The following is a 144179-nucleotide window of genomic DNA, read 5'->3' on the forward strand; positions in this document are numbered from 1 at the left end:
CAGGACCATAAAAAAAATTCCAGCCCTATATCTTCATCCTTTAGATTAAGGTTTCCTTAGCCAACGCTTTTTTCCCCCTAACATAAGTGCAGGCACAGCAGTTGGTGGATTCCTCTTCCAAGTGTAGAAGTTTCTAAACGTTTTAGTGCGCGGGAATGGATAGTTACCTGACTAATCAGGTCCACTCGTCCATGGTTGACAACCTTAGTCAATCCCCACTTACCACCCGGAACTCACACATGATTTTTGTGTTGTTTAATTACTACCACATTCTTTTCACAATTAAAACAATGATTCCTTTTAAATTTCATAACTGCATTTCATTAAGACAACCTTTGAAAACAGTATTGAAGACATTCTTTCTGAAAACAAACATCTTTAGACTTAAGATAAGGTACTGTCATTCTGAAGTATCTCTGACCAGTACTAACTTGTCTCAAGACCACCTATTGAGGGGTGAACAATGGCACCCATTCCTTATTTATAAAAACCGGGGTGGAAAACGTCATCACCCAAAGTCCGGGTGTCCATACGCCAAAACCAGTTGCCCATACAACAGGACGGTTCCTCTAGAATATACTTGAAAGTACTATCCATAAACATAAACAAGCACGAGGTAAAGACTCCACACGTGCCAAGGTAACCGACTCTTCCATGATGGTATCTCCATCATTACTCATTACCTGGAGTAAAATATTTTCAAGGAATCAGAGGTGTCTTGAGACAAGCTATCTTAAGGATGGTCAAACATTTCTTTCCTAGGTCAATCAATCATAACCCAATCATTTCTTTCCTAGTTACAATCATTGCTCGTTGATTTCGTGGAAGTTACCTTCCATTTACATCCAATTTATCCTTCCTAACCTTACGTATGCAATGCTTAACTTAAAATGAACTTTAAAATCTATTAGTGAACATAATAGAAATCTTCCTAACCCGTAGACTCTCCTCTGTTAGCCTATGGCTAGGCCCTGCTTCATGGTCATTAGTTGCTTTGTTCCGCTTGTTACTAACATCCTCTTCTTTAGTTAGAGGATTTTCCCAGGTTCTCTTGGGAGCCATGTCGGCAGCCTTATAAAAATACTTAATCCATTAGAAGCTTAATTGAATAGTCTTCGTTTTCCTTGTTTATCCAAAAATAAGGATTTTTGGATTAAATAGGGATCTTTAATAGTCGATTTGAAAAGATATTCCTTCTATAAGTAATTTATGCTATAAGTAATTTTTTTCCCACTCTTCAATAAGGATTTTGGACCTCGGTTATTTATTTGGAAATTAGATAAATTCATTTCCTATTTTTCCTTGTCCATTTTATACAAAAATTGTTTATTTTTATTTCAGATACATATCTAAACTATTTATCTAAGGTTGGGATATTTACTATGGATTCCTCAAGGTGTATTATTCCTTTGATATTGATATGAAAGGTTTTCGGTTTACTTTACTATATTTCCCTTTTTATTTCCCCTAAAAATAATATAATTTTACTGGAATATTTAGTTAAACTAATTTTCTAATGGTAACATAATTATCATGGGTTCCCTAAGGTCTAATTAATCTCTGATAAATAGCTCAATTCAATTTAATCTATTTGCTAATTTCCCCTATTTAATTTGTCTTAAAAACAGGGTAATTCAACTAAAGTAACTAGATAGATTACTCCTTTGAGCTTGTAATAATTATCATAGGTTTCCTAACATCTAATTAACTTCTGATAAATAACTCAATTCAATTTGAATCTATTTGCTAGTTTCTCCTATTTAAATTGTCCAAAAAAAGAGTATTTGTGGTAAAGTAATTATCTAAATTATTTATCTCAGCTTCTTCTAATTATCATGGGCTTCTTAACACCTAATTAACCACTGATAAATAATTTAATTCAATTTTAATCTATTTGTTAATTTCCCCTATTTAAATTGTCCAAAAAATAGAGTATTTTTGCTAAAGTAATTAGCTAGATTAATTATCTGAGCTTCTCCTAATTATCATGGGTTGCTTAACACCTAATTAACCATTGATGAATATCTCACAACATTTGAAATCATTTTACTAATTTTCCCTTTTTAATTTGCTCTAAAAAAGAGTATTTATGCTAAACTAACTAGCTAGATTAATTATCTAATCTTATCATAATTATTACAAATTTTTTAACACCTAATTAACCACTGATAAATATCTCACAGCATTAAAAATCAGTTTACTAGTTTCCCTTAGTTAACTTGTTGTAAAAAGAGAGTATTTCTGATAAAATTATTAGCTGGATTAATTATTTGAGGTTCTTTGAATTATCACAGGTTCCTAAACACTTAATTTATCATTGATAAATATCCCACAACATTTGAAATCAGTTTACTAATTTTCCCTATTTAATTTGCTCAAAAAATAGAGTATTTCTGCTAAAGTAATTAGCTAAATTAAATATCTGAGCTTATCCTAATTATGACGGGTTCCTTAACACCTAATTAACCACTGATAAATATCTCACAACACTTGGGATTAATTTGATTATTTTCCCCTTTAACTTTTTCTAAAAAACAATGAAATTCGGCCTAATTAATTAGGAAAATTACATCAAAAAATTATAGGATAATTTTCCTAGCTTAATGACTGTCTGATGCAGCTCTTATAATTACCTCAACTTAATCTAATCTTAATTAATATATTTACCATTAATTCATGGTTAATTTGGCTAATTTCAACCCTAATATGATAGGATAATTAATTAGCTTAACATTACTAAGCCTAATTACAATAATCAGCAGGAAATAATTAATTAAGAGAGGGTTTATGAGTATACATAGGCCTAATCTTTGATTTATTAACAAAATAGCTTAATCTAACCTTGCTAATTAAGAAGGATTAGACTAATTACCGTTTAGGTTAATCAACTAGAGATTAATCTCTAATGATTTCTGCGTAGTGTTCTCTCTAGATGAGAGAGAGAGTATCAAGGCTCAGAGTCTGAAAAATTATGAAGAGAAGGGGGTCCTTGTGCGCGTATGTTGCACGTGTCAATGCAAGGAACTTGCCAATACACCGTGTGCGAGCCACAAATGGCTCCAAGCACACAACAAGCCTAAACTAGTAACCTCAACGAAGGCGATGGTGTGTCACTCACCGCTCTACGCTTGCTTCCTGGAGGATTCCTCGTCGCGAAGAAGAAGGAGACGCCGCTACGCCGCGCTCAACAGCTTCACCGCCGTCGTGCCTTCGTAATGCTCGATCGCCCACACACTCCCTCTCTCTCTCTCTCTCTCTCTCTCTCACACACACACACACACACACACACACACACACACACACACACACAAAGAGATGAAGAAGAAGAAGAAAGAGATGGAGCAAGAGCACTCTTCAATTGCACAAATGAGAGAATAAGTAAATTTTAGGTTTAGTTGACTTTTATATGAGCTCGCCCCATTCACACTTGGGCGCCCATGCTTAGCCAACTAATCCCTTGAATGTTCGAGTTAGAGTGCGCCTCTCATCGGCGATCACTCTTACCCTTTTCCTATTGGACCGACAAGCCCGGTACCTGACTCTACCAAATAAATAATACAATGACCACTGTAGGTTACAACGTCCGTCGTAGGTGATAGGGTGTCCGTGAGCCGTGAGGGTTAACATGCCCCCCTTCCTGATGTAGATTCCGTCCTCGGAAGCTATTGAGTTGAAGCTCGTTCGTCGAGGTGGAAGAGCATTTGAGATGAATGTCCTTAGACTTCTTCTGTCACTCCCAAATCAAACAACATTGGCACAGTAATTGCATTCTCATAAGCGATTAAAAATCATATGCAATTTTAAGCAGACAAATTGATTGGTAACAAAATTTTAAACAATTTGTTAGCAATAAACATGAAATTGCAATATAATCAGATGTAAAGGTAAAAAATTAAACAAGTCTTGGTCGCTAATTTAACGATTGAAAGGCACTAGAGATCGACTATTAATACCATGGGTAAGCTTCTTTATTTTCTCTGGTCAATTAAGTTGTTTAATTGTGAGACCCAAGTATTTCATGTTCGAGGGCTGACTAAAGGCTATACCTAGAAGACCTTGTAGTTAAGCTACGATAAAAGGAATTTCTCATGAAATCATCGCCTGACTGATTACCTTTTCTTTGACCCCCCAAAGTCTTTTCACAGTGATTCAATTTTGATGTGTATGCCTTGGGTTTTTTGCTTTTCAAGGAAAAGCGCCTACACTGGGAACCTCTAGGGCTCTAGTACCATAGGCGATACATGTGAGTGAAGTACCCAATCAAGCTTAGATTTCTCTTCCAGCTTAAGATTTTACATTGTGGCACCTGGATTTTTTGTTTGTTTGTTTTCAACATTTGAATTTTGTAACTTTGGGGGGTCATATAACACTGTTACACCTCCCTAGGCTCATCACACTAGTAAACTCCCTTTATAATACTTAAGCTAAAGGTTAATAGGGTCAAGCCCACTAGAAAGACCTAGTACATTTCACACAATGCTGCCTAAATCAGATTAAGAACCTAAGTAACCATTGATTATTAGGAAGACATTCCCCATGGTATTAAGAGAAGATCTCTAACACCTAACTTGGTCAAACTAGCTTAGTCAAACTTGCTTAATTTTTAAACCTAGACAAGTGATTATGACAAAAAATTACATTGAATTAAATGTTTGTTACCAAGCAAATGGGCTGGATATTATGCTACCAATCACAATCAAAGCAGACAATCATAGATGCAAAAAAGATAAGGAACAATGATAATGGACAAGAAACACCTGTTTGTGTCGATGGTCGCGCTTGATTTGAAGAGTGAGTCAAGATAAAGATTCCATGAAGGTCCAAATCCTAACAACAGCAACACGCTCCTGTACACACTAGGAAACACAAGGAATACCTCTAGGAGGCACATCAGTGGGAAAAAAGAACTTTGCTAATCACTCAACTCTAAAACAGAAACACTCCTATCGTACTAATTCTACCTACCCTCCATCACTCGAGTGATGAGGATCAAAGGTGTTTTATGGCATAGGTTTCTGTTTCAGTGTACCGGATGTGAATGTGTAAGTCTAGGTCAATGTTTTGACTTTTATTGTGCACTCGTTTGCTAATTGCTCTTGCTCTTTATTTTTTTTTGTTTTTTGTGAGTATAAGGCTTTATGTATATATTCCCTAAGATTCGGATATTGAGAGGTCAGGGAAACAACGTTGAGAGAGGAGCAAGTGAATGATGACTGTCAGCAAACACTCCCCCCTTCCTTGGGGTAGATCATATCGTTTGAAATGTGCTCGTCACCCTTTGAAACTAATTGTTCCAATTGGTAATAAGTGAGGATTTTTGCCAGTAGTTTTCTATTACCTTAGGTGCCTCATCGAGTTGCAAGGGTGGTAAGGTACTCTCCCAGGATCGAGAACTTGAAGTGGTTCATTAGGTGATTCTTGAACACTGGGAGGTGTGGATTCCTTTGTAGCTTTATGAAGGTTCACTATTGTAGGTTGAGGCTATGGAGAAGCTTTTACCTCTATGGATGCATTACATGAGGAGATAGAAGCTTCATGGGACTCCCCCCTTCCTGAGCTAGGTGGAACAAATCGTTCTTTCTTTGGTACCCAAACTAGCTCTGGAGCGGGTGTGTAGCATTCTATGATTTTTTTCTTTCCACGATCTTTGATTCGTTTAGGAGCTACGGGATTGGGCTCACATGGGTCAAGTGATAGGTAAGAACACAATCTACGTTTTGGCACCCAGATTTGATCATTTCTTTGATAGTAGCCTTGGGCTTCCAATAATCGTTTAGGAATGCAACGCAATGTTTTATTACTTTTTTTGGAGCGAGTGGTACATTTCTTATAAGGATTTTGTTTTTTAGCACTAGCTATGGTCACTAAAGAAGCTTTAGGGACCCACTTGTATGTTTTCTTTGTTATATGAGGATGAGTCTTGTCAGAAGCTATATGCATTTCTTGTAGCATATTTAAGGGTACGGCAATTTCATCCCCCTCCGGTGTTACCCTAGTCGTCCCCCTATTTCCCCAAGTGTCTATCGTTGCTTCTAGGTGGACCCAATCCACATTGTCCGACTCAGTCATCCCAGGTAGTACATCCATATAAGGAGAATCTTCCCCAACATCAGTGTCCGCTTTATACGTGTAACAATACTGCAATGGGGCCGAGTGAACTGTGGTGTCAGATCTATGATCAATTATAAACTTGTTTCCTAGAGGATGTGATCGAGCCATCACAAGATCCACTCGAATGACAGAATCTTGGAACTGAAGGTAGACATGGTTTTTGGACCAGTCATGCACCATTTTTGCTTCCCTCATGAAAGGATGTCGTAAGATCATCTCCGATGCTATAGTGTGTTTGGAGAAATCCATAACAATAAAGGTAATCCTTATTTTATGTCCAAAGACCTTGATCTTGAGATCTTCTAGCATCCCAAATGGTTTAACAATAGACCCATTGGCCATCTTCACTACTATGGTTGTGGTCATAAGGTGAGGTCTTCCCATAGTTTCCCAGCAATTTTTAGTCACAATGCTAACCCCAGCGCCACCATCAAGGATTCCCTTCACAGTTAATCCCTTAGTAGTGATTGGTATGGTCGCATTGGATTCATCACCCTCAAAGTATTGTCCCAACTTGTTAACAGGTATTTCTATAACAAGGTTCTCATCTAGGTTGGGTTGTGGATCTATGTATTCCTCCTCTATTGGAATCTCCTCAGCTCCATCCATCTGTGCGAATTGTGGTAGCCCAAACTTCAGTTCTCCATTGAGGAAGGCTCGAAGAGCTGAGACTAGCTCAGAGTCTTTATATAGTTTGGACATGATGGTGGTTCTAACTTCTGAAGACATGAAATCCATCAATTTGGCAATGTTTAATTGCACCTTTTGGTCTTGAGTCCCTTGACGTGGGGAAGATGGGATCTCCATTTCTTCGATAGGATCAGATAGTCCCTCTGTAAACATTGTTTCCATCAAGAAGTGAGTACGCCCACTTTCCCATGACTTTAAGTCACTTTCTTCTTGGATGACACTAGGTATGTCCAAGGGTCTATGGACTTGGTGAGGTTGTTGTTGCGTAGGGAACACGGTGTCTGTAATCTGGATCTTCCTAGGTGCTGGTTCTAGATCCCTTTGGGTATCTTCTACCAAACTCCTTAATTGCTTGACTCGCTCAATCTCCTCTGTAGGGTTTGGATAAGTTACTATCTTCTTTTTGGATCCTGGCCATTGTGGCTCATGAAGATCTTCCTTGTTGGTTTCTATGTTAGTGGTCGTTTTGGTCTCCATGGTTTCACCTGAATCAGAATCTTCTTCAGCATCGTTCATATATACGGGGTCGTCACCAGTCCCTATGTTGGTCTTTGAACTGGGGTCTGACTTCGCTGCTTTTTGCGATCTCTTTCTTCGTGTTTTCTTATTTTTCTGAGATTGCGCAATTGATGCCGTGTCTCTTTCCTCAAGAATATAATTTTGTTTTTGGAGCATCGATCGTGTGAGTACGTTTACTGGTACCACGGGTGTACTTTGTGATGGATCCTCGGTAACTTCAATCAAGTTTAATGGCGTGATCTTCGGTGCATTTGGATTATTTGGACATTGGGCAATCAAATGATCTATGCCACATCGATTACACATGAGTATCGGCATTGTAGACGTGCTCGCTTCATTGGTTTTCATTAGTGTGGCGTTCTTTTGTAGCCTAATAGGACACTCGGCTACACGATGTGGACCTCCACACTCATAGCATTGAAGAGGTGGTCTCTTAGCGGTGTAATTGATATTTTGGCCTCTTTCTGCAAGAGCAGCTACTTGATATACAAGTTTTACTTGTCCCCAATAGTCCTCTATGTAGTATTGTGAACTTTCTTCAAGCACATCCATCCCATAGGCGATATTAGGAGCTATATCTTCCTCATAGCCTTCCAAACAATAAATAGATGAATCACAACCCACTTGATCATAGGAATGATTCTCGGATGTGGTGGTTGCGGTCCTAGCATTGGACGTGGTAAGGGTGTTGTTTGAACAACATTTTGGTCCCTAGGTGGTGATAGCCGTTTTTTGGCTCTTTGTAATTGCCACAGTGAGTTACCTCACCCTACCAAAATCACCCAAACACTGTGGCTATCCCTACCATTTCACTGTACATAGGCGTGCGTGTGTCACGGGACTTTTCCCATATCTCCTTATTGAAATAAAAAACCCTCAATTAGCTAGCCATTGGGCTAGTTGAGCCAAAAAAATAAAAAATATAAGTATATTATGGCCCATGCGTATGTAAATATTTCTTTGTATATAGGGCCTAAATAAAAGATTTTTTCATAATTATTTTGGTATTTATTTAAATATTTCTACCTAGGTGTGTGTTATTTATGCTCTGTACATTGCCTCACCATTACCACAATTTTTCTTACCATTTTTCATACTCTTTATTCCATATAGAAATATTTTCATGTAAGCTTCTCTTATATTTGGTGTAACTCCACCCCAACAAAAATCCAAAAAAACTACTTTTATTTATGTGTATATTTTTTCACTATTGTGATTTTTCCCTTCCTACATCTATTTTGTTTTTTTTCCTAAAAAATTAGAACACCAAAAATATTTATCTTTTTATGGTAGCCTCATAATGAGAGAGATTTCTTTTGACCCCTTTATATTTTTTCCACTTATATTATTTATATTTGACATGTACATATTTTTTAGACCCCTCAATATTTGATTTTCTTAGTTGTACTATTCATCTATATCATAATGTCAACAATATCTTCAATTATAGACCTACCAAATAAGGTCAAGGGTATCGAGGTGGCATGCATACATGCACTATGGAGGGCTCACTCTTGGAGGTATTCAAAAGAATCATCCAAAGAAGGACCCCACAAGGACCTTGTGCAGTGGAAAACAACGGTCGGTTTTGCTGAATTTTTAAAGTTCACTTGCTCTCTGAATTTGAAAAGGTGATACAAACAAAAGTTGTAGCTCGTGAGCTGAACTTTTGCCTCAAATGTTTTCATATTTTTTTGAGCTACGAGCTGTGAGCTATGATTTTATTAGTGGACCCCAATTTTCCCATGCTATGCAGCCACACTCTCTCTTCCACTTTATCATTTTCCTCTTTCACACACACTTCTCCACTCATCATCCCCACCTCTCTCACCACTCCTCTCTGCACCCTACTCACCTTCTCCTCAACCTTGAAGAATAAGAGAATTCATGGTGAACTCATACCTCCCACACACAATTCCATTCCAAAATTGACCACCTAGTCTCATTTTTCCTCCTCCAATTTATCCATATCTGTCAAAACAACCACAAAATTCAGCCTCTTCTCTTAAAAGACAGCATCATGGTGGTTGATTACTCAGCTTCAATTACCTTGTCTCTCAAGGAAGGTCAAGAGTGGAGAAAAAATGTACCGTCAAAGCTAGTGGACCGTCAACAAGCGTCAAAAATTGGCCCTACTCAAGACACTTGGAGCATCAACCTTGTAAGAAATCCACCTTTTCTTACCTCTTAAGAGTTTTTCTTCCTTATTTGTATCCTACATGGATACTCCCATTGTAAATATCCAATTCCATTTGTAAATTAATACTAACTCTACTAACACTAACCCACTATGAAAAGTCCTATCACCTCCATTTCTCTCCTCTCTCTTTCCCCACCAACTTCTTGATAATTCCAAGCAAAAGAAATTAGATAAATTGCTGAAAATCTAACCCAACCATGGTTAGAGGAGTAGCCCTAGCCTTCAAAATTGCTATAAAAGGAGGGTGTAGCTAGCACAAAAGGGGGAGCCATAAGCAAGAGCACTATGCTATAGCTTGAGAAGCCAAGCTCAACCTCTCTAGAAGGAGATCTTGAGTGGAAGCTCATTGTCTTATGCATGTGCATGTGTTGTAATAGGCGATTACCAAGGGAACTCTATGCCATTGTAAGAGAGAGAGTGATCATTCAATTGAGAGTAGGAAATCTATCATTTCTCCTACTAGTGTAAGCCCAACATTTGCTGAATCAAGGAGGGTGGATTTGGACTAAGCTTGGATACTTTGTCTCCCTTCCAACATGAAGTAATGGACAACAATGATGCGTAAGTGTCTTGGTGTTTTTTGTTAAGTTCTTGATAGCTTGTCTCTGGTGTTGTCATCAATCTAGCCATAAATCCCACATACTGTAAGAGGGCGACAGGGTGGAGAGGACTCCCCTAGCTTTAAGACAGTGATTGGGGTGGCTTTTCTTGTGATGTGTTATGGTGAAATTTACGCAAGCTATGTTGAACAAATACTAATCTCACTTTGATTCGTCATGACAGATTTGTAAGAAGGTATTAATGCAACAAGCACCCCCTCCCTCTTTCTCTCTCTTTCTTAAATATATAGTTGTGTTTGATTGATCATTGCCGATACGTTTCAAAGCAGCCCGAGCACTATCTCTCTCCCTCTCTCTCTCTCTCTCTCTCTCTCTCTCTCTCTCGTGTTTTAGTGCGTGAGAGTGTTCCATTGGTGTTAGGGTTAGTGTAAATTCCTTGCTTGTTTGTGGGTTGCTCTAACGATTCTCCTCTTTTGCGTCCTAGTTCGCTCTTAAACTAGGTGGTGCCCCTTGTGTAGTTGGGATCTGGCTGTGGGTTTGTTGTTTTGGTTTGTGTTGTGTTGTGCCCCAGCCCCATTGAGCAGCACGGGAGCCTTGAAGGGTGTCTAGAGGTTGCTCCTCTTGTTGCCCGCCCCGGACCGCCTCAAATTGGTGCCCCCACGGAGGACGGCTTGTGTATTTTTGTGTAGAATCAACCTTTAGCATAGTCAAGTAGTTTGCATGAATCACGAAAATTTGTATGATCCCTTCATTCCCATTGCAAGGCAAAAGGTACACATAATTGTTAGTACTAAGTTGCAATTTCAACGTGTCATTCGTAGAATTTTAGGTCCTCTTAGGTTGCCCGAGATAAACGCTTCAGTAAATCCTTTTATTTTGCCTCTCATTAGGTACGACCTTAGTTTGGATGTCTATATTTTTGTTTTGTTTTAAGCATTAGGTCATGCATAGACCATGGATAATGGCCCAGGAATAGAGGTTTTCCCCTTCCATTTCACTCCACACATTAGAATAAACATTGCAATTAGTAGGAAAATCCATTTTCAACAACATATGGTGTTCATGTTTGGTGCCCAAAGAGTAGGAGAAATTCTCGCATCACCAAACCCTGTCATCCTACCTCTTATTGATTATCATAGGTCGTTTGATGTGAATATATTTATTTTGTTGTAGAATAGATTGCAAGCTAGAAAACATTATTGTGTAAATCTTTTTAAGAAAGAAAAACAAAAACGGGTGTCACTTTGAAATCAATTCAATGGAAAGCCAACGCCAAATGTCTGGGTATCCTCTTTTCTTTGGAGAGCCTGGAGAGGATGCAGAATTATTTTTAGCGAATTTCAAGATGTCTTGCCGTATCAAGAGGATAATAACTGATCAAGAACGTGTAGAAATGTTTGAGGTGGTCCTTAGGAAAGATTCTAGCACTTGGTTTGACTCTTTGCCTGAGGAAGTTAAGGGGAATTACACAGAAGTTTTGAATCGTTTCAAGAAATACTTCTTTGATCCCCAAAACACTCAAAAATTATGGCAAGACATTGTTTCTCATAAGCAAAAAGACTTAGATGACTACTACTTGTACAAGCAAGAGTTTCTACGTCTTTGGGCTCTATGGATACGAAATGTTGCTAACCCTGGTGATGGTGCAGAATTTCTAAAGAAGGAGAGGTTCATAGCCGGACTCTTTCCTGACCTTAAGGTAAAAGTTGAGGCGGGTGCACCTGCTACCTTTGATGCAGCTGAAACTAGGGCTGCTGAGAAATATAGGAAACTCAAGTGCTTAAGGGGGGAGGTTCCGATAGAAGGTCTTAGACCCAAAGGTAAGTCACAAGCATCAACATCGAGGGAGCTTCCTGAGGTAACGGCGGAAGTAATTGAGAAGTTAAACGAATCTTTAAGCAGCCTGTCAATTCACCTTGCACAAGCTGTAGGTACAAAGGGACAAGCAAAGAAGTCTGAAGAGCGAGATCCACGACCTAGGAGAGTCTTGCAATGTTGGAATTGCGGAGAGTCTGGACATGGGATGTATAATTGTCCTTGGCCCCGTGGGGAGCCAGGGAGACCTAACTTGAATTACCCAGTGATGAATGCAGGTGAAGGAACTGGTCAACAACCAAGGCTTCTACAAAGACCAAATGGACCAAGACCACCTCCACAAGTGGTAGAAGGAGTTCCACCTTTGCCAGATCCAAATGTGCATGTGGTAGAGGTGACAAACTCAAATGAGGTTGACATGGAAGCAAATGGCATTAAGCGTGGCCGAGGAAAAGGTAAAGAGAAAGAGGGTGTCCCATCATAGAGTGACCATGGACAAGGCAAGAAGGCAAAGGAGACCAAGGAAGCTAAGAGGACTCGACGTCGTATCAATCTCCAAGACTTTCCTCTTGGACATGGTATGGCTCCATACAACCTGTTGGAAGACATGCGAGGTAAGGGTCCTGATATCTCATGGCCTCAGTTTCTTGCATTATGCCCACAAGTTAGGAGGGATTTAACAAAGGCAGTTAGCACTAGGAGAAAGGTAAAAGAGAGTTTTCCTGTTGTAAAAATTGCACATGCTGAAAGGAACGAGGATATTACACCTGTGCTAGATTGTTACATAAAAGAAAGATTGGTTAGGAAAGGTCTAGTGGATGCGGGTGCACAAATTTGCGTCATGACAGAAGGGCTCATGCAAAGACTAGGCATGCACATCCATGAGACACCTGAAATCAAAGTGAAAATGGCAAACAATAGCAAGGCTAGGTGCGTAGGCATTTGTAAAAATGTTTTTGTGGAGGCCTTTGGCATTAAGAAGGCAGTGGATTTCTATGTCATGTCTACCAAGGGAAATGGTTACCCATTTATCCTAGGAAGACCATGGCTAATGAAAATGCGAGCTTTGCAGGATTGGGAGAGTGGAAAGCTAATTTGCAGGAATGACAATCACAAGAAGGTTTTCTTTGACATGAAGGAGCAACACCAAGAGGAGATCCATGAAGAATCATCTCAAAGTGAGACGGAAGAAGGTTGGACCGATAGCACTTCAGAAGAAGAAAGTAGCGGCAGCACTACTGAAGAGGAGTCTTCCATCGAAGTCATGGGGGTAAGGTTTAAGCCAAGAAACCAAGAGACCTCTTGTCAAGGTTTGGAAGAGGTAGGTTCCCAAGAGAACCAAAAGGTGGAAGATGAAGGAATGTTAGAAGGTATGTTGTCTACAACACTTACAAAGGATGAAAGAGAGGAGTTCAAATGTGTGCTAAGGAAGTTTCCTAGGCTTTTTGCTAAAGACTACACCGACGTGCGTGGGGTAGATGTTGTTCAACACAAGATTGAGTTAAAGCCTGAGGCCACACCTAAAGCTCAGAAGCTACGAAGGCTAGGAGTTATAAAGGAACAGGCTCTACTCAAGGAGGTAAGAAAGATTCTAGCAGCAGGTTTCATTTACCCAGTGGAGAATTCAGAGTGGGTCTCTCCTGTTGTTGTCACTCCTAAGAAAAATGGCAAGTGGAGGGTGTGTGTAGATTACCGTCCCCTCAATGAGGCAACAAAAAGAGATCACTTTCCCCTCCCATTCCAGGATGAGATACTAAATGAGGTAGCTGGTCATGAGAAGTACACCGTGTGCGATGGCTACTCGGGTTACTTTCAAATAGGTATCGCATTAGAGGATCAATTGAAAACAGCCTTTATCACTCCTTGGGGTTGTTATGCTTTTAGAGTCATGCCATTTGGCCTGACAAATGCTCCTGCAACTTTCCAACGCTTCATGAACATGGTGTTTCAAGCATTCTTTGGAAAGTCCATTAGGGTTTTTATTGATGATTTTTGCATTTATAGCTCAAAATCATTGCATCTACAAAGGGTAGAAGAAGGTTTAAAGAAGCTCTATGACATGGGAGGTCAACTCAACCCCGACAAGTGTCACATAGCTGAGGATGAAGTGATCTTGCTTGGTCACAAGGTTTCCTATCAAGGCATTGAGGTGGATCCTTCAAAGGCAAAGGCTCTTATTGAGCTCCCCTCACCGAAGAATCTCAAAGAGGTCATATCATTCATTCAAAAAGTGAAGTATATGTCACGCTTTATTCACTTAGCTTCAGAGTTGCTTCATCCTTTGCAAAAGTTGACACAACAAGTAGAATTTGCATGGTCTGATGAGCTTGAAGAGTATTTTTGTAACATTAAAGTCATTTTGTCAGAGCTACCAACACTCATGCCTCCTTGTTGGGAGTACACGTTCTTTGTTAGCTCTAGTGTTGGAAGGGAAACAATTCGTGCTGTGTTGCTACAACAAGATCCCCACAGTACAAGGATGCGACCCATCTACTTTGCTAGTAGGGTCATGAATGCTTTGGAGAGAGACTACACAGAAGCAGAACTCATGATGCTTTCTCTCATGTTTGCGGTGAGAAAGTTTAGATCCTACCTGCTACCAAAACCTTTTCTAATTCTCACTGCAGAGAATTTGTTCCCTTGGGTGTCATCTCAAATGAATCTTAGTACTAGGATCTCAAAGTGGATTATGGAGTTGCAAGAGTTTCAATACTCCTTCAAGGTAGAAGATAGTGTGCGTGCACAATCGGCAGGGATTCTCACTTATAGGGTGCATGAAAAGGAGATTAAGGTGCCTGAAGTAAAGACCCTACCATTACCACCACCAAAAAGTATTCCTAATGCTTTTACCTTGTTCTTTGATGGAGCTTTTCGTCGAGCCACAGGAAAAGCAGGGGGAGGGCTAGTGTTGCTCAACCCAAGTGGAGAGGTGGTCATGAAAGAGAAGTTCAATCTACCAAGTTCAACTAGCAACAATGAAGCAGAATACGACACAATAATTCATGGTTTGAAGATGTGCATTGGCCAAGGGATACAACGCCTCATGGTAAAGGGAGATGCACTTCTCATTGTTAAACAGATTTTAGGTATTTGGGCATGCAAGAATGAAAGCTTACGGACAAAAGTTCACGCCATTCGTAGATTGTTTAATCAATTTGAAGAAGTGCAACTATATCATATTCCTAGGAAACAGAATGAAGATGCCGATTTACTTGCACAGCAAGTAGTTACATGTGTTGAGAAAGAAGTGCAGGTCATCATGGTGGCAGCAACTATCAAGCAACCGAGATACCAGGGATTGGAGTCATTGACTCCCATTATTAGCTACATTTTGGAGGGCGAGTTTCCACAAGACTTCACGAAGGCTCAGAAGAGGAGACTCATGAAGAAGGCAAGCGCATATCTCTTCCTAGAAGGCTCCCTCTATCAAAGAGGGAGGGATCAAGTATGCAGAAGAGTACCAACTATTGAAGAAATTCCAGCCATTCTAAAAGGTTTTCATGAAGAAGCATGTGGTGGTCATTTTGCCCAAGAATTAACTGTGAAGAAGATTTTGCTTGCGGGGTATGTTTGGCCAAGTCTGCATGTGGATGTCCAACATTGGTGTAAAATTTTTAACAATTGTCAGGTAAATGGGAATAGAAGATTGATTTATGGTCCAAGGCAAATCGTGCTTGCAAATGGACCCTTTGAAAAGTGGGGCATTGATGCTATGGGTCCTCTGCCTAGGACAAAAAATGGTAAACTCTACATTCTAGTGGCTGTAGACTATATGACTAGGTGGGTGGAAGCACAAAGTGTGGCAAAGGTAAATGAGAAGACAGTGAGAAAATTCGTCTACACTCACATTTGTTGTAGATTTGGCACACCTTTGGAGATTGTTTCTGTTAATGGTCCAGGGTTTAGAAAGGGATTGCTCACAGAAGTCTGTGAAGAACTTCACATTCTACATCGTCACAGTACACCCTACTATCCCCAATCAAATGGTTTGGTAGAAAAAGCTAATGGTGTCATTGCAGGCATCATTAGAAAGATGGTGAAAAACAAGACAAAGTTGTGGGATGACTTCTTGGATGGTGCCTTGTGGGCGTATCGAACCACATATAGGGAAACCACGGAGTTTACACCATTTCACTTGGTCTATGGTCAAGAGGCTTTACAGCCAATTGAGCTAAACATTCCAACAATGCGACTTCATGGCAAATCAGCACAAGATGATCAAGAAGCATGGATGGATCGACTTCTTACCTTAGCTGATCTTGAGTGGAAAAGAGAAGCAACATACGAGTGCTATAAGAGGAAAGCCACACAGACAAAGGAGAAGCTTGACAAGAGACTGAAGGACAAAGGCATCAATGAAGGAGATCTTGTGCTAAGGTATGACAATCGACTCGATAATCTTTTTGATGCCAAATTTGAAAAAAGATGGCAAGGGCCATACATAGTCAAGAAGGCTTTCAATTCAAGTTACTATCAGCTTATGGACTTGAATGGTAAAGAGCACTCCAGGAAAGTAAACGGGTATCGCTTGAAGCCCTATTTGAGTCGCCTTCTACCAAAGAATCTACCAAAGATCTGTCAAAAGGCCACTGTCTCATGTAGGTATTGTTACATGAAGCATGAGTGTAACTCTAGCCAAAATTCCGAGAGGCCAAACAATGAAGATCTTGTCAAGGACTCTAAAGCACTCTCTTTGGAAAAGATGCTCTATGATGGTACATGAATATACCATCATCCAGGGGGAGGGTTAATGATAGCTGTTTTTTGGCTCTTTGTAATTGCCACAGTGAGTTACCTCACCCTACCAAAATCACCCAAACACTATGGCTATCCCTACCATTTCACTGTACATAGGCGTGCGTGAGTCACGGGACTTTTCCCATATCTCCTTACTGAAATAAAAAACCCTCAATTAGCTAGCCATTGGGCTAGTTGAGCCAAAAAAATAAAAAATATAAGTATATTATGGCCCATGCGTATGTAAATATTTCTTTTTATATAGGGCCTAAATAAAAGATTTTTTCATAATTATTTTGGTATTTATTTAAATATTTCTACCTAGGTGTGTGTTATTTATGCTCTGTACATTGCCTCACCATTACCACAATTTTTCTTACCATTTTTCATACTCTTTATTCCATATAGAAATATTTTCATGTAAGCTTCTCTTATATTTGGTGTAACTCCACCCCAACAAAAATCCAAAAAAACTACTTTTATTTATGTGTATATTTTTTCACTATTGTGATTTTTCCCTTCCTACATCTATTTTGTTTTTTTTCCTAAAAAATTAGAACACCAAAAATATTTATCTTTTTATGGTAGCCTCATAATGAGAGAGATTTCTTTTGACCCCTTTATATTTTTTCCACTTATATTATTTATATTTGACATGTACATATTTTTTAGACCCCTCAATATTTGATTTTCTTAGTTGTACTATTCATCTATATCATAATCTCAACAATATCTTCAATTATAGACCTACCAAATAAGGTCAAGGGTATCGAGGTGGCATGCATACATGCACTATGGAGGGCTCACTCTTGGAGGTATTCAAAAGAATCATCCAAAGAAGGACCCCACAAGGACCTTGTGCAGTGGAAAACAACGGTCGGTTTTGCTGAATTTTTAAAGTTCACTTGCTCTCTGAATTTGAAAAGGTGATACAAACAAAAGTTGTAGCTCGTGAGCTGAACTTTTGCCTCAAATGTTTTCATATTTTTTTGAGCTACGAGCTGTGAGCTATGATTTTATTAGTGGACCCCAGTTTTCCCATGCTATGCAGCCACACTCTCTCTTCCACTTTATCATTTTCCTCTTTCACACACACTTCTCCACTCATCATCCCCACCTCTCTCACCACTCCTCTCTGCACCCTACTCACCTTCTCCTCAACCTTGAAGAATAAGAGAATTCATGGTGAACTCATACCTCCCACACACAATTCCATTCCAAAATTGACCACCTAGTCTCATTTTTCCTCCTCCAATTTATCCATATCTGTCAAAAAAACCACAAAATTCAGCCTCTTCTCTTAAAAGACAGCATCATGGTGGTTGATTACTCAGCTTCAATTACCTTGTCTCTCAAGGAAGGTCAAGAGTGGAGAAAAAATGTACCGTCAAAGCTAGTGGACCGTCAACAAGCGTCAAAAATTGGCCCTACTCAAGACACTTGGAGCATCAACCTTGTAAGAAATCCACCTTTTCTTACCTCTTAAGAGTTTTTCTTCCTTATTTGTATCCTACATGGATACTCCCATTGTAAATATCCAATTCCATTTGTAAATTAATACTAACTCTACTAACACTAACCCACTATGAAAAGTCCTATCACCTCCATTTCTCTCCTCTCTCTTTCCCCACCAACTTCTTGATAATTCCAAGCAAAAGAAATTCGATAAATTGCTGAAAATCTAACCCAACCATGGTTAGAGGAGTAACCCTAGCCTTCAAAATTGCTGTAAAAGGAGGGTGTAGCTAGCACAAAAGGGGGAGCCATAAGCAAGAGCACTATGCTATAGCTTGAGAAGCCAAGCTCAACCTCTCTAGAAGGAGCTCTTGAGTGGAAGCTCATTGTCTTATGCATGTGCATGTGTTGTAATAGGGGATTAGCAAGGGAACTCTATGCCATTGTAAGAGAGAGAGTGATCATTCAATTGAGAGTAGGAAATCTATCATTTCTCCTACTAGTGTAAGCCCAACATTTGCTGAATCATGGATGGTGGATTTGGACTAAGCTTGGATACTTTGTCTCCCTTCCAACATGAAGTAATGGACAACAATGATGCGTAAGTGTCTTGGTGTTTTTTGTTAAGTTCTTGATAACTTGTCTCTGGTGTTGTCATCAATCTAGCCATAAATCCCACATACTGTAAGAGGGCGACAGGGTGGAGAGGACTCCCCTGGCTTTAAGACAGTGATTGGGGTGGCTTTTCTTGTGATGTGTTATGGTGAAATTTACGCAAGCTATGTTGAACAAATACTAATCTCACTTTGATTTGTCATGACAGATTTGTAAGAAGGTATTAATGCAACAAGCACCCCCTCCCCCTTTCTCTCTCTTTCTTAAATATATAGTTGTGTTTGCTTGATCATTGCCGATACGTTTCAAAGCAGCCCGAGCACTATCTCTCTCCCTCTCTCTCTCTCTCTCTCTCTCTCTCACTCTCTCTCTCTCTCTCGTGTTTTAGTGCGTGAGAGTATTCCATTGGTGTTAGGGTTAGTGTAAATTCCTCGCTTGTTTGTGGGTTGCTCTAACGATTCTCCTCTTTTGCGTCCTAGTTCGCTCTTAAACTAGGTGGTGCCCCTTGTGTAGTTGGGATCTGGCTGTGGGTTTGTTGTTTTGGTTTGTGTTGTGTTGTGCCCCAGCCCCATTGAGCAGCACGGGAGCCTTGAAGGGTGTCTAGAGGTTGCTCTTCTTGTTGCCCGCCCCGGACCGCCTCAGTGGTAAGTTGTGCTATTTGTTCAAGAGGTGGGGCCGGCATCAAGGCAAGCACTCGAGGTGTGTCTGTCCATGCTAAGGTTGGTCTATTGGCTATCATACGCTTAAATACTATGCAATCCTCAGCTTGATGACCATACCTCCCACATGCATTGCAGTTCCAATTGAATTTTACTCTAAATGTAGTGCATTCACTGGTACTATGTGGTCCATAGCATACTGAGCACCATTGTTGATCCCTTCTTGGATACATATGATTGTTTTGCGGAACACGATTGTCTCTAAGACTCTCTTGAATAGCCCTGGTGAGATCTGCTAAAGTCCTCTCAGATATCTTTGGCTCCTTAGCAATAGGCTTTAGGGTCGTTGGCTGATGCCTTGATGCTTGTGAGCTAATAGATTTAGGCTCAACAGACACTCTTTCTCCTTGAATCATTAAATTATCCTCCAATTGGATCGCATTGGTGGTGACAGCTTCCCAAGTGGTGATACCTCTAATGACTAGGCCATTGTAGATATCCTCATGTTGTAATCCCCTGTTGAAGCGCTCATTTGGATTACAACGAGAATTCAAATGCTTCAAGAGACTTAAAAAGTCTCTCACCGACTCTCCTTCCTCTCATTGGGCTTTCTGGAGCTGAGAGGCTACACCCCAAAGCACTCCCTCGCGTATGTATTCCTTTAAGAACAGTCTCTTAAGAGTAGGGTAAATCGTTTTTTCTTCCACCCTTAAGGTTGTATACCAATCCCCAGCCTTTCCACTTAAGGTTAGGCTTAAAGCATTGCTCTTATGTAGGTCATTGTGTTCTCCTAGAGAATCACATATTTGTTCAAACACTTCGATATGCTTTCTCACATCCCCGTCTCCACTAAATTTTTGTGTGAGCTTGGCTATTTGTACTGCCTTACTTCTCTATCAGGCGTGTTATGCATATTCTCAGCAATAGATCGAGCAAATGTTTCCAAGTCACCTAAGTGAGCAGGTACCGTGGGTGAAGGTGCTCCAGAGACTACATGTGGAGTAGGTCTTGGCATTGGGCTTGGCGCATAGGAAGCCCTTGAGTTCCACGTTGGGTACGATGTTGTGCCATGTGGTGGTCCATAGTTCATATGGGTGGCCCTAGGCATAGCAGACGTCGGATGTGACATGCTAATGCTAGCCGGTATAGTCCCATGGAAATAAGAACATGTGTATTGTGGTTGTGGAGCATAGGTAGTTGAAAAAATGGGCGGGGTAGGGACTACATGAGTACGTGGACCCATAGGTGCATACGATTGGTTCGCACTTGTAGGTACTATTGCAGGCATTGAGCTACCATGTAGCGGTGCTTTACTAACAAACGAGGTCCATGGCGTGTTTCTTGGCATGCCCATCATCAGGGTAGGCATGGTAGTCGTGGTGTCATCAAGGGAAAGATGAGCTATACTTAGAAAAGTAAATCTATCACTTGTGGGCTCAAATTGCATTGAGACCCCTAGCGAAACAACATATGGGGGATTGATGGGACTCACTAAGGGAGTCTCCATTTGTGATAGAGTGGGTTGTTTCCCTTTGCCTATGTCTAAAAATCGCATAGGACCCGTCGAAGGTATGTTTATTCCTCGATTTTGCCTCTCAGATTGGATAATCCTATGGATAACATTGCAGATCATGTGTTGTTGTTCCTCCAGACTAGTGGCACTAGATGTGGATTGTACAACTTCTAACCAACCCACATGGTATGTGTAGCCCATGTATAGGTTGGTCAAAGTCTCCGTGTGTAGTTCATATTCCCAATTTTCATTGAGAAATACCCCGTCCAAACTTGGTGTACTAGAGGGTTTCCGTGAGGTGGATGCAATGTTGCTTCCCGTGTTTTGACTTTTAGTCATCGCTACCTTAGAGGCGACTTTGGAAGGTGGTAGCTCGGTAGGGCCCTCATTAAATGAGGTAGGTAGAATGTCCACATGGACACTCTGAGGGACTGTGGGGTCTATAGGAGATGTGAATGGTGATTCTACTTCCCCACCCCCTTCATTTACTTCACTAGCCGTAGGTTCAGAGCGCGTAGCTCTACTAAAAGTTTCCATCAAACGGCTAAAAATACTAGTTCCAGGTTGTTGGGCCCAGCTAGGCACGGTTTCATTTGTTCCCCTGGGGCTTTGTGTAAGATGCTCTTCCATAATATCGTAGTCAGAGAAAGAGTCGCTAGCCGCTATATTTGGGTCTTGGGTTGCACTACCTTGGGTCCCCGCCGAGGGCGTAGACCCTAGCATGGAAGGACAATGAGTACTCGCGTAAATCGAAGCACTTGCTAGTTGTTCGGACTCTAGCACATGACCAGAGCGTAGATACATGTGCTTTGGGTGCCCTACAAGTGTCGGCAAGTACCCTCAAAGGTTACTTGCTTTGTTTTGTGGTTGTTTTGCACCCCGTTTTCTACTTGATTTTTTCTTGTTTTTGATTTTTTTTTAATGTTTGATTTTTTTGAATGAAGTGTGTGATAGCTCGAAACGAGCGTATCACTTAAAGGGTCGCTGTGTGCTTTACAACACAATTTTCGGGCATCTGACGTTCCGTTGGTCCTCAAAAATCAATTTTTAGCTACGTGTGAAGCTAAAATTCATTTTTTTAAAAAGCGACTGAGGCCTAGGCCTGAGCGTGAGCTTGGGCTTGGGTCTGGGAGATATTCCCGATCCCAATCCTACCTTTAAATTTTTTATTTTTTATTATTTATTATTTATTTATTTTTTTAATAAGGATAAGGTCGCCACGCCCTGCGCGAAAGCACACACACACACACTCTATCTACCTACTTCTAACTCATACACCTACTCTTACACACTAACACACTCTATTAACTCTCACTAATCTACTTCCAACTTACTGTACACAGAAAACTAACTACCTTAATACACAAAGAACCTTTGAAATCTCTATTAACAAAGAAAACTAACTACCTTAATACACAGAGAATAAACACAGAACCTTTGAAAACTCCATTAAAAAAAAAAACACACAGTATAACACCAAATTCCTCTTCTCAACACACACACACTCCTTCCTTACCTTTCCTACAATAGAAATTGCACGACGGAGAAGCACAAAGTGCTACTCGAGCTTCATGTATGGCATTCCCCGGCGACGGCGCCAAAAATGTGTGCGTATGTCGCACGTGTCTATGCAAGGAACTTGCCGATACACCGTGTGCGAGCCACAAATGGCTCCAAGCACACAACAAGCCTAAACTAGTAAGCTCAAAGAAGGCGATGGTGTGTCACTCACCGCTCTACGCTTGCGTCGTGGAGGATTCCTCGCCATGAAGAAGAAGGAGACGCCACCACGCCATTCTCAACCGCTTCACTGCCCTCATGCCTTCGTAATGCTCAATCGCCCACACACTCCCTCTCTCTCCCTCTCTCTCTCTCTCTCACACACACACACACACACAAAGAGATGATGAAGAAGAAGAAGGAGATGGAGCAAGAGCACTCTTCAATTGCACAAATGAGAGAATAAGTGAATTTTAGGTTTAGTTGACTTTTATATGAGCTCGCCCCATTCACACTTGGGTGCCCATGCTTAGCCAACTAATCCCTTGAATGTTTCAGTTAGAGTGCGCCTCTCATCGGCGATCACTCTTACCCTTTTCCTATTGGACCGACAAGCCCGGTACCTGACTCTACCAAATAAATAATACAATGTTCACCGTAGGTTACAACGTCCGTCGTAGATGATAGGGTGTCCGTGAGCCGTGAGGGTTAACAGTCCTTTTATAGCTTTTTTGGGCACTAGGCAGCTTCTGGCAGGTTTCTACACTCCAAGCAGCTCCCCTTGCTGCTATCTCTGTCCTTTGCAGGTTCTCCTAGCTTCCACACAGCCCCCATAACTTCCAGAATTCACTTTGGTTGATTTTTCCTTGATTCTAATGATGAAAATTGAAATTATCAGTTAATTTTAGAACCTTAGTGTAAAAAGTCCTTGTTAATGAAACCATCCAATTTTCATTACTAATTGAACTCCTATTGTAATCTTCAGGGTTTGTAAATTTTCCAGTTTTTATCGGATTCAGATTCTGAAAATTACTAAACATAGTAAAGTTCTACTTATGATTTCAAAAATACCAAGACTAGCTGTGTTTGAATCCTTCAACAATGGTTTTCCATTTAGTTTTACAAGCTTTTTATAATTTTTAAGGTTTCGAAAACTGGAAACCTTACAATCACCCCAACTTAAGGAATTGAGATGTCCTCATCTCAACCGAAATTGAGAAAATCTTTGCGAAATGATATTTCATCTTCCTAGGTGGCGTCTTCGGTGGGGTAGTCCTTCCATTTGACCAAATATTCTCTGATAACCCTGTTTCTCAGACTCCTTTCCCTAGTGTCGAGCATACAATCTGGTTGGAGTTCAAGAATTCCTTGCTTCCGCATCACAATCTGTTCGTCATCTAGAGTGTGATTTGGCTTTGGAATGTAGGGTTTTAGAAGACTGATATGGAATACATTATGGACCTTGAGGTGCTCAGGCAATTTTAGTTTATAAGCTTGATCACTGATTACTTTAATCGCTTCATAAGGTCCACAATATCTGGGGCTTAGTTTTTTGTATTTTCCCAAGGATAGAGTGCTTCTTTTTGGCCGAACCCTTAGGAATACTTTATCTACTTGTTTGAAAACCCGATCAGACCGTTTTTTATCAGCATACTGTTTCTTGTGGTCCTTGGCTGCTTGAATGTCTTGTCTTATGGATTTGGTTTGGGCATCCATCGCCTCCAACATTTGTTTTGAAGCTTCTACTCTTGTAGTAGGGTCAGAAAAGTTTACGGGTGATATACATTCATGCCCATAAAGAGCATTAAATGGTGACATCCCAATGCTTTGATGAAAGGAAGAGTTATAGGCGGATTCCACCAGAGGAAGAAATTGGATCCATTTCCGGGGTTCTCTACCACAATAGGCTCTAAGGATGTCTTCAATAACTTGATTCACTCTTTCTGTCTGGCCGTCTGTCTGAGGAGCCGTCTGTTTGAGGATGATAGGATGTACTGAAACATAGCTGAGTTTCTAAGGATTCAAATAAAGCTTTCCAAAATTTTGAAGTGAATTTTGCATCTCTGTCACTGACTATTCTCTTAGGAAGCCCGTTGTCGTATTGTGACACGTACATAGTGGGAACGCATGCTACAAGATCTATCTTGTATTTTTTTGGATACATAATTATATTTCTTATAGTGTACATATTCATATTTAAGTATAATAATAAGCCTTCTATCTCATCCTATTATTTTTCTCAAGGGTAACATATCCTTACTTTACCATCAGAAAATACTATGGGAAAAGCATCAATAGCTCCGCCTCTTTAACTTGGGGCAAAAAGCATTGATTCTTTATTTCTACTATTTCACTATCATCTCACACTCTAGCTAGATCCTATATCTAGGGTAAACTCTAATATATATATATTCTATGCATTTTTAATACTTTTCTTATATTTCTTTTTAAATAACTACAAGGAGAGAATCAAATCCTAGTGGGACACTAGGTGGCATGATTTCAAAGATACACTTATTTTAATGCATTATTGCAAGCATGATTACAAAAATTTGTCAAGGAGCAATGTCATGCTTTTGTATGGCATGAGGTGTCCTTTGGAATTAAATGAAAGTCTAGGCTAAGGACACCACATGAAGACTTTTGCTGCCATAAATGGACCCTATTTTGGTGAATTTTTTACACAAGGTTCCAATCCGAATTGAAAAACGATTTTAAAATGAAAATCGTAGCTAATGAGCTGAAGTTTTTGCCCAATTTTTTTTTTTTTTAATTTGGAGCCACGGTTGAGGAGATATGATCAAAATACTGGACCCCAGTCTGCCCACATCATGCGGGGACAGCTCATTTCCAACTTTTCCAATTCTTGGTCACACTGGCTCCTCTCTTCTTGTGTAAACCCTTGGGGGTTCCCTTCACCTATAAAAGGGGACCTCTTCTTCCTTGGAAGGAACTCAAGCATTCAAGCCATTGATGAGAGGAATTCTTGAGGGAGTGAGTAGTAATGCCTAATTGTACTTAGCCATTAACATAAGCCCAAGCCTACACTTTTTCCTAGAAGAAGACTAGCCATTCTTGCAACAAGCTACCCCTGGAAGATCAACTCTAATCAAAGAAGGTCTTAAACTTGGTGTATCAATCAAAGTGGAATTCTCCACTCTTCTTCTCTCTCCATCAATAATGGTGTCGAAGGGTTTGTCAAGTAAGATGTGTTCTACATTGATGTTTTCTTGATTTCTTGTTGTTTTCTTTTTCATCTCTAATCCAAAATATATATATATATATCTAATCTCATCTCTTTAACCAAATCTATCTCTTTCACTCTTAGTAATTCATCCTCTCTACAAATTTTAGGTTCTCCTTGCTACAGGTACATCTCTCCCCGCAGTATCCTTATTGCCTACGGGCAAGAATAGAGCTTGGGAGGGAAACTTCTCATCTCTTCTCTTCTCTTCTCTCATATCTACATTTCTCACATACTATCCTAGATGAATAACCCACATGATGATAATTTCTATCGCTTTCACTCTGTACGATCTATTAAAATTAACGTATGGATTAGCCGTAAAATACACTTTCAACAAGGTATAGTGTTTCTCTTTGGCCCAGAAAGGCTCAATGAAATACTTCTATCACCGGATCCCATCATACTACCTCTCATAGACTATAACTTTTCTTTTGACGTAAGCGTAGTTATCTTGCTATGAACCAAGAGGATTTGTACACACAATCAATCCCAATCACTAGACAAAATATATATATTATGGTAAGCACAAAACTACAATTCCAAAGAACAATTCGTAGCCTATTTGGTCAGCCAAGATTGAATGCCATCAACTCATCCATTAACCCTTTCATATTACCCATGATACGATATGACCATAGCCTTGATGTTTTCATCTTTGTGTTATTTTGACATTTTCTTTTGTGTTCTTTCTTTGTGCGTGTGAGTGCAAGAGAGAATCGGTGGGCTTCTTTGATTGTACTTCTTTCCAAACCCTAGTCTTCATGGCATCTATGGTTTAACTCCTTCATATAGTTTTTGTCGAGTTCTCTCACAAAATCTCACAGCCATAATCCAGGTGCTTTCCTGGCAAGACCGCAAATTTCTCGACATAGTTTTGGTGAACCCGATGCGAAACTGCCAGGGTGAGAGTTTGTGGGTAACCATGGGTGATCATGTTGAGCAACAGGGTATGCATTTTGACCCAGCAACAATGCAAATGTTTCATGCATTTGCAATGTTCATGCAACAACAACATGGTACTGAAAGAAGGAAGATTTCAGCAACGAAGGCCATACAAGGGGTCGTCAACAGAATGGATCAGTTCAATGGCAAAGATGTAACCAAGTACTTACGCGAGTATGTGAAGGAGATGGAGCTGCATCCCGTGTCAGAAGGTGAGATGATTCAAAACTTTGAGCTAGTTGTTGCTCCAGAAATTAGGGAGCATGTTAGGGCAATTAAAGATGGGCATGGGAGAAATTGGGAAGAACTCAAAGTAGCTTAGAAGGAGGAATATTTCATGGAGTACTCTGAGAGAGTGACCAAAAGGACATTCTTAGAATGGGTAGTCAAGCAGGGCAAGGAATATCAATAACACAACTACTTAGGGAATTTGAGCGACGCTATGCACAACTCACAAGGACAGAAAAGGCCACACTAGATGCAGAGAAGACAAATCTTTTCTTACAAGCTGCAGGTAAAGAGTTTCAAGAAAATTTGGAGCTTCTTCTTGAAGATAAAGATGCTCAGTAAGGACTAAAGACCGACTGGAATGAGGTTGAAGGTGCTGTCTCACTGCTTGCCAAACGACAAAGAAGAAGGGACAAGATGGTAGTACACACTACAAGTCCTTCCACCTCAACTTCTGACAAAATGGTAAAGCCTACTTTTATCGCTCCTAAGTTTGATGAGTCCATGCTAGATGAGCTTGTGAAGGGAATGCGTGACTTGAAGGTGAAGTTTGCAAAGCTTGAAGAAAAAGGCCAACCATCAGGGCCACTTCCTAGGCAAAGACAACAGCTCAAAGAAGGGTTTGTTAATAGATGTATTTGGTGTGATAGTACAGACCATGTAAGAAGGGATTGTGATGATTTTAGTGATGCTTTGTCAAAAGATGTTGTCGTTTTTAAGGATGGTAAAATCCACTTAAGATAGACAGGTCTACCCTGAAGAACTAACTTTGGGAAGGGGGCAATGCAAACCTTAGTTGAAGATATGGCAATCAAGCATGCCACCTCTTCAGTTGAGGCAGCTACTTATGGAGTGAAAATTGAACATTTTTGTGATGAAGAGGTGAGTGACCATCATGGTCAAATTTGGCCAAATGTCATGCAATTAGCTAAAAAGGGAAAGCTTACAAAAGAGATTCTACATGAAGCAGGTGATTGCATACGTCTAGAAACAGGATGGAATGATCCAGTGGACTCATTGTCAGTGCATGCATACATTACAAAATGCCAACAAAATGAGGCAATTGTAGAAGAGAAGCGCAGATGTGAGAATGCTGATGAAGGACCATCAAAAAGAGCTTCTAGAACTGGGGGAAGAAGCGACTCAATGCCTTCTCAAACACCCTCAACACAAGGAGCATCACCACCTGAAGTACTCATGGAGGAGTCTACAATAGGAAAGAAGAAAGAGCCAACGAAAGGTAAGACAAAAGGCCCAACTTATAAACTACAATCTGATATTGAGGTTGCTACAGATTTAAAGAAAGTCTTGGAGGAAAGGATCTTGAATAGCAAGATTGAGTTTACTCTAGGAGAAGTTCTTGGCATTGCAAAGCGTGAATTCCATGAGGATATCATTGACATCATCAAGAGAAAGAGGCAAACCCTTGCTGAAGTTTCTCGTCCACAGGTTGAAGGGGAAACCTCAAAGACACAAGGGATGCAACTGCAAAATAAGGAGAATGATGGAGTTGTGGTAGGATGCTACCAATCTAATGGGAGAGTGAAGAAAGTGTATTTCTTAAATGATGCTGAAGAAGTTGAAGATATTCCTAGGAGTTACTATTCACGAAGTCATTGGGCAAGGGCTACTACAGAAACTTTGGTCAAGGTAGGTGATCTTGAAGAGCCATTTGTTGCCTTGATTGACCATGGTTCAGAAATAAACATAATGTCAAAGAGTCTCTACAACAAGTGCAAATGGCCAATGGACACAGATCATGGCTGGATGGTAAAAGTGGCAAACAATTCATCCGGTGAATTGTATGCAGCATGGCCAGTTGTGAAGGTAACAATAGGTGATGTAAAGATTGACCAAAACTTCTTTGTACAGGATACATCTTTATATCATCTCATCCTTGGACAACCCTTCATTGTGGGAGTTCGAATGGAAACAAAGGTAATGGACGATGGTTCAGCATATCCTAGAATACGTAGCAAAGATGGTAAACGAGCTGTCCAATTTCTCACAGTCTGTGTAAACCATGAAAGAAATCGTGACGACCTCAGAGAACATCCTCTACCAAAGGTAAGCAAAGAGTTTCATGATCATAGAGAAATGATGGGTTTTGGCCAAGTACCATTGTAAAGCGGGATTACAGTGGTACATAAAGAAAAAGGGTCTCGCTTGATCCAAAAATAGCTGAAACTTTCTCGATGAGCTCCTTGGTAACAAGGAATGGATCAGTATGTTTTACAAAACTTGAAGATTTGAAGAGATATGAGAGGCAACATGTGCATAATGTACAAATAGGCATGAAAAAGAGTGGGTTGCTAAAGCCTACTGAAAATGTTTTGGGTTTGTGTGAACAAGTTTCTTTTGTAGATACTAGGGGTGAGCTTGATGCTATAATGAGGTCTAGTTTGCATGTTGAAAATGAAGTTGTGGAAGTTTGCTCTATGGAAATGTATCAAGTAATAGAAGCCTTTAAAGAAAGCCAAACAGTTGGCCCAAAAGTCCATGTTGAAACTAAATACAAGAGTGTAGCAAAGAAGGTGAAACTAGTAGCTTCACCCTTACCACCCAACAACAGGGAAAAGATTGAATAGGCTTCTTTACAACCAAGTTTGTGGAATCCTAAAAAGATCGGGCATACCTTCACAAAGGAGTCCTTTCAAGAGTTGCAGATTGGTTGCGAGGAGTTTCTAACACAAGAGGAGACAAAGTGCTTCAAAGAAATGCTTTCAAAGCATGGTAAGGCTTTTGCATTTGAGCCACATGAGATAGGATGTGTTGATCCTTATATTTTAGCTCCTATGGTAATATTCACAATACCTCATGTGCCTTGGAATCTGCGGCCTATTCCGGTTCCAAAGGCTCATTTGCCAAAGTTAGTAGAGCTATTGAATGAAAATCAAAATGGGAATCTTGGAGCCTTCTTGTGCTCCATACTCAAACAGGTGGTTCACAGTTCCAAATAAGAATGGTTCTCTACGCTTCATCCAAGATATGCAACCAGTGAACAAGGTGAAAATTAGAAATGTAGGTATAGGTCCAATTGTGGATGAATTTGCAGAGGCATTTGCAGGGAGGGCAATCTACTCAATGGGGGATCTCTACTCAGGGTATGATCAATTTCATCTTGCAATCAAAAGCAGAGACTTGACAACCATGAGGACACCTTTGGGTTTGGTAAGGATGTGTACCTTGCCATAGGGAGCAACCAAATCGGTTGCACATATGATGAATGGGATGAATAAGGTCTTACGTGACTTTATTCCTCAAATCACAATGCCTTTTATTGATGATTTGCCTATCAAAGGATGTGAAAAAAGTGACAAAGATGAAGCTTTGGATTTCAAGGGATGTCGCAGGTTTGTGGTAAATCACATAAATGATTGTGATAAAATTTTGTCTAGGTTGGAAGAAGTGAATCTTACATTGTCAGGGAAAAAGTCTATGTTTGGTGTCAAAGAAGTGCTCATTGTGGGGCACATGTGCGGGCCATATGGTAGGAAACCTTATCCATCAAAGGTAGATGCCATCCAAAGAATGAAAGAAACATGCACTAGCATCACTGAGGCTAGAAGGTTTCTGGGAGCATGTGTCTTCTATGTTATTTGGATTCCACATTATGCACATGTAGCTGATCCTCTTTATCAGCTGCTTAGAAAGAATCAAAAGTTTAAATGGACAGAAGCACATGTAAAATCCATGAAAAAGCTAAAGGAGTTACTCTAGTCAGCAACGACTTTGAGAAAGGTAGACTATGAGTGTCAAAGGCCAGTGATTGTGACAGTAGATACCAGTCCTACAGGGATTGGATGGGCAATAGGGCAAGATGACAAAGAAGGACACAGATATGTGGTAAGATTTGGAGCAAAGGTACTAAGTGCTCGCCAAAGAAACTATCCACAGATAAAGAGAGAGTTATGGGGTATGGTTACAACCTTGAAAAGTGGGAAAGAGTACCTAATTGGTGCATGTGTGGTTGTAGAAACAGATTGTCTACCACTTCTTGGGATGATTACAAGCTTCTCAACACCAGACATTGCTATGTTGCGGTGGATTGCCTACATTAAGTCCTTAAATCCCGAGTTTAAGCACATTGCAGGTAAAGAAAATACAGTGGCAGATATGCTATCAAGGGCAAGGTATGAAGATGAGTCACAAATGATTGATGAGGGAGATGATGTAGGCACAAAATTCTATTCTATCTCTCATGTGAAAGGTAACAATGTCTGCATGACTAATTCACTTGAATTGTTCTTGAAAGATCTTTATGAAGGTGATTGGCTTTCTATTGGAAGGTACCTGAGTACTCTAACAAAACAAGATGATTGGTCTGAACAACAATTCAAGAGGATACGCAGGAAAGCATATGGACACTTTTTAAGGGATGGTTACTTGTGGAAGCATCCTAAGCAAAGGGATGCTACACCACAATGGGTTATATGTAAAAAAGAGACTCAAGTAAAGCATATGCAAGAGTTTCATGAGAGTCTATGGGCTGGACACAGGGGTGTGTGGGCAACCTTCTCCAAGTTGAAAGAAAATTACTGGTGGAAGGGTATGTATAAAGATGTATCTCAGTTTGTAGAGTCATGTGTAACTTGTCAAATGTATTCAAATGTTTGACATCGTGATGGATTGCACCCTACATATCCACTAGCCATGCACTATAAATGGGTTGTGGATCTTGTGATTTATGGGCTGATCGTACAACACATACATCAGTAACTGGCTACATGCCTGCGGAGCTAATGCATGGTCAAAAGCCAGTGATGCCGATTGAGGATACAATTCCCACATGGAATGTACTACCTTGGCAAGAGGGGCTTAGTAGGGAAGATCTCCTTGCACTGTGTATAAGCCAGCTAGAGAGAAGACCTGGAGACATTGAAGCTGCAAAAGAACGACTCAAAAATGCAAGGTTGAAAAACAAGGACTATTTTGATAAGAGACATCGACTCAGGAGCAAAGCAATTGACAAAGGTGACTGGGTTTTAGTGTATGATAGTAGCCTTGATAACCAGCACACAGTCATGCGTAAGTTCTCAAAAAGATGGTTTGGACCGTATGTTGTAAAGCATGTGCATGAAAATGCTACTTACAGCTTGTTTGAACTAGATGGTACAGAAGTAAAGATTCCCATTGCAGGAAAAAGTATTAAAATGTTTAAGAGAAGAGGAGACAATGATCTAGAAGATATTGATGAGGAAGAAGAGAAAAACACAGGTGAAGATCAAAGTGAACATGAAGCTCTGGAATCATCCAGTGAAGAAGAAGACAAGGAAGATGTACAAGAGGTCTAATCTTACAACGAGACAATGTGGCACATACCGGAGGATGTGCAGTTTTAGAGGGGGTGGATGTCGTGCTGTGACACGTACATAGTGGGAACGCATGCTACAAGATCTATCTTGTATTTTTTTTAGATACATAATTATATTTCTTATAGTGTACATATGCATATTTAAGTATAATAATAAGCCTTCTATCTCATCCTATTATTTTTCTCAAGGGTAACATATCCTTCCTTTACCATCAGAAAATACTATGGGAAAAGTGTCAATAGCTCCGCCTCTTTAACTTGGGGCCAAAAGCATTGATTCTTTATTTCTACTATTTCATTATCATCTCACACCCTAGCTAGATCCTATATCTAAGGTAAACTCCAATATATATATATTCTATGTATTTTTTATACTTTTCTTATATTTCTCTTTAAATAGCTACAAGGAGAGAACCTTTGCAAGCATGATTACAAAACTTTTTCAAGGAGCAATGTCATGCTTTCATATGGCATGAGGTGTCCTTTGGAATTAAATGAAAGTCTAGGCTAAGGAGACCACATGAAGACTTTTGCTGCCATAAATGGACCCTATTTTGGTGAATTTTTTATACAAGGTTCCAATCCGAATTGGAAAAGGATTTTAAAATAAAAATCGTAGCTAATGAGCTGAAGTTTTTGCCCAAATTTGTACTTTTGTATTTGGAGCCACGGTTGAGGAGATATGATCAAAATACTGAACCCCAGTCTGCCCACATCATGCAGGGACAGCTCATTTCCAACTTTTCCAATTCTTGGTCACACTGGCTCCTCTCTTCTTGTGTAAACCCTTGGGGGTTCCCTTCACCTATAAAAGGGAACCTCTTCTTCCTTGGAAGGAACTCAAGAATTCAAGCCATTGATGAGAGGAATTCTTGAGGGAGCGAGTAGTAATGCCTAATTGTACTTAGTCATTAACATAAGCCCAAACCTACACTTTTTCCTAGAAGAAGACTAGCCATTCTTGCAACAAGCTACCCCCGTAAGATCAACTCCAATCAAAGAAGGTCTTACACTTGGTGTATCAATCAAAGTGGAATTCTCCACTCTTCTTCTCTCTCCATCAATAATGGTGTCGAAGGGTTTGTCAAGTAAGATGTGTTCTACATTGATGTTTTCTAGATTTCTTGTTGTTTTCTTTTTCATCTCTAATCCAAAAAATATATATATATATATCTAATCTCATCTCTTTAACCAAATCTATCTCTTTCACTCTTAGTAATTCATCCTCTCTACAAATTTTAGGTTCTCCTTGCTACAGGTACATTTCTTCCCGTAGTATCCTTATTGCCTACGGGCAAGAATAGAGCTTGGGAGGGAAACTTCTCATCTCTTCTCGTCTCTTCTCCATATCTACATTTCTCACATACTATCCTAGATGAATAACCCACATGATGATAATTTCTATCGCTTTCACTCTGTACGATCTATTAGAATTAACATATGGATTAGCCGTAAAATACACTTTCAACAACGTATATTGTTTCTCTTTGGCCCAAAAAGGCTCAATGAAATACTTCTATCACCGGATCCCATCATACTACCTCTCATAGACTATAACTTTTCTTTTGACGTAAGCGTAGTTATCTTGATATGAACCAAGAGGATTTGTACACACAATTAATCCCAATCACTAGACAAAATATATATATTATGGTAAGCACAAAACTACAATTCCAAAGAACAATTCGTAGCCGATTTGGTCAGTCAAGATTGAATGCCATTAACTCATCCATTAACCCTTTCATATTACCCATGATACGATATGACCATAGCCTTGATGTTTTCATCTTTGTGTTATTTTGACATTTTCTTTTGTGTTCTTTCTTTGTGCGTGTGAGTGCAAGAGAGAATGGGTGGGCTTCTTTGATTGTACTTCTTTCCAAACCCTAGTCTTCATGGCATCTATGGTTTAACTCCTTCATATAGTTTTTGTCGAGTTCTCTCACAAACTCTCACAGCCATAAGCCCGGTGCTTTCCTGGCAAGACCGCAAATTTCTCGACACCGTGTAATCTGAAGATCTCTTTGATAAAGAGATGGCTTATGTCTGATGCAGTGTAAGTTGTTTTTACAGGCATCAAGTGGGAGACTTTAGTCAACATATCCACTACCACCATAATGGAGTCGTAACCCCCTTGAAGAGTGGGAAGGCCTGTTACAAAGTCCATGCTAATGAGTTCCCACTTCATTTGAGGAATGTCCAAAGGTTGAAGTTTTCCTGGCATCATTACTCATTCAGCCTTAATCCTTTGACAGGATAGGCATTGTCTGATGTAGCGAAGTATATCTCCTTTCATTCTTGGCGAGAAATAACTTTTCCCTATGGCATTAAGGGTCTTTGCATAACCAGGATGGACGGCAACTGGAGCGTTGTGTCCTTCATAAAGGATTAACTTCTTTAATGCTGGGTTTTTAGGAATTTAAAGCCGATACTTATAATAGAGAAGCCCGTCCTCAAGTGAATAATCTTTGATTATGTCTTTCTCTTTCTCTTTTAGGTCCCGTTGATTGATAACCTTTAGAAGTTCTTGATAATCCTTGTCTTCCAGGGAAGCTTCCTTAACCTTGTTGAGTATTGGATTGTCAACTATGGAAATAGTCCCAAGAAAAACCTTACGGATAAGAGCATCATCAACCACATTCTCTTTCCCTGTTTTGTATTTTATTTCAAAGTCATATTCTTGTAGGAGTTCTATCCATCGTCTCTGCCTCATGTTGAGTGTTGCTTGTGAGAAAATCCATTTTAAACTCTTATGATCAGTGATTAACTGAAACTTTCCTCCTAGAAGATAGTGCCTCCAGAGCTTTAGAGCGTGGATGACAGCTAGGAGTTCCAGATCATGAGTTGGATAATTGAGCTCGTGGATTCTAAATTTTTGCGAAGTAAAGGCGACTGGTCTGCCATACCACGACTGTATTTCTACTTAGACAAAAATCTGAAGCCTTATCTATTTTCAAAAAATTCCACAAGGCTGTGGAACTTCAAACTGGTCGTCGCCTTAAGAAGCTTCGTAGTGACAATGGAGGCAAATATGTTTCTCGAGAGTTTGTGAGTTACTGTGCTGACAGTGGAATTCATCATGAACACACTATTCCATATTCGCCTCAACAGAACGGTGTTGCTGAATGAAAGAATCGCACTATTCTCAATGCTGTAAGATGTATGCTGATTCATTCTGGCTTATCTCGTGTTTTCTGGGCTGAAGCTACTTTGACAGCAGTATTTGTTCAGAATCATCTTCCTACTACTGCACCCTCTAGTAAGATACCCATCACAGCATAGACAGGTGACATTCCTTCTGTATCTTATTTTCGAACCTTTGGATATATTGCTTATATTCATGTTCCCAAAGAAACACGAACAAAGCTTGATGTTCCTGGTCTTAAAGCTATTTTTTTTGGATATTCTGACACTTCCAAAGGCTACAAATTCTATGAACCTTCCTCTAAGAAATTAATTGAATCGCGATGCTACTTTTAACGAACAGCTTATGGGAGGCTCATGGTCCATGGATGATTCTGATGATACTAAATCATTGCTTCAAAGTTTTCCATTTCTTTCAGAAGATGAAACTCTTCCTATAGAGCAACTTTCCTCTTCAAAACCATCCATTCCGAATGTTGCCAATGATGATATTGATATTTTTGTTGATCTGTCTATTGATTTTGAACATGGCTCATGTCATGTTTATGATGACGATATTGCTGATAATGTTTTTTCTACTTCTGAAGATCTCGTTACTTATGATGAAGATATCTCTTCACCACAAAAGGATCAATGGCAAGAGGCTATGGAAGCAGAGTACGATTCTCTTATCTCTAAAGGTACATGGATACTAACTGAATTACCTCATGGTCGTACAACTATTAAATGTAAGTGGGTGTATAAGACAAAAGTAAAAGCAGATGGATCTTTTGACAAGTTCAAGGCGTGTTTAGTTGCAAAAGGTTACTCCCAAGTAGCTGGTGTTGATTATCAAGAGACTTTTTCACCACTTGTTTGCATTACAAGTGTTCGAGTTTTATTGGCATTTGCTATTCAATTTGATTTAAAAGCTCATCAAATGGATGTGCGAACTGCTTTTCTTAATGGTGACTTGGAAGAGGAAATTTATATGGAACAACCAGAAGGGTTTGTTACTCCAGGTAAATAAGACCTTGTTGCTCAACTCCATAAGGCACTATATGGTCTCAAACAAGCTTCGCGAGCTTGGTATACAAAATTTGATCTTTTTCTCACCTCTAAAGGATTCATCTCTTGCTCGCAGACCCCAACTTATACATAAAATGCCAAGGTAGCTGTTTTTTGATTCTTGATCTTTATGTGGATGATACCATCCTTGTTTCCAATGATTTGGGATTTCTTCAACAAGTGAAAAATTTATTGTCTTCTGCATTTGATATGGTGGATCTTGGAGAGATTCACTCGTGTCTTAGCATTCAAATCCAACGGAACTATATAAAAGGTATTTTATTCCTTCGATAATCAAAGTTTATTGAAGATACTATTCAAAAATTTGGTATGGAATCTGCACATTCAGCCAACACACCTTGTCTTGCGAGCTCTACGAAGAACACTTCTGACAATGGCGGTCAACTTGTCACAAATCAACCTTATGCTAACTTGATTGGATGTCTTCAGTTTGTTGGCATGAACACTCGTCCTGATATTCTGTTTGCTGCTAATTATCTTGGACAACATCTTGCATGTCCTTCTCTTAAGCATTGGTCTGCTACAAAGAGTGTATTGAAATACTTGAAAGGCACTACAGATTTTGCTTTAGTCTATTGACGACAACTCACATCAGATTCTATGCAATCTCTTTCTCTTTTGGGTTACACAGATGCAGATTTGGCAAGCTCACATTTATCTATGCGATCTACTAGTGGAAATTGCTTCTTTATAAATGGTTGTCTTGTTTCTTGGACTAGCAAGAAACAACGTTGTGTTGCAGTTTCTACGACTGAGTCAGAATATGTTGCGGCATCACTTGCAGCTCGTGAGTTGATTTGGCTTCGACAAATGCTGGTTGATATTGGTCACTCTCCTCTTTCTAGGACACCCTTGCGGTGTGACAACCAAAGTGCTATTAGTCTCGCAAAAGACTATGTTCAACATAATAAGTCAAAGCATATTGCTGTCCATTATCATTATGTTAGGTATGAAGTACGCAAAGGAACCATTATGGTTGAACACTGTCCAAGTGACCAGATGGTTGCAGACATTTTGACCAAAGGCCTCAACGAGTCACGTTTCATCCTCTTGCGCTCAGAGCTTGGAGTTACTTCGGCCTCACTCTTTTTAGATTAGCTTATTTTCTATTTTAATAGCTTTGTACATATGACATTGTAATCTTTTAGGTACCATGCACTATGCACACTCCACATTTGCACATTGTGATCTCTAAGTCACTTGAACATTTGTACATAGATGCACAATTCACTTTCACATCATCATCGCTGGTTCATATTTTCACATTGTATAGGGGCTTGGGTTTTTCCCTTGAACTCCCCAAGGGTTTTTTTCATCCAAAGCTAGAGAAATTTGTTTGACTGGGGGTGTTGGAGCTATATATGGCTCACTCTACTCAACTTGGTCTCACCTATATATTTGTATCTTGTCCTCAATATGAATCAGTCTTTGGGAGCGTATATGGTGTGTCTCTTGTCTCGTCTATCTCTCTTTCTCTCTACATCTCAACAACACGGACCTCATCAAGGGAGGGCAAAAAAAGCTTTGGGACACCACCTAGCTAAAAGTGTGTCTAGGATGCAAATTGTGAATCAGCACATAGTACAAATGCACAAAGGCATTAGGATACACACTTATGTTGCAGCTTCATTAGCTTACCCAAGTGAGCATGTGCATGCGAAAGAAATCCAAATGGAAGGATAATGGTATGAGGAAACCACTCTTGTGTTGTGAGAGGCTTGAAGGGGTGTGTATTCAAGACCTCTCTTTACCAACTCCGTCAAATGGCTGAAATGCCAAGGGCAATTGTGTGAGTATGTGATTGAGGAAGAGAGAGAGAGAGAGAGAGAGAGAGAGAGAGAGAGAGAGAGAGAGAGAGAGAGAGGATGAGAAAGAGAGGAGAACAAGAAGATAAGGTAATAGAAATGTGTTGGAGAGTGGGGAGAATGAAGGGAATAAGGATCAATGACAATACAATTCAATGCTTCACTAAAGCTTCAAGCCTCCACAATCTGTGACATACTCACCCATACTCTACACACATACTCACAAGCAAAGAGACTAAACATTATGAAAACTTCAATGTGGAGTGGAGTAAGGGTAAGCATCACAACTCCATTAAAGGTAAGGTTGCAAGTAGCAAATCTCACACACCAATGTAACTTGCTAATGGCAAGATATACATAAAACCCCGCCTCCCCATACACCACTAATGTCCTAGTGTTGCACTCAACTGCTTGTGAAGGAAATAAACAATGTGTAGAGACCCCTTTGGTTGAGATTGGGGTTCTTTATATAGATTTTTTGGCATGATTATATTAAGGGATAATTACAATTTACAAGGTTAAACCGGGGGGACAAATTGAGATGCCCTAGGAGCCACCACCTTGTCCTTCTAGATGCTCCTCTTAGAAGCTTCACCTTGCCACTTGTAATGATGCTTCTTCATCACCCACTTGCAAAAAAATTATTTACCCTGGAGCCTTTGAATATATTGAGTTCTCATCTCACCATTGTTGGTAGAGGGAAGTGATCAATGAAGCATAGAAAAGAGGTAGATGTATATATATGAGGATGTGCGAGAGTGGGAGGTGAAGTGATGGAGTTTTCTGAGTTTTATGGTTGATTTGAGTGAGGTGAAGTGGGGTTTGTGATGAAAGATAGGAATTCATAATAAATCCACACTTGTGTGATTGTGTGTAGAGTTAACTAGTGTGTGTGTGTGTGTATGTGTGTGTAGTTGATCAATGAGGCATAGTAAAGAGCTAGATGTATATATATGAGGATGTGTGAGAGTGGGAGGTGAAGTGATGGAGTTTTCTGAGTTTTATGGTTGATTTGAGTGAGGTGAAGTGGGGTTTGTGATGAAAGATAGGAATTCATAATGAATCCACACTTGTGTGATTGTGTGTAGAGTTAACTAGTGTGTGTGTGTGTGTGTGTGTGTGTGTGTGTAGTTAACTAGTGCACATCCTTACAAGGAAAGGGAAGGTGATGAATTGCAGCCATGGAAGCTTGGGAGGGCTGATTAGGAATGAAGAGTGAAGTTAGTTTTGTGGAAAACTAAGTGCGTGTGAGAAAGAACCTGAATAGGGCAAGATAAAAAAAGACTAGGTGATAGGAAAAAGGGCCCAAAATAGGTGTTTTTCCACCAAAATGGCTCCAATATGGGTCCCAAAGGGTTCCATCCAAATTTTGAGGATAGGTGGCAAGGGGAGGGCATGGAGGGGGACCTAGGGGGGTCTATTTATGATATGGTATCCATAATTTTAGAAAAGTATTGGAAAAAATTATAAAAAAGGCTTGTTTTTCTTGTTTTCCTTATGAGCCAAAGGGGAAGGTGGCCCGCATCACATGCACCTTGCTTTGGAGTATTCCATTATGCACCACATGAGATTGTCACCTCAAGATACCTCAAGGGCCCATGATGTCACCAAGCATCTTATCTATACACAGGGAAATTTCAAAATAGAAAATCTTGGAATGGTGGATCTTGCCACTTGACCTTCCCAACTTCACTCTCTCCCTAAGAAATTAAGTCCCATTCCGTTTACCATGGAGTCCACCAATGCATGGAACTCATTCCCATGTGAAGCTCATGCATGCAGAAAAAAACGAGTCATGATTAGGCAGCATCCCACATGCGTATCCTCTCAACTAGCTATAATTTTTTGTCTACACTAGTATCATGCATGGAGTTGGAAGCCTTCAAAATGCAAGATGATTTTTTTTTCTCTTTTTATTTTTTTAGTTTTTTTCATCTTGGCTATGTACAAGTGACGACTTTTGGGTGGTCGTGAAAAGCATGCATCATATAGCGCTCCGATGATGGTGGCTGAAGACATTCATGTCTCTAGCTTGGGTCCCAATTGGAAAGGTTATCAGCAATGCATAAAAAAGTGTTAGCACACTTCTCAACCAATCTGAAATTGTAGGGGTTAGGCCACCATTCATTTACGGGGGTATGATGCAACTTTCCATCTGGATATCCTAGCCTATAACATCCATTTAGGAACTTTTGCACTACCACAAAAGGCCCCTTCCATTTCAACAAAAACTTACCATCCTTCCTATGGTCGAACCGGTTGTCACACCGCATCACAAGAGATCCCTCTTTGATACCTTTCTTTACCAACTGCCTATTGAAATTTTTTCGTCACTTGTCTACTTGTGTAGCATAATGTTGAATTTCTTATTCTCTATCTAGTTCTAGCCACTCCAAGTCAATGATTCGTTGCTCCACCTTCTTCTTTTGATCATTCTCATGGTAGGCTTGTAAAAATTGTAGACTTGCCAACTCTACCTCTATGGGCATAAGAGCCTCTTGCCCATACACTAGGTGAAAATGGTGTACCCCAAAGAGGTCTTGAAGATGTCCTATAAGCCCAGAGTGCAGCATCTAAGTGTTTGTCCCAGGCCTTTGGGTGCATATGCACTTGCTTAGTTATAATTTTACAAATATGGCCATTTACCTTCTCAACTAGACCATTACATTGAGGATAATAAGGAGTAGAGTGCCTACGCTTTATCGTCAATTTTTCCGTTAATTCCACTACTAGATATGCTCGAAACCCAGGTCCTCTATCAGATAGGATATCCAAAGGTGTACCAAACTTGCAACAAATGCACTCAAAGATGAAGTCACCCACATATTTTATAGTGATCCTCCTAGTAGAGCGTGCCTCTGCCCATCTAGTCATGTAGTTTCTACCCTTATGAGGACATACTCCTTTCGAGACTGCGTGCATGGTAATGGTCCCATTGCATCAATACCCCATTTTCCAAATGGGCCATAAGCTGAGATAGTACTTTGCTTCTCATAGGCTAACCTCGTAGGACCAAACTTTTGACAGACCTCACAAGTGCGGCACTAATGTTGCACATCTCGGTGTAGACTTGGCCAAACAAAACCAGCTTGGAGAATCTTTCTACTAGTGATTTCTTGAGCAAAATTCCCACCATACACTCCCTCATGACAACTACTTAGAATCCCCTTGATCTCTTTGGTAAAAGGCACTTTTTTGAACAGTGCATCCTTTCCTTTGAAGTACAAATCTTCATTCACTTTGTAGTACCTGGTAGCCTTCGTAGCTAGACATCTCCGTTCATTGCGACTTATGTGCTTAGGAGCCTCGCAGTGCTCCAAGAAATAAAAAATTTATTCTAGTTCTTCTTTGCCTTGAAATAGTGGGACCTTTACAGTGACAACCCCAACCATGACATTTTGTAACTCTTCTGTAGCCAACACATTTGCTTCTTTGTTCTTCTCCCTCAAAACAAAGTGGATTCGTGCACTCTCAAATTTCTTAATTAGAGATTTGGCCTCTCTCATTTTGGTAGCTAGTTTGTCACACTTACAAGCCCACATCCCTATCATTTGTTTCACTATCAACATGGAATCACCAAAAACATTTAACCTAGTTATGCCACTGGAGAGACACCATTGTAACCCCAAGATGAGAGCCTGATACTCTGCCTCATTATTAGAACGAGCCTCTTCCATCTGAAACCCTTTGCAAAAACACTTTTCTCCCAAAGGATTTAACATGACAATTCCTGTTGATGCTCTGTCTTTTACCCGTTTTAGGCACCATCAAAGTATAAATTGTGAGCCTCCAAAAGAAGCTTAGGATCTGCTAAGGGGGGATTCTTGCTAGGCTGCACTTTCTCTGGTCTTTCATAGCATCTTTGTGTTAGCACATCTGCTAGACATGCCCTAGAAGTTCTTTGCACTTGTAGTGTGTAGTCAAACTCCTGTAGCTGCACCACCCATTTTGCTATCCTTGGGGATAGTTCCATGTGTTGAAAAGCATATGGGAAAACATCTTCAGTGTGGTAAGCACAACAAACCTTTTTGGCAACAAGTAAGCCCTAAACTTTTCCACCACAAATTTAAATGCCAAGACCAATTGTTTTGTACAGGTGAAGCCCTTATCTGCTACAATCATAACTCTACTTACAAAATACACAGGTCTCATCAAGAGTGTCTTTGGGTCCTTTTGCATCAAAACTGCCCCCAATGCCTTGCAACCAAGGCTAGGGTTGACATAGAAGGTCTCCTCCCAGCAAGGTTGCAGACAGTAGGTAAAGATCCCAAAATTTTCTTTACCTCCTCAAAACACCTCTCACTATTCCCATCCCATGCCAAGGTAGCTTGCCTTGTGAGTTGCTGATGTGGATAGATTTCCTGTGAAAGGAGACAAATGAAGCAACTCAAATAACGTACCTTTTGAAAAAATGATACCAATTGCTTCATGTTTGAAGGTGAAGGCAGGGCAAGGAGTGACTTCACTTTCTCGGGATCAGCTTCTATCCCTTTCTTGGACACTACATGACGCAACAGAGTTACCTTGGATTCCCCAATGTGGCACTTATCCTTGTTCAGTGGCCCTCCCAATTGAGCTCGTCATGTAAACCCTTCATCTATCTTGCTCAAGTTTAATGCTCTAGATCTATAGATGCAGAAGTCATCAATGAAGACTCTAATAGACTTACCAAAATAGGACTCAAAAACCAAATTCAAGAACTGCTAGAAGGTAGCTAGGGCATTAGTCAGGCCAAATGGCATAACCCTATATGCAAAACATCCCTATGGTGTAATAAAAGTCTTCAATCGGTGATATTCCTTTGCAATCGTTATTTGCAAATACCCTGAATACCCATCACACACAGTATACCTCTCATGACCTACCACTTTATTCAAGATCTCATCTTGAAAAGGGAGAGGAAAATGATCCCTCTTTGTAGCACCATTTAGTGGCTTGCAATCTACACAGACTCTCCACCTACCATTTCTCTTCAGAGGTACCACTATTGGGGATACCCATTCTGAATCCTCTACGGGATAAATGAACCTTGCTTTAAGCAGCCTCTTTACCTCCTTTAGCATTGCGTCCTGCTGGACCACTCCAATCCTCCATAGCTTCTGCACAACTAGTCTACTACCTTCCTTAAGATGAATGCGATGTTGTGTCACCATGAACCCTTGATGTGCTCATAATCTGTGATGAAAAGGCCCACATGTTTCTTTAAGACCTCTATGTAAGATTCCCTTTCCTCTTGAGGCAAGTCCTTGGCTAGCATGGTCTCTAGTCCTTTTTCATCTATTTCATTTTGGATGTCTTGGCTCTTCTCCTCCTCTAGATCTCACTCTAGATGTATTGGCTCTTCTCCTCCTCTAGATCTCGTAGCAGTATACCCATCAACTCTAGAGAGCTTTCTCATCCTCAGAAGTTTTCTCATCAGATGAGAAGTAATCACCAGTACTCCACTCATCCGCAGAAGACTCTAGCTCTAGATTATGTTGCCTACCTAACTCTATGTCATAAACAATCTTTTGCTACTTCCCACCAGACTTGTGTTTTAGCCGCAACTCCAATGCTCTAGTTTCCCAGTCTTGCCTAGCCTTCATTGCCATGACCCAAGGCCTCCCAAGGACTAATGGGTAGCCCTCCCCCTTGGTAGAGACCACATATGCATCTATTGACACACTCACCCCAAAAACTGACACCCTCACTCCATTTACCTTGCCTACACATGCAACACAAACATTGTTTGCCATCTTTGCCTGCAAGCAAGTGTGCTCATTCACTTCTAACCAAGTGTGTGCATAAGATTTTCTATCATTACACAGATTTATGCTCCTCCATCCACACAAGCATTAGAGATCCGTTGGTCCTTGATCTCAACATCTACTACTAGTACAATATCTTTGATTCCCCGGGTAGTGATGTCCCCAACGAACTTACCTTTAGCTCTCCTAGTGCTCACCATCTTGGACCAAGCCCTCCTCATCTTAGGTGAGAGATGGAGTTGCTGCCAAGTGATCTTTGGCCCTTGCTTACTAACATTTTCCCACAAGGTCATATGGTAAAGATCCCACCCCAAGTGGAAAATCCTCCAAGCCAATGTGTCTCCTAGACCTATTTTGCCTTTTCTTTGCATCCTTGGGAGCTTGTGATGATCCTTCTTGAGGAACCTCTTCCTGCTCTGAGGAATCCATCTCATCAAATTTGTGTCTCCTTACCCCTTTGATTGGAATCACATCAGCTTCACTCACCTTTACCTTCCCCTTGTATTTGCCATGATCTAGGATAATGACTGATACTACCCACTCTTCACCCCCAAGAGGGAGTGGGGGAATTTCCGCTGGTGCAAATGGTGGTGGTGCCGGGGGCCTTAATATCAGTATTGGTGGTGCCATGGGTGCAACAAGCCTTGCTTGCGGCCTACCACGTTTAGGAGTTACTTGTTGTCGGGGTAGGTGTCATGGATTACCATTCCCTTGGCAAGAAAAGGGGCAATAATACATACCATGACCTACTTGCCCACAATTGTAGCATACATATTCCCTAGCTTTCCATTGACCACCTTCACGATTAGCTCCATTGGCTGGTGGTGGGGGTCTCACGCCTTGAACCAAGTTTAGGTAAAGCTTTCCACCTAATTGGTAATCTGTTGCAATAGCTCTTGCAATGCAATTTTGGGGTTGTTGGTTGGGGCCACCCCTTCCACTGGTCTTGGCTGTTGTGCCATTGGTGGAGGCTCGATTCCTCCTTGCAGCAGCTGAGCTTCGAACTTCAACTTATGATCCTTCTCTCTTGCATGAAGAATGGCTTGATCCTTCTCTCTTGCATGAAGAATGGCTTGATCATATGAAGTTGGGAACATCCCTTTCACTTTTTCTTGTAGGATTGGATAAAGTCCTGCTAAAAATCAATCCTTCTTAAGACAATCCAGTGCCCTTTCTCCCTCACCTAAGGAGGATGAACACTTCTTCTAGAGCTTGAGAAACTGATCTTCGTATGCCTTATAACTATTTGGCAAAGACTAACGGGGCTCTTGAAGTTGTCTCCAAATATCATGTGGGGACTCTTGATGTTGATAGCTACTGAGAAAAGTCATCTTTAATCTCTCCCAATCCTCTCTCATGTCGGAAGGGAGCGTCTAGTATTAAGCCTTGGCCCCCTCCTACAAAACCAATCGAAAGTCCCTGACCTTAGTAGCTTCCTCATCTCGTCCGGATACCAAGAAGGCCATTTCTAGATTGTCCAGAAAATCAGGGGCAGCTTCACCCGGCCTCCAATAGAAGTTTGGGAAAGCCATCTACTCAAGATTTCAGAATTGCAATGCCTTTTTTTTTTGAAGTCTTTATATATATATAATGATTTGAAAATCACAATGGTTTTTACAAAGGGTTGGAACTGAGTTTAATGAACAAGGAGCTAGAAAAAAATGAAAATAGATACATCAAATGAGTGATGATAATCCAGTAAAGGCAAGATGATAGTATGTGGGGATCTAAGGATTTAATCTAATACTTAGGGTCCAAACAAGAAGACTATCTTCTGATGGTAGAAAATTTTCCTATCGACATATATGTTCACATGCATATGACATAGGAAGCTAAAAGGAAAAAATTGCAGCCTGTTACCCATGATTACAGAGTAAAAACTTACTTACTGCAATCGCACCTTCTTGGCCCTAACAAGGTTGTATATCCACAATAGATCAGAACATTTCATGACTTCCACCTTACCAAACTCCTCAGCTACAATCACATAGAGAGTGATGACGACGTGCTTGACAACTCTGAGGTTTTTTGCTAATAACAATTGCAAGGAGTTGCCATAATCAAACCATTGCATGAAGAGCTCTCCATCTAGGTGCAAATTTCCCCCAATCCACTCCGTTGCATTTGTGGTAGACATATTCTTTAAGATGAATTGCAAGGGAAGAGCAGGGAGGCTCTCAATCCGCTCTTCAAAGCACTGATGGTAGTAGTAGCCAAACCACTCTTCATTTGGACATGGAAGTGCCCTTGATGTCCTTGCTTCGGGGTTGACAAAGTGTAATGTTTGCACTCACATACAGGCCGCAAAATGGTATGCGGCCTTACGTCCCTTTACCTCAGCGGACAGACTCCATGGTAGCCTGGGTGGAATCTTTACTACTACGTTTGAAACGGGCTTTAACCTTGAAGCACGAGCACTGCCAAGTGCCTCCTTCCCTCTGCGTACAATGTACTTTCAAGATTGTCTAGACCTTTCCCTTCCTTTCACTCGTGAAACACCCTTGGGACACTTAGGAGTGGTTATGGCTCTCTTCTTCTTTGAGGATTCTTTAGGAAAAAGAGGTTTGACTACTCTCTTTTCTCCCTTGATGTGGATGCACTCGTCACTATGGATGTTGACATAGAAAACCTCTGCCGCGAATGTGCTTGTCAAGGTTTCTTCACTCATTTGCAAGAAAACTAAAGTCTTAGCAAACCCTCCTCACTGAGGGCACCATTTGATGAGCCGTGCAAAAAAAACTTAGTGGCCTCTACACCAAGACAATGCACACAGACCTCATAAAGGGAGGGCAAAAAAAACTTTGGGGAACCACCTAGCTAAAAGTGTGGCTAGGATGCAAAGTGTGAATCAGCACAAAAGTACACATGCACAAAGGCATTGGGATACGCACTCATGTTGCAGCCTCATTAGGTTAACTTCCAACACCTAAGTGAGAATGCGCATGCGAAAGAAATCCAAATGGAAAGATAATGGTATGAGGAAACCACTCTTGTGTTGTGAGAGGCTTGAAGGGGTTTGTATTCAAGACCTCTCTTTACCAACTTCGTCAAATAGCCGCAATGACAAGGGCAATTGTGTGCGTATGTGATTGAGGGAGAGAGAGAGAGAGAGAGAGAGAGAGAGAGAGAGAGAGGAGAATAATAAGAGAAGGTAATAGAAATGTTCTAGAGAGTGGGGAGAATGAAGGGAAGAAGGATCAATGACAATACAATTCAATGCTTCACTACCGTACTTGTGCACATGCTCATTACATATCCTACGCTTGCACTGGATTTGATACTTACAAAGCGTGCATGAGCATGAAATCTTTTCCTTCATGTTAATTGATGACGTTGCCATCTACAATGATTATGAATGTTGTCTCAATATATATACTCCTCACAATGTAAACTACCTCACATTCTCTAGCCTTGCCCGATCTCCGCACACCTCGGTCCAGAGGTGTATGGAGATCAGGATCACCGGGTCAAAATCTCGTCTTTATTGGTCAAATCCTATATGGATGACACATACGTGCACAACCAAGTGTACATGACAATGCATATAGCGGGCAAAACCCCTTTGTGTCTTTTAGTTTCATAGTTTCTTCTAGAGGGAGAGATAGATATAGAGAGATAGTTTCTGTCCTTTTCACACAATTGGTCAGCATCAAAGCTAACTCTTTCACCACTACTTTCTCTATCTACTACTATCTCTCTCTCTCTCTCTCTCTCTCTCTATCCATCTCCGTAACTATCTCTAGTTAGTTCTCTCTCTCTCTCTCTCTCTCTCTCTCTCTCTTTCTCTACCTCTATCTCTGGATCTCTCTCTCTAGATCTCTCTCTCTAGATCTCTCTCTTTATCTCTATTTCTCTATCTCTATCTCACTATCTCTATCTTTCTTTCTCTATCTCTCTCTCTCTCTCTCTCTCTCTCTCTCTCTCTACTATCCATCTATTTCTCTCTCTCATTCTCTATTTCTCTATCTCTATCTCTCTTTCTCTCCCTATTTCTCTCTCTCATTCTCTCTCTCTCTCTCTCTCTCTCTCTCTCTCTCTCTTTCTTCTTCTCTCTCTATTTCTCTCTTTTTCTCCCTATTTCTCTCTCTCATTCTCTCTCTCTCTCTCTCTCTCTATATATATATATATATCACTGTCTATCTCTCTATTTCTCTCTCTCTCTCTCTACATCCCTCTCTCTCTCTCTCTCTCTCTCACAACCGTTTTTTGACCTAGTAGACAACAGTTCACTCTTTTGACCATAACTTGCTCATCCGAACTCCGATTTAGGTGATCTATAGCCTCAATCGAAGAACACAAAGCCCTCTATGAATTGATGCAAAGACATAATTTTTTTGTGCAATGAAATTATTTGCTATAACAGCATCTCAGAACTGAAAAAACTGTCAAACTTTTCATTTTTGTTGCCGACTTGAAGGCAATGTCAGACAAAACTCGCAAGGGTGAAAAAGCCACACTCTCCATGGAGAATGATGCAAAATCTCCAAGGAATTTGGATGCTAATCTAACCACATCGTCTACAACAACGGAAGCAATGATCATGGCTTACTTGATCTCGTTACAAGAAACCGTCAACAAACAAGATGAAGAGTTGCGCTCACTTGCAATGGAGAATGGTACTTTAAGAGTTCTCGTTGTGGAGAATGATCACCTCAATAAGGTTCTTGAAATGCAAACAACACGCTTGATGCATCTTGAGAATGAAGTTCAAGAATGTAAACGCTCTCTTGTTGACATGAATGTATTGAAAGAGCGCTTGAGCAAAGTTGAGAGTGATCATGTATTGAAAGAGGAAACAATAGATACAATACGACATGATGTATGTGAGATGAGAAATGCATCCAAATAATGGGCTGATATATGTAAGGATAATGTGGTTTCTACATCTCCTATCACGCAAGCCGTTGTCCAAGCAAAGAATGTAGAGAATGTGGACACTCAAGAATTGCAAGAACGACAAAAATGCTCAAAGAACATTTTCATTCGTGGAATCACGGAGGAAAGCATGGAAACACCTCAATCTCTTGCGGTTGCTATTGAAGATTTTTTTGCTACACACTTTGGCATGTCAGGAATCATGGCTTATGGTGCACATCGAGTTGGAAAACAATGAGTCCCTCGCTCGAGAGAAAGTCCTATTGTATGTACCATGGGTGATGAGATAAAGAGAAAGATCATCCTTGACAATGGTTGGATCTACCTCAAAGGAACGGGTTGTAATGTATATGAGGATCGCACTCTTATGCAACAAAATGTACGTTGCAAAGTATATGAGGAAAGAAGCAAGAAGGTTAAGGTATCATCTCAAGAAGAAAAGCCATTTCAGGAGGATGCAAGTCCACCCAACAAATAGGGACACGTGATCTATGAGACCAACTCATGCTTGCGAATAAGCCTTTGGAATTGTAACGGGTATCCATAGAGTGCGGGAATTGGCATTGATGAGCTTACCAATGACTCCGATGTGATACTTATTGTGGAAACATGGGAGCATGATGCGCAACGAATTCTTGGATTTGACAAATATGATGTGCATTCTTTGATATGGGCCAAAAATGCAAAGCAATGGAGAGGCCAAGGAGGCGTAGCATGTATGACCAAAAAGGGTTTGAAAGATGTTTCCATTGTCAAAGAAGATAAGTATAAATGCTACTTATGGCTGAAAATCAGCCCACCAAATGGTCAAGTCATGTTTGTGGCTGGTTGCTACATTCCTCACTATGACTCCAACTTTTATGCTCGCTTGAATATGGATAGAGATCAGCTCTTTGTTGAACTAGAGGAAGACATTGCTCATTACAAGGATCAAGGTGAAGTCATTGCTTTTGGAGACATGAATGCTTGCACAAATATGTTACAACACGACACACAACAAGTCGACATGCCGCATGTCTCAAGAAGAATGGATGACTCATACATGTCTAATCAAAGTTCTAATGATTCAAAAGAATTGGATCACTATGGAAAGTCACTTCTACATGTGTGTAATAGTACCGGAATGCTCATTACAAATGGTGTATCTCTATGGCAAGGCACCAATGAATTTACATGTAGAAAGCACAATGGTGATAGCGTGATTGACTATATGTTGTTCTCGGAAGCCACTCTAGAATGCATACAAAGCTTTACACTTGGTGAATGGAATCCGGAATCGGATCATAGGATGTTATGTATTGACCTCAAGTGTGGTAAACGGCCGAAGCATATAGCCTCCAATCACGACCTGCGTCTAGACTTCAAACGAGCACTTATATATGTTGATATGGTGGACCAAATGTTAAGCATGATAGAGCATCAAGAGAGCCCAACATTAGAATGCAAGTGGAAAGTTTTCAAAGAAGTAATTTGCTTTTGTGCGAAGGAATGCATTTCGGTGAAACACATGTCTTGCAAAAGGTCTAAGAAGGGTAGCACCAAGAAGAAATGGTTTCACATGGAATGTAGTCAAGCCCGAAAACACTTGCTAAGATTGGATGCAATCAAAGACAAGGAAGTTTACTTGGAATGTTCACACACATACAAAGCACTTGTTCAAAAGAAGAGGAGAAGGTGGGAAGTCAAAAAACAACTTCTTTTAGCGCAAGAGAAAGCACATGCATGTGGCAAGTTTTGGCAAAATCTAAAAGGCAAGCGCGTTGAGAGCTTTGGTGATTTGACTCTTGAGGATATGTATATGCAATGCAAGAACCTCTATGAGAAACCCAATGTTGATACGATGGAGTGTTGTAGCTTCCTTCCGTTTATGTCTCCCTTCTTTACCATTGAAGATGTCTGCCGCGCGCTTGAGAAACTTGCTACTCGCAAGGTATGTGACCTTCAAGGTGTCAAGGCTGAAATGATTAAATGGACAAGCAAGAAAACACGATATTGGATATGCGATATGTTTAACCTTGCACTTCAGTATGGCATGCCTCATGATTGGAGTGCAAATTGGATCAAACCTTTGCACAAAGGAGGAGATGTAAACAATGTGAACAACTATCGCACTATAATGGTTGGTTCTTTGATGGAAACGTTATTTGGATGTATCATGGAGATGAAGATAAGTGAATGGGCTGAAAAGAATGGCAAATGTGCACTTGGCCAAGCAGGTTTTCGAAATCATCATAGCACTATTGATCACCTTGTCACTCTTTGAGTTCTTATGGAAGAGTCTCGATTGAAAGGAAAAAAGTTGTATTGTTGCTTTGTGGATTTCAAGAAAGCTTTTGACATGGTACCACGAGGAAATATTTGGAGACGTATTCAAGTGCCGAGAGAATTTATGCATGCAGTCTTTCGCATCTACCAAAAAGTGATATGTCGATTACGTATGGGAGATGGAATTTCAGAAGTTTTTGCAAGCACCATTGGTGTCAAACAAGGATGCCCACTTTCCCCAACCCTCTTTGGGCTACTCATTGATGAATTGGAATGCATGGTTCTTGATTTTATGCAACAAGAAGGCATAGAAGAGGTTAAGATCGGAAATGCGGTTATCATGCTTTTGCTTTATGCCAATGATGTAGTGCTCTTGGCACATACCTTAGAAGATGCACAAAAGCTTATGAGTGTCTTGGAATTCTTTTGCCTACAAAGCGGGCTGATTGTGAATGGATCCAAAACCAAGGTTATGCTTGTAAAGACGCTCAATGACAAAAATCCATGCATTGTATACAACAATGAGCAACTTGAAGTGGTAGATCACTTCAAGTACCTTGGCCTTGAGGTTCCATCCAATCATAAATGGAATGATTGTGCAATGCATTGCTTGGAAGCCGCAAAGAGGGCTTATTATGCATTTGAGAACATGTGCAATGCTGGAGAGATCAATGGTTGGGCTCTCAATAAGTACCTCTTTGACACATTTGTGACACCGGTGCTTCTTTATGGAGTGGAGGTGTGGGGTGGAAGCATCGGAAAGTCTACTTGGAAAGAGTTTGAGAATGTCCAAAAGCGTTTTCTCACCAATTTTCTCCAAGTCAAGACACAAACACCCTACATGCTCTTACTTCTTGAGTCCGGATCGCTTCCCATTGAGGTCTTAAGCATGCAAAGGGTTGTGGAGTACATGCGTAAGACACAACATAGCCCTTTGCATCAACTTCCTAGAATCGCATATGAAGCAAGTCAAAAGGTTCAAAAGACATGCATGAGAAAAATACTAAGTTCGGGGTTGATGCTTGACATCAAAAAATGGCTTGGAAGATGGGATGCATGTCACTTGGTCAAGGATGCGTCGATCGACTCCCAAGTTAATGAGGCCTTCTTAGAACGCCAATGTATCACGTCTTGGGAGAAATTCGGAGGTTCTCGCTTCATCCATTACACCACACACGTTGCCCCAAACTACAAATCTCTCTTCTTCTCCGAACGAGGTAACTGAACCCATCCCTACATCCTTGAGCCCATCCCGTTGAGTGCGATCCGTACCATTGCCTCCATTCGTCTTAGCTCCCATTCTCTACGCTGCGAGACAGGACATTGGGACTCTGGTGAGGAGTGTCATCCACTTTTCACCTTATGCCCTCATCAAGTGCAAGAGAGTGAGTACCACACACTACTTGACTGCTCAGCTTTGACCACATTAGGTCCTCTTTTCCCCATATATTCAACCATGAGATCTCCCTACATACATTCCTCTCCCAACCAGGATGTGGACTCTCTATTGCGACGCTCATTTCAACCATTTTTGAGCATCGAGAGTCACTTATCCTCCACTCACACCACGTTACATGTTCATTTGGTCCCATAGGTCATATTTCATGACCTCCAAGAACGATAATAGAACTATCTATCTATCTCTCTCTCTCTCTCTCTCTCTCTGTCTCTCTCTCTCTCTCTCTCTCTCTCTCTCTCTCCCTCTCTCTCTCACTTTCTCTCCCTCTCTCTATCCCTCTCCCTCTCTCTTTCCTACACACACACACACACATCTCTCTCTCTCTTTCTCTCTCTCTCTCTCTCTCTCTCTCTCTCTTTCCTACACATACACACACAACAATGTAGCTTGAGGGTTTCCTACACATACACACACAACAATGTAGCTTGAGGGGGAGAGAGAGAGAGAGAGAGATGGGGGGGGGGGGGGGGGGGGGGGAGGGGGAACAATACCTGCACTACAGGTTTCCAAGAAGCAGGGGCTAGATCCGTGCGCGTAGGCAAAAATGACCGCCTGCACGCAGGTGGGGTTTTTTTCCCAATTTTTTAAGCATCGATATACGCATTGATATGCATGTGGAAATACGCATGGTTGCTACGCAATTTCGACGAACATGGGCACGAGTGTTGCCATGTAAATATCGATGCGTATATCCACGCCTGCAATGCGCATCAAAATGCACGTCGAAAGGTACGTCGCATCGAAATACTACACGTCAAAAAGCGCGTAGAGTGTTGTAGTGATACATGAAGGCGCCATGGGCAAGGCCACACGAGCCCACTCCTTCCACTCACACTCAACTAATGGGGCACGCCCTTGCTCTTCTACCCCAAACTTCCACCACCTTCGAATGCATGTGGGTTAATCCCCGCTTGCCATGTGGTGGCTCCTGGATCCACCAAGCCCTTTAAGGCCTTTTAAATTCCAAAAACCCCTTTTTTTTTAAAAAAAACTTGAAGAGGAAAATTTCCCCCCACTTCAGAGCCTGCAAAATCCCGGTCTGGGGTCCGATTTCCAAGTCACAAATCTGGACCAAAATCTCACCACGTTGGCTCTGGACCTTCGTAGATCCCGTCGTCTTCAGACTTCACGGTGGCTTCGAACCAACAACCCAGAAATTATAAAAAACATATGCATTTACTTGTTTGGGCATTAGTCTTCAACTTTGACCCGTCATAGCCTGCTAACCGGGAATCCAATCGACACGCAGTCTATTCCTATAGGCTCCATATGAGGCATACTATCCACAAAAACCTTGACGAGGCCAAAAAGATGGCAGATGGCACATCCTTCAATGAGGGCAAGTGGGCTCAAACCTGGCCCCCAAAAAATCTTCAAATAACCATAACTTGATAACCATAGCTCCAATTCGCATTCCGAGAAGACTAGGATGCTCCATAATTCATGCTTAACACATGCATCCATTGACATCATCTTGGGCCACGTGTCCCTAGCTGCCCTGCTCATCGGGGATCTGCTACACACTCTAACTTTGAACTTCAATATCTTGAGCACCGGGGCTTCGTTTGACGAGCCGTCTGGACTGACTTCTAGAGCATCTCAAGCGCTACAGGTCAATACACTCATAGGTCACTTCAGACATCTTCATCTGCTACCCCTGTTGAGCCGTCTTTGAGCCTCCTTGGCCTAAAAAACCGCTTTAGACATACTTTTCCACTATCCTTTGGCTGCCCAGGTCCTTCGCACCTGCCCTAGCCTTCTGCACTGCACTTGTCTGCTGTCTCTGCCTTGCATATACCATTTCCTAGCTTAGACCAAATTTGGTTGCACCAACATGTGCAAGGTGCTTGGACACATAAGTGGTGCTATGCAAGTGGATGAGGCTCCATATGATCTAGAAGGAACTTTTAGGTCACCTTTTGAGGGTTTATGTCACTATTTGATGCAAGTGGTGAGCATAATGCTCAACTTGGGGAATTTGGAATATTTTCTAATGTGATATTTGGCTTCAAGTATGGAAAACATCATATATATGTCAAATAGTCATGCTGCATGCCAACGATCAAGCACACGCACGTGTTTGGACAAGGTATCAAAGAACGTGTCATGCTGCATGCCAACGATCGGGAACACATGTGTTTGAACAAGGTATCAAAGCCTTGGATGTGCTCCCAAGTGGCTGCTGCTTTCTCTAAGGATTTTTTTGAGCTTTATAGAATGTTAATAATGCAAGGAACAAGTGTGGGTACTCTCATCCCACCCAGGAAGTGTGGCACATGCAGTAATTGTCTATTTGTGATGTCTGTTTTGCGATTGTGTGTGCACCACTCTAGAAGTAGTCAAAAGTGGAAAGTGAGTGTGTGGTTTGGGTATCAAGGACCAAGCCTACAAAATTTGGTGGATTTTGGAGTCCATGTGGTATTTTTCCCATGAAAATAGTCCGTCCGAGGTCAAAACTGGCCAAAACTAGGCCAAGAAGAGTCAAAAAATGGTCAAAAATGGTGTGAAAAGGATGAATTTGAAACATCACTCACAGTTCCATGAGTGTCCAAGCTGAAGGAGTATTTTTGGAGTTCATTCTTAGCACTTTTACCTCTTTGTGTATTGGAGGAAGCAGAGTTTCTACAGGTGGTCTAATGCATTCCGTCACGTTTGTGTCCTGTTTTTGAGTGCTGATGGAAGAAGGTGTGGCTTTCTGCAAGACTATGTGACCTTGTATCCATGCCATTAAGGTTGGGGCTACTCCAAAGAGTCCAAAAGAGTGGAGTTTGGTGAAGACTTTGCAATGGTTTGAGAGGGGCATTTTGTGGCTGTAGTTTTTTAGTTTTTTATGGTTTTTCTTGTATATTTTGGTCACCATCATGTGTGATTTCATGTGTTGATCAACTCAACTCAACTTGTAGTGTCTGCTGGCAGGCAAGGGCTCATAGGTCAAGGTGTTTGGAGTTTGAATTGTGCTTGTCGGTAAAATTTTCATTAAGATCTTGAGTGTGGTGTGTGTGAGATGGAATTTAAGTAAATTCATTGTGTTGTGTTGAGCTATATGGGTGTGTGAGTGTGTGGACCACATCTTCTGCTCCATCAACGCGTATGAAGATAGAGAAACATTTTGAAGGTTCCCAAAACTAAAATCTATGAATACCTATGCGTAGCTTATGTGGCCACGATTATAATGACTACTTGCATGCAAAAAATAGACATCGTATGATACACTTACGGCCACAAATAGCTGGTAGATGCATTAGCACATGTGTTTCACTCCGCGTGGAATGCTTGGAGTTGTTGCGTAGCTCTCTCCGAGCCTATCATGATGGTGCAGTCAGGTCCCCAGTGTCATGAGCGAGTGGGGAGTAGCGCCAAAATGAAGCTTACTCTCTCTCTCTTCCTCTCTCACACACAGTCGATGGAAGCTCAAAACTTTGTTTATGATAAACTTCTCCTTACAAAATGATCTAGGTACCTTATATACTAAGGCTACCATAGGTTATAGCAAAAATAGAGTTCAAGGGTAAAATGTCTTTGTATTCACAATCTAGAAGTTTGGTTGCACTTCCAAATTGTATTTACAATCTGGAAGTGCCATTGCACCCCGGATTCTACAACTACACTAGCTACTCATTACACATGATGTTTTTTTAACATAATCCACATCATTTCTTGAATCTCAAAATAAGACTTTGGTAAGAAAATTGAGTTATGTCATACTATTGACCCATGGGTCTACTTCATGAAGCCAAAAAGAAAAGTTTTATGCACTTTCAAAGTTTAAGGTTATGGATGAAAAACAGACTAGGAAACATTATGTATACTTGCATGAAAATTGTCTCTAAACTCCATGCTTTAAAAAAAAACCATTGAATTCATTGGAGAAGAACATGCACATTGCAGAAGTTGCTAGATCATGGATGAATGAAAAGAAGGCGACATTGACCTCGAGTATGTAGCAATAGATGAGCAGGTTGCCCACATCTTCACAAACGCCATCAATGATGCTCAACATATGAGAGATGGCATTGAGATTGAGGGGGAGTCTTGAGATGTCAAGCTCAACATGTACGTCTTCCAGATGACTACCCCCATCTATCACCATCACTGGCATGCCTTGGTGGATATGCATATCTTCGTCAGTGATACTACAACTATACTACACCAAGTTGGTTGACCTATCGGAGTGATGGCACACTTATCTACTCTCACCTCACTCACTAGCAGTTTACACTAGACCGTTGCACTAGTTCTCACTTTATGTTTTATTTTCACCTTATGTTTTGTAGACCTCTTATCTTGAGTTTTTTAGACCTCAACAAGCTTGGAAAATGAGAAAGACGTGCATCTAATGGAGCTTAAAAGTCCTTAGGGTTAGCTTCATTAAAGACCTCATATAGTTTCTGTTAAAAGTCCTTTTTCCTTAGGCAATCTAGGGCTGAGCTTGAGGTGGGAACCCAACCTAATCTTGAGGTGCTTGTCGTGCTTGATGACTAAGGTGCGTGCTTGATGACTAAGGTGCTTGAGGTGATTGTCGTGCTTGATGACTATGGTGCATGCTTGATGACTAAGGTTCTTGAGGTGCTTGTCATGCTTAATGACTAAGGTACTTGAGGTGCTTGTCATACTTAATGAGGAAGGTGCTTGAGTCAAAAAGAGACCCTACAAACTTAATGAGAAAGGTGCTTGAGAAGCTTCCCATGCATGGGGGGGTAAGGTGCTTGAGTCAAAAAGAGACCCTACAAACTTAATGAGGAAGGTGCTTGAGAAGCTACCCATGCATGGAGAGGTAAGGTGCTTGAGTCAAAAGGATACCCTACAAACTTAATGAGGAAGGTGCTTGAGAAGCTTCCTATGCATGAAAGTCCCAAAGTTAGGGGAATCTTTGACGTAACCTGTCACTCACCCAAAGGGCACCCCTTTTTTTCAACGGGTACATGGGACATATGTAAGACTCTCCCTATGCTTAACCACATGGTGTGCTCGAATTCTATTGTTTGGGCTAAAGAAGGGTCCAATGGGATTCTAGTTCCATCCAACAAATATCTAGATATTTTCAAGCTCTCTATCTCTAAGGGGTAAGGAGGACACTTGTTCAAAGACTACCCATGTACTTGAATGCATGTTGCATGATTGGCTAGGGGGGAGAGGGGTTCAATGATCTTGAAACATGTGTAAAACCTACAGCTCGTCCCAAGCAAGAAAGGGGGGTGCTAGGGGATATACACCACACACACACACTCATTTTGTGGAATCATTCTCACTTGGTGAAAGTAGAGGAACTCTACCTTCTTCTCCAAGCTTGTGAGAAGTAAGAGCCTACACCAACACTCTTGGCTATGGAATGCAAATCCAACCAAGAGCCATGATTCAATGCTTAAGCTTTCCATTTTCTCTATCTTCATTACTATGGTATTATGTATGCTAGCAATAAGAGTGATTATAAGTGAGAAACTATTTCTTTCTCCTATGGAATGTTTCTTCTTCCTCTTCCCTACCCTCATTCCCTGCTAGCTCTCTCCACCTTCAAAGGTGTTTGAGGCCTTGGGATAGTTAATGCTTTCTACAAAGTTTATGTTATGCTTGTGATGCCTGAAGCTTTACATCCTCATTGCATCACCAAGGTCACAAGGAAGACAAAGATTGTATTGTACCAAGTCTCTCTTGATGGGAGAAACTATAATACAAATGCCTATGGGAGGGGGACCGGATCAGTATGAATCCGTTCCTCAATTGTTGTCATGTCCTCTAAAATTTCTCTCTTGCAAAAGTATTGTTGATGCCAAGTTAACTAAGTACCATGTTTATGTTGCTACCATCAATTAAGTTCACCCCCTATACTCACAAAGTAATCTCACAAAAGTACTTTATCTAAATTCCTAATTCCGCTACTCTTAAAGTTCATAGGCCAGTTGTTAGGAAATAAGACGTAGCTAAATAGATAATTAAGTAGATTACTTAATGGAGAGAGACAAATTTACATACACGAGATTATAGAGTAGAGAGAGAGAGAGAGAGTACACAGGATATACGTGGTTCACCCAATGTGGGCTACGTCCACGGGAAAGCAGCCACTCAATGGTTTTAGTACTTCAAAACAAGAAGTAGTTTACAAAGGGATTATACCCTTAATGGAGCTCCCGCCTTGCTTCACTCTCACCACCTCACCCTCACCTTGTTGCATCAACTTCACACTCTGAAATGTGTGTAGAAATGGCCTCCTTTTATAGGCCAAAAGGGCTGCCCTCTCTCATGAGAGGCAGCCATGTGTAGCCGCCCTTGTGTAGATAAGTCCAAATCGGACCCTTCAATCCGCCCATGTGTGGCTGCCCTTGAGAAGACAAGTCCGCTTTGAATTCGGCCACCGGCCACCGGCCATTGACTTCCGACCACCGGCCACCGGCCATTGACTACTGGCCACCGGCCAACTGACGGTGGTTTTGCGACCACTTTCCGGCCAGCGGCCGGCCATAATATTCTGGCAAAAATAAATATTCCGACGAGGGGAAAAAAAGTCTCGGGGACTTCCACCCCCAAGGCCCCTAAAATTGCCCCTGATCTTTGCTTGTTAAAATTTTGGTTTCCAACGAGTGATTTTCCTTCACTCACGATGGCTTCTCCTCCACTACAAGAGGTTGTGTGCTCTTGTGACGCTGTTAGCGACGGAAATACACTGGGTTTTGATAACCCCCGGCATCGCTAAAACTGTCGCTAATAGCGTTGCTACGAGAGCGTCGCTATATCCGTCGCTATAGCCATCGCTATATAGCGACGCTCATAGCGACGGTGATAGCGACGTTTACACAGAAGTCTATAGCGACGCTACAGAGCCATAAATAGCGACGGTTATAGCGACGCCCGAGAGAAATTGTTTTTGGTGACAGGGCATTGAATGCCCTGTCACCCATCAACCATATTGTACTTGATTCACTTTTTTAAAAAAGTGCAAGGGTAGATAATAGACCCAAAATAGTCACCCACAAGACACATTGTTTGCAAAATTGACAAGCGTAAAATTGACAATTGTACACATCATAGGCAAAATGAATTGATTGGCAAATGTAATAATGACAATTGTACAACATCATAGGCATAAAGAATTGATTGGCAAAATGAACTGCAGTGACAAATGTAATAATATACATGGTTCAAAAAGACGTATAAAATTCGTCTCATGATACATAAACTATGAGAAACCCTAAACTAATGCTATCTAGCTACGGCTAAACTGACGTCGTCTAGCCAGACATCTCATCGCGTCCAAGCGGCGTATTTGTCGGATTCTGCAAAAAAAGACAATAAGACAGCTTTTAGTAAGTATAAACATATAATGACATTTATAAAACAATACAAAAAAATAGAAAAGAGTAAACCCTAATACTAACCATGCCACCGTGAGAACTGAGAATGTCCATCAGAGCGTTTAAGCCCTTTCTGCCTGCGTAGTCGCGCTCGTACGGTGTGGGATCACGTCCTGTCATCGACCACTATCAAAACATACAAAGATTTCATTATGTTAGAATTAAAAAACTCATAAACCCTAAACTATCGAACATAAAGAGAAATGCAAAAACACTTACAAAATCGGCCTCAAATGATGCCCATCCACCGCTCCCCAAGTGGTGCGAGCTCCCTGCCTCTACTCGCGCTCTGGCTGCATCCTTTTGTTGCTTCCACTTGTGGGGATTCTCGCGCGCTGCTTTCTTTGCATTCTTCCAATCTTCTTTGGCCAGCCAATCTGACCTGTTCCACCCATGCTTGATTGCTTTTTCCACTTCGGAACGCTTGTGTTTGCAGTATTCGCGCATTCGAATCTTCATCAGGTCTTCATTGAAGCGCTGATCCCGTGTTGGAACGGAAAACTCATCATGAAGTATGCTAATGACTTTGGCTTTTAAATCACTTGGTACTTCATTCCATTTGTTTAGTATGTAGTGTCTAAACAGATGAGAGCAAAGAACACGCATGCGCGAGATCACCTTCTTGCCGTCATCATCCATGATGATGCCGCCGCTGAAGTCGACGGAGTAAGGCAAGCCCTCTGGCCGTTGACGCGTGAACCTGGGTGTCCCGGCAGGGGTCTCTAGCGGCGTGTCGATGGGGGTACAGACGTCAAGTGTCTCCACCGGCGTCTGGGCCCCGAAGCGAGGAGTGTCGAGTGGGGTGGCTCCTGGCGGAGTAGGTAGAGGTGTGTAGCTGCTAGGAACAGTCAGCCGCGCAAAACCTGGCGTAGATGGCGATGTTGTGGCTGGTTTTCATGAAACGTTCTAAGAAGAATATCCATCTAGAATGAACTATGCCAGCTATTTCCACCTCATCAACTATGTGAACAAGAAGATGCACCTGAATGGTTAGCATGGTAGTAGGAAAATGTTTCTCAAACATGCACACAATCTCTGCAACATTTAGTTTGGCGAATGGTATGGAGTCTACGTTGATCTCCTTTTGTGAGATCCATTGCACCAGCTTTGCAAGTTTGTAGATTGTGTTACGGATGTCGAGAGACAAACATCCCTCAATGGCAACCGGTAAAATAAACTGTAAAGTATGTGCAGCAATGATATTAAAGTCCACATTTTATGCAATGATATTAAATTCCACTATGAACGTACCTGACACATTTTATGCCAATCGTGTGACTTCAAACCGGTAAGCTTTCCTTCTTTAGTAAAACACGTTCGGAGCGAGTGCATTACGCCAGTGGGGGTCCGCAAAGATCGAATGGTCTCTTTTACTTTGCGTTCTTGGGCTCCTGTGAAAATGCATGGTGCTTTAGGGAGTTTTATCGATCCATCAGACGCTGTTTGCAGCAAATATTGCTCCATACGATCCACATTTCTAAGGTCAAATCTGGCTCCCAAAGTATGTTTCTTGCCGGTCATATGGTCCCATAGTAGGTTACCCACATTCTTGAATATGTGCATTGGATCGAGCAAGTGATTGATCATGAGTCAAGGCTAGTATGGTAACTCATACCATAGAGATAGTCTCTTCATCCCTGGAGGCAATCCGTCATCGCACATATCGTTTTTCTCTAACCATGCTTGTGCAGACATCCTTGGTGTCTCTCTTTCCAAAAACCCGTCGTGTAACACATGATTCTCTGGAAGATACGCTTGATGACCTTCGTAGATTTTCTTCTTCAGTGAGGGCGCCCTACGTGCATTCAGTTTAGGTCCACATGTGACACATGCTCTGTATCCGCTTGTTTGAAGCCCTGCATGTATACACATGATAATAGATCAACTATGGGAAAAAACAAGATTTACAGTGTCTGAGTGAGGAGTGTCAATAGATCACCTGAGCATTCTGTTAGCCCCGGATAGTCATGCATGGTCCACATTAGAATGCCTCTGATCAAAGCATTCCGTCGTCCTGTGTGTCGGCTCATATCCACCACCTCTACGCCGATCCACAATTGTTGTAGCTCTTCCAATAGTGGACGAAGATACACATCCATATTCTCCACTTTATATCGCCCTGGCACAATCAAGCTTAGCCATAGGTGCCCCTTCTTCGTAGTCAACCACGGGGGAATTTTGTAGTTGACGATGACAACAGGCCATACACTGTAAGATGTTGATCTTTGACCAAATGGATTTACGCCATCCAGAGCCAGGCCTAAGCGCAAATTTCGAGCTTCCCTGGCAAAATCCGACCATGTTCCATCTATTTGTTTCCAGAATGCACAATCTGCAGGAATTCGTAGCACACCATCCGAAGATTTATTCTCCTCATGCCATGATGCTAGGGCTGTTAGGAAATAAGACGTAGCTAAATAGATAATTGAGTAGATTACTTAATGGAGAGAGACATATTTATATACACGAGACTATAGAGTAGAGAGAGAGAGAGAGAGAGTACACACGATATACGTGGTTCACCCAATGTGGGCTACGTCCACGGGAAAGCAGCCACTCAATGGCTTTAGTACTTCAAAACAAGAAGTAGTTTACAAAGGGATTATACCCTTAATGGAGCTCCCGCCTTGCTTCACTCTCACCACCTCACACTCACCTTGTCGCATCAACTTCACACTATGAAATGTGTGTGGAAATGGCCTCCTTTTCTAGGCCAAAAGGGCTGCCCTCTCTTATGAGAGACAGCCACGTGTAGCCGCCCTTGTGCGAATAAGTCCAAATCGGACCCTCCAATCCACCCATGTGTGGCCGCCCTTGAGAAGACAAGTCCGCTTTTGAATTCGGCCACCGGCCATCGGCCATTGACTTCCGACCAGCGGCCATCGGCCATTGACTACTGGCCACCGGCCAACTGACCGGTTGTTTTCCGACCACTTTCCGGCCGCCGCCCGGCCATAATATTGCGGCGAAAAAGTATATTCCAGCAAAAAAAAAAGTCTCGGGGGCCTCCGCCCCAGAGGCCTTTAAAGTTGCCCCTGATTCTTGTCCGTGAAAATTTTGGTTTTCGGTGAGTGATTTTCCTTCACGCACGATGGCTTCTCCTCATAATGGGGGCCTTACAAATGTGCGCTTTTACCACAGAAAATTACAAGGGTAAATCAGGCTCCATACTTAACAAGGGCGGCCATGGACTTACATTCGAAGAAATGCTTGATGTGAGGAAGCAGAGGAAAATGTCGCAAAACCTTTTGTGAAATTTTTATCTCGTGGAGATCTACTCGATATCTTTCGGAATCACATTTCAGACACTTCTCCATGTCTATGTATTCCCCTCTGAAAAGAATGCAGTCATTAGGACAAGCGTGGATAGAATTGTAATCCATCCCCAAGTTTCGCAAAATCTTTCTTGCTTCATCTCGGGAATCTGGCATCACATTGTCAGCTGGTAGTATGTGCTCTTTAAGCAATCTACACAACATAAAAATACGATACAGTCGTGTAAAAATCTATCAGATCATTATACATTTAGAGTTTTATTAAAGTAAACTAACTGTAATAGATCACCTGAAAAGCGCTGTGACGCTAGTGTCACTCCATCCAAACTTTGCCTGCATGTTGAGAAGAACCAGGAGTGCTTTCAATCTAGACATACGTGCTCCATTATACAATGGCGTATCGGCTTCACTTTTCATATCATCATAGATAAGCCTTTCTGAATCCATGATCGTCTCGATCATTTCATCAATCTCGGGCTCAAACATTGCCTCGTTGGGAATGTGCTCTGCATGATCATCCCCCGAGATGTCAGAGGCTACATCTTGTGGCCTAACATATGCTGCTTGACCAAAGCGCCTGCGAACACGTCTACTGGGTTGCAAGATTGCTGCTTGTTGGTCAGCGTCAGAGTCCGACGAGTTATAATTGGCAACAACTCGATCTATAATAGATGGATCGAACTCGCCAAATTCGTGAACGTGCTGCAAAGAAACACGTCTTGTCCGTCGCACAACATGCTTGCATTGATTACAAGGACATAAGACCCTCGTTGAGAGATAGGTGTTTCGGTTGGACACGTCTTGTCCATCGCACAACATGCTTTCATTGATTACAAGGACATAAGACCCTCGTTGAGAGATAGGTGTTTCGGTTGGACGGTCCCACATCCTCGTCACTACTCATAATGAGGATAAAAATCTTATAACCTGGACAACAAATTTAATATTCTATTGGCATTCTTCGTCTTATCTCTCTCTCTCTCTCTCTCTCTCTCTCTACCTCACATTCTCTAGTCATGTCCAATCCCCGCACACCTCGGTCTAGAGGTGCACGGAGATCAGAACCACCGGGTTATAATCTCGTCTTTATTGGTCAATACCTATATTTGTGGGTACAAGAAATCTACAGACCCACATCTACATGATAGTGCATGTAGTGGACAAAACCCCTTTGCCTCTTCTCTAGTTGTAGCACTTCACAGCATCTTAACATCTTTTCACAGTAGATCTTTTCACTGTTCGTCTAACTCTAAACCCTAAACCGTAAGTAATTCTTGCGTGGACTCGATCTAACGTAAATAAGTATAAATCTAAATAAACGTAAATCTAACTAAAAATAAACCTAAATCTAATTTAATGTAAGTCTACATCTAACATAATCTTTAACGTCTTTTGGGATAGTTTCCTACGATGTTAAAACTCTCTATTTCTTGTGTGTGTGTGTGTGTGTGTGTGGGTAAACCTAAATAAACCTAAGTCTAATCTAATATAGCATAAATCTAAATCTAACGTAAATTATGTTATATTAAAAACAAAGAACTAAACTAACAGGGATTATAAGAACCTTAAAACTGATTTAGCACATAATTTTTCACATAACTCGGCAAGAGTTGGCATTCTCATCACTAAAGATGTGAGAGTTAACTTCCTGCGGTGACGCTGCCTTATCTCCATCCACATCTGACGACAGCAATTGGCCCTTTGGACCGTTCTTGCTCTTGTTACTAACTTTGAAGTTGCTGTTGAATGACTAGAGGTTGTCTAGATGGTCATTGCCGGGGATGTAGTCACTCTTGCCGCCCTGAAGATCCACCTTCTTCCCTATCTTCTGAAGACATTTCACCAGTACTTTTGGATCGATGGAGCCCACCATGAGTGAAGGCAGCAATACCCTATATTCCATTGAGGGCTTTCTTCACCCGCTTCATGCAGGCATCGCAGTCTATGGAGACCTAAATCTAATCTAATATAACGTAGATCTAAATCTAGCGTAAATAAACGTAAATCTAATTAAAAATAAACCTAAATCTAATCTAATTTAACTTAAATAAACCTAAATCTAATTTAGCGTAAGTCTACATCTAACCTAATCCTCAATGTCTTTTAGGATAGTTTCCTACGACGTTATAACTCTCTTCTTCTTGTGTGTGGATGTGTGTGCCAATAAAAAGAGATAAATGGTATAACCTTTCTATCACCCATGGCAAGTATGATAGATTGGTTATGCCATTTCCCTCTTGAATAATAGGTCTTGAGTTCAATTCCTTGTCGGCTAGATCTTTAGGTCTTTTAATTTTAATTAGTTTCCTACGACGTTAAATTAGTTTCTCTCTCTTTCTCTCTCAATGTGTGCGTTTTTTTATTTATGCATGTTTTCTCTCTCTTTTCCTCTCTCAATGTGTGCGTTTTTTGTTTATGCATGTTCTCTCTCTCTTTTCCTCTCTCAATGTATGCGTTTTTTGTTTATGCATGCTCTCTCTCTCTTTTCCTCTCTCAATGTTTGTGTGCGTTTTTGTTTATGTTTGTACTCTCTCTCTCTCTCTCTCTCTCAAAAACACTATGTCTGTGTGTGTGTGAGAGAGAGAGAGGGAGAGAGAAAGAGGGGAAGGGAACATGAGAGTGAGGAGAGGGAAGGAGCATACCTGGCTCTCCTTCCTCTCCTCGTGTGTGTGTGTGTGTGTGTGGAGAAGAAAGAGAGAGAGAGAGAGAGAGGGAGAGCGTTACCTGCTCCTTGCTTGAGGGCGCCGAAAAACTCAAATCTGAGATTTGAGTTTTTGGGCGCTCTCTGTTATTTTTTTTAGCCCAGCCGGCGTGGCTATGAGCGTCGCAAATTTACTTGTAAATTTGCGACGCTCATAGCTACGCCCGGAATTCTTTTTTTTTAGCGTCGCTGTGTGAGCGTCGCTAATATGAATAGCCTCTTGTAGTGCTCATAATGGGGGCCTTACAAATGTGCGCTTTTACCACAAAAAATTACAAGGGTAAATCAGGCTCCATACTTAACAATCTCCCACTTGGAGACTGATCTCCAAACCAAACCTGTGTGACTTCTTTCCATTCTGGCTTCTTATTCTTGAATGCCGATTGAAGATCAGCAAGAGCTCAACTTCTCCTTGTTAACCACCTTTGTAAACATGTCTGCACGATTTTCACTTGTATGAACCTTTCCTAGCTTTAGCTGTCCCTCTTCCAAAAGAGTGCATATGAATTGATATCTCACCTCAATGTGCTTTGTCCTTAAATGAAAGGCTGAGTTCTTCACAAGATGGATAGCGCTTTGGCTATCACTCTACAAGACACAATTGTCTTGTTTGAATCCAAGCTCTTCTAAGAATCTGTGAAGCCACATAATTTCTTTGCTTGCCTCTATCATTGCTACATACTCTGCTTCCGTGGTAGAAAGTGAAACCACTTTCTGCAGCTTTGAAGACCAGCTTACTGTTGTGCCTCCAACCGTGAACACATAGCCAGTAGTGCTCCTTTGAGTATCTTTGTCACCTGCCATATCTACATCAACATACCCTTCTAGAAAAATATCAGTTCCTCCAAAATACAAAGCATTTGTTGTTGTCCCTTTTAGATACCTAAGTATCCACTTCACAGCTTACCAATGCTCTTTACTTGGGTTGTCCGTGAACCTACTCACAACTCCCACTGCATGTACAATGTCTGGCCTTGTCCATACCATAGCATACATTAGAGAACCTACCGCTACAGCATATGGAACTTTAGACATATAGGCCATCTCCTCTTGTGTCTTTGGACACATATCCTTCGTTAGTTTAAAATGACCACCCAAAGGTGTAGAAACTGGTTTTGCATTTTGCATTGAAAACCTTTCTAGTACCTTCTTGATGCAATCTTCTTGAGATAGATTTATTGTCTTCTTTGTCCTATCCCTTGATATTTTCATACCAAGTATCCTCTTTGCAGCACCTAAGTCTTTCATTGAAAAAGATTTAGACAGCTCCTCTTTTAGGTCTATGATGTCCTGCATGTTAGCACTTGCAATCAACATGTCATCAACATATAACATTAGGATGATGAATTTCCCATCTCCCAAATTCTTCGTGTAGACGCAGTGATCCGAGTTGCATCTTGTGAATCCATGATCCAACATCCATTGATCAAACTTCAAGTACAATTGTCTTGATGCTTGCTTTAAACCATACAAGCTCTTCTTTAATCTGCAAACCATTTTCTCCTTACCTTCTACTTCATACCCCTTTGGTTGAAGCATGTAGATTTCCTCCTCTAAGTTACCGTGAGGGAATGCCGTATTTACATCCATTTGCTTGAGATTTAGATCATGAGCAGCCACAAGGCTTAAGACAAGCCTAATTGAGTTCATTTTTACAACAGGAGAAAATATTTCATTGAAGTCAATACCTTGCTTTTAAGAAAAACCTTTTACCACAAGCCTAGACTTGTACCTTTTCTTCCCACCTTCTTCTTCCTTCACCTTGTACACCCATTTTTTTTGAAGTGCCCGCTTACCTTTAGGCAACTCAACCAACTCCCATGTTGGGTTGCGATGTAGTGAGTCTATCTCCACTTGCATGCTCTTCATCCATTCTTCTTTGGATTCATGTTGCATAGCTTCTTCCTATGATTGTGGCTCTCCAGAATCTGAGATCAAGAGATGGTTGAAGGAAGGAACAAACCTTTCTGGAGGTCTACTTGCTCTTGTAGATCTTCGGGAATAGGTTGAGGATCCTCATTTTGTTGACGTTGTTGCACATTATCACCGTTTGCAGTCCTTGAGTCTTCACCGTCGTGAAGCTCCATGTACTCATCACCTGTTTCTTTTTTTTGTTTTCTTTCCAAGTAATCTTTGTGCATATTTTGTTCGTTAAAAATTACACCCCTACTCCTTAAGATGTTACCATCTTCAGGATTCCATAGGCGATACCCAAAGTCACCTTCTCCATAGCCAATGAAGAAACACTTTTTGGACTTTGCATCTAGGTTTGTTCTTAGGCTTCTATCTATGTGCATGACAGCCTCACACCCAAACACTTTGAGAAATGCATAGTTCACCGGTTTACCTGTCCATGCCTCTTCTGGAAATCCCCCATCCAATGCCGTTGAGGGTGACCGATTGATTAAGTACACAGACGTACTTACAGGTTCCGTCCAAAGCTCAAGCGGTACGCCTGCATGTAGCTGCACGCTTCGTGCTCGCTCCATAATTGTCCTGTTCATCCTTTCCGAAATCCCATTTTGTTGAGGTGTCCTTCGGGTTGTCCTTTTCCTCCGAATGCCATTGCTAGCACAAAAGCTTGGCTACAATATTCACCTCCATTGTCGGATCTAAGGCATTTAACCTTGGTACCTGTTTCATTCTCCACACAGGCTTTCCACCTTTGAAATATGGAAAATACATCGGACTTATTCTTCATGACATAAACCCATGTTTTTCTAGTCGCATCGTCTATAAATGTTACATAGTACAGTGAGCCACCAAGTGATGGTGTACTTATAGGACCCCAAACATTAGAATGAACCAACTCAAGTTTTTTATTTTTTCTTTCATTTTCTAATTTTTGAAATTTTACCCTCTTTTGTTTACCATAAATACAATCTTCACAAAACTCTAAGTCCACTTCTTTCACACCTGGTAGAAGCTTCTTTGTTTGAAGGATTTGCGTTCCTTTGGCACTCATATGCCCAAGCCCGTAGTGCCACACTGCACTGTCAACTTCTGCAGTTGCTGCACATGTTGAAGGTTGCGTGCTAATAGTACACAAGTAAAGTGTACCAACCTTTTCTCCCTTGGCAACCACCAAAGATCCCTTTGAGATCTTCCAGCGTTTGTTTCCGAATGCGATGTTGTGACCTTCATCGTCCAATTGTCCTGTAGAGATCAAATTTTTCTGAAGAGAAGGAACATGCCTAAAATCTTTAAGCTTCCATTGATTTCCATTAGCAGTTTTGACAGAAACTGTACCTTTGCCGACAATCTCACAAGCTTCATCATCTCCCAAGTATACATACCCAAAATTACCTTTGGTGTAGTCTTGGAAATGCTGCTTGTGTGGTGTCGCATGGAATGAAGCCCCGGGATGTACTATCCAGGAATTAGACACATTGTCTAATGAGAGAATTAGAGCATCTTGCTCTACTTTACCTGCCACATTGGCCTCCAATGTTGGCTTGTTGTCTTGAGACACTGTCTCCTTCTTCTTCTTAGACCAGCAATCCTTCTTGACGTGGCCCTTCTTGTCGCAGTTCCAACATTCAAGAACTGACTTTGTGAGTGACTTGCTCCGTCTTGAGCGATCACGACCCTTTTAGTTTTTGAACCTCTCCTTAGGCCTTCCTCTTGTTTGCACTAACAATGCAGCACATGATGATTCTCCTATACTTCTCCTTCGTATTTCCTCGCTTAGGAGAACACCCACAACATCATCAAACTTAAGAGTATTTGTGCCATAAATAGAATTACTTATAGCCATCACAAGGCTGTCCCAACTATCTGGTAGAGATGATAGTATAAGGAGAGCTCGCACTTCGTCATCGAAATTGCTTTTCACTGATCTAAGTTGACTTATGTTTGTGTTAGAGTCGTTTAGGTGTTCTGCAACTGAACCATTCTCTGCCATCTTTAGATTGAACAAGAGCTCCATAAGAAATACCTTCTTGGATACCAATGGTTTCTCGTAGAAGTCATCAAGTGAATTCATCAAGTCCTCCGTGGTCTTCATCTCCGAAACATTGAAGGCCACCGTTGACGCCAAGCTTAACCAGATTGTTCCCAGGGCCTTTCGATCAAGGACAATCCATGCTTCATCTGCCATTGTTGCGGGCTTCTTCGCAAGACCGCCTAGTGGCAAATAGAGGTCTTGCTTGTAGAGACAGTCTTCAGTCTGCATCTTCCAATGTTGGTAGTTTTTGCCGTTGAACTTCTCAATCTTGAGCTTCCCTTAGTCCGCCATAACTCCCACTCAATTCAAGGAATCCTTTCCTTGAGATAACTTAGCTACGAGAAAACCTTGCTCTGATACCAGTTATTAGGAAATAAGACGTAGCTAAATAGATAATTGAGTAGATTACTCAATGGAGAGTGACGGATTTACATACACGAGATTATAGAGTAGAGAGAGAGAGAGAGAGTACACACGATATATGTGGTTCACCCAATGTGGGCTACGTCCACGGGAAAGCAACCACTCAATGGCTTTAGTATTTCAAAACAAGAAGTAGTTTACAAAGGGATTATACCCTTAATGGAGCTCCCGCCTTGCTTCACTCTCACCACCTCACCCTCACCTTGTTGCATCAACTTCACACTCTGAAATGTGTGTAGAAATGGCCTTCTTTTATAGGCCAAAAAGGCTTCCCTCTCTCATGAGAGGCAGCCATGTGTAGCCGCCCTTGTGTAGATAAGTCCAAATCGGACCCTTCAATCCGCCCATGTGTGGCCGCCCTTGAGAAGACAAGTCCGCTTTTGAAATCGGCCACCAGCCACCGGCCATTCACGTCCGACCACTAGCCACCGGCCATTGACTACCAGCCATCGGTCAACTGACGGTTCTTTTTCAACTACTTTCCGGCCACCGTCTGGCCATAATATTCTGGCGAAAAGGAATATTCTGGCAAGGCGAAAAAAATTCTCGGGGGCTTCTGCCCCCAAGGCCCCTAAAGTTGCCCCTGATCCTTGCCCGTGAAAATTTTGGTTTCCAGCGAGTGATTTTCCTTCAGGCACGATGGCTTCTCCTCATAATGGGGCCTTACAAATGTGCGCTTTTACCACAGAAAATTACAAGGGTAAATCAGGCTCCATACCTAACAATCCCCAACTTGAAGACTGATTTCCAAACCAAAGTTGTGTGACTATTTTCCATTCTGGCTTCTTATCCTTGAATGCCGATTGAAGATGTGCAAAAGCTCAACTTCTCCTTGTTGACCACCTTTGTAAACATGTCTGCAGGATTTTCGCTTGTATGCACCTTTCCTAGCTTTATCTGTCCCCCTTCCAAAAGAGTGTGTATGAAGTGATATCTCACCTCAATGTGCTTTGTCCTTGAATGAAAGGTTGAGTTCTTCACAAGATGGATAGCGCTTTGGCTATCACTCTACAAGACACAATTGTCTTGTTTGAATCCAAGCTCTTCTAAGAATCTGTGAAGCCACATAATTTCTTTGCTTGCCTCTGTCATTGCTACATACTCTACTTCCGTGGTAGAAAGTGAAACCACTTTCTGCAGCTTTGAAGCCCAGCTTACTGTTGTGCCTCCAATCGTGAACACATAGCGAGTAGTGCTCCTTTGAGTATCTTTGTCACCTGCCATATCTGCAGCAGCATACCCTTCTAGAAAAATATCAGTTCCTCCAAAATACAAAGCATTTTTTGTTGTCGCTTTTAGATAATTAAATATCCACTTCACAGCTTGCCAATGCTCTTTACCTGCATTGTCCATGAACCTACTCACAACTCCCATTGCATGTGCAATGTCTGGCCTTGTCCAGACCATAGCATACATTAGAGAACCTACCGCTGCAAAATATGGAAATTTAGACATATAGGCTATCTCCTCTTGTGTCTTTGGACACATATCCTTCGTTAGTTTAAAATGACCAGCCAAAGGTGTAGAAACTGGTTTTGCATTTTGCATTGCAAACCTTTCCAGTACCTTCTTGATGCAATCTTCTTGAGATAGCTTTATTGTCTTCTTTGTCCCGTCCATTGAGATTTTCATACCAAGTATCCTCTTTGCAGCACCTAAGTCTTTCATTGAAAAATATTTAGACAACTCCTCTTTTAGGTCTTTGATGTCCTGCATGTTAGCACTTGCAATCAACATGTCATCAACATATAACATTAGGATGATGAATTTCCCATCTCCCAAATTCTTCGTGTAGACGCAGTGATCCGAGTTTCATCTTGTGAATCCATGATCCAACATCCATCGATCAAACTTCAATTACCATTGTCTTGATGCTTGCTTTAAACCATACAAGCTCTTCTTTAATCTGCAAACCATTTTCTCCTTACCTTTTACTTCATACCCCTTTGGTTGACACATGTAGATTTCCTCCTCTAAGTCAACGTGAGGGAATGCCGTATTTACATCCATTTGCTCGAGATTTAGATCATGAGCATCCACAAGGCTTAAGACAAGCCTAATTGAGTTCATTTTTACAACATGAGAAAATATTTCATTGAAGTCAATACCTTGCTTTTAAGAAAAACCTTTTACCATAAGCCTAGACTTGTACCTTTTCTTCCCACCTTCTTCTTCCTTCACTTTGTACACCCATTTTTTTTGAAGTTCCCGCTTACCTTTAGGAAACTCAACCAAATCCCATGTTTGGTTGCGATGTAATGAGTCCATCTGCACTTGCATGCTCTTTATCCATTCTTCTTTGGATTCATGTTGTATAGCTTCTTCCTATGATTGTGGCTCTCCAGAATCTGAGATCAAGAGATGGTTGAAGAAAGGAACAAATCTTTCTGGAGGTCTACTTGATCTTGTAGATCTTCGGGGAATCGGTTGAGGATCCTCATTTGGTTGATGTTGTTGCACATTGTCACTATTTGTAGTCCTTGAGTCTTCATCGTCCTCAAGCTCCATGTACTCATCACCTGTTCCTTTTGTTTGTTTTCTTTCCAAGTAATCTTTGTACATATTTTGTTCGTTAAAAAGTACACCCCTACTCCTTAAGATTTTACCATCTTCAGGATTTCATAGGCGATACCCAAAGTCACCTTCTCCATAGCCAATGAAGAAACACTTTTTGGAATTTGCATCTAGGTTTGTTCTTAGGCTTCTATCTATGTGCATGAAAGACTCACACCCAAACACTTTGAGAAATGCATAATTCACCGGTTTACCTGTTCATTCCTCTTCTGTAAATCCCCCATCCAATTCCGTTGAGGGTGACCGATTGATTAAGTACACATACGTACTTACAGCTCCTGCCCAAAGCTCAAGCAGTAGGCCTGCATGTAGCCGCATGCTTCGTGCTCGCTCCATAATTGTCCTGTTCATCCTTTCCAAAATCCCATTTGGAATTAGACACATTTTCTAATGAGAGAATTAGAGCATCTTGCTTTACTTTACCTTCCACATTGGCCTCTGATGTTGGCTTGTTGTCTTGAGACACTGTCTCATTCTTCTTCTTGGACTAGCAATCCTTCTTGACGTGGCCCTTCTTGCTGCATTTCCAAAATTCAAGAACTGACTTTGTGCGTGACTTGCTCCGTCTTGAGCGATCACGACCCTTTTGGTTTTTGAACCTCTGCTTAGGCCTTCCTCTTGTTTCCACTGACAATGCAGCACTTGATGATTCTCCTGTGCTTCTCCTTCATATTTCCTCACTTAGGAGAACACCCACAACATCATCAAACTTAAGAGTATTTGTGCCAGAAATAGAATTACTTACAGCCATCACAAGGCTATCCCAACTATCCGGTAGAGATGATTGTATAAGGAGAGCTCGCACTTCGTCATTGACATTGATTTTCACCGATCGAAGTTGACTTATGTTTGTGTTAAAGTCTTTTAGGTGTTCTGCAACTGAACCATTCTCTACCATCTTTAGATTGAACAACCGCTTCATAAGAAATACCTTATTGGATGCCGATGGTTTCTCGTAAAAATCGTCAAGTGACTTCATCAAGTCCTCCGTGGTCTTCATCTCCGAAACATTGAAGGCCACCGTTGACGCCAAGCTTAACCAGATTGTTCCTAGGGCCTTTCGATCAAGGACAATCCATGCTTCATCTGCCATTGTTGCGTGCTTCTTCGCAACACCGCCTAGTGGAAAATAGAGGTCCTTATGGTAGAGATAGTCTTCAATCTGCATCTTCCAATGTTGGTAGTTTTTGTTGTTGAACTTCTCAATCTTGAGCTTCCCTTCCTCCGCCATAACTCCCACTCAATTCAAGGAATCCTTTCTTTTTGATAACTTAGCTACGAGCAAACCTTGCTCTGATTCCAGTTGTTAGGAAATAAGACGTAGCTAAATAGATAATAGAGTAGACTACTTAATAAAGAGAGACAGATTTACATACACGAGACTATAGAGTAGAGAGAGAGAGAGTACAAACGATATACGTGGCTTACCCAATGTGGGCTACGTCCACGGGAAAGCAGCCACTCAATGGATTTAGTACTTCAAAACAAGAAGTAGTTTACAAAGGGATTATACCCTTAATGGATCTCCCGCATTGCTTCACTCTCACCACCTCACCCTCACCTTGTTGCACCAAGTTCACACTCTAAAATGTGTGTAGAAATGGCCTTCTTTTATATGCCAAAAGGGTTTCCCTCTCTCATGAGAGGCAGCCATGTGTAGCCGCCCTTGAAAAGAAAAGTCCGCTTTTGAATTTGGCCACCTGCCATTGAATTCGGCCACCGGCCACCGGCCATTGACTTCCGACCACTGGCCACCGGCCACCGGCCAATCGAAGGTTGTTTTTTGACCACTCCCCGGCCACTGTCCAGCCATAATATTCCAGCGAAAAGGAATATTCCGACAAGGGGAAAAAAAGTATCGGGGGCTTTTGCCCCCAAGGCCCCTAAAGTTGCCCGTGAAAATTTTGGTTTCTAGCAAGTGATTTTCCTTCACGCACGATGCCTTCTCCTCATAATGGGGGCGTTACAAATGTGCGCTTTTACCACAAAAAATTACAAGGGTAAATCAGGCTCCATACTTAACAATCTCCACCATGGAGACTGATCTCCAAACCAAACCTGTGTGACTATTTTCCATTATGGATTCTTATCCTTGAATGCCGATTGAAGATGAGCAAAATCTCAACTTCTCCTTGTTGACCACCTTTGTTAACATGTCTGCAGGATTTTCACTTGTATGCACCTTTCCTAGCTTTAGCTGTCCCTCTTCCAAAAGAGTGCGTATGAAGTGATATCTCACCTCAATGTGCTTTGTCCTTGAATGAAAGGTTGAGCTCTTCACAAGGTGGATAGCTCTTTGGCTATCACTCTACAAGACACAATTGTCTTGTTTGAATCCAAGCTCTTCTAAGAATCTATGAAGCCACAGAATTTCTTTGCTTACCTCTGTCATTTCTACATACTCTGCTTCCGTGGTAGAAAGTGAAACCACTTTCTGCAGCTTTGAAGCCCAGCTTACTGCTGTGCGTCCAACCGTGAACACATAGCCAGTAGTGCTCCTTTGAGTATCTTTGTCACCCGCTATATCTGCATCAGCATACCCTTCTAGAAAAATATCAGTTCCTCCAAAATACAAACAATTTGTTGTTGTCCCTTTTACATACTTAAGTATCCACTTCACAGCTTGCCAATGCTCTTTACATGGGTTGTCCATGAACGTACTCACAAATCCCACTGCATGGGCAATGTATGGCCTTGTCCAAACCATAGCATACATTAGAGAACCTACCGCTGCAGCATATGGAACTTTAGACATTTAGGCTATCTCCTCTTGTGTCTTTGGACACATATCCTTCGTTAGTTTAAAATGACCAGCCAAAGGTGTAGAAACTGGTTTTGAATTTTGCATTGCAAACCTTTCTAGTACCTTCTTGATGCAATCTTCTTGAGATAGCTTTATTGTCTTCTTCGTCCTGTCCCTTGATATTTTCATACCAAGTATCTGTTAAGTATGGAGCCTGATTTAACCTTGTAATTTTCTGTGGTAAAAGCGCACATTTGTAAGGCGCCCATTATGAGGAGAAGCCATCGTGCGTGAAGGAAAATCACTCACTGGAAACCAAAATTTTCAGGGACAAGAATTAGGGGCAACTTTAAAGTCCTCTGGGGCGGAGGCCCCCAAGACGTTTTTTTTCGCTGGAATATACTTTTTCGCCGGAATATTATGGCCGGGCGGCGGCTGAAAAGTGGTCGGAAAACAACCGCTCAGTTGGCCGGTGGCCAGTAGTCAATGGCCGATGGCCGCTGGTTGGAAGTCAATGGCCGATGGCCGGTGGCCGAATTCAAAAGCGGACTTGTCTTCTCAAGGGCGGCCACACATGGGCGGATTGGAGTGTCCGATTTGGACTTATTCGCACAAGGGCGGCTACACATGGCTGTCTCTCATAAGAGAGGGTAGCCCTTTTGGCCTATAAAAGGAGGCCATTTCTACACACATTTCATAGTGTGAAGTTGATGCAACAAGGTGAGTGTGAGGTGGTGAGAGTGAAGCAAGGCGGGAGCTCCATTAAGGGTATAATCCCTTTGTAAACTACTTCTTGTTTTGAAGTACTAAAGCCATTGAGTGGCTGCTTTCCCGTGGACGTAGCCCACATTGGGTGAACCATGTATATCGTGTGTACTCTCTCTCTCTCTCTCTACTCTATAATCTCTTGTATATAAATCTGTCTCTCTCCATTAAGTAATCTACTCAATTATCTATTTAGCTACGTCTTATTTCCTAACAGTATCATCTTTGCAGCACCTAAATCTTTCATTGAAAAAGATTTAGACAACTCCTCTTTTAGGTCTTTGATGTCCTGCATGTTAGCACTTTCAATCAACATGTCATCAACATATAACATTAGGATGATGAATTTCCCATCTCCCAAATTCTTCGTGTAGACGAAGTGATCCAAGTTGCATCTTGTGAATCCATGATCCAACATCCATCGATCAAACTTCAAGTACAATTGTCTTGATGCTTGCTTTAAACCATACAAGCTCTTCTTTAATCTGCAAACCATTTTCTCCTTACCTTTTACTTCATACCCCTTTGGTTGAAGCATGTAGATTTCCTCCTCTAAGTCAACGTGAGGGAATGCCATATTTACATCCATTTGCTCGAGATTTAGATCATGAGCAACCACAAGGCTTAAGAAAAGCCTAATTGAGTTCATTTTTACAACAGGAGAAAATATTTCATTGAAGCCAATACCTTTCTTTTGAGAAAAACCTTTTACCACAAGCCTAGACTTGTACCTTTTCTTCCCACCTTCTTCTTCCTTCACCTTGTACACCCATTTTTTTTGAAGTTCCCGCTTACCTTTAGGAAACTCAACCAACTCCCATGTTTGGTTGCGATGTAGTAAGTCCATCTCCACTTGCATGCTCTTCGTCCATTCTTCTTTGGATTCATGTTGCATAGCGTCTTTGTATGATTCTTGCTCTCTAGAATCTGAGATCAAGAGATGGTTGAAGGAAGGAACAAACCTTTCTAGAGGTCTACTTGCTCTTGTAGATCTTCGGGGAATAGGTTGAGGATCCTCATTTGGTTGACGTTGTTGCACATTGTCACCGTTTGCAGTCCTTGAGTCTTCACCGTCCTCAAGCTCCATGTACTCATCACCTGTTTCTTTTTTTTGTTTTCTTTCCAAGTAATCTTTGTACTTATTTTGTTCGTTAAAGATTACACCCCTACTCTTAAGATTTTACCATCTTCAGGATTCCATAGGCGATACCCAAAGTCACCTTCTCCATAGCCAATGAAGAAACACTTTTTGGACTTTGCATCTAGCTTTGTTCTTAGGCTTCTATCTATGTGTATGAAAGACTCACACCCAAACACTTTGAGAAATGCATAATTAACCGGTTTACCTGTTCATGCCTCTTCTAGAAATTCCCCATCCAAAGCCGTTGAGGGTGACCAATTGATTAAGTACACAGACGTACTTACAGCTTCCGCCCAAAGCTCAAGCAGTAGGCCTGCATGTAGCCGCATGCTTCGTGCTCGCTCCATAATTGTCCTGTTCATCCTTTCCAAAATCCCATTTTGTTGAGGTGTCCTTCGGGTTTTCCTTTGCCTCTGAATGCCATTATTAGCACAAAAGCTTTCAAAAGCTTGGCTACAATATTCACCTCCATTGTCAGATCTAAGGCATTTAACCTTGGTACCTGTTTCATTCTCCACAAAGGCTTTCCACCTTTGAAATATGGAAAATACATTGGACTTATTCTTCATGACATAAACCCATGTTTTTCTAGTCGCATCGTCTATGAATGTTACATAGTACAATGATACACCAAGTGATGGTGTACTTGCAGACCCCAAACATCAGAATGAACCAACTCAAGTTTTTTATTTTTTCTTTCATTTCCTAATTTTTGAAATTTTACCCTCTTTTGTTTACCATAAACGTAATCTTCACAAAACTCTAAGTCCACTTCTTTCAAACCTGGTAGAAGCTTCTTTGTTTGAAGGATTTGCATTCCTTTGGCACTCATATGGCCAAGCCGGTAGCGCCACACTGCACTGTCAACTTCTGTAGTTGCTGCACATGCTCAAGGTTGCGTGCAAAGAGTACACAAGTAAAGTATACGAACCTTTTCTCCCTTGGCAACCACCAAAGATCCCTTTGAGATCTTCGAGCGTTTGTTTCGGAATGCAATGTTGTGACCTTCATCGTCCAATGTCCAGTAGAGATCAAATTTTTCCGAAGAGAAGGAACATGCCTAACATCTTTAAGCTGCCATTCATTTTCATTAGAAGTTTTGAGAGAAACTGTACCTTTGCCGACAATCTCACAAGCTTCATCATCTCCCAAGTATACATACCCAAAACTACCTTTGGTGTAGTCTTGAAAATGTTGCTTGTGTGGTGTCGCATGGAATGAAGCCCCGGAATCTACTATCCAGGCATTAGACACATTGTCTAATGAGCGAATAAGAGCATCTTGCTCTACTTTACCTGCCACATTGGCCTGCGATGTTGGCTTGTTTTCTTGAGACTCTGTCTCCTTCTTCTTCTTGGACCAGCAATCCTTCTTGATGTGGCCCTTCTTGCCGCAGTTCCAACATTGAAGAACTGACTTTATGCGTGAGTTGCTCCATCTTGAGCGATCACGACCCTTTTGGTTTTTGAACCTCTCCTTAGGCCTTCCTCTTGTTTCCACTGACAATGCAGCACTTGATGATTCTCCTGTGCTTCTCCTTCGTATTTCCTCGCTTAGGAGAACACCCACAACATCATCAAACTTAAGAGTATTTGTGCCAGAAATAGAATTACTTACAGCCATCACAAGGCTATCCCAACTATCCGGCTGAGATGATAGTATAAGGAGAGCTCGCACTTCATCATCGAAACTGATTTTCACCGATCGAAGTTGAATTATGTTGATTTTTTGCAACTGAACCATTCTCTTCCATCTTTAGATTGAACAAGCGCTTCATAAGAAATACCTTATTGGATGCCGATGGTTTCTCGTACAAGTAGTCAAGTGACTTCATCAAGTCCTCCGTGGCCTTCATCTCCGAAACATTGAAGGCCACCGTTGACGCCAAGCTTAACCGGATTGTTCCCAGGGCCTTTCGATCAAGGACAATTCATGCTTTATTTGCCATTGTTATGGGCTTCTTCGCAAGACCGCATAGTGGCAAATAGAGGTCCTTATGGTAGAGATAGTCTTCAATCTGCATCTTCCAATGTTGGTAGTTTTTGCCGTTGAACTTCTCAATCTTGAGCTTCCCTTCCTCCTCCATAACTCCCACTCAATTCAAGGAATCCTTTCCTTGAGATAACTTAGCTACGAGCAAACCTTGCTATGATACCAGTAGTTAGGAAATAAGATGTAGCTAAATAGATAATTGAGTAGATTACTTAATGGAGAGGGACAGATTTACATACACGAGATTATAGAGTAGAGAGAGAGAGAGAGTACACACGATATACGTGGTTCACCCAATGTGGGCTACGTCCACGGGAAAGCAGCCACTCAATGTCTTTAGTACTTCAAAACAAGAAGTAGTTTACAAAGGGATTATACCCTTAATGGAGCTCCCGCCTTGCTTCACTCTCACCACCTCACCCTCACTTTGTTGCATCAACTTCACACTCTGAAATGTGTGTAGAAATGGCCTCTTTTTATAGGCCAAAAGGGCTTCCCTCTCTCATGAGAGGCAGCCATTGTAGAGTGCGTAGGTGATGGAGAAGGTAGGAAAGAAGACTACACACACACACCAACGCACGTCGAGACACACACACACAATCGTTACCCTGTAGTAGCCATTCAACGAGCTGCTCTTCTCTTCTTCTCTTTTGAACTATTATCCAAAGTATATTTACAATATAGTATAGTCAGTGTCCAGCCGCCCATAGCACAATGGACATATTCTTTAACATCATATTCTTTAACACTCCCCCTCAAGCTCAGAGTGAGCTTGCATATGATGGATTCCCAATGCTTCACGAAAGTAGCAAAAATTCTCCTTTCCAAGAGCTTTTGTGAATATATCCACAACTTGATCATTTGTCTTCACATACACCAAATCAATCTCATTTGCCAAAACTTTTTCTCTAATGAAGTGATAATGTACCTCAATGTGTTTAGTGCGAGCATGGTAGACTGGATTCTTTGCCAACATGATGCTGCTAATATTGTCACAATATATAATGACACTATCAAGATAGTCAAAACCAAAGTCTACCATAAGTACTCTCAACCATGACTCTTTACATGCTGCCAAAGCTGCTCCACGATATTCAGCTTCTGTACTTGATAATGCTACAGTTGATTGCTTCTTGCTACTCCAACTTATCATACCATTGCCAATGGAAAATGCATAACCACTTGTAGATCTTCTATCCATAAAATCTCCTGCCCAATCTGCATCTGTGTAACCATAAAGACAAAGCTTCCCATTCTTTTCATAAAACATTCCATAACTGACAGTGGCTTTCACATATCTCATAATCCGTCTCACTGCATCAAGATGACTTTTACATGGATTTTGCATGAATTGACTCACAACACCCACTGCATAACTCAAATCTGGCCTTGTTATTGTCAAGTAAATAAGGCTTCCAACCATCTTGCGATACATAGTGACATCCTCAATGTAATGTCCATCATCAAACAACTTCACATTTTGATCAAGAGGTGTATCAACCGGTTTGCACGCTATCATTCCATACTTCTCAAGCATATCCAACGTGTATTGTCTTTGTATCATCCAAATTCCTGATAAAGTATTGACAATTTCAATTCCCAAGAAATATCTCAACTCACCAAGGTCCTTCATGTTGAATTCTCTCAACAAACTCTTGTTGACATGTAAAATTTTCTCAGCATGACTTCCAGTGAGAATCGAGTCATCAACATAGATAACAATAACGACGATCTCTCCATCAACATGCTTCAAAAATAATGAGTGATCAACAGTAGATTGTTTAAATCCAATCTTCCTCAAGAATCTGGTTATCTTTTCACACCAAGCTCTAGATGCTTGCTTCAAACCATACAATGCTTTCTTCAACTTACACACATAATATGAAAACTCTGGATGTTGATAACCCTCTGGCTGTATCGTATAAACTTCTTCTTCCAAGTCACCATTCAGGAATGCATTATCCACATCCATTTGCCGTAACTTCCAACCGAACATACTTGCCATTGCTATCACGAATCTGACTGTTGTTATCTTTGCAACTGGACTAAATGTCTCATCATAATCAAGACCTTTTGTTTGTGCATAACCTTTAGCAACAAGCCTCGCTTAGTATCTTTCCACACTACCATCTGACTTGCACTTGACTTTGTATACCCATTTTGAACCAATTGCTTTCTTTCCACTTGGCAAGCGAACCAAATCCCAAGTTTCATTCTTCACAAGAGCATCCATCTCATCATCCATAGCTGACTCCTATTCTGATTTTCCAATTGCCTCTTGAAAACATGTAGTCTCTTTATGTTGCACACGTGAAACCATGTATGTATAATGTGTACGCATGTAACCGTTGTATGTCAATCTATCAACTGGATAACGCACCCTCTCTGATCTTCTCAACTGTGGTGCACTCTTCTCTTCAACTCTTGCATGTGGGGGTACATATTTCTCAATATGCTTACTGCCAGGTGTCCTCAAATGTGGTAAACCATGCTCTTCATCGAGGCTTTCATCTCCAGAACTCTCTTCAACCACTTTCTTCTTGCCTTTCTCGTCTTGCTTCTTATCTCGCAAACGACCGCTCATTGGGTTGACACTTCTTGTACTCTCCTCTGCCATATGTGGTCCTGAAATAGTTCTTGTTGATGGTCCTGGCTTATCAAAAACATGACGCACATTCTCTTGCTCTTCATACTCATCTTTTGTCATCACTGGCTTTGGTTTATACCATGGTTCATGCTCACAAAATCTGACATCTCTACTGACATAAACTTGTCTTGTGGTAGGATCATATCACTTGTAACCTTTCTTAGCCCAAGAATATACACTTCACTGCCTTTGGCTCCATCTTCTTTTTTGCTTCATTTGGCACATGAACATAGCAAACACATCCAAAAACTTTCATGTAGGAAACTGTTGGCTTGATCCCATAAAGTCTCTCATAAGGTGAAATTTCATGAATGGCAGCTGTTGGTGTTCGATTCATAATGTGTACTGCTGTATGAACTGCTTCATCCCAATATGTTAATGGCATATTCATCTCATTCATCATGGCTCTTGAAATCTCTGCCATGAATCTATTCTTTCTCTCAGCAACTCCATTTTGTTGTGGTGTGTATCTGCAAGTAATCTGTCCTCTTATGCCTTGTTCACGTAAGTAATCATCAAAACTGTGTGACATGTACTCTCCCCCTCCATCTGTATGTAGGAATTTAATTTGACAACCATTCTCTTTCTCAACCATAACTTTGAACTCCAAAAATACCTCAAATGCCTCTGACTTTGCCTTTAGAAAGTAAACCCATGTCATTCTGCTATAATCATCCATAAACGTGATAAAATATCGACAACCATTTGGTGTAGCATGATGACAAGGTCCCCAAATATCTGAATGAACAATTTCCAAACGACTTTAGCTAATTCTCCCCCTCTTTGGAAATGGTAAACGATATTGCTTTCCAAATTGACAAGCTTCACAAACATGATCAAAATTCAATCTGCCAAACTTTGGTAATCCACGTACAATTTGATTTGATTGCATATGCTTTAATCATTCTAAAATTGACATGACCAATCCTCTTATGCCATAAATTTGCCCAATCATCTTGAGTGGCTGATTTGTTTGCATACATACCACTGTGTAAACATAGATCTCCAGCTTCCAATGAGAACAAGCGACCTTTCTTTCTTCCACGTGCCAATATTTTGCCTAGTCTATCGTTGTGAAACTCCTCTATGAAGCAGCCATAACGATTAAAACGGACTTGCAACCCTTGATCTGTCATCTGTCCAACTGATGCTAAATTCTTTGTGATTGAAGGCACATATAGAACATCTCCCAATGTGTTGTATGTCCTGTCTTTTTCTAGCAATGGAACTGAACCAACATGTGTAATCCGATGCATAGTATCATCACCTGTAGCGACAAACTCATCCTCTTCTAACTTCTCTTTTCTGTTAAACCATTCACCATGATATGTCATATGATTTGTGGCACCACTATATAAATACCAATCATCTGTATGATGTGGCTCCACCATGCTTCCAACAACATGCTCCATAGGAAATAAATGTCCACTCGATCTATTGTCATATATATTTTGATCATGAGGATTGTATCCAACAAAGTTTTCTCCATGTCTGCCATATCCTCGGCCTCTTCCACCACGATCACTGTTTTGATTTAGCCTTGTGAACATTCTCTTTCAAAGTGACCATAAATGCCACATCTGTGACAATATCCATATCTTTGAGGATGTACAAATCGTCCACCTCCACGTCCACGAGTTCGGGCTCTCCCCCTGCCTCTTTGGCTATAATCATTGTAACTTTGACTTTGTTGGTTTTGCCATTGACCTCTTCCAACATTGTTTCCACGACCATAGGTTCCTCTTCCACCTCTATTGTTTCCACGACCTCTAGAGTAAAAAACCTGATCTCTGGAATTGTTATTTGATGTAGAAGGACCTGACTTGCCTAACTTCACCTCTTCTTGCAAACAAAGGTTTACTAACTCTTCAAAATCAGGCATGTGTCCTCGAACAGATATAGATGTATCCAATGACTTGTATTCCGGTCCCAAACCATTCAATGTCACTGAAACTAAGTCATCATCTCGAACTTCAACATTAATGCTCGCAAGATCTTCTTGTATTTGCTTTATCTTTGTCACATAATCTGATATGGATCTATTTCCTTGCCATACACAATGTAACCTTTGCTTCAAGTGAACTTTTTGTGGTTATGTATTGGAGCTGTTCATTCTTGCTAGTATCTCCCATGCTTTCTTTGGAGATTGAGCCTTCTTCACATGTGGTATAAATAAGTCACTAATGCATAGTGCAATCCAATGCATCACTTTCCTTGAATTCTCGATCCACTTCTTGTAAGCTTCTACTCTTGCTTGCCATGTTTTATGTGCTTCAACATTCTCTCTATTTGGTTCCAAACCAACCTCGAGACACTCTTGTTCACCTGTAACATAATCCCATAAACCTTTGCCCATGATAAAGTTCTCCATCCTATAAGACCATATGCTGTAGTTCTCTATGGTCAGCTTCTCTCCAACAATCTGTGTGACTTGAGTTGAACTTTCTGCCATCTTCAATCTCTCAATTTCTTCGAAAGGATTCTTGACAAAATTTTGGTAGAGTTTTTTTTGTATTTGGACAATATCTAAAGTGACAATCTCAACCAAAGTACTCATAAACACTGACAGAAAATCTCTCACTACCAAGGGAAAATCCACTGACTCACTTTGCCACAGACTGACTTAGTACTATGCATAAATACTCTAAAACAATGTCCACATGGACCTGTATGCAAATGCAATCCATACGCTGTCATGTACCACATATCGATACATCCACCTTCTTCCCATAGTCGTAAACGACATATGAGGTCTTTCGCGGGGCTAGTCGGGGGTTCGCTCCAGTACCTAATCCACCTTGCCAAGGTACCAAAGCTCCCAAGGCAAGGCTTCAAAAAACCTCACTCAACCCTCACAAAGGCTGCAGTTTTCCAAAATACATTGATCGCATATCCATACATAACCACAAAGTACTCAATCTGACAATATAACCGCCTCAACTTCTTCCCACAACCTTTCTTAGATAGGCGACTGTCCATAACAGACCCACAACAACCAAACATAATCTTCGATAACACAATATCATGATGCAAAAGCTCTATGTCGCTCTCCAAAACCTGTGTAAATGCTGAATTCTTCACCTGTAACCTGTAAATGTACTGCCGAATGCAAAACTGGACATCTCCTATGCTTATGTGAGCTGGCTTTTTTCTGCAGAAAAATGCAGATTTTGGCAAATCTGAGTATGCCAATGCATCTAGAACGCCCAAAAACATAAAGATAGACTCTTGGATCACTGTATTCCGAGTTCGGGTGAGGGAGTTATGACAAAAAAACCTCTCTTTTTTGTTGTTTTCCAAAGCTGCGGAAACTTGTGTATTGACTGTAGCTTCTTAAACTGATCTATGATACCACTTTGTAGAGTGTGCAGGTGATGGAGAAGGTAGAAAATAAGACTACACACACACACCAACACACATCAAGACACACACACACAATCGTTACCCTGCAGCAGCCATTCAACAAGCTGCTCTTCTCTTCTTCTCTTTTGAACTATTATCCAAAGTATATTTACAACATAGTATAGTCAGTGTCCAGCCGCCCATAGCACAATGGACATATTCTTTAACATCATATTCTTTAACAGCCATGTGTATCCGCCCTTGTGTAGATAAGTCCAAATCGGACCCTTCAATCTGCCCATGTGTGGCCGCCCTTGAGAAGAGAAGTCCGCTTTTGAATTCGGCCACCGGCCACCGGCCATTGACTTCCGACCACTGGCCACCGGCCATTGACTACCGGCCACGAGCCAACCGATGGTGGTTTTCCGACCACTTTCCGGCCCCCGTCCGGCCATAATATTCCAGCGAAAAGAAATATTCCGGCGAGGGGGAAAAAAGTCTCGGGGGCGGAATGGGGGATTCCGCCCTCGAGGCCCCTAATGTTGCCCCTGATCTTTGCCCGTTAAAATTTTGGTTTCCAGTGAGTGATTTTCCTTCACGCACGATGGCTTCTCCTCATAATGGGGGCCTTATAAATGTGCGCTTTTACCACAGAAAATTACAAGGGTAAATCAGGCTCCATACTTAACACCATTTCCATTACATTGGTATCAAAGAATTTGGTTTCTCTTTTCTTTCTTAACATGAGAGGTCCTTAAGTAGCCTATTAATGGTTGATTTTGTTAATTATATTAGGGTAATTTGGACTGGGATCTATTATCGATTTGGTTGAGCTCACTATGTGAGATATGGTGCACACCTCGGGAGCTTTGGTCTTAATAATGGAGTCTTTTTAGACTTGCCTACGGATTTACCATTATTGAGCCATAAGAAGTCCAAAAGGAGCCATCCAATGGAAACTTTGCTATGTTAGGCCCACCCCACTATTCTCTACAATTAACCAATTTGAGCCGTGGATGTAGATACTTAAGTGCCTATTTTCAAAGGCTAAGAGGAGTAGAAAATAAGGTTTTGAATTACCAAAGCATACCCTAAGTAAACACATAAGATTAATTAACATGGTTGACAATAACCAAGAGAGTAGAATGAACATTGATAACTTTGATTTTGCACATGAAGGTGCTAATGATGATGCCCCCATGTTTGTTAATTGTCTTGTCACTAGGTTGCAACAAGCTACTGGCCACCTGGCAAAGTTACTCGACAACTTTGTGCTTATGGGATTTCCTTTCCTCTCCAAGAGGAGAGAGAGCTTAGGAGGCCTCTTGATGAGACCCCCAAAAGAAGAATCTCTCCCATACGAGAGAAGATATCCAAAGAACAAGAAAGTAATGAATCCCTAAGTTCCTCCAAAGATGTGGCTCCATGAAGACAGCGGTCTAGACGATCGTCAACTCCTCCTAAGAGGAGATGGTCAACCCATAGTCCTTCTCTTCTTCATCCGAAAGGGAAGAGAGGAAACAAAGGAAGAAAAGGGGAAGAAATAAGTCACCCTCTTCTTCTAATTCTTCACCTTCCTACTTTGTCAACAAAATCTATGGCTATTTTCCTAGAGAATACAAGAGGGAGGACGTCGCAAAGCTTACTCTACATGGTGAAGGTCCCAAAAGCTCAAGAAGTTCAAAGGGGGAGGAAAGAGTATCTCTTTTCTTATCTATGAGGGCACCTTTGGTGCTACTGACAAAGTATTGGCCTTTATACAACAACTTGATGCGGACTTTGGAGATGAGGGCTTCACAGAGGACTCCAAGCTATGCCATGTAGTGATAGCCGTTTTTCGGCTCTCCATAATTGCCATAGTAAGTTACTCCACCCTACCAAATTCACCCAAATGCTATGGCTATCCCTACCATTTCACTGTACATAGGCGTATGTGAGTTAGGGGGCTTTCCCCATATCTTCTTAAAAACCCTCAGCTAGCTAGTCACTGGGCTAGTTGAGCCAAAAAAATAAAAAAAATAAAAGTATATTATGGCCTCTTTGTGTGTAAATATTTCATTGTATATATGGCCTAAATATAGGGATTTTTTATAATTATTTTGGTATTTTATTTAAATATTCTACTTAGGTGTGTGTTTTATAAAACCTATGTACACCTTCTTTCATTCTCTTACACCATAATTATATTTTTTTTCAATATTGTACATACTCTAACCTCATATTTTTCCTTTATACAAATCACTCCCACATTTTCACCCTCACCCTCGTGAAAACAAAAAATTGATTTCTACTCATTGGTTACTTTTATTATATTATTTACTTGCATACCTTTTCCTCTTTCACCCAAAATAATTCAAGGAGGGACCATATCATATGATTCCAATATCTTTCCATATTTTTATTATTATTTTTAATCATTATTCTAACACCATGTGCTCATTGAGCTAAAGTCCATGAATAGTCCATACACTAGTCCCACCATGTATATATTTCTTTATTCACCAATAATCCTCCTCCATGCATGGGTCAAGGGCAACTTGGATGCTTTGTATTATAATATGACAAAGGAGGGGCTCACTCTTGGATGCATTGTACAAATTCAACAAAGGAGGGGGCCACTAAAAGACTTTTGCAGGCATAAAAAATAGGCTTTTTGGTGAGAATTTTGGCACCTATCTCCACTCCAAATTTGGAGTGGTGTTCAAAAGAGACAATGTAGCCCACACTCTGAATAATCACCTCAAATTTTCTCATGATTTTTGGAGCTACCAGCGGTGAGCTATGATTTTTTGAGTGGACCCCAGTCTGCCCACTTTTCTCACAAGTAGCTCTTAGTCTTCTCTCACCCTTCCACACACCTACTCACTCTTACACATCACTCCCTCTCCTTCCCTCACTCAAACCTGCAATTTCCATGGCTTCTCCCACCCTCTTCACAATTACCCTTCTCTCTCATCCCTATAGTTCTTTTATGAACCTCTATATACATACACCCTCTCCATGTCTCTCTCTATTGCTTCTATGTAACAATTTCATTTACCTCTCCTACTAATATCTAAAATTCGGTATCTTGACCATGATAACTTCTGCAAATTGAGGATTTTTCATCAACAAATCCTCTTTTCATCGTGGTGGTCAACCGTGGCGGCGGCGTAAAGAAGCGAAGAAGAAGAAGAAGACCAGCGGTCATTTTTTCCACAATCTACACAAGGGTGAGTTCAAGCTTCTTCAAATCTTCACCATCTCAATGATTCTCTTTTAATTCACCCCTCTTACTTCATCAAATCAACTCATCCTACCCACTGTAAATGTATCACTAACAATTCTAGTGATTATTACCACTAACAACTAACTTCTCTTGTAAAAGTGCACCCACACTATCAACATATGGAGTAGGCAACCGCACAAGTAAAACAAATTCACTCACTCCCATGGAAGTTTCTCTCCTTTCACCACATCAATAATTCTCTTACTTGAGCCCACATCCATGTGACTCAAGAGAAAAGAGAGACCCCATTCTCATTTGAAATTCATAATCCTTGATCTTTCCTAATAAAATTGATTAGGCTTAATCCTAATCAAGGCTTCTAAAACCTATAAATAGAACCCATTCCTCCTTTTAAAAGACATCACTATACCATTGCACACTAGATTGAGCGTAGCACACGCCAGTTCTATCTTGGTTGTAAAGAGAGAGTAAGCTTTCTATACACCATCACTTTGGTACATAGAAAAGCTTGAGCTAGTTTGACTGAGTGCGAGTAGAAGATATTCCTCCTACCATTGTTGTATCTACCCCAACATCAATGAATTGGTAGTTTTGGGTGCAATTCATGTCCAAAGGCTCATGCTTCTCCTCCAATTTGGCTTGGCAAACTCATTCAGCTTCATAAGGTGACTTGTTTCATTGAAGGTTGTTGTTTTGTTGCTTGTGATTCATTGGCTATTGTTTGGCTACCATTGTAAGAGGGTGGATGGTGAGAGGGCTCCCATGACCCTAAGACAATGTGCTAGTGATGCTATAAACAAATCTTGTCACTTGATTCCGCAAGCTCTAAGTTCCTTTTTGTGCAAAATATAAAGTTGAAGCTAAGTTGTACACCATCTCTCTCTCTCTCTCTCTCTCTCTCTCTCTCTCTCTCTCTCTCTCTCTCGTGTTTTAGTGTGTGAGAGTGATCCATTGTGTTAGGGTTAGTGTAAATTCCTTGCTTGTTTGTGGGTTGCTCTAACGATTCTCCTCTTTTGCGTCCTAGTTCGCTCTTAAACTAGGTGGTGCCCCTTGTGTAGTTGGGATTTGGCTGTGGGTTTGTTATTTTGGTTTGTGTTGTGTTTTGCCCCAGCCCCATTGAGCAGCACGGGAGCCTTGAAGGGTGTCTAGAGGTTGCTCTTCTTGTTGCCCGCCCCGGACCGCCTCAATTTTCGTGCCCCCATGGAGGACAGGCTTGTGTATGTTTTGTGAAGGCTCAACCTTTAGCATAATCAAGTAGCTTGCATGAATCACGAGAATTTGTATCATCCCTTCATTCCCATTGCAAGGCAAAAGGTACACATAATTGTTAGTACTAAGTTGCAATTTCAGCGAGTAATTCATAGAATTTTAGGTCCTCTTAGGTTGGTAGAGATAAACGCATCAGTAAATCCTTTTATTTTGCCTCTCATTAGGTACGACCTTAGTTTGGACGTCTATATTTTTGTTTTGTTTTAAGAATTAGGTCATGCATAGACCATGGATAATGGCCCAGGAGTACAGGTTTTTCCCTTTCATTTCACTCCACACATTAGAGTAAACATTGCAATTAGTAAAAAAATCCATTTTCAACAACGTATGGTATTCATGTTTGGTGCCCAAAGAGTAGGAGAAATTCTCGCGTCACCAAACCCTGTCAGTCTACCTCTTATTGATTATCATAGGTCATTTAATGTGAATATTTTTATTTTGCTGTAGAATAGATTGCAATTTAGAAAATATTATTGTGTAAATCTTTTAAAGAAAGAAAAAACAAAAACGCGTCACTTTGAAATCAATTCAATGGAGAGCCAACGCCAAATGTCTGGATATCCTCTTTTCTTTGGAGAGCTTGGAGAGGATGCAGAATTATTTCTAGCGAATTTCAAGATGTCTTGCCGTATCAAGAGGATAGTAACTGATCAAGAACGTGTAGAAATTTTTGAGGTGGTCCTTAGGAAAGATGCTAGCACTTGGTTTGACTCTTTGCCTGAGGAAGTTAAAGGGAATTACACGGAAGTTTTGAATCGTTTCAAGAAATACTTCTTTGATCCCCAAAACACTCAGAAATTATGGCAAGACATTGTTTCTCATAAGCAAAAATACTTAGATGACTACTACTTGTATAAGCAATAGTTCCTACTTCTTTGGGCTCTATGGATACGAAATGTTGCTAACCCTGGTGATGGTGTAGAATTTCTAAAGAAGGAGAGGTTCATAGCTGGACTCTTTCCTGACCTTCAGGTAAAAGTTGAGGCGGGTGCACCTGCTACCTTTGATGCAACTGAAACTAGGGCTGTTGAGAAATATAGGAAACTCAAGTGCTTAAGGGGGGAGGTTCCAATAGAAGGTATTAGACCCAAAGGTAAGTCACAAGCATCAACATCTAAGGAGCTTCCTGAGGTAACGGCGGAAGTGATTGAGAAGTTAAATGAATCTTTAAGCAGCCTGTCAATTCACCTTGCACAAGCCGTAGGTCCAAAGGGACAAACAAAGAAGTCTGAAGAGCGAGACCCACGACCTAGGAGAGTCTTGCAATGTTGGAATTGCGGTGAGTCTGGACATGGGATGTATAATTGTCCTTGGCCCCGTGGGGAGCCAGGGAGACCTAACTTGAATTACCTAGTGATGAATGCAGGTGAAGGAACTAGTCAGCAACCACGGCTTATACAAAGGCCAAATGAAGCAAGACCACCTCCACAAGGAGTGGAAGGAGCTCCACCTTTGCCAGACCCAAACGTGCATGTGGTAGAGGTGACAAATTCAAGAGAGGTTGACATGGAAGCAAATGGCATTAAGCGTGGCCGAGGGAAAGGTAAGGAGAAAGAAGGAGTTACATCACAAAGTGACCATGGACAAGAAAAGAAGGCAAAGGAGACCAAGGAAGCTAAGAGGACTCGACGTCGTATCAACCTCCAAGACTTTCCTCTTGGACATGGAATGGCTCCATACAACCTGTTGGAAGACATGAGAGGTAAGGGTCCTGATATCTCATGGCCTCAATTTCTTGCATTATGTCCACAAGTTAGGAGGGATTTAACAAGGGCAGTTAGCACTAGGAGAAAGGTAAAAGAGAGTGTGCCTGTTGTAAAAATTGCACAAGATGAAATGAATGAGGACATTACAGCTGTGCTAGATTGTTACATAAAAGGGAGATTGGTTAAGGAAAGGTTTCGTGGATGGGGGTGCACAAATTTGCATCATGACAGAGGGTCTTATGCAAAAACTAGCCATGCACATCCATGAGACACCTGAAATTAAGGTCAAGATGGCAAACAATAGCAAGGCTAGGTGCGTAGGCATTTGTAAAAATGTTTTTGTGGAGGCCTTTGGCATTAAGAAGGCAGTGGATTTCTATGTCATGTCTACCAAAGGAAATGATTACCCATTTATCCTGGGGAGACCATGGCTAATGAAAATGCGAGCTTTGCAGGATTGGGAGAGTGGAAAGCTAATTTGTAGGAATGACAATCATAAGAAGGTTGTTTTTGACATGAAGGAGCAACGCCAAGAGGAGCTCCATGAAGAATCATCTCAAAGTGAGACGGAAGAAGGTTGGACCGATAACACTTCAGAAGAAGAAAGTAGCGGCAGCATTACTGAAGAGGAGTCTTCCATCGAAGTCATGGGGGTAAGGTTTAAGCCAACCAACCAAGAGACCTCTTGTCAAGGTTTGGAGGAGGTAGGTTCCCAAGAGAACCAAAAAGTGGAAGATGAAAGAATGCTAGAAGGTATGCTATCTACAACACTTACAAAGGATGAAAGAGAGGAGTTCAAATGTGTGCTAAGGATATTTCCTAGGCGTTTTGCTAAAGACTACACCGATGTGCGTGGATTAGATGTTGTTCAACACAAAATTGAGTTGAAGCCAGAGGCCACACCTAACGCTCAGAAGCTACGAAGGCTAGGAGTCATCAAGGAGCAGGCTTTACTCAAGGAGGTAAGAAAGCTTCTAGCAGCAGGTTTCATTTATCCAGTGGAGAATTCAGAGTGGGTCTCTCCCGTTGTTGTCACTGCTAAGAAAAACGGAAATTGGAGGGTGTGTGTGGATTACCGTCCACTCAATGAGGCAAAAAAAAGAGATCACTTTCCCCTCCCATTTCAGGATGAGATACTAAATGAGGTAGCTGGTCATGAGAAGTACACTGTGTGTGATGGCTACTCAGGCTACTTTCAAATAGGTATCGCATTGGAAGATCAATTGAAAACAACCTTTATCACTCCTTGGGGTTGTTATGCTCTTAGAGTCATGCCATTTGGTCTGACAAATGCTCCTGCAACATTCCAACGTTTCATGAACATGGTGTTTCAAGCATTCTTTGGAAAGTCAATTAGGGTGTTCATTGATAATTTCTGCATTTATAGCTCAAAATCATTGCACCTATAAAGGGTAGAAGAAGGTTTAAAAAAGCTCTATGACATGGGAGGTCAACTCAACCCCGACAAGTGCCACATAGGTGAGGATGAAGTGATCTTGCTCGGTCACAAGGTTTCCTATAAAGGCATTGAGGTGGATCCTTCAAAGGCAAAGGCTCTTATTGAGCTCCCATCACCGAAGAGTCTTAAGGAGGTCATCTCTTTCATTCAGAAGGTGAAGTATATGTCACGCTTCATTCACTTAGCCTCGGAGTTGCTTCATCCTTTGCAAAAGTTGACACAACAAGTAGAATTTGCATGGTCTGATGAGCTTGAAGAGTATTTTTGTAACATTAAAGTCATTTTGTCAGAGGTACCAACACTCATGCCTCCTCGTTGGGAGTACACATTCTTTGTTAGCTCTAGTGTTGGAAGGGAAACAATTGGTGCTGTGTTGCTACAACAAGATCCCCACAGTACAAGGATGCGACCCATCTACTTTGCTAGTAGGGTCATGAATGCTTTGGAGAGAGACTACACAGAAGCAGAACTCATGATGCTTTCTCTCATGTTTGCGGTGAGAAAGTTTAGATCCTACCTGCTACCAAAACCTTTTGTAATTCTCACTGCAGAAAATTTGTTTCCTTGGGTGTCATCTCAAATGAATCTTAGTACTAGGATCTCAAAGTGGATTATGGAGTTGCAAGAGTTCCAATACTCTTTCAAGGTAAAAGATAGTGTGCGTGCACAATTGGTAGGGATTCTCACTTATAGGGTACATGAGAAGGAAATTAAGGTGCCTCAAGTAAAGACCCTACCATTGCTACCACCAAAAAGTATTCCCAATGCTTTTACCTTGTTCTTTGATGGAGCTTTTCGACGAGCCACAGGGAAAGCAGGGGGAGGGCTAGTGTTGCTCAACCCAAGTGGAGAGGTGGTCATGAAAGAGAAGGTCAATCTACTAGGTTCAACTAGCAACAATGAAGCAGAATACGACAGACTACGTCATGGTTTGAAGATGTGCATTGGCCAAGGGATAAAACGTTTCATGGTAAAGGGAGATGCACTTCTCATTGTTAAACAGATTTTAGGCATTTGGGCATGCAAGAATGAAAGCTTAAGGACAAAAGTTCATGCCATTCATAGGATGTTTAATCAGTTTGAAGAAGTGCAACTATATCATATTCCGAGGAAACAAAATGAAGATGCCGATTTACTTGCACAACAAGCAGTTACATGTGTTGAGAGAGTAGTGCAGGTCATCATGGTGGCAGCAGCTGTCAAGCAACCGAGATACCAGGGATTGGAGTCATTGGCTCCCATTATTGGCTACATTTTGGAGGGTGAGTTTCCACAAGACTTCACAAAGGCTCAGAAGAGGAAACTCATGAAGAAGGCAAGTTTCTATCTCTTCCTAGAAGTCTCCCTCTATCAAAAAGGGAAGGATAAAGTGTGCAGAAGAGTACCAACTATCGAGGAAATTCCAGCCATTCTGAAAGGTTTGCATGAAGAGGCATGTGGTGGTCATTTTGCCCAAGAATCAACTGTGAAGAAGATTTTGCTTGCGGGGTATGTTTGGCCAAAGCTTGGATGTGGATGTTCAACATTGGTGTAAAAGCTGTCACAATTGTTAGATAAATGGAAATAGAAGGTTGGTGCATGGCCCGAGGCAAATAGTTCTTGCAAATGGACCCTTTGAAAAATGGGGCATTGATGCTATGGGTCCTCTGCCTAGGACAAAAAATGGTGAGCTCTACATTCTAGTGGCTGTAGACTATATGACTAGGTGGGTGGAAGCTCAAAGTGTGGCAAGAGTGAATGAGAGGACAGTTAGCAAGTTTGTGTACAATCACATTTGTTGCAGATTTGGCACAACTTTGGAGATTGTTTCTGATAATGGTCCAGGGTTTAGGAAGGGCTTGCTCACAGAAGTTTGTGAAGAGCTTCACATTCTACATCGTCATAGCACACCATACTACCCACAGTCAAATGGTTTGGTGGAGAAGGCTAATGGTGTCATTGTAGGAATCATTAGAAATATGGTGCAAAACAAAACAAAATTATGGGATGACTTCTTGGATGGTGCCTTGTGGGCATATCGAACCACATATAGGGAAGCCACGGAGTTCACACCATTTCACTTGGTCTATGGTCAAGAGGCTTTGCAGCCTATCGAGCTCAACATTCCAACAATGCGACTTCATGGCAAAGGAGCACAAGATGATCAAGAGGTATGGATGGACCGACTTCTTACGTTAGTGGAGCTTGAGTGGAAAAGAGAAGCAGCATACGAGTGCTACAAGAGGAAAGACACACAAGCGAAAGAAACGCACGACAAGAAACAGAAGGACAAAGGCATCAAGGAAGGAGAGCTTGTGCTGAGGTATGACAATCGACTTGACAATCGTTTTGATGCCAAGTTTGAAACTAGATGGCAAGGGCCATACATAGTCAAGAAGGCTTTCAATTCTAGTTACTATCAGCTTATGGAATTGAACGGTAAAGAGCACTCCAGGAAGGTAAACGGGTATCGCTTAAAGCCCTATTTGAGTCACCTTCTATCAAAGGATCTACCAAAGATCTGTCCAAAGGCCGCTGTCTCATGTAAGTATTGTTAAATGAAGCATGAGTGTAACTCCAGCCAAAATTCTGAGGGGCCAAACAATGAAGATCTCGTCAAGGACTCTGAAGCACTCTCTTTGGAAAAGATGCTATATGATGGTACATGAATATACCATCATCCTGGGGAAGAGCTAATGATAGCCGTTTTTCGGCTCTCCATAATTGCCATAGTAAGTTACTCCACCCTACCAAATTCACCCAAACGCGATGGCTATCCCTACCATTTCACTGTACATAGGCGTGTGTGAGTTAGGGGGCTTTCCCCATATCTTCTTAAAATACCTCAGCTAGCTAGTCACTGGGCTAGTTAAGCCAAAAAAATAAAAAAAATAAAAGAAATAAAAGTATATTATGGCCTCTTTGTGTGTAAATATTTCATTGTATATATAGGGATTTTTTATAATTATTTTGGTATTTTATTTAAATATTCTACTTAGGTGTGTGTTTTATTAAACCTATGTACACCTTTCATTCTCTTACACCATAATTATATTTTTTGCCAATATTTGTACATACTCTAACCTCATATTTTTCCTTTATACAAATCACTCCCACATTTTCACCCTCACCCTCGTGAAAACAAAAAATTGATTTCTACTCATTGGTTACTTTTATTATATTATTTACTTGCATACCTTTTCCTCTTTCACCCAAAATAATTCAAGGAGGGACCATATCATATGATTCCAATATCTTTCCATATCCATAACTCCTCCATATTTTTATTATTATTTTTACTCATTATTCTAACACCATGTGCTCATTGAGCTAAAGTCCATGAATAGTCCATACACTAGTCCCACCATGTATATATTTCTTTATTCACCAATAGTCCTCCTCCATGCAAAGGTCAAGGGAAACTTGTATGCTTTGTATTATAATATGACAAAGGAGGGGCTCACTCTTGGATGCATTGTACAAATTCAACAAAGGAGGGGGCCACTAAAAGACTTTTGCAGGCATAAAAAACAGGCTTTTTGGTGAGAATTTTAGCACCTATCTCCACCCCGAATTTGGAGCGGTGGTCAAAAGAGACAATGTAGCCCACGCTCTGAATAATCACCTCAAATTTTTTCATGATTTTTGGAGCTACCAGCAGTGAGCTATAATTTTTTGAGTGGACCCCAGTCTGCCCACTTTTCTCACAAGTAGCCCTTAGTCTTCTCTCACCCTTCCACACACCTACTCACTCTTACACATCCCTCCCTCTCCTTCCCTCACTCAAACCTACAATTTCCATGGCTTCTCCCACCCTCTTCACCATTACCCTTCTCTCTCATCCCTATAGTTCTTTTATGAACCTCTACATACATACACCCTCTCCATGTCTCTCTCTATTGCTTCTATGTTACAATTTCATTTACCTCTCCTAAAAATATCTGAAATTCAGCATCTTAACCATGATAACTTCTGCAGATTGAGGATTTTTCATCCACAAATCCTCTTTTCATCGTGGTGGTCAACCGTGGCGGCGGCGTAAAGAAGCGAAGAAGAAGAAAAAGACCGGCGGTCATTTTTTCCACAATCTACACAAGGGTGAGTTCAAGCCTCTTCAAAGCTTCACCATCTCAATGATTCTCTTTTAATTCACCCCTCTTCCTTCATCAAATCAACTCATCCTACCCATTGTAAATGTATCACTAACAATTCTAGTGATTATTACCACTAACAACTAACTTCTCTTGTAAAAATGCACCCACACTATCAACATATGGAGTAGGCAACCGCACAAGTAAAACAAATTCGCTCACTCCCATGGAAGTTTCTCTCCTTTCACCACATCAATAATTCTCTTACTTGAGCCCACATCCATGTGACTCAAGAGAAAAGAGAGACCCCATTCTCATTTGAAATTCATAAAAATTCATAATCCTTGATCTTTCCTAATAAAATTGATTAGGCTTAATCCTAATCAAGGCTTCTAAAACCTATAAATAGAACCCATTCCTCCTTGTAAAAGAAATCACTATACCATTGCACACTAGATTGAGCGTAGCACACGCCAGTTCTATCTTGGTTGTAAAGAGAGAGTAAGCTTTCTATACACCATCACTTTGGTGCATAGAAAAGCTTGAGCTAGTTTGAGTGAGTACGAGTAGAAGATATTCTTCCTACCATTGTTGTATCTACCCCAACATCAATGAATTGGTAGTTTTGGGTGCAATTCATGTCCAAAGGCTCATGCTTCTCCTCCAATTTGGCTTGGCAAACTCATTCAACTTCATAAGGTGACTTGTTTCATTGAAGGTTGTTGTTTTGTTGCTTGTGATTCATTGGCTATTGTTTGGCTACCATTGTAAGAGGGTGGATGGTGAGAGGGCTCCCATGACCCTAAGACAATGTGCTAGTGATGCTATAACCAAATCTTGTCACTTGATTCCGCAAGCTCTAAGTTCCTTTTTGTGCAAAATATAAAGTTGAAGCTAAGTTGTACACCATCTCTCTCTCTCTCTCTCTTTCTCTCGTGTTTTAGTGTGTGAGAGTGTTCCATTGGTGTTAGGGTTAGTGTAAATTCCTTGCTTGTTTGTGGGTTGCTCTAACGATTCTCCTCTTTTGCGTCCTAGTTCGCTCTTAAACTAGGTGGTGCCCCTTGTGTAGTTGGGATTTGGCTGTGGGTTTGTTGTTTTGGTTTGTGTTGTGTTTTGCCCCAGTCCCATTGAGCAGCACGGGAGCCTTGAAGGGTGTCTAGAGGTTGCTCTTCTTGTTGCCAGCCCCGGACCACGTCAGTAGCTATGCACTTACAAAAATTGGCTCGTCAATGGTGGGCTAGCCTTCGTGGCAACGGTGGAGCCCCAAAGACATGGAAAACTCTATGAGTTTCCATCATGAAGCAATCCCTTGCAATTGATGCAAAGGACAAAGTGCTTACCAGATGGTGAAGTCTGAAGCTTCTCTCTCATGAGTCTATCCACAAATATGTGGACAAGTTTTGGGATTTATATCTCAAGGCTACTATCTTTCAAAAGATAGACTTTGCCGAGCAAAAGAAACAATTCTGTGTGGGATTACCCAAAGAGATGTCCGAGTATGTCAACTCTCAACGGCCTGGTTCTATTACCAAAGTAATCCACCACACCATGGTTGCTTCACGCATCAATTTCCAACAAGGGGCTAGATGGAATGTCAAGCCCATGGAAAATAAAGACAAAACTTATGCCAAGAGGAAAACCAATGTCCAAATCTCTTACCAAGGCTATTCCAACAATAACAGCAATTGGTCCAAGGTGTAGGGAGTTTAAAAAGGTAAATATAAACTCTCTCCTAAAGAGTTAGAATCTTTTTGTACGGACCACAAATGTTTTAAGTGTGGGGAGCAAGGCCATGGTTATCGTCCTTGCCCCAAAATAATTGCCCACAATGAGAGTCCTAGAGCCTCTATATCTGAAGATCCAAAAGAGGGTTCTCATTACCAAGAATTTCTCCTTTCCTATGCTTGGGGAAGATGGAAGAGCATGATGTCTTTATTTTGTTTGACCTGGTTCAACTCACAATTTTATATTCGCGGAGTTGACCACTAAGCTAGGCATACAAGCCCACGAGATGGGAGATGCATTGAAAGACAATATAGCTATTAAGGGACAAGACGTCTCAGTTACTTCCTTAATTGGAAAATTAAGGCTTCATGTCCAAAGCTATGTGGACAAAAAGGATTTCTTCATCTCCCCTCTCAAACATGAGAATTTTATCGCTGGGGCACCATGGTTTTACCGCATGGCTTCCAACATAAAGTTCCCTGAAAGAAGAATCTGCTTCACCTATAGGGAAGAGAGTGTGTACATAGATTCTATTGAGTTAGGGAACACCATATCCTTGCAATAAAGGGAATCAAGAGGAATTAGAGTTGTCTAATTTCCTAAGTGGATCCCAAGATGTTCTCATTGATGACATCCTAAGTGAGCTACCTCTACAATGAGGAATGATGACCATGCAATTGAGCTCCTACCAGGAATCTCATTGCCTAACAATCCTTCTTATCAAGTTCAACAAGAGGAGATCATGAGGCAAGTGCATAAATTGGTGAAAAAAAGGGATGGTGAGGTCTAACTCCTCTCCATTTTGTTCACCATTGCTTTTCATGCAAAAGAAAGAAGACACATATCACATGTGTGTTGACTATAGAGCACTTAATAAGATCACTATCAAAAATAGATTTTCCGTGCCACAGGTAGAAGATTTATTTGATAATTTACAAGTTTTGGCCAGACAAATGCTCCAGACGCATTAAAACTCATGATGGACACAAATCTTCAGGCCATTCAAATTGTCTTGAGGAGTACAAACGACACCTCCAGGTAATCTTTCAAGTGTGAGAGAGAATAAGATTTTCATTAATCAAAAGAAAAGTGATTTTTTCAAGAAATTCAATAGTAAGGTCACATTATCTCTAAAAATGGCACCCGCATGGATCCAACCAAGTTAGAGATAATAAAAGGATGGCCTAATCCAAGGAATCTACAGGAGGTACAAAGCTTCATAGGTATGTGTGCATACTATAGATGCTTTATAGAAAAATTCTCGCTAATAGCAAGCCCATTGCATGACTTAAAAAAAAAAGAACACTAATTACTCATGGGATGCAAAAGTGCAAGAAGCTTAAGGAGAATCTTATTTCTCAATGTGTGCTCACACTATCACATCTCTCAACAATATTTGAGGTCCAATGTGATGCTTGTGGTGATTGACTTCAAGCTGTTTTTCTTCAAGAAGGGCATGCCATAGCATATGAGATTCAAAGACTCGACTTTGATAAGTGAGTATTGGGCAAATACAAAAAAGAGCTACTAGCTATTTTGTATGCCCTAAACACGTGGAAACACTATCTCTTGGGGACTCCATTCATCCTACGAATGGATCACAAAGCCTCAATAACTTCATAACGCACACCAACCTCTCCAACAAACAAATGAGGTGGGAAAATTTTCTTTTGTAATTTAAATTTTATATTGCTCACATTGCTGGTAAGCACAATCAAGTGGTAGATGCACTTTCACAACGACCAAGGGGAAATGTGGTGTCTATAGCAACTCACAATGATTTGTCATTTATGATAGATGAGTATGCTATTGACCGATACTTTAAGTATGTTGAGATGTAGAGAGAAAGAGAGAGAGACGAGACAGGAGACACACCATATACGCTCCCAAAGACTGATCCATATTGAGGACAAGATATAAATATATAGGTGAGACCAAGTTGAGTAGAGTGAGCCATATATAGCTCCAACACCCCCACTCAAACAAAGGTCTCTAGCTTTGTATGAAAAAACCCTTGGGGAGTTCAAGGGAAAAACCCAAGCCCCTATACAATGTGAAAATATGAACCAGCGATGATGATGTGAAAGTGAATTGTGCATCTATGTACAAATATTCAAGTGACTTAGAGATCACAATGTGCAAATGTGGAGTGTGCATAGTGCATGGTACCTAAAAGATTACAATGTCATATGTACAAAGCTATTACAATAGCAAAGAAGCTAATCTAGAAAGAGTGAGGTCGAAGCAACTCCAAGCTCCGAGCGCAAGAGGATAAAACGTGACTCGTTGAGGCATTTGGTCAAAATGTCTGCAATCATCTGGTCACTTGGACAGTGTTCAACCATAATGGTTCCTTTGCGTACTTCATACCTGACATAATGATAATGGACAGCAATGTGCTTTGACTTATTATGTTGAACATAGTCTTTTGCAAGACTAATAGCACTTTGGTTGTCACACCGCAAGGGTGTGCTAGAAAGAGGAGAGTGACTAATATCAACCAGCATTTGTCGAAGCCAAATCAACTCACGAGCTGCAAGTGATGCCACAACATATTCTGACTCAGTCGTAGAAACTGCAACACAACGTTGTTTCTTGCTAGTCCAAGAAACAAGACAACCATTTATAAAGAAGCAATTTCCACTAGTAGATCGCACAGATAAATGTGAGCTTGCCCAGTCTGCATCTGTGTAACCCAAAAGAGAAAGAGATTGCATAGAATCCGACATGAGTTGTCGTCGATGGACTAAACCAAAATCTATAGTGCCTTTCAAGTATTTCAACACACGCTTTGTAGTAGACCAATGCTTAAGAGAAGGACATGCAAGATGTTGTCCAAGATAATTAGCAGCAAACAGAATATCACGACGAGTGTTCATGCCAACAAATTGAAGACATCCAATCAAGTTAGCATAAGGTTGATTTGTGACAAGTTGACCGCCATTGTCAGAAGTGTTCTTCGTAGAGCTCGCAAGACAAGGTGTGTTTGCTGAATGTGCAGATTCCATACCAAATTTTTGAATAGTACCTGCAATAAACTTTGACTGTCGAAGGAATAAAATACCTTTTGTACGGTTCCATTGGATTTGAATGCCAAGACACGAGTGAATCTCTCCAAGATCCACCATATCAAATGCAGAAGACAATAACTTTTTCACTTGCTGAAGAAATCCCGAATCATTGGAAACAAGGATGGTATCATCCACATAAAGAGCAAGAATCACAAAACTGCTACCTTGGCGTTTTATGTATAAGTTGGGGTCTGACGAGCAAGAGATGAATCCTTTAGAGGTGAGAAAAAGATCAAATTTTGTATATTAGGCTCGCGAAGCTTGTTTGAGACCATATAGTGCCTTATGGAGTTGAGCAACAAGGTCTTCTTTACCTGGAATAACAAACCCTTCTGGTTGTTCCATATAAATTTCCTCTTCCAAGTCACCATTAAGAAAAGCAATTCGCACATCCATTTGATGAGCTTCTAAATCAAATTGAACAGCAAATGCCAATAAAACTCGAACACTTGTAATGCGAACAACTGGTGAAAAAGTCTCTTGATAATCAACACCAGCTACTTGGGAGTAACCTTTTGCAACTAAACGCGCCTTGAACTTGTCAAAAGATCCATCTGCTTTTACTTTTGTCTTATACATCCACTTACATTAAATAGCTGTACGACCAGGAGGTAATTCAGTTAGTATCCATGTACCTTTAGAGATAAGAGAATCGTACTCTGCTTCCATAGCCTCTTGCCATTGATCCTTTTGTGGTGAAGAGATAGCTTCATCATAAGTAATGGGATCTTCGGAAGTAGAAAAAGCATTATCAGCAATATCGTCATCATAAACATGAAATGAGCCATGTTCAAAATCAATACGCAGATCAACAAAAATATCAATATCATCATTGGCAACATTCGGAATGGATGGTTGTGAAGAGGAAAGTTGCTCTATAGGAAGAGTTTCATCTTCTGAAAGGAATGGAAAAGCTTGAAGCAATGATTTAGTATCATTAGAATCATCCATGGACCATGAGCCTCCCATAAGCTATTCGTTAAAAGTAGCATCACGATTCACAATAACTTTCTTGGAGGAAGGGTCATAGAATTCGTTAAAAGTAGCATCACGATTCACAATAACTTTCTTGGAGGAAGGGTCATAGAATTTGTAGCCTTTGGAAGTGTCAGAATATCCAATAAAAATAACTTTAAGACCAGGAGCATCAAGCTTTGTTCGTGTTTCTTTGGGAACATGAATATAAGCAATACATCCAGAGGTTCGAAAATGAGATACAGAAGGAATGTCACCTGTCCATGCTGTGATGGGTATCTTACCACAGGGTGCAGTAGTAGGAAGATGATTTTGAATAAATACTGTTGTCAAAGTAGCTTCATCCCAAAAAACACAAGATAAGCCAGAATGAATCAGCATACATCTTACAGCATTGAGAATAGTGCGATTCTTTCGTTCAGCAACACCGTTCTGTTGAGGCGAATATGGAATAGTGTGTTCATGATGAATTCCACTGTCAGCACAGTAACTCACAAACTCTCGAGAAACATATTTGCCTCCATTGTCACTACGAAGCTTCTTAAGGCGACGACCAGTTTGAAGTTCCGCAGCCTTGTGGAATTGTTTGAAAACAGATAAGGCTTCAGATTTTTGTCTAAGTAGAAATACAGTCGTATACCTTAAGAAATCATCAATGAAAGTAATGAAGTAGCGATATTGTGATCTCGAAGAAGGTAGAGGTCCACATATATCAATATGAACAAGATCCAATATGTCATGAGAATGAGTTGTATTTGAAAGAGGAAAGGGTTTGCGATTGTGTTTCCCAAGAGCACAAAATTCACAAATTCCCATATGAGGATGGGCTTTAAGATCCATGCCATGAACAAGATCACGACGTTGAAGATCAAGGAGTTTTGAGAAATCAGCATGAACAAAACAGTGATGCCATACTTTGCAATCATGATCACCTGGAGCAGTGACAACATTTTCTACAACATCGTTGAGAGAGATTTCAAACAAATTACCATTTCGAGGAGCAGTGGCTATAGTCTGTCCATCTTTCTCAATTCGGCATTTGGTATGATCAAATCAAACAAACAGACCAAGATCAACAAGTCTAGCAACTGAAAGAAGATTACGTTGAAGATCTGGTACATGTAATACTCCTCACAAAATTCGAGTGGAAGAAGATAAGGTACCAAGATATAAGTCTCCAATACCCTTTACTTGACAAGGCCACAATTGAGAATGAGAGAGATATGAGGATTGCGTTATGTCAACGATAAACGTAAGAAGGATGCTCAAGGAACTTCCAAAGATGTGAGAGACGTCACCCAAAAAGGGCAGGGTAAAGGAGACGTTAATAATAAAAGAGTCCTCAAAATAGAGTGGCGTGAGATGTAAGATTGACGGCCACAATACGAATAGAAAAAAGCTAAATCTTCTCAAAAAAGTTAACGCCAAAATAAGAAAAACGATCGCGGACGCTTCACGAAGAAGTAGGACGAAGAAAGTTGCGTCAAGCTCAATTGCAGTAAAAACAGCATAACTTTCTGCTGCGAACTCCGATTGACGCAAACCTACAACTCAAATCGAAGAGCTCAAGGAGACGAACAAGTTTTGGATGAAAAGTGCCATTGCGCTATGCTCCATTGCGCTTTTCTCGTTTCTCCAAATTTTGAGCAGAACAGCAAGAAAAATTCAGATGAAGTTCAGGGTGTCATCAACAAGAAAACGTAATCAACGATTAGATTGATTAGCAATAAACGTCACACAAAACACTAATCATATTCTTCTTAACACAAAACAACCACAGTTAACAAGAATCAATGCTCAAAAATAAAATTTGTAGCAATTTTTGAATCTTACATGCAAATCGCATCCACATTCTGTTTTGTCACCATGAATTGAATCAGCGCATGATCGTTACTACTCTGATACCATGTTGAGATGTAGAGAGAAAGAGTGAGAGACGAGACAAGAGACACACCATATACGCTCCCAAAGACTGATTCATATTGAGGACAAGATATAAATATATAGGTGAGACCAAGTTGAGTAGAGTGAGCCATATATAGCTCCAACAAAGTATGTATTTACATCCTTTGCAATAATGAAGAAAAAATAACCATTCACCTTGAAGGATGGTTATCTTCCAAATGGCAATAGGCTACGTTGTCGTGCTGTGGCACGTATATAGTGGGAACGTGCATTAAACGATTTATCTTGTGACTTTTTGATGCATAAGTATACTTCATATAATACTCATATGCATAAATAAAAGCTTTCTACCATACCTTAGTATTACCTTTGAAGTATATCCTACCATATATAAATTATTTTCTTCTTTTCACATTTATTTAAGAATATAACCCTTCAATAATGCATACCTTCTTGGATACATACAAGAGGGAAGGGGCTACTAGAAGACTTTATGAAAAGGAAGATCCAAAGCTTCTTGGACCATCACAATTTAAAAATCTCGACCTAAGGACATGGAGAAAAGGCCAAAACAAATTTAAGCTCTTTTAGTAGGCCAATTTTGCCTTTTGAAGCATGTCAATCCGAGTTACAGGTCAAAAGTTATAGGGAAACCAGTGAAAAACCCTCTCACAACTACACTGCAAGAAGAGATGGTAAACAGGTGAATCAAGTGAAAAGAGGTAATCTTGGCCTTTTTCCATAAAATAAGATATTTGGAGGATAAAAGACATAAGCATGTGAATGTGACACCTCAAAGATGCCTTGAAGGACAAGACACACAAGTTGGGACCCCCTGTTGGAGCCACACAGAAGATGCCTAGGTGGGGCCCACATACATCATGCACCCACATGGAGCCTCAACGACCAAAAGTGATGAATTTCATGAGATTTTCAGTCCTTATATTGCCCATTTTAAGAAATATCCAAATAACATTTGATTTGCGCTAACTCTTTAGCCAAATCAAGTGATATGTAAAACATGGATCCCTCACCTATAAAAAGGGCAACCTTCTCTTCATTAAGGCAAGTTATGAGGGAGTGAGAATAGCTCAATTCCATAGTGTCACGTTCATCTTAGTGCCATACTTTCTCTTGAAGAAAGGCTGAAGTCTTGTCTTATCTTCTCTCTCCATTAAGGTGGTGGCGATTGCTCTCATGTAAGATATATGTTGCTTGTTTTTCTTTCATTTCCATATCTAGTCCAATAATTGTCTTTAACTCCTTCTCTATCTCTCATTATTTATCTTTAATACCACCACCAAACTTAGATCTATCTCTAATTCTATCTTTACTCCTCCTTTCATCTCTCTTGTTGTGTGCTAATTGTTTCATTGGAAGGTATTCAAGCAACAATCTTGTCAATGTAACGGGCACAACCTTCTTCCGGGAAACAATTATGTGCACAAGGTTAGTAACCATATCTTCATCTTTCACAAACACCTCTGTCTCTTAATGTTCTCATTCTCTTCCACAAACTCTAGAATCTCCTTGCTACAGGTACTTCTCTCCCCGCAGTATCCTTATTGCTAAGGGCAACAATAGGACTTTGGAGAGAAACTCTCTTTTTATTCTCCTTTCACTTCTTTCACACCTTTATCTTTGAACATACTAAGTATATCATCGATGATGAATAACCATAATCCACATAGAGGAAATTTCTTTCATTTCCATTCTGTGCTATCTATTAGGGTCAACATTTGGATTAGTCGAAAGATTCAGTTTCAGCAACGCATAGTGTTTCTATTTGGTCCTGAAAGGCTCAACGAAATACTTCTCTCACCAGATCCCATCATACTAACTATTATTGACTATAACTTCTCTTTGATGTGAGTGTGGTTATTTTATTATGAATCAAGAGAATTTGTAGTCACAACTAATCCCATCGCTAGACAAAACATATACATTATAGTAAGCACAAAGCTACAGTTCCAAAGAGAAATCCGTAGCTTATTTGGACAACAAAGATTAAATATCATTAACTCATCCGTTAACCCTTTTATCCTGCCCACGATACGATATGATCGTAATCGTGATGTTTTCATTTTTGTTTTGTTTTGACTATCTTTCATGAGTTCTCTCCATCACGTATGTGTTTGTAAGGGAAAGTGAGCGGCTTCTTTGGCTACATTTCTTCTTTAGCTCTAGAAACTATGTTATCTACATCTTAGCTCCTTCTCATAACCCTTGAGCTTCCTCACAAACTCTCACAGCAACCAACAGGCCCGGTGCCTTCCTGGCAAGACCACCAAATTCTTGACATATTTTTGGTGAACCCGACGCAAAACTGCTAGGGTGAGAGTTTGTGCGTAGCCATGGGTGATCATGTTGAGAAACAGGGTATGCATTTTGCCCAGTAACAATGCAAATGTTTCAAGCATTTGCAATGTTCATGCAACAACAACATGCTTCTGAAAGAAGGGAGATTTCAGCAACGAAGGCCATACAAGCAGTCATCAACAGAATGGATCACTTCAATGGCAAAGATGTAACCAAGTACTTAAGCGAGTATGTGAAAGAGATGGAGCTGCATTGCGTGTCAGAAGGTGAGATGATTCAAAGCTTTGAGCTAGTTGTTGCTCCAGAAATTAGGGAGCATGTAAGGGCAATTATGGGAGAAATTGGGAAGAGCTCAAAGTAGCTTTAAAGGAGAAATATTTCATGGAGGACTCGGAGAGTGACCAAAAGGACATTCTTAGAATGGGTAGTCAGGCCAAAGAAAGGACTATCAATAACAGAGCTACTTAGGGAATTTGAGCGGCGCTATGCACAACTCACCAGGATAGAAAGGGCCACACTAGATGCAGAGAAGACAGATCTTTTCTTACAATCCGCAGGTAAATAGTTTCAAGAAAATTTGGAGCTTCTCCTTGAAGATAAAGATGCTGAGCAAGGACTAAAGACCGACTGGAATGAAGTTGAAGGTGCTGTCTCGTTGCTTGCCAAATGACAATGAAGAAGGGACAAGATGGTAGTAAACACTACAAGTCATTCAACCTCAACTTTTGACAAAATGGTAAAGCCTACTTATATAGCTCCTAAGTTTGATGAGTCTATGCTAGATGAACTTGTGAAGGGAATGCGTGACTTGAAGGTGAAACTTGCAAAGCTTGAAGAAAAAGGCACACCATCGGGGTCACTTCTTAGGCAAAGACAACAGCCCAAGGAAGGGTTTGTTAATAGATGTATTTGGTGTGATAGTACAGACCATGTAAGAAGGGATTGTGATGATTTTCGTGATGCTTTGTCAAAAGACATTGTCTTTTTTAAGGATGGTAAAATCCACTTAAGAGAGACATGTCTACCCTTGAGAACTAACTTTGGGAAAGGGGGAATGCAAACCTTAGTTGAATATATGGCAACTAACCATGCCACCTCTTCAGTTGAGGCAGCTACGTATGGAGTAAAAATTGAGCATCTTACTGATGAAGAGGTGAGTGACCATCATGGTCAAATCTGGCCAAATGTCATGCAATTAGCTAAAAAGGGAAATCTTACAAAAGAGATTCTACATGAAGCAGGTGATTTCATACGTCTAGAAACGGGATGGAATGATCCAGTGGACTCGTTGTCAGCGCATGCCTACATTACAAAATGCCAACAAAATGAGGCGATTGTAGAAGAGAATCGCAGGCGTGAGAATGCTGATGAAGGACCATCAAAAAGAGCTTCTAGAAGTGGGGGACGAAGAGACTCAATGCCTTCTCAAACACCCTCAACACAAGGAGCATATCCACCTGAAGTACTCATGGAGGAGTCTACAACAGGAAAGAAGAAAGAGCTAGCAAAAGGTAAGACAAAAGGCCCAACTTATAAACTACAATCTAATATTGAGGTTGCTACAGATTTAAAGAAAGTCTTGGAGAAAAGGATGTTAAATAGCAGGATTAAGTTTACTCTAGGAGAAGTTCTTGGCATTGCAAAGCATGAATTCCATGAGGAGATCATTGACATCATCAAGAGGAAGAGGCAAACTCTTGCTGAAGTTTCTCGTCCACAGGTTTAAGGGGAAACCTCAAAGACACAAGGGATACAGATGCAAAATAAGGAGGATGATGATGGGACTATGGTAGGATTCTACCAATCTAGTGGGAGAGTGAAGCAAGTGCATTTCTCAAATGATGATGAAGAAGTTGAAGATATTCCTAGGAGCTACTATTCACGAAGTCATTGGGAAAGGGCTACTACGGAAACTTTGGTCAAGGTAGGTGGTCTTGAAGAGCCATTTGTTGCCTTGATTGACCATGGTTCAGAAATAAACATAATGTCAAAGAGTCTCTACAACAAGTGCAAATGGCCAATGGACACAGATCATGGTTGGATGGTAAAAGTGACAAACAATTCATCCAGTGAATTGTATGCAGCATGTCCAGGTGTGAAGGTGACAATAGGTGATGTAAAGATTGACCAAAACTTCTTTGTACAGGATACATCTTCATATCATCTCATCCTTGGACAACCCTAAATTGTGGGAGTTCGAATGGAAACAAAGGTAATGGATGATGGTTCAGTGTATGCTAGGATACGTAGCAAAAAATGGTAAACAAGCTGTCCAATTTCTCACAGTTTGTGTGAACCATGAAAGAAATCATGACAACCTCAGAGAACATCCTCTACCAAAGGTGAGAAAGGAGTTTCATGACCATAGGGAAATGATGGGTTTTGTCCAAGTACCATTGTAAAGTGGGATTGCAGTGGTACAGAAAGAAAAAGGGTCTCGCCTGATCCAAAAATAGGTAAAACTTTGTCAACGAGATCCTTGGTAACAAGGAATGGATCAGTATGTTTTACAAAACTTGAATATTTGAAGAGATGTGAGAGGCAATATGTGCATAATGTACAAATAGGCATGGAAAAGAGTGGGTTACTAGAGTCTACTGAAAATGTTTTGGGTTTGTGTGAACAAGTTTCTTTTGTAGATACTATGGGTGAGCTTGATGCTATAATGGGGTCTAGTTTGCATCTTGAAAATGAAGTTGTGGAAGTTTGCTCTATGAAAATGTATCAAGTAGTAGAAGCCTTTAAATAAAATCAAACAGTTGGCCCAGAAGTCCATGTTGAAACTAAATACAAGAGTGTAGCAAAGAAGGTGAAACCAGTAGGTTCACCCTTACCACCCAACAATAGGGAAAAGATTGAGCAGGCTTCTTTACAATCAAGTTTGAGGAATCCTAAATAGAATGGGCATACCTTCACAAAGGAGTCTTTCCAAGAGTTGCAGATTGGTAGCGAAGAGTTTCTAACACAGAAGGAGACAAAATGCTTCAAAGAAATGCTTTCAAAGCATGGTAAGTCTTTTGCATTTGAGCCACATGAGATAGGATGTATTGATCCTTCTATTGTAGCTCCTATGGTAATTTTCACAATACCACATGTGCCTTGGAATTTGCGGTCTATTCCAGCTCCAAAGGCTCATTTGCCAAAGTTAGTAGAGCTAATGAATGAGAAAATGAAAATGGGAATCTTGGAGCCTTCTTGTGCTCCATACTCAAACAGGTGGTTGACAGTTCCAAAGAAGAATGGTTCTCTACGCTTCATCCAAGATATGCAACCAGTGAACAAGGTGACAATTAGAAATGTAGGTACAGGTCCAATTGTGGATGAGTTTGTAGAGGCGTTTGCAGGGAGGGAAATCTACTCAATGGGGGATCTCTATTCAGGGTATGATCAATTTGAGCTTGCAATCGAAAGCAGAGACTTGAGAACCATGAGGACACCTTTGGGTTTGGTAAGGATGTGTACCTTGCCACAGGGAGCAACCAACTCGGTTGCACATATGATGAATGGGATGAATAAGGTCTTACATGACTTTATTCCTCAAATCACAATGCCTCTCATTGATGATTTGCCTTTCATTCATCATATGTGCAACCAACTCTGTTGCACATATGATGAATGGGATGAATAAGGTCTTACGTGACTTTATTCTTCAAATCACAATGCCTTTCATTGATGATTTGCCTATCAGAGGATGTGAAGAAAGTGACAAAGATGAAGCTTTGGATCTCAAGGGATGTCGCAGGTTTGTGGTAAATCACATAAATGATTGTGATAAAATTTTGTCTAAGTTGGAAGAAGTGAATCTTACATTTTCAAGGAAAAGGTCTATGTTTGGTGTCAAAGAAGTGCTCATTGTGGGGCACATGTGCGGGCCATATGGTAGGAAACCTTGTCCATCAAAGGTAGATGCCATCCAAATAATGAAAGAAACATGCACTAGCATCACTGAGGTTAGAAGGTTTCTGGGAGCATGTGTCTTCTATGTTATTTGGATTCCACATTATGCACATGTAGCTGATCCTCTTTATCAATTGCTTAGAAAGAATCAGAAGTTTAAATGGACAGAAGCACATGTAAAATCCATGAAAAAGCTAAAGGAGTTGCTCCAGTCAGCAACAACTTTGAGAAAGGTAGACTATGAGTGTGAAAGGCCAGTAATTGTGACAGTAGACACCAGTCCTACAGGGATTGGATGGGCAATAGGGAAAGATGACAAAGAAGGACACAGGTATGTGGTAAGATTTGGAGCAAAGGTACTAAGTGCTCGCCAAAGAAACTATCCACAGATAAAGAGAGAGTTATGGGGTATGGTTACATCCTTGAAAAGTGGGAAAGAGTACCTAATTGGTGCATGTGTGGTTGTAGAAACAGATTTTCTACCTCTTCTTGGGATGATTACAAGCTGCTCAACACCAAACATTGCTATGTTGCAGTGGATTGCCTACATTAAGTCCCTAAATCCCGAGTTTAAGCACATTGCAGGTAAAGACAATACAGTGGAAGATATGCTATCAAGGGCAAGGTATGAAGATGAGTCACAAATGTTGATGAGGGAGATGATGTAGGGACAAAGTTCTATTCTATCTCTCATGTCAAAGGTAACAATGTCTGCATGACTAATTCACTTGAATTGTTTTTGAAAGATCTTTATGAAGGTGATGGGCTTCTTATTGGAAGCTACTTGAGTACTCTAACAAAAATGGATGATTGGTCTGAACAAGAATTCAAGAGGATACGTAGGAAAGCATATGGGTACTTTTTGAGGGATGGTTACTTGTGGAAGCATCCTAAACAAAAGGGTGCTACACCAGAAAGGGTTATATGTAAAAAAGAGACTCAAGTAAAGCTTATGCAAGAGTTTCATGAGAGTCTATGGGCTGGACAAAGAGGTGTGTGCGCAACCTTCTCCAAGTTGAAAGAAAAATATTGGTGGAAGGGTATGTATAAAGATGTATCTCAGTTTGTAGAGTCGTGTGTAACTTGTCAAATGTATTCAAATGTCCGACATCGTGATGGATTGCACCCTACATATCCACTAGCCATGTACTATAAATGGGTTGTGGATCTAGTCACAATGCCTTTAGGACTCTGACAGATGAGACACTTGGTTCTTGCACGAGAGGACCTAACTAACCAAGTTGAAGGAAGAGCATTAAGAGCTAAAAATAAAGAAGTTGTGTGCAAATTCCTTCTTGATGAGGTGATTTGTTGTTATGGTTGTGTGGGAAAGATCACTGCAAATAGAGGTGAGCTGGATGCTGAAGAAGCAAGGGAGTTCTTTTCTAGATTAGGAATCAAGCTTTCTCTTACTACAGCTTACAACCCTGAAGGCAATGGAAAGAATGAAAGAGGGCATCCTCCTATCATCAAAGCTTTGGCCAAGGCTTGTGAAGGAAGAGTTGGTGAGTGGCCAAAACTGTTACCATATGCTTTATGGACTCATCGTACAACACATAGCTCAGTAACTGTCTACATGCTTGCGGAGCTAATGTATGGTCAAAAGCCAGTGATGCCGATTGAAGATACAATTCCCACATGGAATGTACTACCTTGGCAAGAGAGGCTTAGCAGGGAAGATATCCTTGCAATGCGTATAAGGCAACTAGAGAGAAGACCTGGAGACATTGAAGCTGCAACTAGAGAGAAGACTCAAAAATGCAAGGTTGAAAAACAAGGACTACTTTGATAAGCGACATCGACTCAAGAGCAAAGCAATTCACAAAGGTGACTGGGTTTTAGTGTATGATAGTAGCCTTGATAACCAGCACATAGTCATGCGTAAGTTCTCAAAAAGATGGTTTGGGCCGTATGTTGTAAAGCATGTGCATGAAAATGCTACTTACATCTTGTCTAAACTAGATGGTACAGAAGTAAAGAATCCCATTGTAGGAAAAAGGATTAAAATGTTTAAGAGAAGAGGAGACAATGATCTAGAAGATGTTGATGAGGAAGAAGATCAAAACACAGCTGAAGATCAAAGTGAACATGAAGCTCAGAATCATCCAGTGAAGAAGAAATAAAGGAAGATGTACAAGAGGTCTGATCTTACAAAGAGACAATGTGGCACATACTGGAGGATGTGCAGGTTTAGAGGGGGTGGATATCGTGCTGTGGTACATATATAGTGGGAATGGGCATTAAACGATTTATCTTGTGACTTTTTGACACATAAGTATACTTCATATGATACTCATATGCATAAATAAAAGCTTTCTACCATACCTTAGTATTACCTTTGAAGTAATATAAATATACATTACTATTAGAAAGTACTGCAAGAGAAGTATCAATGATTGTGTCTCTTTTTGTCTAGGGAAAAAGCATTTGTATATTTCTTCTAATATCTCAACTATACCCTACCATATATAAATTATTTTCTTCTGTTCATATTTATTTAATAATATAACCCTTCAACAATGCATACCTTCTTGGATACATACAAGAGGGAAGGGCCTACTAGAAGACTTTATGAAAAGGAATATCCAAAGCTTCTTGGACCATCCCAATTTGAAAATCCCAACCTAAGGGAATGGAGAAAAGACCAAAAACAAGTCAAGATCTTTTAGTAGGCCAATTTTTCCTTTTAAAGCATGTCAATCCGAGTTATAGGTCAAAAGTTATAGGGAAACCAGTGAAAAACCCTCTCACAACTACACTGCAAGAAGAGATGGTAAACAGGTGAATCAAGTGAAACGAGGTAATCTTGGTATTTTTCCATAAAATAATATATTTGGAGTATAAAATACATAATCATGTGAATGTGACACCTCAAAGATGCCTTAAAGGACAAGACACACAAGTTGAGACCCCCTACTGGAGCCACACAGAAGATGCCTAGGTGGGACCCACATACATCATGCACCCACATGGAGCCTCAACGACCAAAAATGCTGAATTTCATGATATTTTGAGTCCTAATATTGCCCTTTTTAAGAAATATCCACAGAACATTTGATTTGGGCTAACTCTTTAGCCTAATCAAGTGATATGTAAAACATGGCTCCCTCACCTATAAAAAGGGCATCCTTCTCTTCATTGAGGCAAGTTATGAGACAGTGAGAATAGATCAATTCCATAGTGTCACACTCATCTTAGTGCCACACTTTCTCTTGAAGAAAGGCCGAAGTATTGCCTCATCTTCTCTCTCCATTAAGGTGGTGGCCATTTCTCTCATGTAAGATATATGTTGCTAGTTTTTCTTTCATTTTCATATCTAGTCCAATACTTGTCTTTAACTCGTTCTCTATCTCTCATTATTTATCTTTAATACCACCACCACACTTAGATATATGTCATAAAATCTAATATCTAACCAACCCAAATGATTTTCTCATATTAAATTGATCACTTAATGTGGGAGAATAAACGAGAACAAGTGTTAAGATATAAATATGTGCTTATAGATCCATCTCAACACGGGGCCAATGGTAAAGGGGCCCAAAAGGGAGATAGTCTATCAAAGATCCAGGCTAACCAATGGAGCATAAGACCTTAGGGTTAGCTTCATTGAAGACCTCCAATAAATGTGTGTAAAAGTCCTTTGACCTTAGGTAAGCTAGGGCTGAGCTTGATGTGGGAACCCGGCCCAAGCTCGAGGTGTTTGTCCTGCTTGAGGTGCTTGTCATGCTTGAGGTGTTTGTCATGCTTGACGTGCTTGACTGGCTCCATGCTTGAGGTGCTTGACTTGCTGCATGATTAAGGTACTTGAGGTGCCTTGAGAAGCTTGCCCGAGATGCTTGTGGGAACACCCCCTAGTTCAAGTGCTTTGTCATGCTTGGTGAGTAAGGTGCTTGATCACCTAAAGTCAAAATCATTCCTACAAGAGGGGGGGCGAGCCCTTTTCCTAGGGGCTAGAGAGAGAACACCCACTCACACACACAAGGGAAGCCCCAACTTGAAGAGGCAGCAAGGACACATGTGAGGCCCCTACCCATGTTACCTTCATGTGTTGCTCGAAGCCTATTGGCTAGGCTTCAAAGGGCTCCAATGATAAATTACATGAATTATCTAATTGTTTTAGCATTTATCAAATCCTCTCTCTCAAAGGGGAAAGGGGGACACTTGTCCCAAGGCTACCCATGTTGCTTGTTATGGCTCTTGCTTGTGATTGGCTAGGCCTGGAGGGGTCCAATGAGCTTCAAGCATGAGCTACAAGGGGGGGTAGACCCAAGAAAGCTAGGGGGGTGTTTAGGGGGTATACTCACCCACACACACTCACAAGGACTCTCATTGTGTACTATGGAAAGTGCAAGAGCTCCCTCTCCTTCTCCAAGCAAGTAGAGGTTGAGAGCCTACACAACCACTCTTGGCGATGGAGTGCAAATCCAACCAAGATCCATGATTCAATGCTTAAGCTTGACATCTCCTTCTTCTTCATTACTATGCTATTATGTATGCTAGCAACAAGAGTATGATAAGTGAGGAACTAGTTCTTTCTCCTATGAAATGTTTCTTCTTCCTCTTCCCTACCCTCATTCCCTGCTAGCTCTCTCCACCTTCGAAGGTGTTTGAGGTCTTGGGACTGAGGCTTGGGACAATTAAAGCTTTCTTCAAGTTCATGTTATGCTATGATTGTGATGCATGAAGCTTTCCATCTTCATTGCATCACCTAGGTCACAAGGAACACAAAGAATGTATTGTAACAAGTCTCTCTTAATGGGAGAAATCTTAATACAAATGCCTATTGGAGGGGGGACCGGCTCCACATAAATCCGGTCCTCAACTGTTGTCATGTTCTCTAAATTCTCTCTCTTGCAAAAGTATTGTTCATGCCAAGTTAACTAATTGCTATGATTATGTTGCTATCTTCAATTATGTCTACCCGCTATGCTCACAAAGTTATTTCTCGAAAGTATTCTCATTAATTTCCCCTATTCTCAAGTTGAATAGGCTAATTCCATCACATTGGTATCAGAGCATTTGGTTTCTCTTTTCTTGCTTAAGAGGAGAGGTCCTTAAGTAGCCTATAAATGGTTGATGTTGTTAATTATAATAGAGTAAGTGGAACTGGGATCTAATATCGGTTTTGTTAAGCCCACTATGTGGGGGATGGTGCACACCTCGGGAGCTTTGGACTTAATAATGGAGTATTTTTAGACTTGCCTACGGCTTTACCATTATTGAGCCATAAGAAGTCCGAAAGGAGCTAGCCCTTGGCAACTCTGCTATGTTAGACCTACTCCTCTATTCTCTATAATTAACCACTTTGAGCCGTGGGTGTAGATACTTAAGAGCCAATTTTCAAAGGCTAAGAGGAGTGGCAACTAAGGTTTTGAATTGCCAAAGCATACACTAAGTACATACATAAAATTTTGTTAACATGGCTGACAATAATCAAGAGCGTAGAATGAACATTGATAGCTTTGATTTTGCACATGAAGGTGCTAATGATGATGCTCCCATGTTTGTGAATTATCTTGTGACTAGGTTGCAACAAGCTATGGGCAACCCTACTTTGCAAGCCGAAGTTACTCAACAACTTCATGCCTATGGAATTTCCCTTCCTCTCCAAGAGGAGAGAGAGCTCAGGAGACCTCTTGAATAGACCCCCAAAAGAAGACTCTCTCCCATTCGAGAGGAGGAATCCAAAGAGAAAGAAAGCAATGAAAGTCTAAGTTCTTCTGAAGATGTGGCTCCACGAAGAAGGCGGTCTAGACGATCGCCTACTCCTCCCAAGAGGAAAAGAGCAACCCATAGTCCTTCTCCTCATCACTCTGAAAGGCAAGAGAGGAAACAAAGGAAGAAAAGGGCTAGGAAGAGGTCACCCTCTTCTCCTTCTTCTTCACCTTCCTCCTCTTCCGATGAAAGTTATGGCTATTCTCCTAGAGAATACAAGAGGGGAGGACATCGCAAATCATTTCCTGCATGGCGAAGGTCACAAAAGCTAAAGAAGTTCAAGGAGGGAGGAAAGAGTATCTCTTTTCTCACCTACGATGGAACCTTTGGTGCTACCGACAATGTCTTGGCCTTCATCCAGCAATTTGACGCGGCCTTTGGGGATGAGGGCTTCACAGAGTCCTCCAAGCTACGTCATGTAGCTATACACTTCCAAAAATCAGCTCGTCAATGGTGGGCTAGCCTTCGTGGCAATGGAGAAGCCCCAAAGACATGGAAAACTCTACGAGTTTCCATCATGAAGCAATTTTTGCCAAGCGATACTAAAGATAAAGTTCTTACCGAATGGCGCGGCTTGAAGCTTCTCTCTCATGAGTCTATCAACAAGTATGTAGACAAGTTTTGGGATTTACATCTCAAAGCTACTGTCTTTCAAAAGATAGACTTTGCCGAGCAAAGAAAGAAATTCTGTGCGGGATTACCTGAAGAGATGGCCAAATACATCAACTCTCAACGGCCCGGTACTATTACCGAAGTAATCCACCACACCATGGTTGCTTCACGCATCAATTTCCATCAAGGGTCTAGACGTAATGTCAAGCCCATGGAAAACAAAGATAAAAATGATGCAAAGGGGAAATCCAATGTTCAAAATAATTCCCAAGGCACTTCCAACAACAACAACAACAACAACAACAACAATCGGTCCAAGGAGAAGGGAGTTTACAAAGGTAAAACCAAACTCTCTCCTGAAGAGCTTGAAGCTTTTTGAAAGAACCATAAATGTTTCAAGTGTGGGGAGCAAGGGCATGGCTATCGTTCTTGCCCCAAGAAGAATACTCGCAATGAGACTCCTAGGGCTTTCACCATCGAAGCTCCAAAAGAGGATGCTCATTGCAAAGGATCATCACTCTCCTATGCTTGGGGAAAGGTAAGAGAGCATGATGCCTTCATCTTGTTTGACCCTGGCTCTACTCTCAACTTCATATCAATAGAGTTGGCCACCAAGTTGGGCATTCAAGCTTTTGAGATGGGAGATATAATAGCAACTGATGCAGCTTTCAAGGGACAAAAAGCCTCCGTTACTCCCTTGATTGGGAAGTTGAGGCTTCATGTCCAAAGCTATGTCGACAAAGAAGACTTCTTCATCTCTCCTCTCCAACATCAGGATGTTATCCTAGGGGCACCATGGTTTGATCGCATGGCTGCCAACATGAAGTTCCCTGAAAGGAGAATTTACTTCACTTACAGGGGAAAGAATATGTATATAGATGAGCGTGGTCGCACTATTCCACTTGTAAATCCTCTTTCTGTTGATAAGTCAATGAAGAGCTCAGTTTTTGCGTACATGATTTTTGTCAAAGAGTCTCCAAAAGATACTAATGTTTCATCAAATGTAAATGATAGGAATCAAGAAGAGTTAGACTTGTCTAATTTTCTAAAAGGATTCCAAGATGTGTTCATCGATGATATCCCTATGGACTTACCTCCAAAACGAGGGGATGATGACCATCGTATTGAGCTCCTTCCTGGAAGCTCACCACCTAACAAGCCTCCTTATCGAGTCTCACAAGCTCAACAAGAGGAGATCATGAGGCAAGTACAAGAGCTGGTAGAGAAAGGGATGATGAGGCCTAGTTCGTCTCCCTTTTGTTCTCCAGTCCTTTTAGTGCAAAAGAAAGATGGTACATACCGTATGTGTGTGGACTATCGAGCACTAAACCATATCACTATCAAAAACAGATTTCTCATACCTCAGGTAGAAGATCTGTTTGATAAGCTACAAGGCTCTACCTACTTCAGTAGGATTGACCTTAAGAGTGGCTATCATCAAATAAGGATAGTGGATGAAGATATCTTAAAGACCGCGTTTCAAACAACGTTTGGTCTTTATGAATATCTAGTCATGCCTTTTGGCTTGACTAATGCACCAGCTATGTTCAATCGTTTGATGGAGAAAGCTTTAAGACCATATCGAAAATTCACTGGAGTGTTCTTTGATGATATCATCATCTACTCCAAGTCTTTGGAAGAACATAAGCAGCATCTCCAACTGATTTTTCAAGCATTGAGGGAGAACAAGCTTTATCTCAACCAAAAGAAAAGCGAATTCTTCCTTCAAGAGATTCAATACTTAGGTCATATTATCTATAAAGATGGTATCCAAATGGATCCATCAAAGTTAGAGGTAATAAAAGCATGGCCTAACCCAAGAAATCTACATGAGCTAAGAAGCTTTATTGGTATGTGTGCATACTATAGACGCTTCATAGAAAAATTCTCTCAAGTATCAGGACCACTACACGACTTAAAGCTTCATGCATCACAATCATAGAATAACATGAACTTGAAGAAAGCTTTAATTGTCCCAAGACTCAGTCCCAAGACCTCAAACACCTTGGAAGGTGGAGAGAGCTAGCAGGCAATGAGGGTAAGGAAGAGGAAGAAGAAACATTTCATAGGAGAAAGAACTAGTTCCTCACTTATCATACTCTTGTTGCTAGCATACATAATAGCATAGTAATGAAGAAGAAGGAGATGTCAAGCTTAAGAATTGAAGCATGGCTCTTGGTTGGATTTGCACTCCATCGCCAAGAGTGTTGGTGTAGGCTCTCAACCTCTACTTGCTTGGAGAAGGAGAGGGAGCTCTTGCACTTTGCATAGTACACAATGAGAGTGCTTGTGAGTGTGTGTGGGTGAGTATACCCCCTAAGCACCCCCCTAGATTTCTTGGGTCGACCCCCCCTTGTAGCTCATGCTTGAAGCTCATTGGACCCCTCCAGGCCTAGCCAATCACAAGCAGGAGCCATAACAAGCAACATGGGTAGCCTTGGGACAAGTGTCCCCCTTTCCCCGTTGAGAGAGACACATTTATTGGAGGTCTTCAATGAAGCTAACCCTAAGGTCTTATGCTCCATTGGTTAGCCTTGCTCTTTGATAGACCATCTCCCTTTTGGGCCCCTTTACCATTGGCCCCGTGTTGAGATGGATCTATAAGCACATATCTATATCTTAACACTTGTTCCCGTTTATTCTCCCATATTAAGTGATCAATTTAATATGAGAAAATCATTTGGGTTGGTTAGATATTAGATTTTATGACATTACCTCTCTCTTGAAATCATAGTCGTCCTCGACTATGAGGTAGAAGAGATAGAGTCTTAGTCATTAGTCAATCGTACTTAGCGGGTAAAGGATCCCTTTTAACCCTACGACATCTTTCCAAGATGGATGACTAATCCATTTGGTGCTTGGGAGACATAGCTGCCGCAAGCATGTCTGCTCTTTAGTCCATTTCATTCTCCCAAAGTAGAGTGACAAATTCTACTTGGTGTTTGAGAGACGTCGTTACTCCTCCTTTCATCTCTCTTGTTGTGTGCTAATTGTTTCATTGGAAGGTATTCAAGCAGCAATCTTGTCAATGTAACGGGCACAACCTTCTTGCGGGAAACAATTATGTGCAAAAGGTTAGTAACCATATCTTCATCTTTCACAAACACCTCTCTCTCTTAAGGTTCTCATTCTCTTCCACAAACTCTAGAATCTCCTTGCTACAAGTACTTCTCTCCCCGCAGTATCCTTATTGCCTAAGGGCAACAATAGGGCTTGGGAGAGAAACTCTCTTTTTCTTCTCGTTTCACTTATTTCACACCTTTATCTTTGAACATACTAAGTATATCATCGATGAATAACCATAATCCACATAGAGGCGATTTATTTCATTTCCATTATGTGCAATCTATTAGGGTCAACATTTGGATTAGTCGAAAGATTCACTTTCAGCAACACATAGTGTTTCTATTTGGTCCTGAAAGGCTCAACGAAATACTTCTCTCACCAGATCCCATCATACTACCTATTATTGACTATAATTTCTCTTCTGATGTGAGTGTGGTTATTTTATTATGAATCAAGAGGATTTGTACTCACAACTAATCCCCATCGCTAGACAAAACATATACATTATAGTAAGCACAAAGCTACAGTTCCAAAGAGCAATCCGTAGCCTATTTGGACAACAAAGATTAAATATCATTAACTCATCCATTAACCCTTTTATCCTACCCATGATACGATATGATCGTAATCTTGATGTTTTCATTTTTGTTTTGTTTTGACTATCTTTCATGAGTTCTCTCCATCACGTATGTGTTTGTAAGGGAAAGTGAGCGGCTTCTTTGGCTACATTTCTTCTTTAGCTCTAGAAACTATGTTATCTACATCTTAGCTCCTTCTCATAACCCTTCAGCTTCCTCACAAACTCTCACAGCAAGAGGCCCGGTGCCTTCCTGGAAAGACCGCCAACTTCTTGACAACGTGTTAATCACCAATACAATAAGAAATTCATGTATGAACACCATACTTCTCCTTATGTGGGTCAAAGAGGGATTCCATAATCTATTCTTCGAGGAGTAGAAATGTATTTATGTTGGTCTACCATGAAAAGCAAACATACAAGAGAATGTTTCAAAGTGCATGGTATATCAAAAATTGAAATTTGATCAAGGGAAGAAACTTGGATTGTTTCAATCGACACGCTTAGCAAGAAAACACACTCTATGCCTCTCAAACATACTATTAAGGCACATCAAACGGAAACCGTCTTCATGAAAGGACAAAGGGTAGACTGGCATGTGGCTCTCCTCCCAACCTCCCTACTTATAGCCCTTGTCCCTTGCAAGTAGGTCCCCTTAATACATTCCTGGTCCTCGGCTCCTAGCCATACTGAGCCATTCAGTCCCTGGTCCTTGGCCTGCTTCCTGGTCCTACCATTGTCCCGACATTACTCCCCCCTTGGAGAAGCGTTTTCGTCCACGAAAACACAAGTGATGGTATCTTCATAAGAACACTAATGTTTTCCACCATGACATCCCTCATGGATCCAACAGTTTGAGCGGAGCCTGGTTCAGTAGGAGGTTCAATGAAACCAAGAGTAACATCTTTATTTTCTACATTTTTTCCATTTGCAACCATCTGATGGTACCGATTCCTATCCAAACCTAGTGTGTAGACTTCATTTAGAACGCTCATGAGCATGGTAAACGAGTTTATCACAACAAAGATGTACCAAAAAGAGTACTGCTTGTCCATTTCCTTGAAAGTAACTTGGTGATATAACTCATCAATCAAGTTTAAGTCCTTGACTTGTTCCCAAATTTCATCATCAGTAACAACCCCACCCTAACGAGTGTTCAAGGTTGAGAACCTGTTGGGACAGATACGCCGCAACGGACGTCAGCACAGCAAGAACTCACCTAACAAGATTTGTCAACTAAGGACGAAGATCGACCCACAGGCACGTGGAAGCAAGTATAGGATGTCAATCTACACTGGACCGACTCTTAACTAATTCCTACAGAGGTCTCTACCCAATGTCTAAGTCACAGTCTTCAAGAGTGCATAAGAGGAAACTTCCTACAACGCTTTCTAGAGCCAAAAACCTATCAAGCAATTTTGAAACACCACATAACTTGAAGGATATCCTACTAACACCAATAGGTCGCTCTCCCTAAGGTCTATGAACCAGAATCCCAACCCAAAACACCCAGTGCAAAATCATGTAGGATGTTTGGCCGAAATTTGCATTTCTTCGTTTCCAAAATTTAAAGTGCCTAATGTGTAGCTCTACTCAATGTGAACACGTGGATATGCTGCAATGCAAAATCGGACAACGTATGCTCACCGAATCACGAGATGAAGCTCGTGGATAGAGCTCGCAAAACCGGACCGTATGCGCGGAATGTAGGTATCGGTGCGTAGCTCTCGTCGGGGGCAACATGCTGCACTCCTCCGCACTCGATTCCGACCACCGGTGCACACATAGCATCAAGATAAAGCTCTCACTATCTCTTGTACACAGTATGCTCACTCATAGACTTCAAAACTTTTTAAAAATGAAAAAAGGTCCTTCATTAAGGTCAAAAAGTGTTATAAATACCTTACAATTCTCAAACCCTTAGGTTCCAAATCAACCATCTACTCAATCTCACTGTCATAACTTGGATACAATCTGGAAACTTCTGTAAGCCCCAATATTTACAAGGTGAAATGTTGAGTTTTCTCAATAAATGAATAATTACAAAAAAATGATAATCTTTTGAGTAGTCACATAGCATCAAGATAAAGCTCTCACTATCTCTCGTACACAGTATGCTCACTCATAGACTTCAAAACTTTTAAAAAATGAAAAAAGGTCCTTCATTAAGGTCAAAAAGTGTTATAAATACCTTACAATTCTCAAACCCTTAGGTTCCAAATCAACCATCTACTCAATCTCACTGTCATAACTTGGATACAATCTGGAAACTTCTGTAAGCCCCAATATTTACAAGGTGAAATGTTGAGTTTTCTCAATAAATGAATAATTACAAAAAAATGATAATCTTTTGAGTAGTCAGTTTCCGTAGGGTGTGTCCAGCTTCTAACACTCCCCCCCTCCTTGCTCATGTCGTCCCTGACATGGCTGTTGAGCTGCTTCTTCATCTTATGGTTTCGCGCATCTTGAGCAGCGACTCGTATCTTGTATGTAAATCCAGCAGTGTTGGGCCGAATATATCAGTGTTGATGGTGAAGAAGCCGGTGTAGAACGCTTCTTCAAAGGCCTGGAGGTGATAGGATGGCAAAAACATTATCCTTTGATACAATGCATGTATCACCTCTTTGGAAGGCTGACCAAACAGATCATATGCACATCTGTAAGTATCTTGAAAGAAAAAGATACTATCTCTCACCTGGCCTGGATTGAACGTCTCGAAGACTGCCAAAAGGGTTTTACAGATCTTCCTCATCATTATGCAAGAAAGGTCAGGCAAGCCAGTGAAAAATTTTATGGCGCGCGTTAGGGTTTTCACCATGTATTGAATACTTATTCTCTCGCCTGCCTTCAAGCAAGTGGGTTGGCTTCTTTGTAGTATCTCCTGGGCCTTCCACGTCCGTATCCTTGGTAGAGGGCAGAAGCTTAGGTTATCTCTAATGATTTTGGGTGCCTCTACCAAATGGATTAGGTATTGTGGATACTTTGTCAGCCATGCCTTTCTCCACCTGGGCTGGGAGTCAACTATCAACTTGGCCCCTTCAGGTTGGGAGATATCTACTATGTCGAGTGGCACTGTCGGCTCTTCTCTAATCCTCTTGTTGATGGTGGCGGCTTCGTACTTTAGCAAAGGATATGGGAGAGAGGGCTGTAGCCATTCACGCCGGAGGTTGCTGACGTCGATCTTTTGAATGGTCATGGATTTAAAAACCCTCTGCTCCCATTCCAAGGCTTCCTTGGCCATTTCTCTGATTTCCGCCTCTATGGCCTTGCGTAGCTTTTCTTCCTCTTCTTGTGTTCGATCTTGTGGCTCTTGAGAGGGTCCTACTCGGATTTCCACTTTCATGGGTGTGTCCACATGATCTGCCACATTCTCTTGGTCTATGCCTTCCATGGGTGCCGGCCCTGTGCCTGCCTGCTGTCCTCTCAGCTCTTCTATTTGCTTTAGGAGTGTTTGTTTCTCTGCTTCAGCTTCTTCTCCCATGTTCACAAGGAGGTCGTTCAACACGGCGTTTATCTTCTCCACCTCCTCGAGCTTTCTCTTGATAATTTCTAGCTCATCTTGCATTTCTTTCTGCTCTTCTTCCATACGTGTTTGCATAACAAGTGACCCTTCCGCAATCATCAACCTTTGATTTTTCTCTAAAATCAACTCTTTTTGAAGCTCTTTCATCTGTTCTTCATAGATCTAACTTTCTATAGTGGTGTGAGTCGAGATAGTAGCTCTGACTCTTGTAGGAGATGCCCGTAGCCGCCGCTGGATGGTTTGATCTTTAACTTTAAGATAGTCCTTGAGCTCCAAGACCTCATCCTAGCTAGCCTCCTGGTCTATTTCTGCCTTTTCTTTGGAATTTCGCATGGCCTCAGCTTCCTTGGACTCCTCATCAAGTTGTAGGGTTAGGTTATCCCTTTCCCTCTCTACATCTGTCAATGACTTGATGAGCTGTCTATACTCCTCTTCGGCTCCTTGCAGTCTTTGAGTTGCTGCCTGATTTTCTCTTTCCATTTCCTGGCATCTTTGCAATGCCTTTGCCAGATTGGTTTGCAGCTCTGGTTCTCTCTCTATCTGCCTTTGGCTTTGTTTTTGTAAAGTGTCAACTTCCAGCTTTATCTACGCTTCAGTGGCTTTGAGAGTTGCCATTTCACTTTCTGATGCCATTGACTGTGCTCTTAGCCCGGTTACATTTTTCATCACCACATCCCAATCATTGGTGGGCGGGTGCAGGTCCACTATATCAGTGGCCATCTCCTTTAGCTCTACTAACCGTAGGCTTTGCATTTTCTCTTTGGGCCCCGTGCTTGCCAAGTCGAATGCGACTGTGGAAGCCTCTTCTTTTGTATATCCCGCAACTAGCATGTCTAGAAATGTGTTGTATGATTCATTTGGCTCTGGCTGCCCACTTTTAGGATTAGCCTCTTCCTTTGGTTCCTGCTCCTGGATTTGTTCTTGTTTGGACTCTTCTTGGTCTTCTGGTTTGTCTTGCTCCTCTTTCTCTTCTTGTGGAGGGCTCCGAGGAGGTGGTGAGGGCAATGGGTTGGATTCAGGGCTCGCCGGTGGAGTTGTCGGCTTTTTCTTGAAATCTCTGTCAGCCTTTGTCTTCCTTTGTCTCTCTTGGCCTTCCTGCTCTTCCAGCAGTTTCGGTCGGACTTGCTCCACTTCCTCTTCTGTAAAGGGTACATGTGGGATATTCTCTGTTGTGGCATCAAGAATCTCAAAATTCTTAATGTAATCAACGAATCTGTCTCTGTGCACCCTTCGAGATGATCCCAACATTGCTTCTAGAGATGGCTTCCATAGCTCGTCTAAATCTCCTTTGAGGGCTCTTTCTGCTCTGAAGCTTTCCATCAGCCGCTCTAGACGTGCTGCTTTCTGTGATTTCATCTCTTTTACTCGCACTTGGGCAGATTCTTTCTTTCCCTTCTTTAGCTCTGGCTACTCTTCTTGCACGGTTTCTAACCGGCGTTTCAAACGAGTTGCCACCCTTGGTGCTTTGGGATGTTCGTCTTCCTTATCTTCCTTGAGCCTCAGCTAGTCGTTTTGTGATGGAGGGTCGGGCCATCTTCCCTTGGCATGCAATGCCCCATAGATCATCTTCGTGATTAGCTCACTCGGCACGATGTATGTGGGGTTCTTGTTGACATCTTCACCAGACTATCATGTACATAAGATGCATAATTGATGAGCTTCGGCTTTCTTTTCTACATTGCCCAGGTGAATGTTGTGCCAATTGCTGCAGGTGGCATCCTGTACTTTTGTGGCCGCTTTGTACACATATGGAAATATTGATTGTACAAATGACTCATGATTGCCACTTTGGGGTTGGCAATATCTTTAAAGGTATAGTTGGATTTATTTTCAGTGTACACCTTTACTTCGTCTCTTCTTTTGGTTACACTATCCCCCTTGTTGGACAGCTCTAGTGCAGCTACCACTACTCTTTCTATGATTAGAATCTCAGTGCCTGGCTTGCCCTACAGATTTGTAACTTGGGCCACTCCATCTTCTTTTATTGTTGTCACAAATTCCCAGACTCTTTTTATGTCAATACCTGCTGGTAATTGTGGAGATCAATCGTCTCTAGATACTCTGACATCTTGCTTTGGACGAACTCATTGAGTTCCCACGGTAGAATTGGTAGCTCTATTGCGTTTCCTTCGGTGTCTTTGAACACGTCTTGGTAAATCTTTAGATCATTCGACTCTAGCAGATCTTCTTGGATCCATGTGCTTGTTGGCTTTAGAGTTCCTTCTGGTATGACGAAGGGCTCTACCTCTTCTAGGTAATCTTTTATGGTCATCCTTTTCTTCTATGCCGGTGACTTTGCGGCTGCCATAGATTCTGTTGCACTCAATAGTCCAAAGTTAGCGTTTTTTCCATATCATTTGACAAAATGAGTATTAACCATACAAATGACTTAAAAATTGAAAATAAAGCTTAAAAGAAACTTGTGAAACTGTGCATGTGCTCACCGTGCAATTCTGGCTAGAAATTTTCATTTAGACATCCTACGCGTTGATCCCTGCCTATCACAAATTTTTGTTTATCATATTTTGTTGGTTTTCCTTGCTTCTAGAGGTTTACAATAAAAGAAAGAGTGAGAACAACCTCTTGGAAAAATTAAAAAAAAATGATTTTTTCTTGACTAGTTCACCGGAGGTGAAAGGTAGAGGGAGAACCTAGTGGTAAAGGGAAGGGAAAATATGTAAATGTGAAAAGAAAAGATATGATGTGGTTGTGGAGCCATGCACCCATGATTTAAGGGTCATGAGTGGCTCATATCATCATGGCTTTGGAGCCATATGATGATTCAAACAAATGGGACCCAAGTGGAAGACTTGGTAAAGGAAGAAACCAGGCACATGATTTTGTTGAATTTTTAAAAAATACTTCCACTCCGATCCAAGAAAAGTGGTCTTCATCAAAGTTGTAACTGACAAGCTGAAGATTCTGGCCATATTTTTTTTATAATTTTTGCATCTACGGTCTAGGAGATATGGCCAAAATGGTGGACGCCAGTTTTTTCAACTGTGGTGGAGACCACCCCCCTACCTTTACACACACACACCCTTCCTTTTCCACATTGAGACCTTCTTTAAAATCAGCTATTAGTCTTCTCACCCTCCTCTCCTTCCTCCTCTCTCTCAAGCTCAAAAACCCATCAAAGTTCCTCTTCTAATCACCTCTCAAGTCATGCTTAATCTTGTTGTAATTCATAAGTTCTCATTCAACCCCTTTCTATTATTACTAGATATGTATTGATTTTATGTAGATTCTTTACATTTTAAAATAAGGAAGCTCTTGGACTCAAGCTATGGAGAAAGGAGTGAAGACAACACAAGTGATGATGGAGCTAATTGGTCAACAAATCACTTGGAAGGAGCTTCTTCATTGGTTGAATGTCCCTAATCAAGCTTCATTTGTACAAATTACACTTGTATCTTAACCTCACTCCTAATCACTCTCTTTCCTATATAAAGAGGCCTTCCCCTTTGTAATTTCAAGCCTCCCTCAACCCATTGAGCCTTTGTATCACTCACCATGAGCCCATAAGCTCATTCATTCACTCTATTCTTGCACATCCTAGAGTGCAAATTGTTTCATGCTAGTAACCTCTCCTCCTCTTACTTATGTTAATTAAGAGAAATGTTTTATATGCGTGTGAGAGTGCTTGATGTGATCTTGGCTAATCCTTGAGTGACTGTTTGGTAACCTATATGCTATTTGTGTTGGGAGTGTTTGAAGTCATCCATTCCTTGTACACACACCACGGTTAATGCTTCATTCATAGTGATCTCTCTCTCTCTCTCTCTCTCTCTCTCTCTCTCTCTCTCTCTCTCTCTCTTTGTGTAGCGGTCCTAGTCCACGCTTCCAAGACTAGGTGGTGCGCTCATCTCTTTTCCCTTGTGGCGCAATGGAGTTTGTTTTGGTGTAGAGGCCGCCATTCCAAATTTCCTTCGTCATAAATTGGTGCCCCCACGGAGGAGTTCTCAAGCAGCGCTCTATCAATCCTATGAAGGAAGATCCATAAAATTCTCCGAGACTTCCACTATGGTCTCCCCAAGAAGCTCGAGAAAAGAAGCGTCTTTATCGACAAACGGCACGTATGCGGGTAAAGAGAGTTAACTACACACACCCTTCTTTGCTTCAAGGAAAATCTTGTAGTCATCAAGTCCCTAGGTCAAAAAATTGTGTTGAGTGCTTTGTGGCTAGTGTGAAGACACTCCCTTTGAAGACTCGACTTCAGGTGGTGAAAGCACTCTCAAACTCGGGTATTAACAAGTTTTTGGAAGGGGAGCTACACATCAATGGGGTGCGGTATTGGCAAGAGGCTACATATGGTGATGCACTCCAACTACTACTAGCAAGAAGGCTCAAGGTGGTTGAGAGGGTAGCCATCGAACCCTATGAACTCTACAAAGATGAAGATGGTCACACCAAAGCTAGGCTAATCACTGGTGAGCAAATTCTTCGCATCTCTCAAATGGTGGGATCCAAGAGAGCTCAACTTCAATGAAGTGCTTCATGGAAGTTTGTAATTAATGCACCAATGAATAATCCCATTTTCTACAACTTTCAATCAGTTCAGAATATTAGGGTGAATGTGCGCATTGATAGAAAGATTTTTTTCCAACAAAGATTGGTCTTCTATTTTGGAGCTGAGAGGTTGAGAGAGATATTGTTGTCCCCTGACCCTATAATATTTCCCATTTTGGAGTATAATGTATCTTTTGATGTTCACATCTTCATCTTGCTTTAAGCATACTCCATGAATCATAGGGATTTATATGGACCTTTCCAACCTCTTGCTAGACAAACTGTGCATATAATAGCTAGCACAAAGCTTAGGTTCCAAAACATCATAAGGGACTTACTACGCCCTCGTCGTCTAGCTGAGATTAATGCATCTATCAATCCATTTATTCTACCCTTAATAAGATATGATTTGGGCCTAGACGTTTTCATCTTTGTGCTGTATTGAGAGGAAGGCAACCCACTTTTATGATGGCTTTCCCAAAATTTTTTGGGCGTAGTGGGGAAAATGCTGGGGATTTTTTGGATAACTTGGAGATGGCTTTCCTTGTCTCCGGGAGGGATGACGAAGCATTGAAATTGAAAGCTTTTCCTTTGGTGCTCAAAGAAGAAGCTAGGGTATGGTTTCAGGCTCTAGATCCAACCCAAAGAATTGATTGGGAGGGATTGAAGGTGGCTTTCCTACGAAGATTTCAACGAGCCAATTCGGCAGAAGAACTATGGAAACGGCTTCTGTCCCTTCATCAAGTTGACCCTCATGGTTATGCAACCTATGAGGAAGGTTTTCTGAAACTTTGGGGGCAATGGTCAGACTCACTAAACCCTGGTGAGCGAGCTCCCAATTGCCTCCAAAAGGATCGATTTATCTCAGGTTTGTACCCCTTGCTAAGGGAGAAGTAAAGGGAAAATTTCCAAATGCTTTTGAAGATGCCTTAAGAATTGCTAGGGAAAAGAATAGAAAGATTCTCTATCAAGCCCAAGCTGGCCAGCTAGCTTTGGGAGGCAATATCACAACTATGGAAGCTTCTCACATACCTCCAAATGTGCCTAATGCACCAGACCTCAATAGAGGTCAACAAGAAGATATGCTCCAACAAATAAACAATCTCACAAACCAGCTAGAGGGGTTGAGAGTAAATCTTGTGCAGAGTGCAAGAAGGACTATTGAGGAAAATGGTGGGAATCGGCCACCAATGCGACGTCAAGCAAGGGAAATGTTGTGTTACAATTGTGGGGAAATTGGCCACGGCATGTATAATTGCCCTCATCCCAGAAGATATGACTACCCTGTCAGAGGTCCTCGACAACAAGTAAGTCCACCCCGTGCTAGAGCTCAAGCACAAGAGCAACCGCAACCTCAAATTTTGCAGCCACCTCGTGCTGAAGCTCAAGCCCCTGCTACTCAACCAAATGTGAGCATCATAAGGATGGAGGAGGTCCTCAAGGGCAGAAGCAACCAGGAAGAAATAGCTAAAGGGAAGATGAAGATAGATGAAGTGGCTACAATGCCTATCAAACGTGTGCGTGTCCAAGATGAAGTAGGTAAAGAAACAAGCAAGGATGCAAGCAATGTAGCAAGTACATCTCGGGCAACTAAAGATGAAGCCAAGAAGAGAAAGACCCGTACTAGGTCTCAAATTGACATCTCTGATTTCCCTATGGGATCTCGGACACAACCTTATGACTTGACAGCTGATGTGAGTTCTCAAGGACCAAAGATTACTTGGCCACAACTACTTCATATCTCCCCAAAGCTTCGACGACAATGGTCAAAAATGGTGAGCACGAGGGAAAAGCGAAGTAAGCTAGTAAGTGTAATCAAAGCATATGGTCTCAAGGATATAGTGCCTTTGGTGGAGGCTCAAATCAAGGGACAACGGATTCCAAAAACTTACATTGACAGTGGAGCAAAGGTTTGTGTCATGACAGAAAAGCTAATGCATCAATTGGGTTTAGAGGTAATGGAATCATCAAACTTTAGGGCAAAAATGGCCAATAATGTCTCTGTCACTTGTGTGGGTGTAGTGAAAGCTTTGAGAGTTTCTGTTTTTGGAATCACTACAGAGGTTGATGCTTATGTGATGCCAGTAAAGGGAGAAGGATACCCCCTTATTTTAGGACGACCTTGGCTCATGGGTATAGGAGCTAGGCAAGATTGGGCAACAGGAGACTTGGAGTTGAGGCCTCGCATGGGTGGCCATAGTCGGAAGGTGGTTTATAACCTAAAGAATGGACGACAAGAGAACCTTGAACTAGAGATGTCAGCTGATGAGTGGAGCTCAAGTGGATGCTGCTCATCCATGGACAAGGAAGAGAGTTCAAGTGAAGAGAGTGATAGCACTCTCGAAGTCATGGGCGTCACCATAAAGGAAACTACCTCATCAGAAGACAACCCAAGGATCCAAATGAAGAATGTGTGGGATGCCAGCCTAGAGGAGATGTTATCCAAGGATATAAAGGAAGAAGAAAAGGAGGGTTATGTAAATGTTCTCAAGAAGCATGCATCATTGTTTATTTCTAATTACACTCACATTACAGGTGTCACTGCAGTGAAGCATCATATCCATCTAAAAGAAGGGAGCAAGCCAGTAGTACAAAAACTAAGAAGATTAGGAGTTGTGCAACAAAATGCACTGTTTTCTGAGGTGAAGAGACTCTTAGAAGCAGGATTCATATACCCAGTAGAAGATTCAGAATGGGTCTCCCCAGTAGTGGTGAGGCCAAAGAAGAATGGTAAATGGTGAGTGTGCGTGGATTACAAGCCACTAAATGCTGCAACAAAGAGGGACCACTTCCCTCTCCCATTTCAAGATGAGATTCTAAATGAAGTAGCAGGCCATGAGAGATACACAGTGTGTGATGGCTACTCTGGCTACTTTCAAATACGCATTGCAGAGGAGGACCAGAAGAAGACTACTTTCATCACACCATGGGGATGTTTTGCATTTCGAGTCATGCCTTTTGGTCTCACCAACGCTCCAGCCACCTTTCAACGATTCATGAACATGGTCTTCCAACCTTACTTTGGTAAGTCCATAAGGGTTTTCATAGATGACTTTTGTATTTACAGCTCCAAAAGTATGCATCTCGGCAAGATTGATGAAGGATTTACTCGTTTAGCTAAGCTGGGTGGACAACTAAACAAGGACAAATGTCACATTGGGGAAAGCAAGGTTACACTATTAGGGCATGTAGTGTCCATTGATGGAATCGAGGTAGATCCTGAAAAGATAGAAACATTGCTAAATCTACCTTCCCCAACTTCCATCAAACAATTAATCTCCTTCTTGCAAAAGCTAAGATATTTGAGTAGATTCATACACTTACTCTCCCAAGTGATATTTCCTCTACAACAGCTGACTCGTCAAGAGACGCTTATTTGGAGTGAAGAAAGTGAAGGGCATTTTAGAGAGATTAAAAAAATGTTAGGGTCACTCCCTGTAATCCTCCAACCTTGTTGGGAAGAAACATTCTTTGTAAACCCTAGTGTGGGAGAAGAAGCCATTGGTGCTGCCCTCCTACAAAAAGATCCAAAAACCTCCTTTATGAGGCCTGTGTATTTTGCTAGCCGCCTCATGGAAAACACAGAGAAGGCCTACACCCTAATGGAACAGCTAGTGTTAGCTCTCATGTTTGCGGTAACCAAATTTCGGCCATACTTGCTGCCGAAGAGGTTTGTAATTATCACTGTGGAGGATATGTTTCCCTATGCACTATAACATATGGAAATCTCTGACAAAATAGCAAAGTGGGTGGTGCGACTTCAAGAGTTTGATTATACAATACAGGTTGAAAGAACAACTCGAGCATGCTTAGCCGACATTTTAACAAACAAGTGCTATGAAAAAGTTTGCCATTTGAAGAGAAAGGAACTTCCACCACCTCCAGCTGTAGAGGCTTTGGTCAATGCTTATAGCCTCTACTTTGATGGAGCATACAAGAGAACCAAGGATAAGGCAGCTGCAGGCATCGTGGTCTTATCCCCATTGGGAGAGAGGATCCATGGTGAAGGGATCACTCTAGAAGATGTCCACTCCAACAATGAAGCAGAATATCATGCTCTAATTCATGGCCTTTGTTGGTGCCTCGATAATTCAATTAAGAGATTAAACGCTTTTGGTGACTCCATGCTTTTGGTAAGGCAAATGCAAGGTACATGGGCTTGCAAAAATGCCCGTCTCTCTACTAAAATGAGAGAAGCAAAAGCTCTTATGAGGAGATTTAGGGAGGCACAAGTACATCATGTACCAAGAGACCAGAACAAGGATGCAGACCACCTAGCATCATCAAAGTTAAATGAGTCAATAGTGGGAGCAGTGGCCATCAAACTTCCACTTCAGCAAGGCAAGGAGGACTTGGAAGATATTATGCACATTCTGGAGCAAGGAGAGGCTCCTAAACACTTGAATGCAGGGGAAAGGCGATGGTTAGCTAGGAAGGCTACCAGATATCGCATAGTAAATGATGACTGGTATTGTCTTGGTAAGGATAGTGTGCTTAGGAGAGTTCCTTTGAAGAGTGAAATTGAAGAGATTTTAAAATCTTGTCACGATGATATGTGCGGAGGACACTTTGCACACAACGTCACTAGTAGAAAGGTTCTACAAGCTGGGTTTACTTGGCCAAGTCTTCATCGTGATGTCAAATATTGGTGTCAAACATGTGATGAATGTCAGAAAGCAGGACCACGACGGCTCATAGCTGAACCTCAGAACCCAATAAAGGTATATGGGCCCTTTGAGAAGTGGGGAATTAATGCCATAGGGCCTCTACCACGCACTCAGTTAGGTAAAGAGTACATCATCATGGGAGTAGACTACATGACTAGATGGGCTGAGGCTATGCCGACCAATAGAATTACTGCTAAGGATGTGAGTCAGTTCATCTTTGACCACATTTGTTGCCGGTTTGGCACCCCTCTTGAAATACTATCTGATAGAGGACCAGGGTTTAGAGCAGACTTGGTAGGAGAACTCATGAAGAAGCTAAATATTTAGCATCAACACTCTACTCCTTAGTACCCTCAGTGCAATGGTTTGGTGGAAAAGGTAAATGGAATCATTTGCAAAATTCTCACCAAACAGGTACATGCGAGGCGCCAAGATTGGGACAAACACCTGAATGGAGCTCTATGGGCCTATAGAACCTCCTTCAAAACCACATTAGGGTACACACCCTTTCATTTGGTTTATGGAAAGGAGGCGCTTTTGCCCATTGAAGTGAAGTTAACAAGTCTTCGAATATTGGGTAGCCAGGTAGGCTCTCAAAAGGAGAAAGTACATCAAAGGATCATGGATCTAGAGAGGCTGCAATTGGATCATGAAGAAGCCATCAACCACTATTCTCAAGAAGCAGAGAAGCGCAGAGAAAAGTTCAACAAAAAGCTAGCATCCAAAGACATCAAAAAGGGATCTCTGGTGCTTCGATATGACAATCGCTTCGACACTCGTAAGGATGGAAAGTTTCTTTTCCGATGGGAAGGCCCGTTCTTGGTTACCAAAAAGTTCAAAAATGGCTCTTACAGACTTCAAGACATTGATGGTAAAGTGCACAAGACCAGGACAAATGGATGGTGTCTAAAGCCTTATCACATCAGGATAAGGTCAGCTCAAGATCAAAGAAAGTAGGCTAGAGGCATAAATACCCCTAGCCAGGTTTGGGGGGGCTATGATCCGAGCCTATCACAAATTTTTGTTTATCATATTTTGTTGGTTTTCCTTGCTTCTAGAGGTTTACAATAAAAGAAAGAGTGAGAACAACCTCTTGGAAAAATTAAAAAAAAAAGATTTTTTCTTGACTAGTTCACCGGAGGTGAAAGGTAGAGGGAGAACCTAGTGGTAAAGGGAAGGGAAAATATGTAAATGTGAAAAGAAAAGATATGATGTGGTTGTGGAGCCATGCACCCATGATTCAAGGGTCATGAGTGGCTCATATCATCATGGCTTTGGAGCCATATGATGATTCAAACAAATGGGACCCAAGTGGAAGACTTGGTAAAGGAAGAAACCAGGCACATGATTTTGTTGAATTTTTAAAAAATACTTCCACTCTGATCCAAGAAAAGTTGTCTTCATCCAAGTTGTAACTGACAAGCTGAAGATTCTGGCCATATTTTTTTTATAATTTTTGCATCTACAGTCTAGGAGATATGGCCAAAATGGTGGACGCCAGTTTTTTCAACTGTGGTGGAGACCACCCCCCTACCTTTACACACACACACCCTTCCTTTTCCACATTGAGACCTTCTTTAAAATCAGCTATTAGTCTTCTCACCCTCCTCTCCTTCCTCCTCTCTCTCAAGCTCAAAAACCCATCAAAGTTCCTCTTCTAATCACCTCTCAAGTCATGCTTAATCTTGTTGTAATTCATAAGTTCTCATTCAACCCCTTTCTACTATTACTAGATATGTATTGATTTTATGTAGATTCTTTACATTTTAAAATAAGGAAGCTCTTGGGCTCAAGCTATGGAGGAAGGAGTGAAGACAACACAAGTGATGATGGAGCTAATTGGTCAACAAATCACTTGGAAGGAGCTTCTTCATTGGTTGAATGTCCCTAATCAAGCTTCATTTGTACAAATTACACTTGTATCTTAACCTCACTCCTAATCACTCTCTTTCCTATATAAAGAGGCCTTCCCCTTTGTAATTTCAAGCCTCCCTCAACCCATTGAGCCTTTGTATCACTCACCATGAGCCCATAAGCTCATTCATTCACTCTATTCTTGCACATCCTAGAGTGCAAATTGTTTCATGCTAGTAACCTCTCCTCCTCTTACTTATGTTAATTAAGAGAAATGTTCTATATGCATGTGAGAGTGCTTGATGTGATCTTGGCTAATCCTTGAGTGACTGTTTGGTAATCTATATGCTATTTGTGTTGGGAGTGTTTGAAGTCATCCATTCCTTGTACACACACCACGGTTAATGCTTCATCCATAGTGATCTCTCTCTCTCTCTCTCTCTCTCTCTCTCTCTTTGTGTAGCGGTCCTAGTCCACGCTTCCAAGACTAGGTGGTGCCCTCATCTCATTTCCCTTGTGGCGCAATGGAGTTTGTTTTGGTGTAGAGGCCGCCATTCCAAATTTCCTTCGTCAGCGTAGGATGTCTTTTTCATCAGATTTGGGTGATACTTGACATGCTGGCGGTCCTTGGCCTGTACAACCTGGCTATGTTTTTGGAATTGGATTTGGGCATCAAAAAGTGGATTTTTGGGCTCATTCAGGCTTTAGGTCACAAATTGGGTAGAAAGTCCACAACAGGTAGCAAGTGATGTCCAAATGGGTTCAAAATTGTAATAGGACTGAATTTTAAAGTTCTTAAAGTCGAAAAGAATGTAGTAAGCCATATCTTTCGTTTTGCACGATTTGAAAGATTGTTGAATAGTCTATTAGATAGAGCTTATATGAATGAGTTTAAGATATTAAGATGAAAAATATACTCTCTTCTTTTCAAATACTACATCAAAGACATATTTCATAAAGATTAATGAACAACAGATAGTCTGTCTATGAATAGTATAATAAAAACGTAATTAAAATTGAGATTTTTATTAGTATCAATGTGTTATATTTATGTGTTTTAGCTTAAAATGCATGGTTAGGCTTAAAATAAGTTGAAAAATTAGTGGAGACCCAAAAATAGTGTTTTTAGGAGTCACGACCTAAACGCTGCGTTTTCAGCCAAATAAAGAGGTTTTCCGCAATTCTGTCCACGTTGCCTTGTAGAACAGACCTATTCCCGTCGTTTGAGTACCTGGAAGTCTATGTTCTGAGTTTGTTTGACCAAGTTATGACAGATACAAATTGCCAGCAGCAACAGGGTAACCTACAAGTAGCAACAGGTTAGCTTACAAACAGATATACACAAGTAACATCTCTTTTGTTTGATCCAATCAAGAAGTGATTATAATCTTTTATGATGGTACAAAATGATGTTTTGAATTTGATTACCATGTTGATTTGGTTGCACGAGTATGTTCTTTTGGCTATTTTGTAGACGGTGCAGGGTGTCATGATATTGGGATTGTGATCGTGTTGCAATTTCGATTATGATCGTTGCTGCTATCAAGAGATTGAGGTTGAGAGTGTGATTGTGATTGAGATTGAGAGTGAGAGTGTGATTGAAATTGAGATTGTGCACAAGATTGAGATTGAGAGTGAGAGTGAGAGTGTGATTGTGATAGCTCGGGGGTGGTCGGGAGGTTATGAAACAAGCTATGCTCTTCTTGTAATGATTACTTTGTATCCATACAGACTCTTTATTTTCATTTGTTTACTCTGCGTAATCTGTATATTCTTTGTTTATTATCAATGTATTTCTCTCTCCCGTGTTGCGTGACAAAAATTGATATATGGGCTCATTGCACCATGGTATTGGCTCCCATGATGTCACTCTTTGCTCAGAGGGTCAAAAATATGCTGGAGACATCCTACACATAGGATGTCTATTTCATCAAAGGGGTTTGGGATTTATTCCGTGGGTAGTCTTTGGCATGTGGAACATGGCCATGCTCTTGGATTTTGATTTGGACAAGATTTGATGTTGGTAAGACCCTGGGTAGTGTTTTTTGGGCTCAAAAAGTCTCTTGAAGGTGTTGGGGGTCAAAAATGATTAGAATGGCTTCAAACTTGGTACATGAGCTCTTGAAGATGATGTGATTAGATCTGGAATGGACAAACACCCTCTCTAGGCCAAAAATGTCAAATAGACATCCTACGCATAGGATGTCTACTTCATCAATTTTTGCAGGTGACCACACAGATTGGTTGGCTATGTGCTTGTGAATGTGTTATGAAAGTTTCATGTGATTTGGACAAGTTTTGATAGGTCTATGGCCCATTATTGGCTCTATGCCCTAACTTTGCGTTTTTTCATGCATATGAGGTCAATGTTGGTCCAAATGGGATGAAACTTGGTGTCTAGCATGTAAAGGCTATTCAGAAAATTTGTGTGATGAAAAATGTTGGGTTCTGTGTCCAGAAATGCCCTTGAGACATCCTACGCATAGGATGTCTCCTGATGATTTTTGCATGGAATTTGTCACTAGTGCCTGCCCTTAGTCCCCTTGAGTCCCTTTTAAGCCTAATTTCAATAGAAAAGTCAAATGGATAGAAAGTAACTCCCTGTGTACTGGATTTCAGAGCCTCCGAGTCGTCTTTTGAATTTTGGAGTTCTTTTGGGCGATGAAATTTCTTGATATTGGTGTCCATAGCTTCCCGATCCCTTGGGGATCCTTGCCGTATGGTTTTGGTCGACTTTGGCTTCACCGGAGCTCCATTTGGAAATTTGTCTCTCTAGAAGAACCTGTGGTTGCGTTTACAAGTCTTTGATGATTTGTGGTGGTCTACCACCATAGGACTTGGTTGTTGATGGTGATGGTATAGGAAAGCCGCTCGTGAAGTTTGATGGAAAACGGGCATGCGGTTTGGCCGCGAGAGCTATTTGACGCTTTGTGTGTCTGATGCCGTTTCTGAAGTTTAGTGCTGCTTCGGATCACCTTTTGGTTATGTGGGCTACATAGACTTGTCAAGCATGTCGAGATGCTCCTACCCATGAATTTTGGTAGCATTTGGGCGCCTTTCCGCCGATTTCCCATTTGGTGGTCTCTTGCGGGATTCTAGGAATTAGGGTTTTTCCCGATGGTTTCCTACTACCTTTGGACATCCAAGACTGGTATCCTATGCCAGGGTAATCTGCCGATGAAGTCTCATTGCTTTTGGGTTAGCCGTTAGGTGGCCGCTTCTACTTGTAGGTCTCTACTGCCTGCTTTGTGTGTGAACCCTACGTTAGTTTTCGCGACAAAATGACAAACATGCGCGAAAAGCTCAAGGTGGTGAGCCTACCTCTCATGTCTAAAGCCCGTCGGGTAGTCGTGCACGTCGTAGAAGCTGCTAGAAGTTCCGCTCGGTCTAGGTGGCAGAAGCTCTCTCTCAAATGTCAATAGTGAAAATGAGCTAAAAATTAGGTGAAAATTTCTTATAATGGAGGTCCCCGAACTACTTTTCATGAAATTTGACATGTGCTCCTAGCCCTTGCGAGATGTGGTTTAGGCTCAAAAATTTCTTGATTTGGACTCCATTTGCCCTGTTTATAAAAAATTTGGCATTTCGATCAAAATCTGCCCAAAACACGCTTTCCGCTCGAGTCTCATAATTGCACCCCCTTTGTACCATAGGTTGTCCTATCGTCACTAATCATCCCCATATTTTTTGTTTTTCATTACGATCATTTTTCACCTGCTTTTTGTAATTTTGAAGTTTGTTTGTAGGAAATTAGCAAAATTAAAAGGAAAATAGCAAATCAAACCCAAAAAATCCCCAAAAATCATAATAAATCAAAAAAATCACCGCAAAATATATATACACTCACATGCAATTTTTATGGCCGGATTTCTCCATTTTACCAATATTTTACTTGAAAAATGGCTATTTCTACTTATATACACACATCTAGGGGCTTGATTCGGTGTTTGGCCCCATATACCTACAAATACATGCTGTATAAGGGCATATGTACTTGGGTTAGTCCTGAAAAGTTCGCAATCAAACAACAACCCTTAAAAATAGTTGAAAATCATACCCTTTTTTGTTCTTTCTGCTATTGGTTCTGCATTTGAGAATGCCTCCCCCCTCCTAGCCAAAGTCCACCCAGACGACGAGGTATCGCCTCGGAGTATGTGTTGTGCATAGGTTGAAAAATTTGTGCTAATGCTTGGCCGATTAATGTGGCCCTATTTTATGCATACTCGGTGAATGCATGGAAAAATTAATGTTGTGCAAGAGGAGGGTATAAGCAAGATGCTTATTGGCATTCGCCATCGAGGTTTCCTGTTTTCTTTGCAAGTAACAACTATAACTCTACTGCTCTTTGTTTAATTGTCTTTCTTGCAAAAGGCGGTCGCTTTGCCGCTATTGTTGATATGGCCGTAGTTGTCTCTTTGGAGAGAATTGACTTGGCCGAAATGGTCGTAGCCTGTATTTCTTTTGCTTTCCATTGGTAGGTTGTCTTTGCCGGTTTTTGTAGGTTGCTTGTTACTTCCTTGGTTGTTGCCACTGTTTTGTTGCTTATTGGCATCCACATAAGTCTGTTTGCCGGTTGCAAATGCAACTGTCTGCCTGCAGATGTTGCTTGTACTGACGGGAGTTCCTTTTGCTTTTGTTTCGGTATCCAAATGCGAGTCACATTTGAGTTTTGCTGAGCATTTTCTTTGGGATCCATATCTGTTTTATGCCCTTGGTTTTTGGTTGAACTATCTGCTTCGGTTGAATTCTTCTGTTGTATTGTTTTTGGTCTGCCATGTCATTTCCATCCTTCCGCATCCATACTTATTTCCCTTGTTTTGGTAACCTAGATCTTTGCACTGTGGTCGGTGACTTCCTATGTATGTAGTTAGCATGGTTGGATTTTACCTATTTGTTAGCCTTGGGTATCATGTTGTTCTTTGGTGGCACTCTTACTTTTGGCTCTTTTTCCAGTGATTGCATTGCTGGCACAACTGATTATTCCGGTATTGCTGAGCAAAGGATATTACCTGTTGTTCTTGTGCATGCTGAATTTTGACTGCACTTGCATTCCAATCTATCTGCACATTGTACTCTTTTTGCCAAGGTTGTCCCAACAACATCGGGTGTTGTGTGATTTCATCCTCGACTACATAAAATTGTGTGAGTAAAAATATTGATGTACTTGTACATGCAATATAGTCCAGCCCAATGTTTTCAGAGAATGTGATGTACTACTTTCCAGCACTTGTGGAGTAGGATGAAGTTGATTTGTGGGCTTGAGTTGTTGGTATAATTTGTAAGAGATCAAATTTTCTTGAGCTCCAGAATCAAGCAATGCCGCCAATTCAACTTGATTGCTACTCACTTTGATTGCAATTATTGGCTCCATTTTGTCTTCATCCAACTTTGTTAGTCGAATGGCAGTGATTTGCAATGGTGCTCCACCGCGTTGTTGTCGCAGACGTCTTTGTTTTGCAATGCATTCTTTTGCTTCTGCTTGAGCTTCTTCTCGTACTCTCTGTTTCTCTTTCCTTCGTTGTTTTCCTTGATGAATTTGTTGGAGCATATCCTGTGTTAGTGATAAATGATATTTCTTCAATCCACATCCACTAATCCAGTTTGGCATTTCTTCACCTGCTAATGTAGCAAGCTTGACAGCTCCAGTTTGTGATGGATCACTAATCACAAAGGTTCTCATCCCTCGCTTTTTAAGTTTCTTGGCATGTTGATTCAAAGTATAAACAAGTACATAATCACCTCTTTTGAACTCTTTTGTGTGCACATGCTTGTTAAAAAACTCTTTTTGTCTTCTCTTTTTAGCATAGATCCAAGCTACAGCTCTCAAGTGGAGTTCATCTAGCTTTTCAAGGTCATCTATTCTTGAAGAGAGCTCATGCCCTGTCCATTCTAGGCGTTTCTCTACTCGTAGAGTTGGAATTAAAAACTCTACGGGTAATATAGCATTTAGTCCAAACACCATGTTGTACGGTGTCGTTCCTATCGATGTTTTGTAAGCTTCCCTGTATGCCCATAGTGTTGAGTGTAGCTACTGATCCCAATCTGTTCTTGACTCTGACACAATTTTAGTGAGAACCGTGCATAGTGTTTTATTTGTGGCCTCAGCTTGTCCATTTGCCTGTGGATAGTATGGGGCAGATTTCCTATGTATGACCATGAATTCCTCTAGCAGATATTCGATGACTTCATTAAGAAAATGTGTTCCACGATCATTGACAATTTCTATTGGTAAACCGTATCGTACAAAAACATTCTCATACAAAAATTGTTCAGTGGTCCGTGCATCTGCTTTTTGTGTTGCCTTGGCTTCCGCCCATTTTGTGAGATAGTCCGTAGCCACAATGATATATTGGGTATGGGTGCGATATGCAGGGGGTGAAATAGGTCCCACAAAATCAATGCCCCATTTTGCAAATGCTCTTGGTCCCATCATTGGCCGTAGTGGCATCTCATCTCTCTTTATCGGCACCTTGGTGCGCTGACATGTGTCACAATGCTTTACAAACTCTTCAGCATCCATGTGTAATGTAGGCCACCATATTCCTGCGGCGGTTAAGACGATTTTTGTTGTCTTATCACCCAAAAAATGTCCTCCACTTATTCCGCTATGTGCATGTTCTAGAATCAGAAGGTATTCACTTTCACTTGCATAGATTCTATGTTGATTGTCCTTCCCTCGCTTATAAAGTTGGTTCCCAATTAAGTGAAAGTCGCGAGCCTCCAGCTCTATAGCCCTTTTTCGTGCTCTTTTTATGTTTTCAGGAAATGTCCTGGTGGTTAAGAAATCAATGATATATTGACTCCATGCAGGTGCAATGTTTACCTAAAACAATGTCGCGTGATCCACTGGTCGTTTGGCACTGCATATAGTACAATTGGTAACATAAGAATGTGTGTCCGCATACATAGTTGGCCAATAAACCCCTAACTGTTTCTGTCTCTGGTGTTTTTTCATTGTTGAACAATGAAATGCACAATCCTGGAGATGTGCTTCTTCAAGGTAACGCTCGAATTCTTCCGGATCTATACATAATTGTAGAATTTGGTCCGATCCTAGATGATACAACCATCCTTCAATCAACTGAAAGTTTTTTGTTTGTCGAATTGTTTGTTGTTTGGATCTGTATTCCGTATTATCAAACCTACCTCCAAAGGAAAGAATGCTAACAATTTCCTCAGACCATTTGGGTATCATTTCAATATTGAAAAGATAAGCATCTGGTATGTCATCATCTACTCCTTCAGGAGATTCTCCGTTGTGTATCCTTGAAAGATGATCCGCTCGTAGATGGGTTTTACCCTTTTTGACCACCACTGTGAAATCAAACTCTAGCAATATAATATACCAGCATACAATTCTCCCTGTATTGCATGGTTTATTTACCAGATACAAAAGAGCTTGATGATCTGTGAAGAACACAAATTTGTTTTGCGAGCAAATAATGCCGAAATTTCTTTACAACATAAATCATTCCTAACCCCTCTCTTTCGATGGTTGTGTAGTTATTTTCCGCACTGTTTAACTGTCGGCTTGCATAAAAAATTGAAAAATCCATTGTTCCGTCTCCAAGTTGAGCCAGAATACTTCTGATTGCATATGCAGAAGCATCAATGTGAACATGGAATATCTTTTCCCAATCTAGTGCTTTAAGTACAGGTGCTGATACAAGGTTTTCCTTCAGATTTTGGAATGAAGTTTCACACTCCTCAGTCCAATCGAAACTTACTAGCAAACGATACAGAGGTTGTACAATGACTACATACATATATATGAATCTTCGATAATATCCACAGTGTCCCATGAAGGATTGCACTTGCTTCGCATTAGTAGGCCTGGGTAGGTCTACTATGACTTTGAATTTGTCTAGGTCAGTGGTTATGCCATTTCTTGAGACAATGTGTCCTAAGATGCGACCTTGCCTAACCATAAAAATACACTTTTCTGGGTTAAGACAGATTCGATATGTCCTGCATTTTTTAAATACCTTTTTCAAATGGTCAATATATTCCTCTCGTAGAAGAGAGTGTACAAAAAGATGTATATTTCTAAGAATATTCTCAGGTATTATTTGAATGCTTGCATCATTAACCTTTGGAAGGTAGCTAGGGTTTTAGTTAAGACAAATGGCATAACTCGATACGCATATATTCCCCATTCTGTGGCAAACGTTGTTTTGTGGTTATCCTCTATTGCAATTGTCAGTTGGTTGTATCCTGAAAACCCATCCAGAAAGGAATAAGCCCGTTTTCCGGCCACCCTCTCAAGTACATGTTGTGTGATTGGCAAGGGATAATTATCTCTTATGGTGGCCGCATTTACCTTTTGAGGTTTATACACACTCGCAGTTTTCCGTTCTTTTTGGGGACTACCACAATGGGTGACACCCAATCTGTATGTTCAATTTCATAGATGAATTCAGCTTCCATCAGCTTGTCAATATCTTCTTTGATTCGTTTAGCAAATGTGTCATTATATGTATAAGGACGTTGTTTGCTAGGTTTTGCATCCGATTTCAAAGGAATTGTATGTTGGCATATCGATGGATCAACTCCTTTTAGGTCTTTATAGGACCATGCAAACATATCTTTATACTTCTTGAGAAGTTGTGTTAGTCGTTCTTCTTCTTCAGGCCCTAAACCGGTTGCTATGTCTAGGCTGAGGCTT

The sequence above is a fragment of the Adiantum capillus-veneris genome, chromosome 28 (assembly GCF_014529385.1).
Source record: "Adiantum capillus-veneris isolate H3 chromosome 28, ASM1452938v2, whole genome shotgun sequence".
Lineage (NCBI taxonomy): Eukaryota > Viridiplantae > Streptophyta > Polypodiopsida > Polypodiales > Pteridaceae > Adiantum > Adiantum capillus-veneris.